Source organism: Mirounga angustirostris, unplaced genomic scaffold (assembly GCF_029215605.1).
Source record: "Mirounga angustirostris isolate CCGP_5_RB_7025 unplaced genomic scaffold, mMirAng1.0.hap1 SCAF_6, whole genome shotgun sequence".
Classification (NCBI taxonomy): domain Eukaryota; kingdom Metazoa; phylum Chordata; class Mammalia; order Carnivora; family Phocidae; genus Mirounga; species Mirounga angustirostris.
Window position 1 is genome coordinate 24,749,001 of NW_026991714.1, and position 114,866 is coordinate 24,863,866.

The window sequence follows — 114,866 nt, forward strand, 5'->3', positions numbered from 1 at the left end:
CACTGATTCTGCTTCTCACGCCACGAAATATAAAAGATCTCCCTACATCCTGGAGAAGGGGAGGCCTTGACGTCTTTTCACTTGACCTCAGTTTTTACTGCAACTCCAGTGCATGCTCATCACCTGGTGGGGGCGGGGGTTGGCCTGGGGGTGGATAGAGAGAAGGAAGGCAGGAAGGCACTGTAAGAAGTAAGTCCCGTCCTCCCACTGGAGGATTTTAAAAGGTAGGAAGCCCTTTGCATTCCTAAGGTGCCATCCAGGTACAACGGTGAGTTCCTAATGCTTATTTATTTGTGGTTACTGGTGAGGACAGTACGAAACACCAGCCACCCTTGCTTGACCCTTCCTCCAAAGAGTTCAGAATGTTCCTGAACTGTGAGCCTTCTTGGTTGCTCACCAGGCCTTGGGCATCCGTGCTCCATGGAAGGAAGCAGTCCTGGCCAGCTCTGGGGCCCTCCCCCTAAAGGCAGGAGGGTCTTAGAGATCAGAGGCCAAGACCAAGGCCTAGGGTTTCCCCCCAGGACCTGGGCATGGGGTGTGGATGTGTCAGCTAGCCCCCCAAAAGACAGGCTGCTTAGCTGAACTCAGGCTGCACCCTCCAGTCTCAGGTGGCGAGCTTCCCAATGCCGGGCCAATGCTGGTGTCACTGGGAGAGAGAGCTGTGAGCCCCTGGTGCTGCCACCACGCCTGAGACCAGGGAAGCAAGGACCAAAGAGACGGGACAGGGATGCTTCCTTTAATCCCAAAGAGACAGTCATTCCTAGAACCTGCAGGAGTGAGGGAGGCAATCTGATTTCCCCCTGGCTGCGCTGTCCTCTGGGAGAGAGGCAGAATGTCCTTTGTCCATGATAAAAACCCTGGCCCCCTTAAGTAAAATGAAATCATGGTTACAAAGTATCAAGCACAGCAATGTTCGATATATGGCCATTTCCTCCTCCCAGAAATAATTGATTAGGCATTAAACTGAATGGCTCCAATTGTCTTTGGAAGTAACTCACGGGACTGCCAGGCACTTTCCAAACCAACATGCTCAAATTCTGATCGGCCGTTTGCAGTCGGGTGGAGATGTACTCATTCTCCCCGCACTGAGTGGCCCATGGTGCCAGGTCAAGAGCTGAAAAGACCCTGAGCCTGAGCTCAAGGAGACAGTGGTCTAGTGGGGGAGGCAGCTGGGCAGAGTCCTCATGCGGTGCCCTGCAGAGGGCAGCCCCGATGCCACTGGGCTGCATTGCCGCTCTGCCTTCTCAGCTGTGTGCCCTGAGGCAAGTTGCTAGACCCCTCTGAGCCTCAATGTTCTTACCTATAAAGTGGAGCTATTAAGACCCATCTCAGGGGCCACCTGAGTGGCTCAGTTGGTTAAGCGACTGCCTTCGGCTCAGGTCATGATCCCGGAGTCCCGGGATCGAGTCCCGCATCAGGCTCCTTGATCGGCAGGGAGTCTGCTTCTTCCTCTGACCCTACCCCCTCTTGTGCTCTCTCTCTCTCTCTCAAATTAAAAAAAAAAAATCTTAAAAAAAAAAAAAGACCCATCTCACAGGGTCACTGGGGGGATTGAATGGATTAATATGACAAGATATCTAACTCAGTATCTGGCCCATAGAAGCAGCTTACCAACTGTTCCTAGGACTCTACCCTGGGGAAGAAGGGTTAGCAAGGACCTGAGTCTCTGCTCAGCAACAGACCTCCTGGGCACAGGCCCTAGTCAACCTGTTCAGGGGATGGAAGTCCTCCACCCTGACTAGCGTGAGTCACGTTCATCTCCTTTTGAAGGGACTGAAGAAGGAGCCAATGGCAGGAAGAAGTGCCTAGTGTGAGCCTTAGGAGGGCAGCCTAGTCAGTGGGCTCTAATTCTCTTCCAAGCCTGTATTCAAATCCTGCTCAACCTCACACACCCTGAGCACAGTCCTCAGGTTCCCCATCTGGACAATGGAGCTAACAATAACCATCTCATAGATTTATGTTAAGAAAGAATGCATGTAGGGACGCCTGGGTGGCTCAGTTGGTTAAGCGTCTGCCTTCAGCTTGGGTCAGAATCCCAGGGTCCTGGGATCGAGCCCCATGTCGGGCTCCCTGCTCAACGGGCAGCCTGCTTCTCCCTCTCCCTCTGCAGCTTCCCCTGCTTGTGCACTCACTCACTCTCTTTCTCTCTCCCTGTCAAATAAATAAATAAAATCTTTTAAAAAATGCATGTAAAATTTCAGAAACATGGAAGAGTCTCGATAAATGGGAGTGGAGGGGAGATGGTGGGGATGTGACGGTGGGCAATATGATGATGGTGGGGATGGCGGCGGTGATGATACAGGGACAGTGATCATGTCTTCCCCTCATTCAGGTGCCCCCGGAGGTAGCCCAAGGCTGGTGTAAAGAGAAGGATATTCCCTACTTTGAAGTCAGTGCCAAGAATGACATCAATGTGGTACAAGCCTTCGAGATGCTGGCCAGTCGGGCTCTGTCCAGGGTGAGTGGCTATGGTGGCAACACGGCCGGGGCTGCCCCCAAGGATGGGGAACTCAGGAGCTTCCAGAGAACACACCGGGTGCAGGCAGGGCTGTGGGCAGGACAGGATTACTCATCGTCCTCATTAGTTCCGGAATGGGCTCAGCAGTACTCTGATTCTGAGCCCCAGAAGGCCACAAGTATAAAGCTCCCTTAGAGGGTAGAGTCGGTGGCCCCTGAGTCTGGCTGATCATCATCTATGGAGTTTCTAAAACATACGGTTCTGCACCTCACCCCTGGGCATTCTAATGCAGTAAGGGTTTGAGAAATGATGATCTAGTTCAATCCTGGCTGGTGGGAGAGAAGCCCTACAGGGCCACGCATCTGTCCAAGTGCAAGATCAAGCCTGTAGGAGTTGCTGACGTCCTCCAATCAGACAGCCGGATAGCTGTGGACCCTGTGTTGAGTGTATCCTCTGTGCGGGGCAGAGTGCAAGGCTCGGGGCCCCTTGCTCTCTGGAGGCAGGCTGACAGGCCCACATGTGGTCACAGTACAGACGTATGCTGGGGAAGCGTTTGGTGGGGGACCTCAGAGGAGGGGCACGCAGCCCAACTGTGCGGGAGGAGAGGGGAGGACGGGAAGATCAGGGAAGGCTGCCTGGAAGCGGTAGCAGGGTTTTCATCCCCTTCCAATATGGAGTCTGGAAACTGAGAAGAGGGTTCATGAGTGATCAGCACAGGGAAGGGATCAGCTTGTCTCATCATTCTGCCACATTTAATCAGGGTGGGCTTCTCAGAAGAGGGGAGAAGCTCATGGCAGCAATGATTTTGAATTGAGGAAAGGAGCACGGGAGATTGGGGCTTTCCCCTCTGTGGAGGTGCCTGCCGTCATTATGGGGGACCGGCTGCCTGGCCACGTGCTGCTCATGGCCCTGGAGAGAATGTTCCTTGGCCCTGCCTGTGGGCGTCCACCAGGGAGAGAGCCGGCAACCACCTCCAAGGGGCCGCCCGCCCGGGGAGAGGCCCCAAGCGTGCCATGCAGACCTCTCAGCACCTTCATTTCAGGGTTTGCCCCCGCCAGGCCGTTTTTATGCTTCCCCCCCCAGCCCCCAGCCCTCGCTGCCTCAGGTTAAAGGGAAGCTGGGGGTGCCCGTCTCTAGCGCATGATCAAGAGGTGTGGTTTTATGACACCGTCTGCAACGTTGGCTCTGAAGCCCCAGATGAGCCTGCTCATGCCATTCCCCTGGAAAGCGGAGGAATGTTGTTTGACCTTGTATGGTGATCTGTGATAAATGGCCCTCCACAAACACGAGACAGTGATTTGCCAGATGATGAGTCACAGGGAAGCTCCCTCAGCCCACAGCCTGAGTGTGGTCAGCATCTGCCCTTTCTGAAGAGGGAGTGCCCTTTATTCTTAAAGTTACATCTTTCCTGCTGTGTCAACTTTCTGGAGCTTTTCTACTGGTTCTGTTTTGGTGGTGGTTGTGATCGTAGTTGTTGTTTTAATATCCCACTTGGTAAAAGAATGACTTAGCAAGCCCAGGTCAGTCCCTCATGTCGGCAGCAGAAATTTACTGATGAGATGTCTGGAAGTCACAAGTATGGTGTCCACAGTCCGGCTGACCTACATTCGAATCCTGCTCTGCTGCTTTCAAGTAGACCCCTGGGCAAGTCGTTATGACTCCTCTGAGCCTCCGTTTCCTCATCTGTAAAATGGAAATAATGCAATCCCAGAAACATTTACCGAGTTCTCAGGCTAGGGCTGGAGCTCCGGACCTCGGTGGCTCTGAGGTCAGGTAGAGGAGTAAGACATTCACAAACAGGCTGTCATAGACGTAAGTGCCCCAGAGGGAGCAAAGTCAAGGCACGGAGATGACTCAGTGGTGGCTGGTGGAGAGGGTGGGTGAGGATGCTACCCAGAGAAGTGGTATGTGACTTGGGTGTTGAAAGACGATACGCAGTTTGCAACTGGACACGGGAGGGGGGAAGGGGGGGTAGGAGAAGGACAGAGAGAAGGGCATGGCCAGAGGCCCAGGCACCAATCTGCAGGGCCCACATGAGGAACCAACTGTGGGTCCGTCTGTAGAAGGAAACGTGGCATGAAGGGAAGCGGGGTATGGGGCAAGCGAGGAAGCCCACGAGGTCAGCAGCACAGATCAGGAAGGCCGGGAGAGCCCCAGCCAGAACTCGGATTTCACGCCGCAGGTGCATACCGTCCAGACGTCGCTGCTGCCCCCGAGGCGTACGGGGGCTCACCCGGCACCTTGAAACCCCAGCGGGCGTGTTCTTTTTTTTTTTTTTTTAAAGATTTTATTTATTTATTTGAGAGAGAGAATGAGACAGAGAGAGAGAGCATGAGATGGAGGATCAGAGGGAGAAGCAGACTCCTTGCCGAGCAGGGAGCCCGATGTGGGACTCGATCCAGGGACTGGATCCTGGGACTCCAGGATCATGACCTGAGCCGAAGGCAGTCGCTTAACCAACTGAGCCACCCAGGCGCCCCGGGCGTGTTCTTTACTCAGAAACTTGAAGGAGAAATATTTTCGCATTAAAACAAAGCAAACAAACTACCAGAGCATAGGATGTAAAATTCACGTGGATGTTTAAGGTGAAACTGGATGTTGCACATCTCTAGTTTAAAGTCAAACACGTTTTCAAAGACATTTTCTACCAAAGCTTTGCCCCTCCTTCCCAGGGAGGTAGTCGGAGTGTTTGAGAGGCAGATGTGAGGGGTGGGCAGGGGAGGGAAGCCCCAGGCTGGGGCTCCAGAGCCCGGGACATCTGACGTTAAGTCCTGGCTCTTCCTCTTACTGTATGTCCTACAGCAAGTCGTGCAGCCTCCCTCAGCCACCACTTGCCTCTTTAAGTACAAATAAGAATAATGGGGCTGTTGCAAGGGCCAAATAAAGCAATTCATTGTACAAGAAGGCATTAAACAAAAGGTAGCTGCTTTAAAACAGGAGCTCTGTATAAGGGTTTCTGGCAGGGGTGTTTCCTGCTTCATGGAGGATGGGCCCCATGGGTGGATGAGAGGGTACTGCAGCAGTCCAGGCATGAGAGAATGGAGATGGCAGGACAGGGTGGACTCAATAGACTTTGGAGGGGAGCCTCAGGGGTTGATGATGGTCGAATAGAGGAGAGAAGGAACCAGGAGCTATTTAGGTCGATGACCAGGTTCCCAGCTTGGCTATCGGAGGCATGATTGAATAGAATGCAGGGACCAAGCTAGGAGAGCAGGAACATCGCAAGAGGAGAGGGTGATGCGGTCCATTGGGGCGCATGACACTTGTAGTCCCTCGAAACATCTGAGTTCTGCAGTGAACTCTGGTTGGAAAGAGTGATTTGTGAGTCCAGCACCAGAATAGGTCCTCAGCTAACAGGTTGAAAGAAAAGATAGTAGGTAGTTACTTTAGTATCCCAATCCGGCCACTTTCAAAGAGGAGGGTACTTAGTTATTCCAAAATATGATTAAGAATGCCCTCATGATCCAAGAAGGGATACCACCTGCTTCAGGGGATCTGGGATGATGAGATTCTGCTCATCAAAATCCAGTTGGCACTCCATCCCTGCTGGGACCGGTCAGACCTGGTCCCTGTGGAGTGATCGGCAGCTTGGAGGCCCAGTTCCTTCGAAGCTAGCGAGACAAAGACGTAGTTGCCACGTCCAGGAGGGAAGCAGGCTGGCTGGCTAGCAGGTAAGCATGTTGAAATGATAGGACCTTTTTGAGGTCCAGGGGCGCCTGGGTGGCTCAGTTGGTTAAGCGACTGCCTTCGGCTCAGGTCATGATCCTGGAGTCCCGGGATCGAGTCCCGCATCGGGCTCCCTGCTCGGCGGGGAGTCTGCTTCTCCCTCTGGCCCTCTTCCCTCTCGTGCTCTCTGTCTCTCATTCTCTCTCTCGCAAATAAATAAATAAAATCTTTAAAAAGAAAAGAAAAAAAAAAAAGGACCTTTTTGAGGTCCTCCAGCTGCAGGATCTAAAGACACCACAGAGGTGACCAGGCTTGAAAGGACAGACTGCAATAGTCAGTCACATCCCTTAGGCATATCAGGTGCGTGCGTGAGGACACTACTATGTGAATTTATAGCTAGATGCACCCATCACCTAGAGACCGGGGCCTGGAGGAAAGAATTACACAGGAGACCTAACTGTGGCCTGCCGGTTACTCGAAAGTTTTGTGGGAAATCTGAGGAGCCAGATGATGCCATGACGGGCCGAAATGATGTCACAAATGGGAAGCACTCTGGTAACACGGACCCGTGGAGGCGTGACTATTATTGGGTGTAAGAAAGCTGGTGTGAAGACCTCAGGCTTTGCCAGTGTAATGAACGAGGAAGTTTCTCACACCTTCCAGAGGCAGCGTTCCATCTGAATCTAGAATAAAATGCGAAGGAGCTCAGAAAGCCCCGCCTCGGGGCACTCCCAATCTCCTTCCCCGGGGGCTGGCGTTGTGGACGATGGCAGGGGTTTCTGGTCATGAGGGGCTCTGGGGTCCCAGCGGGGCCTTGGGTGGACGGGAGGGTGGGGCACACTCGCAGGTGATGAACCAACAGGCCCTGCCTCCTGGGTCCAAAGACCCAGTTAGGAAAGTTCCGGATCCCAGTCAAGGTCTCTGGCTTTCGTGATGAGGGGGGGACCCGGAAAATACCAGACAACAAGAGAATCCTTCCAAAACCTTCCCCTCAGGCAGAGATGGCTCACTCGGTGTAGAGGGGGGCTTAGCCGGGGACGCTCTGCTCTTCCTCGGCCCTCGCTAGGAGGTTCAGAAATGTCAGGATTGTAACTATGTTCGTTCTGCGGTGTGAGGGGGCCCCGCACCCAGCAGAAGGGGCCAGCAGGAGGACTGGACACGCCCGGGCTGCAGAGCCTGGGGCCCGCACGCCAGGCTGGACGGTGCTGGCGAGAAGGAGCCGCTCGGCCCCATTTTCTCTTCTCAGACACATCGGGTGGGACTCTGCTCTCTCAGGGTGAGAGCTAGGGAAGCCCTGGGGTGTCCTGGGTCAAGTGCATAAGCAGTGGGGGTTCCTCCCCAGCAGAGGGGGAGATCAGTCTGGGGTGTGGGGACATCTCCAGAGAGAGAGACCTCTTGCAGAGCCTACACTGCCCTCACCCCCCAGCACTAAGCCTTCCTGTAAAATTACTATTATATAAATTCTAATAACTCTAAATAATCTGTCTAGGGATCCTCAAGGCCCATCACGCAGGCCGACTAAGGCCCGCGAGACCCTACGTGGGAGGGCTGAGAAACAAGGGCTCTCAAGAAACAAACTATTTGGAAAAGGGCTGGATCCCGGCCCAGCACCATGAGCTCTGCACGTCAGCCGAAATGACCACTCAGTCTGGGGGTGACAGTGAGTCATGGGTCTCAGGAGCCAACATCATCAGGGTGCAGCAGGTGAGCCCTGACACCACCTCCTGGGAGCCAGGGCCACGGCATTAAGGCCGTGACATTCACCAGTGGGGACGGGTGCTGCTCGGGGCCACACCAAGGGGGTGAGAGGCACTCACCCGCCGAGTGAGTGCACACCCACCAGCTCGTGCACTCACACACGCAATGCCAGCTGTGGGGGGCATGGACGCCTGAGCCCGGTGAGAGCCTGGCAGAGTAGAGAGACCTTTAAGAAGAGACCCTTTTGCCCACGAATCCATCTCCTGGAGGAAGGGCCCCCTTGCCCCATCCCACCCTCGCCTCTGAGCCAAGCGGGGTGGATCCTGGGAGAGAAGTGGCCAGCTGGGTGTGGAGAGGCTTTCTCTGGACATCGCTGGGACCCAAGGGTTTGGGGAGGTGGGCAGAGAAGCAAATAGGGCCCGGCGGAAACGCTGAGTCTATTTTAGGGAGAGTAGAGGCCATGGGAAGGGCAGAGGGTTGACGGGGCTTCTCCAGGTGCCCGGGCAGTGGTGGGGGGAGGCTGGGAGGTGGACGTGGTGAGAGAAGGTTGGGGTGTGGGGGTGTTTGTGGGGAGAGGTCTCCAGCAGAAAGGAGGAGTGGGCTGTCATCATCTCTGCCTGAGGTCAGATGTCACCTCAGTTGCTCCCTCTGGAGAACGGAGAGTTGTGGGGCCTCGTTGGAGGTCAGGAGACTCATGCCGTCCACCTGCTCTGGGCTCCTGGGAAAAACCTGAGGAGGAGTTGAGGAAAGAAGAGGGTGGGGAACACCAGTGCTCACTCCCCGGGGGCCTCAGCTTCCTAACAACACAATAGGGAGGGAACAAAAAGCCCAACCACCACCAGCCAGTAAGAGACAGAGGCAAGTGAGGCTCTTTGCCCCTCAGGGTGTGAACTCTGGCTTCTCTTTTCCTTCCCCAGTATCGAAGCATCTTAGAGAATTACCTCACAGACTCCATCAAGCTCTCATCAGAAGACCAGTCCAGGAGTAGATGTTGCTGATCATCCAGACTCCCGCCCTGGTGCTCAGCGAAGCCTGCCTGGGGCCTGGGCATCCCGGCCCCCACCAGCCCCCGACCTGCCCAAGCCCAGCCCCAGCAGCCTGGGCTCTGCAGCCAGAGCCCTCCACCCCCTCGAGTCTGTACTGGGTCCAGATCAGAGTGCAGCCCCTGCCTCAGGCTGAGTGTAGTGAGGACATGGCTGGGCCCTCAGGGGCCCCAATGGAACCCAGAATGTCACAGCCAAATCTTGGCCCCGGAGGAGGCACAGTTCCCTCACTGGCTCCAGCCTTCCTGCCACCCACCCTCCCTGAACACACCCCTGCTCCAGAACGCACATCTCTGCAGACGGCCAGGCCACTGTCTCCGGAGTCCTGTTCTACTCTCCTGTGAACGGGCCTTCCTTGCCCCCGCCCCACACACCCGCAAACCACAGCACAGCTTTGCAACAGGGCCCAGCTCAGGCTCCCTTGGTCACCAGGGCCAGAAGGTGAGGGCCTGGACCTCACGTGGGGGCCTGCCTCAACCCTCGGCGGCCACGGTTCAGGCCTGGAACGTCGCTCAGTCCCCTCCAAGGTATGGGACTGAGAGAGCCCAGGAAAAGCCACCAAGGACCGGCTCATTCCTCTCTGCTGAATGCTCAGACGACTCCTATAAATCTCTCTGAGCCTTGGCTTGCTCGTCGGTCAAATGAGGGTGGTATGTGCCCACCTCAGAATACATGATTTTGAGGACCAGAAGCTCTGCTTAAATCTCAGTTGCTGTCTTTGATACGCATTTATTTATTCCTTCAACAAGTGTTGTTGAGTGTCTACTATGTACAATGCACGGAGGTCTAGTGACAAATGAAATCAACAAGGACCCTACTCTCTAGGACCCCACATTCTGATAAGGGAGAGAAGCCGTAGACACAGAATTGAAACAGATATTCTCAAATAGTAGATAAGCGTTTGAACAAAGCAAACAAGGAAATGGGATAGAAAGGGACAGGAACTGGGGTTGGTGCTGTTTCAGACAAAATGGTCCAGGAGGGCTTCCCTGAGGAGGTGTCAGTTGGCCCAAGGACTAGAGAATGAACAGACTACACTAGAGATCTAGACAAAGAGCATTCCAGGGAGAGGAGGCAGCAAGAGCCAAGGCCCTGAGGTGAGGACAAGCTTGCTGTGTTCCAGGAACAGTGAAAGGACATTTACACGAATACTCAAAGCTGCTGTCCCGTGACAAGCAAAGGGGACCCCGCCCCCCCCAGCTGCTCCCTGAGCCTCTGCTGACTGGCCACCAGAGGGCAGCAGTGCTCCTTCCCTTGCAGGCTGAGTGGCCAGCCGTGGAGGCGTCACACTTGAAGGGGGGTGCTTTTCTCTCTGTTCTGATCCTCAAAACTGGTCCTCAGGCTGTGGGCATGTTTAACCCTGTGAGATCTGTGGGGTAGGAGAATCCCAATTTCTTACGCCTAGCAAGAAATGGGCAAAAACTGAAACATGAATGATTCAGGCAAGAAATCCACATCAGTGACAAATACTAGAATGAGGGGCCAGGGAAATTCATAGACTCCCTGTCCCTGCAGACTCTTTGGGCAACAGACAGCATAGACAGGGCCCAGCCTGAAGGGGGTGGACAAGATGACCGCTCAGAGGTTCCCAGGCCACATCAATGCCCGCCATGGAAGTCTCCTGTCTCCACAGAAGTATTCTGCCCTGAGTTCCCAGCAGAGCTGGGATGTTAGCATAGGACTTCTGATGTCATCTGACTCTGAAGATAGCCCCGGAGGTGGGGAATCCTGGGGGGGAGGGGTCAGCAGGAGAGTTGGGGAGCCTCGTCTCCCCACCCAGCTGTGGAGTAAGGACTGGCTCATCCTGGGCAGTGGCATGGGTCTGGGAGCAAAGCACCATCTCTGTGTCCTTCACGGGGGTGGCATTCTGCATGCCACACAGGCTCTGCTGGGAGTCCGTCCGACTGCGGATTGCAGGTATGGTGTGCAGGCCCGCAGTGGACACATGACCCGTTCCTAAATGTGCACCACAAACAATAAAGGTGTCCTTCTTTACTGTTCTCCTTTTTGGTGTTTTGTTATTAAGTTTAAAAAACAAACAAGGGGCGCCTGGGTGGCTCAGTCGGTTAAGCATCTGCCTTCGGCTCAGGTCGTGATCCCGGGGTCCTGGGATCGAGCCCCGCATCAGGCTCCCTGCTCCACCGGGAGTCTGCCTCTCCCTCTCCCTCCGCCTGCCACTCCCCCTGCTTGTGCTCTTTCTCTCTCTCAAATAAAGTTTTAAAAAAATAAAAGTGAAATAAAATAAAAAGCAAACAAACATGTTTCCATAGTTCAAAATTCAAAAGATATTAAAGAGAAGACAACAAAATTTAGGACTGGCTTACATAACAGGCGGGGCTCGGTGTCAAACGACAATGCCCCGCCCCTTGTTCAAAAATGATTAATAATTTCAAGACAGTGACAGCGGATCTTTAAACCAAGCACACCATCCTCGGACAGCAGGTTACCCACACTCGGAGCTGTCCCTGAGGAAGCAGCTCTGTTTTCAGTGCTCTCCGGAGTGATAGAGCCCCTGGCCAGGCCCACCCGGCCTGCAGACACATTACAGCTTGAGGATGAGGGCTCTGTCTTTGCCAGAGCCACGTGGAGAGTCGACCCCAGGCCTAAAGACTGGGCATTTTGAGTTTTCTCCAGAGTCGGGAGCAGGACAGAACTTTCCATGTGACTCGGTACAGACCCACTAGGGGCAGGTGCTGGCAGAGGGAGGCAGCATGTGGGGGGCTGCCCCTCTGGGCTAAGTGAAACCACTGGAGCCCAGAGTGGGGGGTGCGCAGCACTTCCGGGGGGGCCCATCCATCACCATCCCTTCAGAGAAGAAGACCCCAGTTAATAAGACGGCTCCGACCCAGGCCTCCCCTGTCCCACCACAGCCCTGCTCCAAGGGGCAGCTCCAGGCTGCTAATGACTAACAGGGAGGATCCAGGCCAGAGCTCTGGGCGGCACACACCCCTGGGGCTGGGGGGTCGGGGGGAACAAATCTTATCACCAAATAAACTGAGCTGGGCCTGGCTGGGTGCCACGCTGCCCCAGGGGGTTTGGTGGAATGCTGACTTTTTCTGCTCTTTGCTCCCCCTCGACAGAGGCTCCCTCGCGGCCCTGTCACCAGCCACAGGCCACTCCCAGCAGAGTCAGATGTGTGGCCAGCACCGACCCAGCGGTCTTGTCCCCAGGAACACACAGGCCGGTGGCAGCCATGGAACAGCCATGCCGGCGGCGACACCCAAACCTCATAGCCGCGTGTGGCTGGCCCCCCTGTGACGGTAGGCTGAGGATACGAGGACCTGCCTGCTGGGTGCACACCTGGAGGCTCCCTCTAGGACGTGTGCTGGTGGGGGGACATGTGTGCCTATGGATCTGCATGGGGTGTGTGGGGGGGGCGGGGTAGGGACTGAGAGGGCCAGACAGTGGGTTTCCCTCATTGAAGTACAGAAAAATTCTAAAGAAGCTCCTAAGATTGGACAAAAGCAGGAAAATAAGTGCAGGGGTGAGGGGTGAGGGATGGACCAGTTACTGTGGAGAGCCTTCCTTGTGTCAGTGAGGCCCCAGAACAGCCCACCGAGGAGGGCTTAGCCTCAGGCTCCGAGGAGATGGCTGAGGTTCCCTCCGGCCTTGCCTGCACAGCCCACTAAGTCCTGGCAACACCACCTCCTCACTCTCTTGGAAGCCATTCCCTTCCCCCCTCCCCTCTGCTCCACCTGGTCCAGGCGGCTGGCGTATCCTGCCTAGACCACCTTTAGCCCTCTCCGTGGGGCTCCTGCCAGCCCTCTTGTTCCTTTCCAGCCACTCCACACACCAGCCCTCCCCGCGGCGTCCACACAGACAAAATCCCTCCGTGGTCCCCAAGGCCCTCCCCGCCGCCCTCCCCACTGGCCACTGCCTGCTCCCCTCGGCTCTCACCGCCTCCCTCAGCTCCACACGCAAGGACTTGTCTCGGTTCCCCAAGGATGCCCGTCTCTGGCGCTTCCCCTGGCTCTTCCTCCTTAGCTGTTAGTCGTCAGCTAACACATCACTTCCTCTAGCCAGGCTTCTCGGACCCCCAGACCAGGTCAGGGGCTTTCCGCGGGCCCCCAGAGTCCCCCACTCTCTGTGCCAGAGCACCAGCTCCACCCAGGGGGCGGGGGCGTTTCATCAGCTTTATTCACCATCATCCACCCTGCGCCCAGAGCAATGCCTGACAATTACTTGGTACTCAGTAAATATTTCTGGAAGATCGGCTCCTAGAATACTTCATCCTAATTGTTGGTCTGCATGCCCTCAGACTGTGGGCTCCCTAAAGTCTGCTTTGATTCATCATTAACCCCAGGACTCAGCAGAGACATTGGCACATAGTAGATGATACATAAATATTGTGGAACGCGGCAGTATACCACACAGATCTTAAAGAGAATGATGGAACATTCTGTGTCCTGACACGGAGTACAACAGCCAAGAAGCATCGTCACGTGGAAAGGCAATGGTGGAATCATATGTAGAAAATGCTATCTTTTCAGTAAAAAGAGGCGTAAATAAGACTTTACATTCATTTTTGCTTGTACATAAAGAAAACTCTAGAAAGATGCATAAGAAATTAATAAAAGTGACAACCTTTCAGAGGGGGGATGGGGCAAGTGGGAGTCAGATAGATATAGGAGTAAGACTCTCCTTATATAATCTTATACTTTGAATTTTTAACTCTTTGAATGTATTACCTAATCAAACATTTTTTAAAAGGAAAATGAATAAGGGCACCTGGGTGGCTCAGTCGGTTGGGCATCTGCCTTCGGCTCAGGTCATAATCCCGGGGTCCTGGAATGGAGCCCCATGTCTGGCTCCCTGCTCAGCGGGGAGTCTGCTTGTCCCTCTCCCTCTGCCCCTCCCTAGCTTGTGCACTCTCTCACTCTCTCTCGCTCTCTCTCTCTCTCAAATAAATACATAAAATCTTTAAAAAAACAAAAAAAGGAAAATGAAATCCCCCAAGCCCACATGTTCTGGCCAACATGCCAAGTCTCCCATGTGGGACAAGATCAGCTGGGGTTTTTTGGTTCGCCTGGGATGTTGGTCAATAACTGAACAGGTGTTTCCAACCCCAGAGGCTCAGCACTGGAGAGAAACTATCAAGTTTGCACACAGCTCTGTGAATTACCATGTGAATGACTACACATCAGGGTAGGTATTCCCCAAACTTAGTATCAGGACTTACCAGTTAGTCATCAGTCTGGAACCCACTTTCTTAAGCCCAACCCTGACCCCAGAAAAGATCCTCCTCCAAGGATGGGCTCCAAGATAAACTGGTATAGCTACTTTGGGGCTGTATTGAATAAAAGCACCACATACAGCCTCTATGATCCTGCAACTCCAGCCCTGACATATACAACCCTTGCTGGTGGGCACCAGAGGACGTGATCAAGAATTTTCCTAGTAGCATTTTTTGTAATAGAAAAAAGAAAAAGGAAAGGAAAGAAAAACAAAACAAAACTGGAAATGACCCAGACGTTCTTCTACAGAAAATTGGATAAATAAAATGTGATATATTCAAACCATGGAATTTCACAGAGATGGAAATGATTAAACTAAAGCCACATACATCAACTGGGTGAATCTCAAAAGCATATGGAAGGGGCGCGTGGGTGGCTCAGTCATTAAGCGTCTGCCTTCGGCTCAGGTCAGGATCCCAGGGTCCTGGGATCGAGCCCCACATCGGGCTCCCTGCTCAGTGGGGAGCCTGCTTCTCCCTCTCCCACTCCCCCTGCTTGTGTTCCCTCTCTCGCTGTGTCTCTCTCTGTCAAATAAATAAATAAAATCTTTAAAAAAAAAAAGCATATGGAAGATAACAAGCACAGAAGGAGACGTACAGTTACCATTTAAGTAAAGTTCAAAAGCAAGCAAAACTAGACGGTTTATCTTTGCACATATTTATCACAAACACATCTGGTAAAACAACATAGAATAATAAAAAACATACAAACAAGGGGATGATGAGCCCAAAACTTAGAAAGCAGTTACCTTGGGTGGGGGTCAGCGTTGGAGAGAAGCAGGCGAATGCAAGAGGCACCAGACACACAAGGCAACTAGACAATGTGGGAACCGTCCTGTCCCCAGTGGGGCTGTGGGGCCACAGGCAGTCATCTTATTATTACACTTTGCATCTTAGATGTATGTTACACATATTCTTTTTATGACTCGAATATCCAAATTTTAAAACTTCAACCACAGCCTGGGCTTTGGAGTCAAGCTCACTTGAGTTTGAACCCTGTCTTTTCCATCGCTGTGTGACCTTGGGTGTATGACGGGACCACTCAGAGCTTCCATTGTCTCACCTGTACAGTGGGAATCGTGATGCTAAACCTCGAAGGGTTGTAGTTAGGTACAGTCGGTCCCCCACTTACCCACAAGGGATACATTCCTAGACCCCCCCCCCCAGGGATGCCTGAAACCGCAGATATGTATTACACTGTTTTCCTATACATATCTACCTATGATAAAGCTCAATATATATATTTACAAATGAGACACAGCAAGAGATCAACAGCAATAACGAATAACAAAATAAAACAATTATAACAATATAGTATAATAAATAAATACAGTATAATATAATACCCAAAGATACAAATGTAGTGATCCAAAGGGGTGCGTGCACTCCAATGTTTATAGCAGCAATGTCCACAATAGCCAAACTATGGAAAGAGCCAAGATGTCCATCGACAGATGAATGGATAAAGAAGACGTGGTGTGTATATATACAATGGAATATTATGCAGCCATCAAAAACCCACAAACTCTTGCCATTTGCAATGACGTGGTTGGAACTAGAGGGTATTATGCTAAGCGAAATAAGTCAATCAGAGAAAGACAAGTATCATATGATCTCACTGATATGAGGAATTCTTAATCTCAGGAAACAAACTGAGGGTTGCTGGAGTGGTGGGGGGTGGGAAGGATGGGGTGGCTGGGTGATTGGGGAGGGTATGTGCTACAGTGAGCACTGTGAATTGCGTAAGACGATGAATCACAGACCTGTACCTCTGAAACAAATAATACATTATATGTTAAAAAAAGAAGAAGAAGAAGATAGCAGGAAGGGAGAAATGAAGGGGGGGAATCGGAGGGGAAGATGAACCATGAGAGACTATGGACCCTGAGAAACAAACTGAGGGTTTTAGAGGGGTGGGTGGTAGGGGGACGGGTTAGCCCGGTGATGGCTATTAAGAAGGGCACATATTGCATGGAGAACTGGGTGTTATATGCAAACAATGAATCATGGAACACTGCATCAAAAACTAATGATGTAACATATGGTGACTAACATAATAAAATAAAATTAATAAAAAAATAATAATCATGAAAAATAAAGACACCCTAAAGACAGAAGATAGTCCAAAAATTTAAAAATATGAAATAAATAAAAAATAACCATAAAAAGAAATAAATATAGTATAGTATAATAAATAAGGTTATGTGAATGTGGTCTCCTTCTCAGAATCTCTTACTGTACTGTACTCACCCTTCTTGTGATGATGTAAGATGATACAATGTGTACATGATGAGACGAAGAGAGGGGAATGATGTAGGCTCTGACGAAGCATGAGGCTACTACTGACCTTCTGAGATTTGTCAGGAAGGTCATCAGCTACCAGACCGCAGTTGACCGCGGGTAACTGAACCTGCGGATAAGGGGAGACCGCTGTATGTACGGTGACTAACTCGTGGTCAGTACTCAATAGACGGTGGTTTGCATTGGGTCAGGACCAGCTGCAGGGATGTTTGTTTTAAATCTATTTGTGAATAAAGGCATAAGACTCTGGCATCCCCATTGCAGGCTAAGGGTGAATAAATGGGAACTGAATGAATGAATGAGTGAAACAAACAAATGAGCTCCTTCATTCCATCCATTTCTCTACATGTCCTCCCCTGAGTGAGCTCTGGGACCCAAATGGTCTGGTTAGCATTGTGGTCACTTCAAACAAAATTTAAAATACCATTCTCACACCCACTCAGAGTCTCTAGAAGCAGGCAGCTGGCAAGATTAGCTCCAGGAAGATCCTGCCTCCGCTCTCCAAACTGGACCAAAGATCCCTGTGGGAAGAACTCGCTGGGTCCTCCCTGCCCCCATGGCGGCTGGCATAGTTCTGGGTCCACACAGCTGCTCACCAAGACAGCTGCTGTGGGGGAAAAGAGGCCTTTGGTGTGCAGAGAGCATCCCAGACCTTCTTGCAGCCTTGGGCCGTCACTCTTGAATCCATAGGAGTTTCCCTTGACCTTCAAGTCTCAGCAACATTTGTCTTACATACAATGACAGCCCATGATGAGAGGAAATGTAAGTGGATTTCCAAACCCTGAAAATAGGAGAGACTGATATTTGTAGGCCTTCTGGAGTCCCTACCAGTCTCTGATTTGATTTTTCCCCCCTGTTTCAGACGATACATCTAGGGGAGGGAATTACGTGTGAGATCATGGCCAGAGTTGTATATTTGAAGTCACATCATCTTAAGCCTTTGTGTGATCTTGAGTCAGTATCCTTTCTAGTATCATCTTAGTTTTCTCTTCTATAAAATGGGGCAATAATTATTTCTTGCCTACCTCACAACGATGATATGAAGATAAAAGAAAATCATGACTATGTTGGTGATTTGGAAACTCTACAGCTCTATATAATATGATGTAGAGGGGCGCCTGGGTGGTTCAGTCGAGTAAACGTCTGCCTTTGGCTCAGGTCATGATCTTGGGGTCCTGGGATTGAATCCCGCATTGAGCTCCCCGCTCAGCGGGAGTCTGCTTTTCCTTCTTTCTCTCTCCCTGCCAAATAAGTAAATAAAATCTTTTTTAAAAAAATATGATGTAGAGAAAGAATACTGCTATTTGAGTCAAGATACCTTGATTGGTTGGTAGCTTGGTTGCTTGATTTCTTGGTTGGCTGGTTGGTTGTTTTTAAGCTGTCAATTATGAATTAAGGCTTATTATATACCGTCCACTGTTCCAAGCACGTTATGAATATTAACTCATGTAGTCCTTGCCAACAATCCTATGAACTAAGGGGTGAATTATCACCCCCATCAGACAGCTGGGGGAACGGGGCACAGAGACGTTAAGTAACTTGCCAAAGTTGCACACTAATTGGTATGTTGCAAAGCTGAGATCAAGACCTAGGTTGTCAGGCTCCAGAGGCTGGCCCTTAGCCAACTATTCTGCCTCCTGCTTGAGAGTTTTAAAGCCTACCTCTGCCATTTACTACCTCTTCTATCCTCCATTCACTCATGCCACCTATATTTACCGAGCACTCACTCTGTGCCAGGTGCTGCCCCAGGAAATAAAACGGACTGATATGGGGCTTGCATTCCAGTGTGGGAGATAGACCACACACCAAGAATCCCATAAAGTGTCCGGAGGGGCAAGTGCAGTGGAAGAAAAACAAAGCAAGGGTCGTAGTCTATTGGAGTTGCTATAACAAAATACCACCGACTGGGTATAAATAATAAGAATAAACAACAGACATTTATTCCTCACAGCTTTGGAGGCTGGGAGTCCGAGATCAGGGCGCCAGCACGGTCGGGTTCTGGTAAGAACCTTCTTCCGGGGCGCAGACAGCTGACTTCCTGCTCTTTCTTCACGCGGTGGAAGAAGTGTGCTAGCTCCCCGGGGTGTCTTTTATAAGGGCACTGGTGCCATTCAGGAGGGTTCCACTCTCATGACTTACTACCTTCCAAAGGACCCAGCTCCTAACATCATCAGCTTGGGGATTAGAATTCAGCACCTGGGGGCGCCTGGCTGGCTCCGTCAGAAGAGTGTGCCACTTTTGACTTCGGGGTCGTGAGTTCGAGCCCCACGATGGGAATAGAGATTATTTAAAAAAATAAATAAATAAACTTCAGAATTCAACATACAAATTTTGGGGAGACACACACACAGCAGGGCAGGGGGCTAGAGGGCGACCAGGGGCCAATGCTGTCAGCTCTTTGGGCCGCTATTCTCCTGTCAAGTGGGCATACTGAGATCTGCTTTGTCTCAGGAGGTCTACGTGATGTATAAACTGTGAAATGCTATCCCAACGCAGGCTTTGTGGCGTTTGCTGTTCTTTGCCTCTTTGTTCCTGTACTACTTGGTTCATATCTCTGCTTGGTGTGTTCCCCCTTGTTTCATAGTTGGCCATGTAGGTTTCTGTGTCTCTCGGTAAACTGAAATTTTTGAGGGCAGGACCAGATCATGGTACAGAATAAGTAGGAAATAGAGGTATAATTATTCATGCTAATAATTGCTCTGTAATGAGCCCCTGGTACCTAATGCTGAATTTAATCTTCAGTGTAGAAGTTACTATTATCCCTGTTCCCAGAGGAGGAACAGAGGCTCAGAGGGGTAGTAACTTGTCCATGGCCATTCACCAGTGAGTGACTGAACCATGACAGGAACTTGCATCTCTCTGACTCCAAAATCCATGCTCTGTCACCAACCCCAAGCTGTCATTGGGTATTGTTATCCACACTCAGTCATTCATGCAACAAATATTTCATGAGCACGTTCCAGGTGCTTTACATGGAGATGGAGGAGGCCAATGAGGTATGTCCATACAGAATGTCCATACAGAAGACAGAATGAATAATTTAACAAATGAATAAGATTGCCACTGCTGTCCGGGTGGGGAGGCAAAGGAGGATCTGTCTGAGAAGGGGCCTGCAGAGCTGAGCCCTGAGCGATAAGAAGAATCTGGTCTCCAGCAGACCTTGCAGGCAGAACCAACAAAGACAAAGAAGCTGAGGTGGGAATGAGGTGGGCTTCTCCAAGCCATAGGGCGGCCAGTGAGCCTAAAGAGTATTGAGAGTGGCACCTGGGTGCCTCAGTTGGTCAAGCATCCAACTCTTGATTTCAGCTCAGGTCATGATCTCAGGGTCATGAGATCAAGCCCTGCGTCAGGCTCTGCTCTCAGCATAGAGTCTGCTGGGGATCCCCTTCCCTCTCCCTCCCCCTCTGCTCCTCCTCCTCTTCTCCCCCCCCCCCACACCTCTCTCTCTCTCTCTCAAATAAATAAAATCTTAAAAAAAATAAAAATGAATAAAGAGTCATGAGAAAAACAGACAGCAGTAAGGGGTGAGGTAAGAAAAGAAGCTGGACCCACACCATGCAAGTCCTTAGAGAAGGCAAAAAGGAGCATCCAAAATTTCCAGGCAGAAGAGGGATGTGATCTGATTTGTGTTTTAAAAGAGATATTATTATTGTTTAAATAGCACTGGAGGGGCGCCAGGCTCGCTCAGTCAGAAATGGGCGCAGCTCTTGATCTCGGGGGTAGTGAGTTTGAGGCCCATGTTGGGTGTAAATAAATAAACTTTTTAAAAACATAAATAAATAGGGCGCCTGGGTGGCTCAGTTGGTTAGGCGACTGCCTTTGGCTCAGGTCATGATCCTGGAGTCCCGGGATCGAGTCCCGCATCAGGCTCCCTGCTCAGCAGGGAGTCTGCTTCTCCCTCTGACCCTCCTCCCTCTCATTCTCTCTCTCAAATAAATAAATAAAATCTTAAAAAATAATAAAAAAAATAAAAAAAAACATAAATAAATAAATAGCATTCAGGTTTGTTAATAGTAAATATAACAATATATTTATAATGTGTTTAGAAGAGAGAGAGTGAACAAAAGAGGGCAGAAAAGGTGGAGTAGGGTGGGAGTGGAGAAAGTCATTCGGCTAACAAAGGACTTTGCAGGTGTTTTCCTTCAGCTCACGTTCAACTGAATTAAGCCTCATTCATCTTGTATATAATAAAAATAGGCTGCAGATGGAAATAACTAAATCAATGTCCAGGGTTCCACTACAAGAGGGATCAGATTTCTTCTCCCTTCTCTTTCCCCCCCAAGGAAAGAGGTGGCTCATAACCCTGGGGGAGGAGGGGACCCATCTCCTGCTCTCTGGAGGAGGTATCTATTGAGCCCTTTGGAAGATGCTTCTTAAGACAAGACCCTTCTCCCAGGAGCAAGGCTCTTGATTTCTCCATCAGTTCACTCTCTGTTAGAGCATGGCCTGGGAGTCAGGCTTTCTCTGGGTTCTTATCCTATGTTCCTTGGCTGCCCTATGCGAAGTGATGGGAAGTAGACAGACAAACCCGGCCTCATCTCAGCTCCACTCCCATGAATTTATGAGTAGAAACAAGATCACACAGAGCTATGGCCAAGGGAGGGCTTTAAGAGGGCATCCCACACACCTCAGGATCCTTGGGTGTCCTGGGTCCTGGCAGAGCCCTGCCTCTCTTTCTCCAAGTCAGGTGTCTTACTGCCTGGCTTCTCCCTGTCCCCTTCACCGTGCTCCTATCCAGGCCTCTTCTCCCTCCTAGAGAGGAAGCAGATCCGCATCTTAGGAAGCTGACAAGAAGCAAAGGAAAGAAAACTCCAAGAAAGAAACTTTTAAGAAGCAAAAAGATTGTATTTCAAAATTTCTAGAAAACAGAATAATCCCACCCCCGCAAATTACAAAGAATTATGCAAGTTGTAATGCCAATCAGTACACGGTCACATTTCCTCCTCATTATTTCCAGCCCTAGCTTTTTGTACCCCTAAGGTTGTTTAGGGGTGAGGGGATTCTGGCAGAACCCGCTGTCCTAATAACGCAAAGCTTGCAGAGTTGAATTTTCAACCTCTCACTCCCAGGATTGCCGATTTCTTACTTGGGCTATTTTCCTCCACACCCGCCACAGGGCAAAGCCCCTTTCCGAACCCCGGCCCGCCCCCCCAAGATTTCCCTTTGTCCTAGTGACTGGATAGGACATTGATGTACCATACTTAGACCTGGTGGGGCAGGTTTGGAGGAGGGAGGAGCTGAAAACAGATTCATGCTAATAGAGTCTCTTTATGCTAATAATATGCAAATACAGCAGTGTTTTGTTTTGTTTTTTTTCTTTCCTTGGCCCCCTGGAGCCAAGAAATGACTTGTCTATGTGCAGTGGACCGAAAAGAGGCCCAGAGAGAGAGCTAGAGAGAAGGAAAGGGAAGAAAGAGAGACCAAGCGCCCTGATGGACACCCCACCCCCAGACTCAGCTGACACCCCAGGCAAAGGCCAGCCCACAAGGCAGTCCTGGCCGCCTAGAGGGAGCTGCAGATTCGGGGCACGGAGCCGGAGGAGCGGGGAGCTGGGGCCCACAGCGGGATGGGTGGGGGTGGGGGAGTGTCGCCTGTGTCCTGAGCTTTCAGGACAGGTCCTACCCCCCTTCCCTCCCCCCCCACCCTCGGTGGGGAGTGCCTCTGTGCCTCTCACCACCTCCCTCCACCTGTGTGGAGCTCTGCGCCCTCAATGCTATTATCTCCTACAGTTGCTCATAAATGACAACACCCCCCAGCAGCCCGCCCTGCACTTGAACCCCTTCTGGCCGAGCTGGCTTGCCTGAGGATTAGCTCCTCTTTGGAGAGCCCACAATAGCCCTCCACGTCTTTTGTGCCTCTGTTTGCTGCAAATATTAAAGTTCTCTCCTGAAACCCATTACAGGCCCTGGGAACAAAGGCTTTTCGCGGGTCTCTAGGACAGAGCCAGCGCCAGGATGTTCCTGGCTACCGTACCTGCCGCCTCACCTGCCGCTTCTTCTCCAGTTACCGCCGGGAGGGAAATAATCCACATTCACACCAGACAGCTCTATGCCAAGGCAGCGGGCCGGTGGATGCAATGGTGCCCACACCCCACTTGCCCAGCAGGGAGGAAGTGGGGGCTGGGCACCCAGGGGTGGGTGGGGTGGGGAGCACAGGAGGTTGGGAGACGGAAGGATCTGGGGGGAGGGAGCTTCAGGTGGAGCTGAGGACACAGCAGCAGGGACACCAAGGGCTCCCCTGCAATCAGGCCTTCCCAAATGCTGCTACCCATGCCTGGAACATTCCTCCCTTCCACTTACCAGCCTAATTTTCCGAGGCTAGTTTTCCTCATCCCTCTGGTCTCAGCTTAGACTTTGCCTCATCATCTCCTCCAGGAAGCCATCTTTGCTTCTCAAATTTAGGGGTCCCTCCTCAGTACTCGAACCTGGTAATATAACTGCCTGCTCGGAGTCAGCTTCCCTGTCCCTCTCACACCCCAGCCTCTGAGCAACCCGGGGCAGTTCCCCACAGCACCCACATATGGTACGACTCCCAGAGCGCGGCAGATAAATATGGTTGAATAGATGAATGGTTGAGTGAATTCAGAGGTGTGGGCCATGCCTGGGCCTTGAGTCCTCAGAATTCTGACCAAAGTAATGTAGAGTCACGAAGGGACCTAGGGAGGGGAAGTACCAAGACTCTCCCACAGCCTTCTCTGGAGACTCCCGTCTAGTGAATATTACTGGGCTGAGAGTCCGTCTACCAACCACAGGATGTTGGGCAAGTCTCTGATCCCCCCCATCCCCTCACACACACACACCATGAGCTTCAGTCTCCTCTTCTGGCAAAAGGGAAGAATAACATTGGGAAGATGGAGAGAATGCTCTGGAAATGGCCAAGAAGTTAATGCATGAGCCATTACGTACGGAGATGTGAAGGACCCTGGCTCGGGGCAAGGGGGCCACCTCAGGAGAGGAAACAGGGTTCTTCAGGCAGGGCGTGGAGGTTCCAGCAGGCACCCAGCTGCCACCTGTCACAGGAGCTGGGTGGAGACATGGGGGTCCTGCTTCCAGATCTGAAGGCCAAGTCTGCAGCCTCCAGGACCGGGAACCCCAGGAGGCAACCCTCGGGCCTGAAAGCAGTTGGCCCATTTCTTCCTGCCCCTTCACTCTCCTGGTTACCGGAAGCAATAAAGCCTGGGCAGATGGGGGCTGAATCCAACCACTTGGGCCCCAAGTTACTCATTCCTCTCTGCCTCAGCTTCTGCTCCCGTAAAACAGAAGTAATCGCAGTGCTGTCTCCCAGGGCCGCCAAGAAGCTTAAATGAGACGATTAAAAGATTTAGCAGGGCGGGCGCCTGGGTGGCTCAGTCGTTAAGCGTCTGCCTTCAGCTCAGGTCATGATCCTGGGGTCCTGGGATCGAGTCCCACATTGGGCTCCCTGCTCAGCGGGAAGCCTGCTTCTCCCTCTCCCACTCCCCCTGCTTGTGTTCCTGCTCTAGCTGTCTCTCTCTCTGTCAAGTAAATAAATAAAATCTTAAAAAAAAAAAAAAAAAAAAAGATTTAGCGGGGCTGCCGGCACCTAAGAAGTGCTCCAGGAGGACAAGCCACTGTTCCACTCTGTCCCTGTACTCAGCCTCGCCTCGGTTTGGGGAAACACACAGATCATCCCCCCATTCTACAGAAGGAGAACCCAGAGAGGTTCCGGAACTTACCACAGGTTACCGATGACTCAAGAAGGGGAATTGGACGGACCTAGGGTGCCCCAGTTTCTACTCCCATTTCCTTGTGGTTTGGGACTTGAATCATTCTCTCATTACTTCATGCGTCCAAGTCCAGGCCACCCCAGGAGGCAGCGACAGATGGTTCTCCTGTGTCCCTCTTAACCCCTCGGCAGTGCTGGGCTGTAGAAACCCTCAGAAACTAAATAGGGGGGAGGCTGACGGACAGACAGACGGCAAGGCAGAAGTGGTTCCCTGATCACTCTATGCTCCCCAGGGAAACCTGAACAGAGCTGAGGACGCCCGCACCCAACAGGGGTGCCCGAGTGGCCCAGGTATCCAGCAGTGGGGAGCAGTGCCCTGGTGACTCTGGCGGCCATGGGGCGGGGGACCTCCGGGAAGATCCTAGGCCTGGCTGGGGGCACTGGTTCTGAGGCAGGAGTATCCCCAAGGGGACAGTCAGAGGCCAGGGCAGGCTGGGCTGCTTGCCCACAGGCCTTGTCGTCGTAGGGAAGGAGGCCCCTATGGAAATGTGGCCCCATGCTTGAAAGCTGACAGCCAGTCCAGCTCTCTAGATGTTTCCCCACAGGATCATGAAGGCAGTATTGGGAGGGACGGGTATCTCCCCAGGGAGGAGAGTGACGGCGCAGAAGGGCATTTCGGCCTTCCGAGCACCACCTCCCATGCCCACCAGGATCCCCACCCAGCCTCCCTCGTCCTCCCCCCTCCCGCTTTGGGGATCCAAACTGTGCCAGTCTCTCTGGGCGAAAACCACACCTCTGCGAGCCACTGCCACCCGGGTGTCTGCCCTGGGCGGACACAAGGACAAAGGCTTTCCAGGCGGGAGGGACTCTCCACCTGAACTTCAGCTCGGGAGGGCAGGAATCATGCCCTTGCTGATCGTTCTCTTCCTTGTACTGAGCAAGTGGCGGGCACAGAGCAGACATTAAACCATATCTGAGGAGAACAGCTGAATGAACGGTCCTCAAAAAACACCAGGATAGAAGCTCCCACAGCCTTCGTCCTGGATCTGTGTCAGCACCTCACAGTTCCCTTCCTGCGTCTCACCTCGGTCCTTTCTTGTTTAATCTCTGATTGTTAGGTCAAGAGCCTAATAAATAAGCCTCTCCAAGTTCTTGGATGGCGATAAGGCGCCCCCTCAGCCTTTGCTGGAATAAGTAATCCTAAAAATATCTTTCATCACTTCCTTGGCTCTCCTCTTGGCCCATCTCCAAGGCCTTCCTCACATTTCCTCTTTGGACCCGAACCTAAGCATTCCTGGCTGGCTTTGCCCAAGAGAGCTCTCCTGTGAAGAAGCCTGCGGTGGGGGTGGGGTGGAGGTGGTGACCGGGAGGTGAGAGCAATTTTCCACTTCAAGGGCCTCCAGCCAGGGGATTGCCTTCCTGCCTGGGTTTCTGAAACTCTGCTCATTCAACCGGTCTTATATCATTGCCACCAACCCAGACTCCTTCCTGGCATCCTGGGAAATTAGTCCCTCCAGCAGGGTACGGTGTGATGATCTCATGCCATCTCATGCCGGGGCTCTTGGCTCCTGACTTTCAGTTCCTCAGAACTCTTCTAGGGAGCCTGTCAGAATGCAGATGCCCGAGCCCCATCCTCAAAAATTCCGATCCCAAGGTTCTGGGGTAAGACCCAACCAGCTTGACCTTAACCAGCCCGCCAGGTGCTGCTGGTCCAGAACACTGCCCCCAGACCACCTCTCCTAGGAGACCAGAGAGCAGGATGAGAGGTGCACGGCTCCCAAAAGGAAGCAGAGAGTTGGTCTTGCTGCCCATGCCAGGCGGGAGGCAGACGGAGAGGTGGGGCAGGACACCAGCCGGGATCTGGAATCTAGCCACCGGGGGAAAGTGAAACCCTTTCCCACCATGTCCCAACTCAGGGCCTAGGGTAGCAAGAAGCCAGAGAGAGAGAGGCAGACAAGCCCAGGGCAACAAACAGGTGCAGATAGGCTGCCCCGTTGACGGGGACATCTGACTGCTGGACGAGGGGGCAAGGGCAGGGCGATGGGCCACCTCCACCCGGGGGAGAGGTCCCGCAGTGACCTGTAAGGCTGTCCAGTTGTCCCTCTAGTCTCTGCCTTTGTCTTTCAGGAGTCATTCCAACAGACCAGCTCAAGGCTCTTGAGCTTCCCCCAGCCTAAAGACGAGCAGAAAACACTCCCCCATTGCCCCTTCACTCCATCCGGTCCGGGGACCCCTTCACAGTCCTACACTCCGACCCCCAGATTCAGCCAGGCTCTGTGCGAACTTGCTGCCCCCCAGCCACACACATCGGGGAGCCCCAAGGAGTCCCGGGTGGCATGGTGCTCAGGACAGAGGCCTGGCCCAGGATCCTGGCTCTGCCGCCAACAAGCAGTGGGACCTGGGGCAGGGTCCTGGCATTTCCGAGCCCTGGTTTCTTCATCTATAAATAGGGCCCAGAGTGCCCTTGAGGATCAAATCATGAGATAAACCGTCGGGAGGAGCCTAGTGTATAGCACTCACTTTGAATGTTCTCCGTGTTCCTACCGTAGGCCTGCCCAGGGAACCAACGAAAGGAGACGTCTATTCAGCTTCTCTGGTGCCCAAGGAGGTGATTTCCAAATAAAGATGTCCTCGCCAATGCTCCTTCTGGGGGGTGTCTGGCACTCTCTGGAAAGGGAGTGCTTCATCGATCAAACAGATGCGTGTTCTGTTGCCTAGACACTGGCCGCTCAGCCTCAGCTGGCCTGGCCTTGTCCCTGGCCTTCAGACACCCTCCCTCTGTAAACCCAAATCCTAAGCAACTCCGAAGCCTGTAGACTCCAGCCCGCGCTGAGTTCTTCCATCACTCCCCAGACCAGGTTACCTGTCAGCCTTCTCTCCCCGCAGAGACTCCACCCTCCCCAAGAGCAGACTCTGGGATTTGCCTGTTTAATCCCAACCTCAAATGATCAGGTTCCAAAGAATTCAAATGTCATGAAAGACACATCACACAAACCGTCCCCAAGCCCGCCCCTCTCTGGGGACTCGGAAGCTGGCAGAGGATTCTGCAGCATCAGGTGAGGTCACAGTGACCCAGCACAGAAATTCAGGACCGGACTGGGGGGTCGTTCTAGTTGGGGGTCTGCCAGCGTTCACTGCTCCTATTCGGTGGCTTTAGTGAAAGAGAGACCCCCCCCTCCCGGCAGTGCCGGCCACTAGCAGAGACCATTCTGCTCACAGCCAAATGATAGTACGAGGAACTGGGACGTTTTGCAATAGTTTTTACTTTCCAGAGCATGTTCAATGGTAGAGCTGGAAGGAGACTTAGAGACCACATCCCCCTCCCACCTCCACTTTACAGATGGGGAAACAGGAAGTGACCTGCCCAAAGTCACCTTGGGAGGGAGAGGCAGAGCTAGAGTCCAGATTTCCTGGCACCCTGCTCTCACTCTGAACCCCACTGGGAGGGACAGGATAAGGGGCTAGGGAGTTTACCAAGTGCTCAGCAATCATCTTTCATTTAGTCTTCTCTAACCTGTGAGGCAGGTGTTCTTAGGAGCATTTTAATTTTATTCTTGTGGAAGGGGGCTCAGCAGGGTTGGGGCACTTGCCTAAATTCACACAGCCGGCAGATCTGGAGCTCTGCCCCTGGGAAGCCAATTATGACAAGCTCTATTAGAGACCTGAGTTCTTTGTGTGTATCTGGGCTTAAGCGAAAAGGGCCCTTTGCCTCCTGGGTGGGAGTAGGAGAGTGGTGGGTCGTGGTGGGGGATGGGAGGAAACCTTACTTCATAAACTCTTACCCTCACAACACCCTGAGGGGACTGTTCCCAAGATTACACAACTCCTGGAAGCTAGTGGCAGTTCTTGAGACCAAGCAACATGGAGATCTTCCATTCTTGGGTGGTTGCGTCCCTCGGTAGCCCTCCACCTTCATATAAAAGTCCCACGGTGGGGACAGCTGTGTGACCCAGAACTTACTCATTCACTCACTCATTAAACAAACACGTATGGAGTGCCGATCGCATGTCAGGCAGCGTGCTAGACCCTGAAGATACCAAAGTGAATAGGACAGCCCAGCAGAGCCAGAGGGGCTGGGGTCCACCCTGGCCCTCATCTCTTTTTTTTTTTTTTTAAGATTTTATTTATTTATTTGACAGAGAGACACGGCGAGAGAGGGAACACAAGCAGGGGGAGTGGGAGAGGGAGAAGCAGGCTTGTGCCGAGCAGGGAGCCCGATGTGGGGCTTGATCCCAGGACCCTGGGATCATGACCTGAGCCGAAGGCAGACGCCTGACGACTGAGCCACCCAGGCGCCCCTGGCCCTCATCTCTTGACCACTAATCTATACTCTTAATTGGAGAGACAAACACATCAACAAGGAATTGATTGTTCATCGTGCTAGGTGCCTTGATAAGGCTGTGCAGAGGCTCAAGGAGCCCAGCGAGGGGCACCTGGTCCCAGCTGGTGGATGACAGAAGGAAAACGTGGGCTGAGTTCAGAAGAATATAGAGATGTGAGCCCAGCAAAAGAGAAGCAAGGGCATTCCCAGAAGCAAGCGTAGACAGCATAAGCAAAGGTGTGGAGAAACATGTAGCAGAGCATGAATAAACTGCACCTGCTTAGAGAAAGATCTGCAAGGGTGTATGCTCAGCTGCTAAGGCTGGTTATCTCAGGAAAATTAGATTATGGAGGCTTTTGCTTTCTTATTTGCACATTACTACTTTGTGTGAAACTTTTGCAATAAGCAAGAATTACTTTCATAAGCAGAAAAAAATAATACACAAGGATCTTTCTGCGTATGATGGAACTTTAAGAAGCAGGGTGTTTGTGGAGCATGAAATTGGAGGGGGAAATGCAGGGAGCTGTCAAAAGTCCCCAGGGCCTGGGGAAGAAGTGGGTCTGACTCCAGGCCCCAGGCAGTGGCTGGAGTGCTCATTAATTGGGTGAGGCCTTTCCCGGGCTGCCACAGGGCCTATGTCCATCAACCTGTGCTGATGTATTCCAGGGAGTAAGCAGATCTTTGGGGCTCTGGTGCCCCCCAGCTAAATCTCCCACTTTCCGTTAGGCTGGGACCAGGCTGGGGTGAAGCTGAGAGGTGGTTTCACTGGCAACATGAAGAGGTTCCAGGCTCCTAATCAGGGTGTTTCTCTTGGCCCCTGTCTCTGCTCCACCACCTCACTCCCCAGCCTGGACCTGAGCTAGACCAGTGAAGGACAAAATGCCTGAAACTCTTTGAAGGTCGTTTACAAAAAATATATATATTTTTCAACTTTTTGACCTTTCAAAGGAGTTTTCTACAGATATCACTTTCTTTTAACACCCTCAATATTAGTAGGAGCTTCCTCTATTTGTCCTTTGCCAGAGAAGGAGGAAGCAACTTGCAAGCTCTAATTCAGATGAATCAATCAAACATGCACACATTTACAGTGCGGACTGTAGGAAGTGGTTGCAATTTCAGGGGCACCAACAATGTCCCCAGTCCAAAAAGACTTCTCCACTGCTGCTTGAAATTTTATTTTAGGGCTAGGCATGTCTCACCCTCTTCCTACAGATTTTATTTTTCTTTTTTTTTTCCCCTACTATAAATGCCCTAGAAAGGAAAGGCTAGGAGGAGTCAGATCCCCATAACTCAACTCAAGTTTGTTGGTGCATATTTTCCTCTGTGGGGATCACAGACTGAGATGGTGTTGTCAGTTCCACTGCTTGAAGAGCTCAGAGAGGGGCTGGGGTTTCTGGGGACAGGGGGTTGTGGGAAGGCGTCCAGCCCGCTGAGCACTCGGATTTCCCTTCAGGTCCAACAGGATCAACTTAGAGTAATTGTCTAGGTCCCTTGGATTCTCCATACCCATTTCCCATTTCCCACCAATGCCTAAAATGTCTTTGCCGAAGTTTGTGCCTCTCCACCCAAGATGTGCTGCAGGATGGGGCGCGTCAGAGAACTCTGAGCCACAGGAAATCTTGATACAGTCCTCGAGCCTGCTTTGACTCAGAGATTTGGTGGGTTTTGGGGGTGGGGTGCTCTCATATTATGAATAAACCTGAACGAAGTCTATGGTGGGATGGCTCATTCACATGTACTTTTGAGGAAATACACAATTCTTCAATGACACTTTTGAAACTGTTCATCTGGTCTACTCACTTCCCACATTTTTGTTATTTGGGGTTTTCTGGCAGCTGCCTTTGGGTCTTTCAGACACATACCAACCCACCCTTCTTCCCTGTTTCTGCCAGCACAGCATTACTTTTCTATCATCAAAGTTTTAAGCCTTCGGTGCTAGATCTCTGGGTTGATCCTAATAATGACTAAAAACCTAGGATAGCTTTTTCAAGAACACAGCGCCCCCTGAGCACTGCTGAGTTAGCTGGGGATGCGGTCAGGGCTCCCTGTCCTTAGGGAGCCTCCGTGGAAGTCAGAGAGGCGCAGGGCTGGGGAGCCTATCGGGGGCCCCATTGGGAGATAAAAGTGGAAACAAGTCAATACCCAGTGGAGGCGGTGACTCTGTGGAAGGCGTCCAGTTACAGTGTAACCGGCTATCAGTTATGGCGTGTAAATGACTCGTTATCAGATCCTTCTGGGGTGGGGGAGGGTTGGGGGAGGGCATGGGGAGGCGGGGAGGGCATGAAGAAGGCAGAGCCCTCAGTGCGCCCAGCCACGCAGTGGGAAGAAGATATGAAATAGGGGCCAGGGGAGGGCAGTTCGCAGCAGGGAGAAGGGGGTGCTGAGAAACCTCACACACCCCACAGATCTCCGGGGGGCCTCAGCCCTGTTTAGCTGGTCAAGGACAAACAGAATGGGCTTGCTGAGGTGTTAACCATGCCCTTGTAAACACAGCTTCCCTGCATTGAATGAAGATTAGATTTGGGGACATGGTTTTGGGTGGTTTAAAAAAAAAAAGGTCTGACTTTATATAAAGTAGACTCTTTCCCAGAGAATGTGGAGTCATTTTGCTGAGGGAGAGAAACCTTCCCAAGCATACTTACTGTATGATTTCCATTATACGAATGAAGTTATAGAATAGGCAAAATGAATCCGTGGTAGAAAAATATCGGGGCAGTTGTTGGGTGGGGGTGGGGTGAGGTTTATGGGGAAGGGGCATAAGGGAACTTTCTGGAGCCATCACCAAATTCTGTATCTTTTTTTTTTTTTTTTACAGATTTTATTTATTTATTTGAGAGAGCAAGAGAATGAGAGACAGAGAGCATGAGAGGGAGGAGGGTCAGAGGGAGAAGCAGACTCCCTGCCGAGCAGGGAGCCCGATGCGGGACTGGATCCAAGGACTCCAGGATCATGACCTGAGCCGAAGGCAGTCGCTTAACCGACTGAGCCACCCAGGCGCCCCCAAATTCTGTATCTTGATAGGGGTTTGAACTGCACGGGTGTAGGCGTTTGTCAGAATTCATACATGCCACACTTGAGAGCCATGCATCGTCACATGTAAAACTTAAAAGACTTCACTGACAAATATTGAACTCTTGTTAACGCTACGATCCTGGAGTACTGGGCTACATGGGTATTCATGTCTGCACCTTACTTTAAAATGCATCCCCAAAACAAACAGGGTTCTAGAGGGGAGGGGGGTGGGAGGATGGGTTAGCCTGGTGGTGGGTATTTAGGAGGGCACATTCTGCATGGAGCACTGGGTGTTGTGCACAAACAATGAATCATGGAACACTTCATCTAAAACTAATGTTGTAATGTAAGGGGATTAACATAAGAATAAAAAAATTAAAAAAATAAAATAAAATAAAATGCATCCCCAGGGGCGCCTGGGTGGCTCAGTCGGTTAAGTGTCTGCCTTCAGCTCCGGTCATGATCCCAGGGTCCTGCGGGGAGCCTGTTTCTCCCTCTCCCTCTCCCCACTCACTCTCTTACTCTCAAATAAATAAATAAAATCTTTAAATAAATAAATAAAATACATCCAAAAATACGAGGGGTTGATGGATGGATAGAGGGTTGGAGAGCTGGACAGACAGGGGATAAAGCACGTTTCAGGAAACGCTAATGGTGGAATCTAGGTGGTGGGTCTGTGGTGCTCACTGACCTGTATGTTTACAATTTTCATAATAGAACGTGGGTATAAAGAGAACCCAGTCATCGGGGAATCATCCTACTTCCTTAGGACCTTCTTTTTTTTTTTTTTTTTTTTTAAGATTTTATTTATTTATTTGACAGAGAGAGACACAGCGAGAGAGGGAACACAAGCAGGGGGAGTGGGAGAGGGAGAAGCAGGCTTTCTGCTGAGCAGGGAGCCCGACGTGGGGCTCGATCTCAGGACCCTGAGACCATGACCTGAGCCGAAGGCAGACGCTCAACGACTGAGCCACCCAGGCGCCCCACCTTAGGACCTTCTCCACTCCTCTCCCAGGGCCTCGGTTCATTCCACTTGGTGGATTCTGGCTGAGCAGAGTGGCAAGTCCCCCTTCTTAGCGCTCGTCACCAGGTTCCCCTCCTGCGCGGTCACCTGAGTTCATGCACCTGGGCAGACCCCGTGCCCTGACGGCCATTCCAGATGTTGCTAGCCCACTAGACACCGGGAAATGCTGCATCCCACACACTCTTTACCATCTCCCTGTTCTAAGGACCAAACAATCCTGCTTCCTGGATAACTTTTGGGCCAGTGGGCAAGTAGCCCCTTGCTGCTGAATTCCAAGCCCGGAATCCCTCTTTCTCTCCCACCCCCAGGCACAGAAATAAGTAAGGGGTATAGAACCTCTGCATCCCTTACTTTGTTCTTTTATTGCTTTTCTTTCCACCTAGGCTTGAAGAGGTTCACTAATAGGGACTGCACGCCTTATTTATGCAGCTGCCTCTGGGCAAGTCCAGTTTAAGGGTCTCCCCCACTCCCACCCTTATCCCCATGATAAGGGGTAAGGGAGAGGGATAAGCATTTCTTTCACATTTATAAAGACTACCATACTTCTTTCAGAAGATTTCACACTGTTCAGTCTCTGATCTAATGTTCTCACCCCAGAAAGTTCTCCTTTGTGTCTAACTTAAATCCCGCGTGCTGCTTTTCTATAGAAGCCAAAGGGTTGTAGGGCATAGGGTCTATGGCTCTCAGCATGTGGGTGTTCTCATGTCGGGTGCACAGGGCTGTGTTTGTATAATTGGTGGGGCAGCAAAATCAGGGGCACTGAGGTTAAGCCAACCTTTCTTCCCCACTGGCCCTTTATCCTGCACTCCACCCAAGCACCAGGTATGGCTGGGCCGCTCAAGGTGAAAGAGCAAGTCCCCATCCCCCACCCCCAAGTCTCCCCAGGCTGAGGACTTCTCTCAATGACTTCCCAGGGGCAGCCTAGCGTTGGCCTGCCCCAGGTGGGCCCATCTGGGGGCAGCAGCCCCACGATGCCTCTTCCTCCCCAGACCTCAACTTCCCCAGACAAGACTAGGCCCACAGACCAATTTACCTGGCAGTCTTGGAGTAAAGGCAGGAATCGGATGGGGCCAGGGTGCGTGGGAAGAACAACAAACCCTCTGCTTGGTCCAGGAACGACAGGGATGTCCTTCCCATTTGCAGAAGAAGAAATTAAGGCCTGGGCTGGTTAAGTGGCTCAGCGAAGTCTACACAGTATCTCTTTTCAATGTCACTTTCGGTGCCCGACACTTCTTGAGCGTAAGTCAAAACACATGGTTGTTCAGCCTGGCCAGGTAGCGAAGGGAGAGCACAAGGCTAGAAATTAGGAACCTTGAGGTCTGCTGCGAGCCTGGGCATTTCCCAGCAGTGATTGGGAAACTGATCCCCAGTCTCACAAATGTAAGATGGGAATGAGTAGCCCCGCCCACATCACAGGACGTGACAGCAATTAGATAACCCACGGGAAAGCACCCTAGACATTGTAAGTGTTCTGCAAATGCAAGGAGTCATTAAAGCATTATTTTTTCTTAACCTCCATTAGTAGTACAACTTTTCACATCACCTGCTTGCTATTCCCAGGGAGACTCTTAAGGACGGCCTAGAAGTTATCACCCCACAGGGTGCTTTCCTGACCCTAAAAATCCCTACCCCTTCCCCTGTCTTCTCAAGGAGGAGGGCTGAGCCCTCACCCGGGGAGGCTCACCTTCACTGGGGGCACCCATCAAGAAAATTCTGCTGTTAGAGGTACACAGGGCTGGGCGTCCCAGCTGACCCGAAACTGGGATCCAGAGTCTGGGTGTGTCTGATGAGCTGGTGAATCAGAGGCCCTCCAGACCTCTCTTTACAGGAGAGGAAGAATCCCTGTGGTCAAGTCTTTGGAACAGAGAAGGAGAACCCAGGAAGTGGGTCTCTACCGCCCCTCTGCCAGGCCCCATCCTGGGAATCGGTCCAGCCCTCGGAGTGCCGGGTGCAGAAGCAGAAGCAGAAGCTGCGAGGGGCTGCGTTCTCATCACACTCAGGCCCATGTGTGTGTTAAAGACTAAACCCCAACATACTGCAGAGAACCCTAATGCCGTGGATTGCAGAATATAGGACTTTTTCTCTCATACAACAGTCTCAAGGTGAATCGTCCAGCCTGGTGGAGCCCTCAGCTTTCTGAGGTCATTCGCGGGCTCGGGTCCTTTCCACCTGTTGCTTTCCCGTTTGCCAGGCCATTGCCAACATGCACGATGGAAGCTGGGTCACCTGCGTGGCGAGAGTAGAGAAGAGTATGGCCGAGGCATGCCCAACCCTTTAAGGCCAGACCTGGGAGTGGTTCACCTCACTCTACATTCCACCGGTGAGGGCTTGGTCACATGGCCACACCTCATTGTAAGAAGAGCTGGGAAATGGACTGCAGCTTGCCTCCATGTGCCTCATGGTCTTACTGTCCCTGATGATAGGTAGCTAGCAGTCTACCACTGCGCCCCCGGTGCTGGGCCAACACAGTGTGACACAGACTGGGGAGAAGCCACCACCCACATTTCTGTGTGACACACGACGAGGGTGCCCGTTACAGTGTGCACTGAGACGCTGGGCCCTCGAGGATTGGAGCCCCGGGAGGCAGCCACGCAGAATTCTCAAAGAGGGGCCTTCTCTCCATGGCTGGTGGACAATGGACAATAGAAAATAAGAATGAGTTTGGAGCAGAAAAACCTACCCAGAGACCCCCGGAGCCTCCCAAGCCCAGCCATGGGAGACTTGCAGCCAAGGAGGGGGCTCAGGCTCTGAGTCAGAGGGAGAGGGCACATGTGGGCAAATTGTGGGTAAGTCACAATAATAAGAGCTCACCAGCTGCTGGGGTGTGGCTGCACCTGAAGCCCTCTGGAACGCTTGGACCTCCACAGCACATGGCTGAAACCGCAATAAGTGATGGTTCTCCTAATTGCCGTGGGGCAGGACCCGGGATGGGGGCGTTCAGTCAGTGGTAAGCACTGTGTTAGTATGCAGAGTACATTTTGGCCCAAGAAGGACACCACAGAAGCAAAACACCCAAATCCTATGCTGCAGGAAGGGAGCGTTTTGCAAACCACTGGAGCCAAATCCCTAACAGCACATGGTCGAGTGCCTAGCTTCGGTTACAGCCTGAGAGCCCTGCAGAAGTGTGGGTACAATCGGAGCAAACAGGGCAGGCTTCATGGAGGAGGTGTGGCTTGAGCTGAAGGACTTGGACAACTGAGAAGGGAAGGGAGAACATTTCAAGCTGGCTGGGGAGAGGGCAGAAGAGAAAGGACAGTGTTGGGGGGCTGGGGACTCTGGAAAGTGCCGGTGCTTTCCATGCATTTCCTTGTTTAACCTGTCCTGTGTCACTCTGAGGTAGGTGCTGTTATTGTCCACATTTTGTGGATGAGGAACCCGAGAGCTCAGAAAAGTTCAGTAACTTGCCCATAAGCACACAGCTCATTCCCGGGGAGCCAGAGCCAAACCCGCGTCTGCTCTGAGCCTCCTGGCCGGGGCCAGCAGCAGCATCAGAACCTCCCAGGCAAACTTGCCACAGCCCTTGGCCAGGGGCCCTGATGGTCACACCACAGGCCGATGAGCCCCTGCTGCTTCTGAGCTCCCTGCTCAGTGGAGCAGTCTGGGTCCTGCCCACAAGCCTGGTGCCCTGCCCGCCCCCTGAAGATGTCTTCACTGGGAATCACCGCCAACGAATGTACCAGCAGGACGAGACAAGCTGAATGCTCAAGAGGCTCCCAGGGAACAATGCCGCTCTGTGAGTAGCCCAGGCTGGAGCCCAGCCCTGGAGGGCTGACAGGAACTAGCCCCAGCCAACGGAGGCGTCCCCAGGACTCCCCAGAACCTACTCATGCTGTGGCCTGTTCCCTGCACTCTGGAGGGGAGGGGGATAGGAAATGCACTTCTTGAGCCTTGGACCCCAGAGCCACCCAGCCCGCCCCTGTCATCCCCACCTCTGCCTGCCATGCTGGAAAACCCAGAAAAGTGGCCCCAGCTGAAGCCCCAGCGGGCCATCCCCTAACCCCCTCCTGCACCCTCACCCTGGGACCCCGTGCTCAGGGAATTCCAGGCACATTCCACATGCCCCTGACTCCCAGAGGGACAACAGGGCTCAGGCTGGTCGGGCAGAGCAGCCTAAGGGCAGCCCCGGCTCAGTCCCAGCCCGCACCCAGAGTGGACAAGCCCATTCTCTAGGGCTGAAAACCTATCCCTGACCATGCTCCCACCTCTGCCTGAGCCCTTTATGAGTAGCACTGGAAGAACGGTTTGCTGGAAGGAAGGGGAGGGAGGAATCAGGGTGCTAAGTCCCCTGACCTTGGAAGGTGAGGAAACAACAAAAAACCAGCAATAGGAGGTTAATTTGGGGGAGGGGCACTGATAAATTCCTGGACTTGTCCCCCCAAACAGTCCCTGGGAAAAAACTCATGGTAGACACACTCCCCTCCAGCCTCCCTTGAACCAAGGGCAGCTCCACCTGCCAGGCTCTGTTCTTGCAAAGGCTGCCTACACCTACTGAGTCTGACCCTAAAGAGGCTAGTTTATTCCTCAGGCAGGAGGGCTCCAGGCCCTCACCCCAACCCACCAGGTGGCCGGCTGCCTCAGGACCAGGCGAGGATGCGGGTGAGGAAGGAGCATGCCCCGAGTCCCGCTCCCTCTCTTGTTCAGCCCCCACACGGCAGATGCTCGCACTCACATTCCTGCCCTCTCCCTCGGGCCCACCCAGAGGCAAAAGGGGGCTGAGGGGACCGGCGCTCCAAGGCCTGGGAGCAGGAGACGCTGTGACCGTTTTGCTCTACTAAGCAGCTTGGGAGAAGAACCTTCCCGAATCCATGCTGCCAACTGGCTGCCTCCTGAGAGGCTGAGGGCAGGACCTGTGAGTGAAGCCTAACATCCCCGGTTCCCTGGTTCCCTTGGACGAGGGAAGGGGCTCAAGGGGCATCCACCGTGCAGGGGAAGAAGGGTGTCCACTGGCCAGGGTGGGGCTGAAGCCGGGGGTGTCAGAGCTGATGGAGAGAAACAATGGCTGTGCGGTCATCTGGGGGCGGGGCGTGTGCGCCCAAAGGAAAGGACGCTGCCTGACGAAAGAAAGCACTTCATTTTTGCCAGGCGACCCCTTTTTACAGATGAACAAACCGAGCCTCAGAGAGGTCCATACTGGGCCCGAGGTCACATGACTAGCAAACCCAGAGTCTCTATCTCGATGCCTCCGAAGGGCATGAGACACAGTCCCTGACAAGGAACTGTGAGCGAGACTACACCCAGCAAGACCTAAAACACCCCCACTTCTGCCAGCAGTAGGGTTCTGAGAGGAGAGGCCTGTGTGCTGTGGGTAATCTGGGAAGAAGAGTGGGATGCACTGGGCTGGGTAGCGGGTACCTTCCATTCTTACTCTTTCCTGGAGAACGTGAACTAGGAAAGGGGACGTGGGAAGGCCTCATTTTCTTATGACTTTCCCAAGGTCACAAAACAACACTTTCGGACCCAATTCTCTTGCTGCCCAAGCTAGACCCTGGAGATAGGGTGAGGCCCTAGAACGCACACTTAGCAATCTCCTGCTTCTCCAGCTACCTCAGTTCCCCCTGAATTGGGGGTCTCAGGCCTCTACACCCCACCCTTAGAGGCAGCCCCTACACTCAGGTTAATATGTGCCTGGCTTACGGCCCCAAAGCACAATGAGAGCCAGGAGGCCATCAGTCAACATTAATAGCCTGGAACTCACCCCCTCCCCACCTTCAGCCTCAGTCTCGGCATGACCAGGGTGGCAGGAACTGCCTCCAACACCCTTGCCCAACCCGCCGGTTTCTGGTTCTGAGCAGAATCTTTTCCTCTGTCTGGAAGCTGCAGGACTGGCCCACCCAGCAACCACATCCCCGGGCTCTCAAGCCCCAACACGCAGACCTGCTTCCCCCAAAACCCCTCCCTTAACATCTGCTTCTCCCAAACCCCAACCTTAACAAAATCAGCTGGCGCTCAGCGGGCAGGGCAGTCCCTGTGCACGTGCCCACCTCAGAGGAGTGGTATGTCTCTGGGTAACACCTGAGTGACCCTGAGAATGGAGACTGGGAGGGGGATCCCCAAGTAATCCCCTGTTCCCTCCATAGGCAGAGACCCTGGTTTGTGCTTCAGGGCCAGGCTGGGGTCCTGGGGTGAGTACCGACCTCAGCTCAGCACTGCCTCTCTGGGTGACCTTGGGCAGGTCCCTGCCATCTCTGGGGCCTCAAGCCTCTCATCTGTGACACAGAGAGAGATGACTGATGAATCCTCTTCTCCACGCTCTGTGGGTCTGTGACACTCCCCTTCCTCTGACCTCAGATGCTTGGGGGTCTTGGCCAACTCCAATCTGACTCTCTCCAGAGAGCCCATACCTTCCACATTTCAGAGCCCCCAGCTAGGTTCCTTCCAACATACTGTCCCCCAGCTGTCATTAGAGGTACTCTGAGAAGCCCTCTACCTGCTCCCTCCCGACTCTCGACCTCCCAAGGACTGGCTCGCGTGGGTCTTGTGTTCCCAGCACCGAGCGCAGTACAGAGCACATGACAGGAGCTCAGGTTCCCTGAGCTGAAAGACCAGACACAGGCGGACATCACCCTACTCACCCCGCCTCCCATCTCCTAACCAGCCGAAGATGCTCACAGCTGAGGAACTGAGCCCCTGGCTTCCCTGCGGAGAGAGGTGAGAATTAGCTGTTCCTTGGGTTTCTCCCCAGCCCGCCCAGTTCCCAGGCATTCATGAAACCGGCCGCCGTGGGGCCAAGGCAGACCTTGCCACTGCAGGGCAGGGTGGTAAAGATTTTTCTGTCCCCAGCCTTGAGGTGTTTGCTTAAGTCGCTGCCCAAAACATGATCCTGCCCACACCTTTGGCACAGGTCCCACACAGAGCACGCGTGCAAGAGGCCTGCAGGTGCAGATAAGGCCAGGGGCCCAAGGATGGACAGAGGCGGCGGCATTAGCCTCCTTCTTGGGGGTTTAGCCTCAGTGTGCTCATCTGAAAACTTAACTGAACCAGCTCTAAAGTGAGGTGTGTCAGGAGGGTAATTTGTGAATACTTTGGCTTTATCTGCATAGCTCAGTAAATCTCCAAAACCTGTTTGGTATGAGTGAGTGAGTGTGTGCGTGCGTGCGTGTGCATGTGTGTGCGCGCGCGCGTGCGTGCGTGTGTATGTGTGTGTGTGTGTGTGTGTGTTGAGAGGAGTTGAACAATAGGGTTGGAGGGGGATGACCAAGTTCTGGGTCAGAGGGAAACACAGGATGGGCTTATAGCAGAGAACCTTGAATGGGCTCAGAAGTCAGTGGGCTTGGGGACAAGCTGGAAACCCCTTCTAAAAATGTTTCCAGAGGCAGCCCCCACCCTACCTCCTCATGGAAGTAGCCACCCTGGGGTTTAGAGCTCAGGTCTCCAGGCTCCAGCCTGGTCAGGCCCTGTGTGGCCCCCCACCTCCCCCACCAGGGGAAGTCTGCCCTGACCTCTTTTCCCCCTCCCCTCAAGGGCTGAGCCTGGTGCCTCTGCTCTGCTCTCCTACAACACTCTATGTTCTAGATGACAGTGTTCTCCTCGTCTCCCTGTCTTCCCGACCAGAGTGAGGCCTTTTCAGGGAAGAGACTGTGTCTTAGTTATCTCAGTATTCCCAGAACAGGATAAGGGGTTTAAAATGAATGAATGACAAGGAATGAATGAATGAACGAACACGGTTTTCAATCCTGGATGTGGGGGTAAAGTAGCTTGCTAGCAAAGGACATTCTATTCTGCTCCAGGCAGAGGTATAGGGTGGATGCTCACCTGCTTTCACTATGAAAGATACAATTTAACAAACCTCAAGACTGAGCTGCTTTGGGAGCAAAACAGTAGGTGCGTTTTTGCTCCTCTCTCTGTTTCTGAGTCTATTTTTCTCTGTCCTTCTGCTGCTGCCATCTGCCTGTTTCTCCATGTCTTTGTTTTCTCCCCACCAGCCCTAACTCTGTCCCACAGTTTAACTCCACCCAAGAGAGCCCTAACATGCCCTTTTGAGCTATCAGGGCTTCTCCCCATCCTCTCCTCTGCTCATCTGACCTCTGGTCGGGCTTCCTCCTTCCTGGGTCTCCCACCCATGACCAATCCCCAGATTCTGAGACCTCTGTCCAGCTTTCTTGGTGACTTTGTAGAAAACTCTCGGTTCATCTATCCTTCCTGCCCTAATTTTACAAGATCTACCTATCCCGAATTTTGCCAAAACTGCAGGAGAAGGGTTGGAGAAGAAAGCCAGCAAGTTCTCAGCCCCAGAACCTATTCTGGAGGCCCCAGCCATCTTTAGAGATATACCTAAAAGGGAACTGAAAGTGTCTAAAGGTGGGTCTTGTATAAGGTCTCATACCTAGCTTTGCAGGTTCAAACATAAAAGTGATACAGTGCACTAAGCATAAAATTTGAAACTATAATATCCAGGTTTGATTTCTTCTCTTCCTTCCAGATCTTTGTGACCTAATGAAAAGTTATTTCACTTGAGTCAACCTCAGATTCCTCATCTGAAGAATGAGAGCAACATGCCTGCATGACATGATTGTTATGAGAATTAACAGATCACCTGTGTGAAAGCCAAATGTTACAATGGAAAGTCAATCAGACTCAGGGGAGGCTGACTCACATTAACAAAACTCACACCAGACCAACTGATAGACCAGAATGTCCATGGGTCATTTAAAAAAACAACAACATGTGTACCTGCAGGCAGCCCCAGATGCTCCAGTCTGTTGGGTGATGCAGTCTCTGTTCTGAAAGAACCAAATTACAACCAGAAGTTGCCCTGCCGGCATGGTATCCCAGGAAGGGGATTTAGTTGTGTGATCTTGATAGCCACTGTCACCCCGGCTATAGGGAGAACCTGATGCCTCATCTGCTTTCTAGGAATTGCCTGCCCAAAATTTAGAACAGGTCAAGCTCCCCATGCCACTGGACAATGCTGGAGATGCATGGATGAAGCCTTGCCCTCTGGCTCTGCTTTGCTTAAAGGCTCCATCAGACAGTCCTTCCTTTATTCCATAAATCTACTCTGACCTCCTACTAAGTGCAGGCATGGGGCTAGGTGTTAGGGATACCAAAATGAACAAAACAGACACTGCCCCGCCCTTCTTATGAAGTTCCAAGTCTTTGGAGAAACACTGATAATTGAATGCATAATTACCATCCATTGTGATCAGTGTATTGTTACCATGGTGAAGCAAAGGGAACCATAGGAACCCAGCGACTAAGCCAGTGGGGGAGTCTGGCGAAGGGCTTCTCGAGGAAGTGTCCATGCACACATCATCCTTCCTTCAGCAGGTGGTAGGGCATGCACCCTGCCAGGTGGTAGGGTGGCTTTCATTCTAGCTCTCTGCAGTCATGTTCAGGCCCCTGGCTACACCCTGACAACTCTCAGTGACCTCTGGTGTTTCTTTAGTCCCCACAGTCAATGCATCTATAAACTCTCCCTTGGGTTGGGCTCACAGACAATTCATTCTTTCATTCATTCAACAAATATTTATTGAGTCTCTATTATATGAAACTAGCTCATTTTGCCTTCCCAGGGGGATTTTCACCCTGACTTCCAGGGAGGCCTCACTGAAGCATTCTGTACTGGTTTCAGTCCACCTCAGAGCCTCTGTTTTCTTCTGGAGAGATGGCAGGACAGTTCAGGACCAGAGCTGCCCCCAGGTGTCCCAAAGAAAAGATCTCTTGGCCTCAGAGGGGGACTCTCCCTCCCAGGAGATATGTCAAGAAATTCCCCCAAGCCTCCTCCTATCTTCCCTCTCTGAGGCTCTCCCACAGTGCTCAGTGGGCCTGGGATGGGCAAGCAGCTCTCGTCCAGAAGGCGGGTAGCAGCCCGAGCACAGCCATGACGGGCAGACATTAATTCCTGGAAGTGACAGAGGCCTATGATTTAGAGACTCGCCAGCCTCTCAGTCACCTTACATATAATTGTGGTAAATCGCGTTTCTTGAGTCCCTTTACTTGATCGCAAAGCCCGATGCTCCCCCTGCACCCCACCTGGCAAGTTAGGAGGGTGAGGCACACTTTCCCCTGCGGCCCTGGTGGACAGACCAGGAGCAGAGCTGGCGAGTGGCTGAAGGTTGGGGACAGAACTGGGAACCAGGTCTCCACCGCAGCCCGAAACGTCCCGAGAGCCCTCAGGGCCTCCCAGCCATGGCTCGTCCCCTCACTCGGGGGTGCTCAGAGGTCTACTGTCCCCCCGGCAGCCGCCCAGCTCTCCATTCTTCCAAGCAAGCAGCCCCAGGACCCCACCCTTCAGGTGGCCTCAATGGCTTCCATTGTCCAAGAGGCTCTTTGGCTTGACCCCAGCCCTACGAGCAACAGGACAGCAAGCTCAGAGAGGGGTCTGCCTTGTCCCCTCCTTAGCCTCGCCGCCGCCTTGGGGGAGCCTGTGGGCCAGGGGCCCCGCTGAATGTGACCTATTGTCTTCGGGGTGGATTTAGGAAGTGCCAAGCTCCCATCAAACAGCTCTGCTCCTCGGGTAAAACAAAAAAAGGGCTGTTCGTTTAGGAACTTTTCCCCTTATCTCCTTTTCCTATCTCCCCAGGCTTAGCTAGGGGGTAGTATTTAAAACCACTTCCCCTCAGAGCCAATCAGAAGCCGGGGCTCACCCCGTGGCCCTGAGGTAAAGTTATTTATAAACGCCTCCCTGGATTATTTGAGCAGAGCCCTTTTGCACACCTCGGAACACCTTTCGGCTACCTGACCCCCAGTCGCACCTGCAGCCCTGCCCGGCCGGCTCCTCGCACCCACCGGTAAGCCCCACACCCCCCCATGGGGTTGGGGGTCATCCCTTGAAGAGGGTGGGCAGCGGAGACACGGAGACGAGGGGTGACAGGAGCCCACCGGTCATGGGGGTGGGCTGTTTATCAACCTGAGCCCACGTGGGAAAGCCGCGGCGGCCCCTGGGTCCGAGAGCAGCCCGCAGCCCTTCCCCTCTAAGGAGCCCACGGGGTCTTCCCTTCCACGGAAGGACCTCAGCTGCAGGGCAGGAGGCTGAACGGGGCTCGGAGGATGAAAGCTCGAGCGGAGCAGGTCTGCCAGACCCCAAAACAGAGTGAGGGGAAACAGCTGGCTCCTTTGCAAAGGGCTGCTTTCCTTTGCAAAGGAAAGAACAAAAATATTGGCTCTTCCTCGGGGCACCAGCCTTTGAAGTTGCCGGCTGCACCTCTCCCCTCTTTTCAAGTCTTGGAAGCAAAATGCTCTTACTGCTTGGCTCACCAGCCTGCTCTGTGTGGCTGTCTCCCCCTCCTTTTGCCCCCAGATGTTCTCTTTTACTCCTTCACCTCTCCACCAGTTCAGGGCACTTGTATGGGTGGCATGGAATCCCATTTGTTCCCATTAATCCTGAGACGTTGGAGGAGGCGGAAGGAAGGGAAGGAAGGATTAGGAGAGGGTCAACAAAGGCATAGCTCCATCAGTCCGGGGGGAGCAGGACCCAGGGGACCGGGGCTCCCGGGCGAATGCTTCAACACAAGAGGGTTGGGGTCAGGACAGTGGTGTTTGCACCAGCTCCGCCAGCTTCCTAACTGCTCATCCTGAGGCTGTGAGGGCTCCCAAGTCACCCTCAGACAGTGCCCCCATTCCTCAAAGTCAGCCAGTGAGGTCCCCAGCCTAGGGCAAGCAAATCTTTTCTCTTTCTAGCATAAACTCCCCACTTACACTTGGCCCCGTTGGATCTGAGGCACCAGGAGGAAGACCCACTTTCAGAGTGTGCCCCTTGGAGTGGGAGAGTGCCCCCGAGTAGGGCAGACTAAGAAAGGGCTATCCCCCCCGAATGACTTCACTCACACAGACAACCCTCTCCCAGAGCCTCACAGTCCTTCCCACTCCCTCCCCACACCCAGAGCCCCACAGTCCGGGTGTTCAGAACCTGGCAAAACCCTCCTCAGGCAGCATGGAGACCAACATGCACACCTCCACCATCACCATAATGGCCTCTTCCGGGCACTTCCCAGGCCTGGACGACTGTTCTAAATGCTCATCTGCATAAATCCCTGGGGGCAGAGATGGACTCTTTTTTATCTCTTAATGTCCAGAGTCTTCCCAGAGATTGGCACATAATCAGTGGTTAGAGAGTGTGTGTTGAACTGAACCAAACAACCAGAGTCTGACACCAGCGAGCTCCTTGATGGAAGGAGGGACCAGTTCAGTGCTGACTAAGCTCCGGATTCCTTGAACGAGACCCTCAGGGTCCTTCACTGGTCTCCTTGTCCACTTGCCCACTTCCAAGTAAGACTAACCCTACTCTCCTTGCAGACCTCTAGGAGTCTATGTTAAGTGTCTGTTTCAGGGATCCCATGACCTTGGTCAGGTCTCCCTGCTGGAAAGTGCTTTTCAAAGCTGACCTCAATCTCTTTTGCTGGAGCTTGTTTCTTCAGCCCAGCACCCATCCTTGTCCCCAGGAGAGAGAGCAGAGAAGGAGGGGAGGGTGGGCGTAGAGATAAGGAGTGGGATTTGAGGGTGATAGCAGTGAATCTCTCCCCTGCAAGAGCACCAGTCCCTCAAACAGCCAGCGAGCAGGAAGGCAACTCAGAGACTCAATCTCATCTTCCCCTTCAAGTGACTGATGAAGAAATTATGCTGGGGTGAAAAGGGGGTGAGAAATTTGCCCAAGAAACATGGGGGGCAATAGAAATAAAAAGATATTGATAAAAACGCCTTGGAGACCTACAGCCTCTATACCCTCACCTCTCCTGCCAGGGACACAGTCCCCCGCTGAGACGTCAACCCTCCCATCCCATCCCCAGCTCCCACCCCCACCCGCCAGCCACTCAGAGATGGCACTTTCCCTGGGGCTCCCGCCCTGGATGAGGCAGGAAGCAACCAGCAGCCAAAGCAAAGGCAAAACCTCAAAGTGACCTTTCCTTTCCCCAGAACACAGTGACCGCCCAGGTCAGGACAAGCGATAAGAATGCCAGGGTGAGGTGGCCATGCTGGGGCTGCTCCTGTACCTGGCGCAGGTGCCCATCAAAGACCCCCTCCCCCACCGCCACTGCGCGCGTGCACGCGCACATACACACACACACACACACACACACACAGCAGGGCTGAGGAGGAAGTCAGCCTGACCCACAATGACAGGATCACCTCCAGACCTGACCAGAACCCCACAGATGGCTCTTTGCCTCCCTGCTCCCTGCCCTCCTCTAAAGAGATGTTCTGCTTTTCTTCTCACCAGTTCTGGGAAATTTTAGAGGGACAAGGGCATGAAGAGGAGAGGGGTGGACTGGGTGGGGGGGGGAGGCAGTTACGAAAAGAAAGGCCAAGAAAGGCAGAGTGACCTGCCCGAGGTTGCAGAGAAAGGAAGAATATCCTCCAGAGTAATCAAAGCAATACTAATAATAACACAGAATTTGTTGCATGCTCACCAGGCATCATTCCAAGCCTTTCTATGCATTAACTCGGGCAAGCCCATCTCTGCCCACAGTTTTCTACTGATGTAGACAGACCTAGTCAGAAATACGCCTGGGAAGAGATACCAGTGGGCTTTCTTTTGTATGAATTCACTGCAGGGGGGCATTAGGATCCTGATGAGGGGCCCCGGAGAAGCCCAGGAGGAGGTCTACTCAGCCCATACTGCCCCCCCACACACAGACAGAGTCTATTTCCCCTTTGTTCCCCACCAGCTCCTTAGCTCCGCAAAACCCCTGAATCCCCCTTGCCCCACATGTGACCCCATTTCCCTGCCAAGCCTTGGAAATTGTCCACACGCCCACCTCTCCTACCCTCTGCGTGCACTTTCCTTCTGGCCCTCTACTTCCCTTAAGCCCACAGCCCCCCCACCCCCACCCCAGCCAGGTCTCTCCAGCAAATCGGGACCGCCCCTCCTTCCCTCCACAGAGGGGGAGGCGGCAGGGGCACCCTTTTGTTCCTCAATATTGTCACATGGCACCTGCTATTTATCCCTGATCTGGTGGGGGATGGGAAGCGGAGAGGGGCTGACACTGTTTGATGAGAGGCAGGGCTCCTCCATCCACACCTATGGCCGCAGAGAGCACTCGACTTTTTTCAGTGCTGCTGACATCACTCGGCAGGGCTGTGTTTGTTTAACTAGGGATCAAGTCTTCACGGCCCCTATACCTCTCCCTTTCTTGCTCCCTCTTTCACCTTCCCACCCTTAACCTAACATTGTAGGAGCCCTCTCCGGGGGTCCCTGGGAGCCCCTTCACTCTCCAAGAGCCCCAGAGCCGGCGGTGGTGCCACCTGGCGTCTCCCATCCCCCGCTCCCCCTCAGCCGACAGAACTGGCCCCTCCTAAGCCCCACCCCATCTCAACCCTATTCTTGGAATTAGGAAGTGTGACCAGGGCACCTCCTCACCAGGTGCTGGGGCAGATCCAGCGACTGCACATTCGCCACTCTGTCTGTCATGGTCCTGGGAAAGCCAAGGGCCCCTGCAGAGCTCCCGAGAGGAGAGGGAGCACCCAGGAGTCCTGTCTCATCAGCCAGGGCAGAAGGTCCCAGGGCGGTCCGAAAGGGGTACTCTGGATGCCACTGAGGGGACAACCCCCAGAGAGCCAGAGCGGGGTCAGCCCTAGAAGGTCTGGGACCCACCAGGAGCAATTAAGATGGAGCCAAAGGCCCCGTTTGAATCCCCACAGCACCTCCCTCTAAGACTCGGTTTCTTTATCCACAAAACGAGAGGATTAGACCAGCCTCGGAGGTAAGTTCCCTTCTAGACTTAACTTCCTGAGTCGAGCTGGCTGCTGGGTTCACCTTCTTTTGTGTTGTACAAACTCAGGATTGGGAGAACTCCCAGAGCCTTCTCCCCTTCAACACCCTCTTTCTAGAATGAACCGGGCAGAGCATATGGGAACAGGCAGATTTTTGCATACCAGTAAAGCAAGGGAGCTTTTTCTTCTCTGTTCGCCTGTGTAAGCGGGAACTCCCCTAGCATCTGGTCCCCATCTGTAGGAAGCCTGCCACTGGGGCAGAAACAGTCCTGGGTCATCCCCCTCCCTGAAGGATTTCCACCACCGCCACCGCCCCCCTGCCTCCCTCCCTTCCCTGGAAGTGACAGCCGAGAGTGGTCAAAGCCAACATTGGTGTGCAGGCTGGAGAGGCTCAAAGAAAGGGAGGTCAGAGGAGAAAAAGAGATCCCAGGCCAGGATGGTCAAGAAAGGCTTCATGGAAGAGGAGGAGGAGGAGGAGGAAGAAGAAGAAGAAGAGGGGAAGAGGGCAAGGCCAAGGGGAGAGGGAGGGAAGAGGAGGGGAGGAGGAGGAACGTCAGCAGGTCTTAAGGATGGGCAGGTCTAAGGAGGCAAAATGAGTCAGGGCATGGCAGGTAAGGAGAAAAGTGTGGACAGAGCACAGGGGTAAAACAGAGCCGAGCCTGTCTGGGGGTGCTGAACAGCGCCAGGGGACCCAGCCAACGATTCTACCAACTCCACCAAAACAGGGCCAGATGGCGAAAGGACAAACATGCGGAAATAAGGAGTTTGGGCTTGATCCTCCTGGAAATGAGGAGGCTGAGGGTTTCTGATCAGGAGGTATAGGCTGGAGACAGGGAAATCAGTCAGAAGACTAATGCAATAGTCCAGGTGTGAGATAAGAGCTGAGGGGGTGAGGGACAGGAGGGACACTGGAAAGAAATAGCAGTGACATTTGATGAACAGCTGAAGATGGAGGCCAGGGTGGGGAGAGAAAGGGCAGGGACAAATGTGAGGGTGGCCTGGGTGACAGGGAGGCAGATCCCACTGAGGAAATGGGGAAGTGAGGGGGCGCTGGGTTAGCAGGGTTCTGTGAAATCAGATGTTAACCCCCTCCCCCACAAACACACTGCTAGGACTTAGAACCTTTGAAAGCAGCCTGGGAAGGGGTTTCAGGGGCCATCCACCACCTGCCAGGGGCCCGGAAGCAAGATCTCCCATCACCCCCTCTTCCAAGGGGCTCTTCCAAGGGGCTCCCTCTTCGGGTCCAGCTCCCCTTCAACATCTTGGCTATTCCCTTGCAGACAGTCTGTTCAGTGGCCAGGGACAGACCCCAGGTCCTTCTCCCAAGCCAGGCTGGAGCTCTGGTTCCTCTGGACGGTCATGCTCCCCACTCATTGCTCCCAAAGGGCTAGCCAGGGAAGCCACTGGAAAGCTAGACTCTTGCAGCCCCTGGAGAGGGTGGGGAGGAGAAGGAGGAGCAAGGGCACCTGCCTCACTGAAGGGTGAAGGGCTGGAAGGAAGCAGCCTCCCATCTTAATAATAGTAGTCATCACCGTTACCATTTACTAGGGGCCTGGGAAGCCCAGCCACTTCACACACACAGTCTCATTTCATCCTCATGACAACCACCCAGGACTCTTATTATCCCCATTTACAGATGAAGAAACTGAACCTTTTTTTTATTATTCTTATGTTAATCCCCATACATTACATCAGTAGTTTTAGATGAAGTGTTCCATGATTCATTGTTTGTGCATAACATCCAGTGCTCCATGCAGAATGTGCCCTCTTCAATACCCACCACCAGGCTAACCCATCCTCCCACCCCCCTCCCCTCTAGAACCCTCAGTTTGTTTTTCAGAGTCCATCGTCTCTCATGGTTCGTCTACCCCTCCGATTTCCCCCGCTTCATTCTTCCCCTCCCGCTACCTTCTTCTTCTTTTTTTTTTCTTAACATATATTGCATTATTTGTTTCAGAGGTACAGATCTGAGATTCAACAGTCTTGCACAATTCACAGCGCTTACCAGAGCACATACCCTCCCCAGTGTCTATCACCCAGTCACCCCATCCCTCCCACCCCCCATTCCAGCAACCCTCAGTTTGTTTCCTGAGATTAAGAATTCCTCATATCAGTGAGGTCATATGATACATGTCTTTCTCTGTTTGACTTATTTCGCTCAGCATAATACCCTCCAGTTCCATCCACGTCGTTGCAAATGGCAAGATCTCATTCCTTTTGATGGCTGCATAATATTCCATTGTATATATGTACCACATCTTCTTTATCCATTCATCTGTCGATGGACATCTTGGCTCTTTCCACAGGAAGAAACTGAATCTTTGAACCCAGATCATTCTGGCTCTAACACGTGTGCTGGTTTTCCTTGCGTCACTCTGTCTCGCACTTCTCCCACTGAAATGTCTCCCATGCCATTGCTCTTACTCATTTCTGCCCATGTCTTGTCCAAAACACCATTTATGGATTCATTCCACAAACACTTGGTGAGTACGTACGAAGTGCCTGGCGAGGGGCTGGGCATAGGCGCTGTGGGCAGATTCAAATTCCTGCCCCCTCCCAGTTGGATATCACCCTGGGGGGTTGCCAGGCATCCAGCCCTTGCTTATAGGTTCTTTTCTTTTAAGATTTTCTTTATTTATTTGAGAGAGAGAGAGAGAGCATGAGCAGAGGGGATGGGCAGAGAGGGAGGGAGAAGCAGGCTCCCCGCTGAGCAGGAAGCCCAATGTGGGGCTCGATCCCAGGACCCCGGGATCATGACCCGAGCCGAAGGCAGACGCTTAACCGACTGAGCCACCCAGGCGCCCCTGCTTATAGGTTCTGATGGGCCTTGGGGTCCCATGACCAAATGAATGGAATGCACCAGCCCAAACTTCATCAGCTTGGGTACAATCCTACCGATAATAGCAACTCACATTTGCCTAATTTTTTGTACATTTTAAATCTTAAAAAAAAAAAAAAACATTTTTTGTACATTTTAAACATTTTTAAATACATTTTGTACATTTTAAATATTTCTTGCCCATAACTCATCTGATGCTCACAACCCTGTGAGATAGATATGTTACTCCCATTTTACGGACTAGGAATCCGAGACTCAGAGGGATGATGTTGTTTGTTCCCTCACCAGTAAAGCCAGGATCAGAAGCCAGGTTTCTGGACCCTTAGTTAATGTACTTTCCATCTCTCTGCCATGTTCTCTTCCACAAAAGGCATCCACCGGCCTGCTCCCCTCCGATAACCCCTATGCACCCAGGTTCTCCCGTAGGAAGCCAAGGGGCATCCCTAGCCCCCCGAGTGATTTCTCACTTCCAACCCCATCTCAAATCTTTTGTCAAACTGCCATGGCCACCCACACTCCCCACCTCCTTCCTTCAAACCTGCCCCACCTCCTCCCTCTCCCTCCTTCCTCCAAGGTCCTCCCAGGGGTTTCTCCCAGCTGCCAGGAGCAGGGGACAGGAGGAGGGACCAGTCGGTCATTGTAGGAGGAAGGGGGGATGGTTCCCACAGGGAGCTCCTCTGGGCCTCAGGGGCCCTGGCACTCAGCTCTGCCCTGTTCAGCTCCTGGAACATCAGCAAGGTTGCGCAAAAAGCAAGGAGGAGAGAAACACCAGTACACAAGGGTGGGGGAAAGGTTAGACACAGGAAGCCGTGGGAGAGCCAGCTGGTTCAGACCATCCTGACTTCCCCAAACGCACCATTATGCCCCTGGGAAAACCTGTTAGTGAAGTCCTAGGTGTCTCTTTCAAGCAGGGTCTTTCTGAGGTCACCCCAGCCATCCCCCTGCCTCCGGGCAGGCCGTTTTCTCTATTTCTTCCAAGCTGACTTGCTGAATGCTATGAGCCTTTCTGCTGGGGAAACTGAGGTCTGGGGAGGGCGAAGGGGCTTGTTGGGGCACCAGGGGCCAGGGTTGAGGGCGGGGGACAGGACCCACAGGCTGATCTCCAGCTGTGACGTCTCCTGCCCTTGCATTCCCACCTCCTCTTTGCCTGGTGTTCGGCGGGGGTAACAGTGACGTCACACGTGTGGCGTGCCGGCCACACGCTGAGCACCAAGCAAAACAGCCAGGGCAAGTGTGTGTATCATCAGTGCCTGGGAAGGAAGGCCACCAAAAGAAGTGAGTCTGGTGGAAAGACCTGAAAGCGGGAAGGGAGGCACCTGGCTGGGTGGGGGCGGGGAAAACCAGAATAAAACCCTGCTGTGGCCAGAGCTAGAGAGACCTGGCGCTGGTGAGGGATGCCCTTCATCTTCCCCTCCTCTGCCTCTCCCAAAGCTTGTCAATGCCCCAGACATGAGCCAGCCCAGGCCCCGCTACGTGGTAGACAGAGCCGCATACTCTCTCACCCTCTTTGATGATGAGTTTGAGAAGAAGGACCGGACATACCCACTGGGAGAGAAACTCCGCAATGCCTTCAGGTAACATGGCCCAGAGCCCAGACACCTCTTTCCTCTGCTCCCCACAAAAATCTTGTCTGCACTGGGGTATGGCTCCTGTGCTGGTATGGCTCAGACGGGGCTTGGGGAAGCCCTGGGGAGGGGAGGTTCGGAGCCCTGATTTTAAGATCCTACAACCGGGTGGGAGTGTCAGAGCCCTTCCTTTAAAGTCCTGTTCCCTCCTGATCGAGAAAAATCTGAAGCCACCACCACTCTGTGTCCTTTGTCCTCTTTCCCTCCTAGATGTTCCTTCCTTCTCCTGATCCAGAGAATGCCCAAAGGCAGCCCCTAACTTCCTGGGCTTTCCTAAAGGGTACCTACCAGGATACGGTCCTGCCAGACTCCCGGGGCTCTTTCCATTCTCAGATCTCTGGGACTGTGCTGGTGGGTAGCAGAACCTCACCTCCAACGAGGGGGCTTCATGAGATGATCTCTGCTCATCCTGCAGAAACCCGAGGCTATGAGCTTCACCTTCCCCCTTCCTATACTCCTGGCAGACCTTGCTCAGTCCTGGCTGTGGGCTGGCTTACTCTTCCTCACTCCTCTGGGGAAACAGCTGATTCAGTTACCTGGATTGAGGTCACTGGCAATGGCTGAAGTGGCAATGCAGGTGGAACTGGTTTAGGCTGGGGGAATCACCCATTTGAGTCTTCCCTACAAACCCTGGTCCAACCCTGCTTCTCCTGGGAGCCTCCATTTCTGCCAGGCTACAGCCAAAGCCTTGGGGGTTCAGTGTCCCGGCACCATACCCACCGCTGTGCTCCTCGGACAGGTGGGCTCTGCCAGCCTTAGCTCCCAAACTAAGCTGGGAAGTTTGGGTTGTTTCTGTGCTGGAGGGCTGAGGGTATCTGCTGTTGGCCGAAAAGATTATAGGTTAAAACTCTAAAGTGATGGAGGGAACGAACAATTCCCACGAGGCTGGTGTTGAGCCTTAAACAGTGCTGCCGGACACCCAGAAGGTTCTCCAATAAGTATTTGTTCAATGAATGAATGAATGAATGAATGGCTAGAAAACTAATCCCTCTGTCCACTTCCCTCTTGGCCTCTGAAGCCTCTGTGTAGGTGTTTGGCATCTGTTTCCAGTCCTTCTCTCAGGCTTCAGATTGCCTTGCCCGACATACAGCAGGCTTGCCAGTTAGGCCCGGCAGGTATGAGCCCTCAGGGGAGTTGCGTGTCGTCCCCCAGTCAGCTGTCTATTTGTGAGTCCAGTTTTCCCTGCCACAAACAAACCTGAGCAAGTTCCTGCAGGGCTGGTTCTCCCTTAACAAATCTTAAGAGATGCTTTAAGCTATTTGCCACCAGTCCAATACCCTGTCCACCATCCCAAGGATGGGAGAGGCACCCATCTGCCCCCAGAGGATGTTGATGGTGATGCCCTTCCCAGAGTGGTGGTTGGGACAGAAAATCTGTCCAGGCTCTACGCAGGGCGCAAAGCATTATCTGTGTTGATTTCAGTCTTGGGTGCCATCCAGGGGACTCAGGATCAGGGAAACTATTGTTGAACAACAGCCAAGAGCAGGAATTGGTGCCAGGAAGGAAAGGAGGCCTAATCAGAGCAGGCCAGTGAGTCACCAAATGGGCCCCGAGTATCTGAGTTCCCTCAACTGGGAGAAGAAAAGCAAATGCCTCCCACCCCTTCCAGTCATCAATCCACGAGCTGTCACCATTGCGTCCGTAGGCCCTTGTTCCTCCCACTCCTGAGTTTCTATGAAAAGTCCTCCAGGTGTTCAACAAAGAGGGGAAGAATCAACTTTCCCCACCCTGCAACGACAAACGAACAGCTCCCCCATTCTTTCCGCCCCCCGGTGAATTAGCAGTAGGAAGAACGCTAGCCCTGGAGTCAGCAAACACGAAGGACAGGGGGTCTGCCAAGGCATACCCTACAGGGATGAGGGAGCCTTCTTTGGGGGGCAATGCTAACAAAGATGGCGGCAACCCCTACTCTGAGTTTCAATACCAGCCCACGCTTTCACTCATTCATGCATTCATTTACTCAACAAATATTTACTCAGCACCCCAATACAATGTACAAGGTATACTAGATGAACAAGAGAGCCAGACTTTGGGCCATGGTGGGGTTTGCTGTCCAGTGAGAGCGATAGATGAAAAGCAAGTAATTTCAACCCACTGTGTACACCAAGATGCAGGAGCCCAGACCTGGGTGCCCTGGCCTGTGTTCCATCAGACTGGAGACAGACCATCTGAGATAGGGGCTGGACCCCGCAGCTCGGAAGGCTAAGTGGCCACAAATCCATGCCTTTACGCCAAGTCTTGTGGACGTCCCCGATGAGCAGCCAGCTCCAGAAGATGCCCAGCTAAAGCCCAGGGCATGTGGATGGCGCTCTAAAGAAAGCCCCTGCATTTTCTTCTCGGTGTCCCCGGCATATTGCATGGTGTGGGTGCTCACTGAATTCTGAATGAATTCCGAATGAATGAGTGAGTGAATGAATGAATGACCAGGAACGGGATCTTAAAAGCCCTCCCCCACTCGGAGTGTCCAAATCACGCCATGCCGACTGGAAGCCTGCCCTCTTCCCCTCCAGATGCTCCTCGGCCAAGATCAAAGCTGCGGTGTTTGGGCTGCTCCCCGTGCTCTCCTGGCTCCCCAAGTACAAGGTCAAAGACTACATCATCCCCGACCTGCTGGGCGGACTCAGTGGGGGATCCATCCAGGTCCCACAAGGTGAGGGGTCGGTGCCCTAGGTAGGCTTGGCCTGTTGCTCCCCCTCCTCTTCTCCCGGTCCCCCATGGCCTCCATAACCCAGCCATGCCCCTGAGCCTGCAATCTCTTTTTCCTTTGTAGGCATGGCGTTTGCTCTGCTGGCCAACCTTCCTGCTGTCAATGGCCTCTACTCCTCCTTCTTCCCCCTCCTCACCTACTTCTTCCTGGGGGGTATACACCAGATGGTGCCAGGTAAGGCCTCACCCCTCCCAGCAGGCAAGGTGGCCTGGACCCCAAGGACAGGTGGCGTGGCAGAGGGGCTTCGGGTGTTTTCCATCCACATCCTCCTAGAGTAGGTGCCGTTGGTCCCGAAGGGACTGTCACTGTGGGCGTCAGTCTCAGGTCCCCTGTGGCCTTAGAGAAACCACATAGCTGCCGTGAACTCGGTTAGAGCTCCCTGTTCTGTCTCCCTCCCTGGAATGTGTCGGTAGAACAGGATATAATATGTGCCCTAAAGTGCCAAACAGACGTGAGAAACTACCAAGTCACTCTCAGGCTGGTCCCGGCAGGGACACTTGGAGCTCTCTGGTGCTAAGTGACACGGAGAGAAGGCGCCTAGTCACAAGGCCTATTTCTGGGTCAGGCACTGCTTGCGTTTCCAAACTCATTTCTTCATACGCCCAGCGAAATACTAACAGCCGAGGTGAAAGCACCTTGAAAGTATAGGTCCTGGTGACGTGTGAGCGGTTGTTGTTTTGCTGGAGAGGAACGTTGGAGGTGTGGGGACCCGTCCCTCTGGGGGCAGGGAAGCTCTCCTGGGCCCCTTTCTGTTGTCCAGGGATGCGGTCCAAACCTCTGACTCTTGCCGGCTGGGGGGGCACTGCAGGTACCTTTGCGGTTATCAGCATCCTGGTGGGTAACATCTGTCTGCAGCTGGCCCCAGAGTCGAAATTCTGGGTCTTCAACAATGCCACCAACAAGAGCTACGTGGACACGGCGGCCATGGAGGCCGAGAGGCTTCATGTGTCAGCGACGCTGGCCTGCCTGACTGCCATCATCCAGGTGAGGGGACAGCCACGTCCCTGCCGAGGGCCCAGCCTCAGGAGAGCATCTTTCCGTCCTGCCCCTGCCTCCAAACCCCAGTTTTAACACTAAAGCTGATTCAGGGCTCTACCTCCTCCCACTTCCCCATTCCGGGGCCACAAAAGACCTTGAAAAATTGGTGTCTCTCCTCACCCACCTCCAGCAGGTCCGTAAGACCAGCATCTGCACCTGGCAAAATTGTCCTGAGTCCCAGACTGTCTGGAAGGCTCACGCTCTCTCTCCACCACCCTCTCCAATGCCCATCCCTCTGCCAGCACGGTCCTCCTATTTCTCTGACATCCCTTATTTATCCACCTCCGGCCTCCTCTGCGCCAAGTCACAGGCTCACCTGCACCACATCGATTGCACTAATTGCAAAGGCCTCTGCTGGGGTTGGGGGGGAGGGTTATTTTTTGTTTTAAGATTTTATTTATTTAAGAAATAGAGAGAGAGCACGAGCAGGGGAAGGAGCAGAGGGAGAGGGAGAAGCAGACTCCCCACTGAGCAGGGAGCCTGACACGGGGCTCGATCCCAGGACCCTGAGATCAGGACCGGAGCCGAAGGCAGACGCTTCATGACTGAGCCACCCAGGCGCCCCTCTGCTAGGTTTTATGAAGGGAAACACTGCGTGGTGGAACACAAAAGCAGGAAGCAACCTCAGAAGACACCTTTAATTCGTCCATTCATTCATTTAATGTTTCTGGTTGCTTTGCTGAGCCAGGAGCTGGGCCTTAGGAGAAAGATAAGCAGAGAAGAGGCCCGGTTCCCCAGGAGCTCCCAGCCCAGCAGAGGAAGTAGCCATGTCAACAGATAAACTTGTAGACCATGAGATAAGCCGCATAATAGAGCTATGTTCAAATGGCAGAGAGTCAGGGAAGGCCTCGCCTCAGAGAGGAGGTGACATTTGACCTGCATCTTAAAGGATGAGTAGAGGTTGGCCAGGAACCAAATGAATGAGGCACAGAAGGACCTGCAGTGCCCCCCCAGCCGGCAAGAGTCAGAGGCCTGAGAGTATGAACTGATCAGGGAATGACAAGGCAAGAAGTTTGGCGTTGGACAGCAGGAGGCTTTTGGGGGATGGGCCAGAGGGAAACGTAGGCAGAGGCTAGACAATGAAGGCTGAGGTCTGTCCCCTACGCAGCACCTTTGGGTCGGATTAGCAGTTTATAAGGATCATTCAGGCCATAGAGAAGAGAGGTGGGAGGTGGATTAGAAGAATCAAAGCAGGGGGCCTGTCAGGAAACTGCAGAGGCCCAGGCAAGACTCACGAGGGCCTAGACCAGGGTGGTGGCCACAGAGAGGGTCCCCACAGTTGCCCCCATGGGGCAAACTTACGGAACATTTGGCCAGGGGCGTTAAAGGGCTTGGCGGTAGGCTGGATGTGCGGGTGAAGGAGGATGACCCCCAAGTTTTTGGTTAGCCCACTGGGTGGATGGTGGTGTCATCTACTGAGAGAGGAAACACTGGGGGAGGACCCGGCTTATTTTTCAGATAAGAAAACTGAGGCCAGAGAGAGGAAGAGACAAAGAAGCCCACGCCCCAAAGCAGACCCGGGGTCAGCCGGCACAGTAGAGGGCCAGTCACAAAGGGCTCATTTCCCTGGGGCTGCTGCATGGAGCTCCAGCCTGGGCTTGGGTCCGGCAGGTGTGGGCACCACTGACCCTTCTCGGTCGTCCCCCCTCCCCCACCCCTCTCGTCTCAGATGGGCCTGGGCTTCGTGCAGTTCGGCTTTGTGGCCATCTACCTCTCCGAGTCCTTCATTCGGGGCTTCATGACGGCAGCCGGCCTACAGATCCTGATCTCGGTGCTCAAGTACATCTTTGGACTGACCATCCCTTCCTACGCAGGCCCGGGGTCCATTGTTTTTGTGAGTCTAGGAGCATACCCCTGCAGATGGGGAGGGGCTCAAGCAGGCACAGAGCCGGGGTTACTGTTTGAAGAAGTTGTGAGCCCCTCCTTACAAGATGTTCGCAAGCAAGGGCTGGTTGACCCATGGTTCAGAGAGGATTTTCAGGGGGTTCCCACTTTGGGAGGGAGGGCGAAACTCATGACTTTGAGGGCTCACTGAGGTTCTCTATGGTTAATCCCTGCTGAAAAGGAGCTGTGCACTCTCTATCAGTTCCCCAGTGTAGTGCCTCAACCCCTCCTTGCCCGGGAAGTCCTTCCTTATGTCTAATCTCCAACCCTCCTTCTTGAGCTTGAATTCTTTCTAGAGAAAGAGGAAGAGAATCAGCATTCCCATCCTGGCATGAGCTCCCAGCATGCCCTTTGGGAGAGGGAAGTGGGAGATGGGGTGCTGTGGGTGACCAGGGTCTGAATTCGGCTTTGGTGTGCCTCCATTTGAATTGATGACATCCTTCCACGGGGTTAGACACCCAAGGGTGGGGATAGTATGGGAAGAAGAGGTGGGAGCCCATGAGCATGATGCTCTCTCCACCAGACCTTCATTGACATTTGCAAAAACCTCCCCCACACCAACATCGCCTCGCTCATCTTCGCCCTCATCAGTGGCATCTTCCTGGTGCTGGTGAAGGAACTCAATGCTCGTTACATGCACAGGATCCGCTTCCCCATCCCTACGGAGATGATTGTGGTAAGGACCCTGCCCTGGGCTGGGGTGTTGGGGGCCAGGCTGGAGAGGCCATGAGAAATGGGATTCAGCTCCAGCCAAAGCCAAGGGGGCCCCTACCCACTTTTACCTCCCCCTCCACTGGCAGCCAGTAGAATAGGGGGTTGGGTGAATCCATTCCATCCCTCTGTACATGGCTCCCACTCTTCCTGCTTCTTGGGTTGTTCCTCTTTGAGGAGGCAGGGGAATGGGATTTGGGGTCCCCAGAGAAGAGGGAGGCTTGGGAGAGACCCCTGCCAATCCCCATTCTCCATTTTGGGGCTTACAGGTGGTGGTGGCAACAGCTATCTCTGGGGGCTGTAAGATGCCCCAAAAGTATCACATGCAGATCGTGGGAGAGATCCAACATGGGTGAGTCTGGGTGGTCAAGAAGCCTGCCCACCCCCTACCAACACCCCTCCATGAAGGCCTGGGCTCAGAGACCCAGATGAGACGACCTCTATGAAAGAGGATTGTAGACTCTGGGACACCGACCGAATGGGAATGGTTTCTGTTACTTTATTACAGAAGAGAGCCATACAATCAGCCAATGCTAGATGTGTTATGAACAGTGAATCTTAACTACCACACACACACCCCAAAAGTCTCATTTACTGGATGCCGCTAAAGCAAAGCCTCTCTGATCAGCCCTTTGCTGGCTCTTTGCCAGCTCTAATGCGTTGGCTCTTTTCCTCCATGTGGAAAGGAAACTATTAGCATCAAAACAACACGTATGGAGCATCCACTCTGTGCCAGGCACCACGCTGGGCCCTGGGAGGGGAAGGGCGGTGTTTGTGCCACAGGGCAGGAGTGGAGGGTGGAGGGGGAGAGGGCAGGGAGTGGTGGTGGCTGTGGATCTGTGCACAGATGAGCATAGAGTCCAGAACCTGGGCGTGAACACATGGGGCCCCCACCCCTTACTGGCTCTGGGACCTCGGACGAGTGAGGTTCTACGTCTTGGTTTCTGCTTTGTCGATGGGAGTAACGGTGGCTGCCCCACGGCGTCATACTGAGGACGTAGATCTGGCACATAGTGGGGCCTTGCTGGTCCCTGCGGGTTGAGGAAGGACTCGCCCTCCCTCTTCTCACACGTCTGGGCCCTGCCTCCTCTCTGGCTCCCTGGCAGGTTCCCCAGTCCTGTGTTGCCTGTGGTTTCCCAGTGGAAGGACATGATGGGCACTGCCTTCTCACTGGCCATCGTGGGCTACGTCATCAACCTGGCCATGGGCCGGACGCTGGCCAGCAAGCACGGCTATGACGTGGATTCTAACCAGGTAGGTCCAGCCACTGCCAGCAAGGCCCAGCAGGACAGGCCGGGTCCCACAGGTGTACCGTGGGGCTCTCTGGGCTGCAGTGAGGAAGGTGCCTGCCGGTGAGGAGGAGGGGCTCTGACCACGGGAGGCTGACTTGGCTTGGTTGGGAGTGTCTGGCTTTTCTAGCAGCAGGGTCATTCTCAAGTCCGAGGCCCAAGATCCAGCTTGCATGGATGACTACATTTGGTCTATACCCGCCGCCCACCCCCCGTCCACCCCCCCGCCGCCGCCCCAGCCTCCAATCCTGCCCATGTCCCCACAGGAGATGATCGCCCTGGGCTGCAGCAACTTCTTTGGCTCCTTCTTTAAAATCCATGTCATTTGCTGTGCTCTCTCTGTCACTCTGGCTGTGGATGGAGCTGGAGGAAAATCCCAGGTGAGCGTTGCACCAGGGGAGTGGGGCAAAGAGGGGAGAGGGGAAGGAAACAGTTGCCCCAGAGAAGCCAGGGCCCCTGCAAGCCAGGCCAGCTGCTTCTCCAAACTTCCTCTTCCCTCATCGGTCTCTACACCACCAAAGGCATCTGTTGGAAATAAGAGCAAGAATGTCACACCTATGCCCTGTTCCCAACCCTTTCTCGGAACAGGTGGCAAGCCTGTGTGTGTCCCTGGTCGTGATGATCACCATGCTGGTCCTGGGGTCCTATCTGTACCCTCTCCCCAAGGTAAGAGCGCAGTGGGAAAGCGGAGCCCAGCAGGAGACTCCAGTACAGACAATCCCCAAGTGTTGCGTAACCCTCTACAAAGTGCCCACATGGTCACACTTTGTCCTAATCACATCCTGTGAAGTCGAAAACACAGGTTCTACTTTCCTCATTTTACAGGTGAGGGAAACTGAGGCTGAGAAAGTCTAAGTGATCTGTGGTGGTACAGCTCACAAGTGCAGGGCTGGTCGCCAACTCCAGCCTTCTGACCTAAGGGTCAATCCCCCCATCAGCGTTTACAAGTGCTTAGGAGTGTCTGACTAGGAAGGCCCTGGACACCAGGTGGTTTGGAGATGAGGGAAGAGGGGAGGGGAGGGGCGGGGCAGGGAAGAGCCAGGATGGGCCACATGGCCTAGCACCTGCACTCTCCAGTGCTAAGATGGAGTGCGGAGATTTGGGGGCTCTGCCAGCAGAGATGTTCTGAAACTGTAGCTCTGTCCTGCTGGACACCGGGGACGGGGGTGCATAGGACGGGGAAGAAGAAGGGGACACCTCAGGTGAGAAAGAACAACGTTCTGCTTCCCCAGTCTGTGCTAGGAGCACTGATAGCCGTCAACCTCAAGAACTCCCTCAAGCAGCTCGCTGACCCCTACTACCTGTGGAAGAAGAGCAAGCTGGACTGTGTAGGTATTGGGTGGCCTCTGGGTATCCCTCCAGGCCCCTGGCCCCCTCCTCCAACCCTGTGGCCCTATCAGCTCTTTCTGTCGGTGATCCCTCTGCTCTGCTCCTCCCTCATTGCAGAACAAGCTATTAAGATCCCAGGTTTTGGAGTGAGACATCCTATGTCCGCATCCTAACTCAATGGCTCACTGGCTCTATGGCTTGGCCCTAAACCAGCAAGTCCCTAAGCAAGTCCCTTAACTTCTCTGAGCCTTGGCTTTCTCATCTGAGAAATGGGTATCTTATACTCTCTACCCACCCACCAGGGTTGTTTATGAGGAAGACGAGATAATACAAGTAAAGAGCATGTTGTCTGAATTGTGTCCTGGGTTCAGTAAAACTTATCTATGATTATTTTTATGATCTGTAGTTCCAAAAAAAGCAAAAAGAAATAGTTTTTAAAAACAACAATAACAAAAACTCTAGAACCTAAAGCCAGTATACCAGGATCTTGAGTAAATTGCCAGATTTCTAGGGAGTGCTATTTCCTCCTCTCTAATGGGGATGACAGTCATGGCTTCATCACCCACTGGTTATGAGGATTAAATGAGATCACATGGGAAAGCACCCTGCAACCATGCAACGCTCAGCAAACATGACTGATTGTTATGATTAGTCACTGTCCCAGCGCATCTCACGGTGGACAATAGTATTAAGGCTACCAGGTACTGACAGCTCTGACAATGATCCCCATTTAAGCTCCACCATAACTTATGAGAGAGGATTTCCTGACCTCCTTTCAAGATTATGAAACCAAGAGGTGCCTGGCTGGCTCAGTCAGAAGAGCATGCAACTCTTGATCTCCGGGTCGTGAGTTCAAGCCCCATGTTGGGTGTAGAGATTACTTAGATACATTAAACTTAAAAAAAAAAAAAAAAAAAAAAGGATAATGAAACCAAGGCTCAGAGAGGTTATGTAACTTGTCAAAGGCCACAGGGTTAGTAAGTGGTAGAGTCAGGATTGGAACCCAAATCTTAGACGTCAAACTTCTGCGTGGTACTGTCTCCTGGGGTTACCTGCATGGTACCCGAGGAAGATCCTTAAAGCCAGAGAAGTGAGCAGTCCATCTGGGGTCCCCCAGTGAGTGATGAGGATAGGGGAAAATAATGTTCCAATTCCCACCCCAAAGATCTGCTTTTATCCCACCATGACAATAGTCCCTGATATTTACATTGTGCTTTGGGCTCCCATCTGAACCTCACAGTTCTCTATAGGATGTGGGCAAAATTATTTCCTTTAGAGGGATTTGGGAGACTGTAAAGGACAATCAAGGGGGCAACCATCCAAACTGCATCCAATCCTGCCCTCCACCCACACAACCAGACCCCAGGCCATCAGACTGGGAAGACCACTGAGCATGTGTTGGGCATACACAGAGAAGATGGAGAAAGGGAGCTCATGTTTGTTGAGTGACCACTGGGCGCCCATCACTAGGCTAGGACCCTTAGGTGCTTTTGCTCTTTAATCCTTTCATGAAACAGGTATCATTACTCCCCTTTTGTGGATCAGGCAACTTGGCTCACATCACTAGTAAGTGGGAGAATGAAACTTTGGACCCAGGTGTATCTGACCCACATGCTCTCAGCATACGCCATGCTGCCTCCCTGTGTGGGCTGGGGTTGTCTACTAAAAACCAAGCAAGCTTGCTCGCCACACTCAACCTAGGGGAAATGTGCAAGCATACCCAGAGCACCAATACATAAGATAATGCAAAAATGCCATGAAAAGTGGAGGGCGGGTCTGAGGTTGCACAAACAGAGAATGACCTTGGCTATTCCAGGAAGACCTCCCAAAAGAGGCAGCCTTCTCCCCAGGCCTGCTCTGACATCTCTCTCCTCACAGTGCGTCTGGGTGGTGAGCTTCCTCTCCTCCTTCTTCCTGAGCCTGCCATATGGGGTGGCTGTGGGCGTCGCCTTCTCCGCCCTGGTTGTGGTCTTCCAGACTCAGTTGTAAGTAACAGCGTCCCCCGCCTCAAAGGCACAGCAGTGGGGCCCCCGCACCCAGGCTGGGCTGACTGACCGCCATATCCTGAAATCCCCAGAGGAAGCCCTAATGGGCTCAGAGGGCTGGGGGCCCACCAAAGTAGAGAACAGGAGGGTAAGACCCTGAGTCTGTCCAAAGGCATTGCCAGTCCCTGGACCAAATGAGACCCTCCCCTGAGGCCAGAGGACAGATGCCGTGTCCTTCCTATAAAAAGGTTAAGAGGTTCAGGCCAGGGCAGGAAGGATGCTCTAGATGAGGGAAGCCCTGTCTTTTCTTCTTGAGAACTCAAAACCAAGAACCAGGGCCACCTAAGTTTGTCATCTTGCATACCCCACCTCTTCTCTGTGCTGAGCCCCAGGCTGGGAGCTATGTCAAGGGCCCGCCTGTCATCCTTCTAGTCATAGCCCAGCCACAGGCCACCAGGAATGTGTCTCCAGTGCAGAAAGACCAACACAACATGCCGGGGGAGGAGGAAGGGACCCATCCCACCCTGCTTCTGCCCTATCTCCCATCCCAGCATCCTTCCAGGCCCATTGACTATTAGCATGTTCTTATTTTTTTCTTTTCCCTTTTCACCCAGTCGAAATGGCTACACTTTGGCCCAGGTCATGGACACTGACATTTATGTTAATCCCAAGACCTATAGTAGGGTAAGTAATCCAAACTTACGACCTCCCTCTTTTGCTCTCCCCCCCCACACACACACACACAAATAAAGGAGAGTTAAAAAAAAAAAAAAAGCCAATAAAGACATTTCTGCAACCTGAGCTCAGTCTCCCTGTCCTAGGTCCAGGAAATCGAGGGGGTTAAGATTGTCACTTACTGCTCCCCCCTCTACTTTGCCAACTCGGAGATCTTCAGGCAAAAGGTCATTGCCAAGGTAAGGTTCAGAACTCTGGTGACCAGAAGGGCTGAACAGAGCGTAACCAGAAGATGGGAGAAAGGGGGCTGGGAGGCAGGCCACCTCCAAAGAGGGTGGAGGTCCAAACTGCTATTGTTTCTCTCCCTGCAGACAGGTGTGGACCCCCAGAAAGTACTGCTGGCCAAGCAAAAATACCTCAGGAAGCAGGAGAAGGGGAGGCTGATGCCCACACAGCAGAGGAAGTCTCTGTTTATGAAAACCAAGGTGAACTGGCGCTAGGAACAGCCTACCCTCTCAGATCCTGCCCCCTGGGGCCCCACCTCCCAGCACCCTTTGAGGCAAAGACATAAGGTCTCTGGGCAGTCTTCTCCTTAGGTGAGGGAACGCCAGCTCCTGGGGGTAACCATGGAGCTCCCATGGCCCCTCCTCATTTTCTGGCTAAGATAGAATATAGCCCATAGACTTATGAACAACCCCAAATGGTGAGCAGCAGTGAATTTGCTGGGGTGCCCACCCAGCTTTGATGTGGGGGTGGGAGTTCTGGGGAGAAGCAAGCAGGCACGGACACATGTAAAAAGGAGCACAATTGTTTCCCAAAACACTTTCTCCCACAGCAGAGTGGGCCAAGGCTTCCGTGCCTCTCCTGGATGGGTCCTCCAACTTTGGTTGGTGGGAGACTGAGCATGCAGGCCCTGCCTGAGGAAAGGGCGTTGGGAGATGCCTCCCCTGTGGGGTTCTGGGGGCTTGTATTCACCACCTCTATGTTCTTGACGTTATTGACCCCCACCTGCACATTCCTTGCCCCTGCCTCAACTATAGCAAAGTCTGATTCAGTTTGGTGATTCCCTGCAAACCGCACCGCCCCCCCCACCCCCAGACTGTGTCCCTGCAGGAACTCCAGCAGGACTTTGAGAATGCCTCCCCAACTGACCCCAACAACAACCAGACTCCTGCTAATGGCGCCAGTGTCTCCTACATCACCTTCAGCCCTGACAGCTCCCCAGAGGCCCACTGTGAGCCACCAGCCTCCGCTGAGACCCCCAGTGAGCCCAGTGACATGCTGGCCAGCGTCCCACCCTTTGTCACCTTCCACACCATCATCCTCGATATGAGTGGGGTCAGCTTTGTGGACTTGATGGGCATCAAAGCCCTGGGCAAGGTGAGGCCCCAGGTAGAGGGGGTGCCGGCTGCCCTCCACCCCAACACCCTCACCCCTGTTCTCCCACACTCCCTTTCTCTGGAGCCCTCACTTTGACAAGCTGAGAGAGGAAGCTCAAAAGGGAGCTTTCCCCCAGACATGATCAGGATAGGCTGCTCTCTGCCCAGGCCCAGACGAGCCCACGATGATGAGTGGCTGGAAAGGAATACCAGAGGGATATTCGCTGTCCCACCTGCCTTAGCACCCCTCTCTAGCAGAGGCCATCCCAAATTCCTTCTCAGGCCACCAGGAACCCACCCCAGGGTCCTCTGAGTAGAGTCCAGCTTGGCCCTGGTTCACGGTCTGCTGTTCCTTCCCACCCTCACCCAGACACTCCAGCATCAGTCAATTCCAGTCAACTGAGAAGAAAAGAAGACATAATATTAGTGCCCCACATTCTCAGGCCAAATCAGCAGTCCATGGGACAACTTGAATAAAGGTATCCATCCATCTGATACCTTTTCAGCAACGCTTCCGATGGTAGGGAATCAACAAGCCTCAGAGCTGGCTCAGAAAGGCAGTCCAGGAAAACCCAAGGCATACAGAGAGCATGTAGGCTGAGTATCATACACAGGACATCAGCCAGGTGCCCAGAAGGCCGCATCCCCAGCCGTGGGCTCAGCCTGCTTCCCTAGCCTGGACCCGGAGTCCAGGGAGGTCTCCATCCTCCCCTGCAGCTTCTGCCTGAAGCCACAAAGTCGGGAAAGAGGTGGAATCTGGAAATCTAAGCTATTGAGAGCAAAGATCTGACCCCATAAGAAGGGGGCACGGTGTCTTTAAGTGCCCGCCTCATTGGCAAAGCCCCATTTCTGTCCTGTTTTCCAGAAAAGCCGGCAGCCAACACTCCAGGGAGAAGCAGTGTGCTTTGCTGCTATTTTTATCTTTGGCTGCCAGGACTCTTGGGGTTGCTTACTTGTTTGGCTTCCCCTCTGAAGTGCGTTTTGTGAATCACTTTTGAGACCCACTCAGAACATTCCTTTCCTTTTGTCTCCCTATCCCAATACCCTTCCCCCCAACACTTCTAGCTGAGCTCCACCTACGGGAAGATCGGTGTGAAGGTCTTCTTGGTGAACATCCACGGTGAGAGAAGGAGGACATTTAGAGGAGCCCAAGGTTGGGGGTGGGTGGGGGAGGGGAGGAGCACCCAAGTAATTCCCCCCAACTACTACCTGCTCATAAGTGCTTCGAGCACAAGTCAGAAGAGACTGTGGCCAGATTGTGTAAATACCCTAGGGGTCTCAATAACAGAGTGAGGGGGGAGCGGGGGCATGGAGCCTAAAAAGGACAACTGGGATTCTAATTTGCCCCACTACTAATTTGCCTGTATCCTTGGCCAAGTCACTTCATGTCTAGGGATCAATTTCCACTTACGTCAAATTAGGGGGTTGATTGAATGAATTGGGGGATCTTCTCTAAGCTTGCAAGCCCATGAATGAGCATCAAGCACACTCACACACACTGTAGCTATCTGGGGAGCACAGAGGTACACAGTTTTATACACACACAATCTCCAAAGGGTGCATGTCCACAGGGCAGAAGACTTTCACATCATCAGTGCGGATGCTGAGTGCAGGGACGGGGACCCACGGCAAGCACACACAGACATATAACAGGTTGTGAGAGGGCACATGCACCCCACTTCTGCAGAGAACCAGAGCCCTGCTGGGGGCCAGCCAACTTCAGAGTTAGCCTGAGCAGGACCCAAGCTCTGTGGAACCTGCTCAGAGGGAGAATCTGCAATGGCAGTTAGCGTCAGTGGACTCGTCCCTCCCTGGACAGTCCTCAGGAACTCATCTCTAGCATCTGGTAAAAGTAAGGGCTCTGCCACACATTGGAGGCTGCGGGAAAGGTCTAGAGAAACAAGAGGAAGAACGAACCATCCAGGGGTAGAATTGGCAGCAGCCTCCTCGTGCACGTTTTCAGCCTTTCCCTCTCAATCCCCACAAAGTACGGACTCCCTGAATCAAACTGCTTCCTTCTGCCTGGGTTGAAGGTTCAGCATCCTCAAGCTCACGTTGCCCTCTGCTGTCCAGAATTGATATTGCAAGGCCAATGCCTTGGCCTGGCCTTTGGATGCCCCAAAGAGCACCATGCTCTGTCCTCTCTCTCCTTCCTTCCCTTTCCTCTCACCATCCTTCCTCCACCCCCAGCTCCAGACCACATGGCTGTTATCTTGCTGAAAGCTTTTTCCTCCTTCCAGCCCAGGTGTACAACGACATCAGCCATGGCGGTGTCTTTGAAGATGGGTGTCTAGAGCGCAACCATGTCTTTCCCAGCATACATGATGCTGTCCTCTTTGCCCAGGCAAATGCCAGAGAGGTGGCCCCAGGACGTGACTTCCAAGGGGTAAGGTCCGGGCACGTTGGGAATCCAAGGCCCTGGGGCACTGAAATGGCAGGACCAGGGGCATGAGAAAGAACCCAGGGGAAGTTTTGGGTTCCAACACCAAGTCTATCCTTCCACTTTTCTGAAACCGCCATTACAGAGTTCCTTATCTGTAGAACGAGCACCCTAAATTAACATCACCTACCTCACAGCGTTTTTCTTTTGCTTCCGTTTTAAGACTGATAATTATGCCTCTTATGTCGCTTGAAAGCACTTTGTATACTGTAATATCTTTTATTAATATTAATTTCCAGGTCCACAAACACTCAAAGCGTATTAGAGTATGCCCAGTATTCTGACACTGTTTACCTGCCCTCCTCCTCCACTCGTTCTAGAAGAGGCTTTGAGCAAAGGGAGGGGAGTAAGCCTGCCCGTTTTTTGTTTTTTGTTTTTTTTAAGATTTATTTATTTATTTGAGAGAGCGAGAATGAGAGAGAGTACATGAGAGGGGGGAGGGTCAGAGGAAGAAGCAGGCTCCCCGCTGAGCAGGGAGCCCAATGCGGGACTCGATCCTGGGACTCCAGGATCATGACCTGAGCCGAAGGCAGTTGCTCAACCAACTGAGCCACCCAGGCGCCCAAGCCTGCCCGTTTTAATATAGCGGAGCTTAGAGATTTCAGACTGGTGATGGATGAAGAGTCTGGATCCAAGTTTTGTCTCAGTTACTTGACATTTAATTTGCTAGCTCACTAAGTGGTGTGCAAATGAGCTACAAATCACACTGTTTAGGACTCCAGAAAGCTGGGGAGGCAGAAAAACTCCACCCCACTGACTGGGATCCCTGCCTGGGCCTCTCAAGCCACCTCCTCCCCACTGCCACTCCCAGGGTCCCTCTCAGCTCAGCAGCCCCTGCCCTTGACCTCCCAGGACTCTGTGCCCCAGACCTCCTTATATAGAAAACCTCCCCTGCCCTGGGTCATAAGAAAGGCTTTTCTGGCTGGAGCAACCATTTGCTCTTTGCTGTAAGAGACTGATGAAGGTAAAGCCATCTGTTCTAAGTGCTAAAAGACTGCCCAGGAAAACACAAGGCCCCTCCACACTTAGAGCAACTGTGCAGGAACAACAGGCTTTCTGGCCTCACAAGCCTTGTCCACAGAGCAAAAAGAGGGAGATTCTAGAAGAATCCTCACCATTTGTTATTGCACAAATGATGCCCAGTTACTATGGTTATATATCTAAAATAATTTATGTTATAGAATATATTTATATTTACATATTACAAAATATATTCATATATATAAATTAAACACACACTCACACACCCCTTTTTGATGGCATGGTGAGGTAGAAAGCCCGCAAATTGAGTTTGATTATCCTCCTTTTACAGATGAGGAAACAGATTCCCAGAGAAGGGAAATGGACTCCCCACGGTCAGGCAGCCAGCCAATTGTCCTTGTCGGCTAGGCCAACCTCCCCTGCCTCAAAGGTGTCCACAGAGGAGGGTAGCCCCAGATGCACCCCTCTGCTCTGAGAGGGAAGGCCACCCAATGCTACATTTTGTGAGGTAGATGAGGGAAGGCAGGGAAGAAGCAAGAGGGTGACTCATGTGGCAGAAAACATGGTGCCCACCCGGAGGCTGACATTTGCACCAGACTGTGTCATTCACTCATGGAGCTCATCCTGCACCTGTTTTCCCCCCTTCCAGGCTCCAGTGGACCCAGAGGTGTCCTTATACGATTTGGAGGAGGACAGCCCCAGCTACTGGGACTTGGAGCACGTGAGCTGACGGGCGGGGGGCATGGGGGGTATGGGGCCAGGAGCAGGAAGGAGACCCTCCCAAACCCAAGGTGTTCACGGGGCTCTCTCATGGCCAAGCCAGAGCCGTCACCTTGAAGGCCACAACATTTCTCTCTCATCTCTCTTGTAGTAACAGATCCTACTTCTTCTCATTCCCTGAGAGGCATCACATGGGGAAGGGAGAGACACTGGATGAAGTTCTTGAGAACTGACATCTATTCTTAACTGTGCGCCACATCCACACGTGATCTTGGACGGACACATAACACACGGGGCCCCAGTTTCTATCACTGTAAAGTAGGGGAGGTGTGGGTGATAGCTGGCCCTGTCCGCCTCCCAGGCTCCGTGGGGGATTCACGTGTTCCTTCATGAATTCAACAGACATGTGAGGACTGCTTGCCTGGCACAGTTCCAGGGTGGGCATACAGCGGTGAGGCCCCTGCCCTCAGGAAACTTATATTCCGGGAGGGTCAGATGAATTCGAAGAGTACAAATGTTATCGCCCACAGACAGATGCCCTATCCCCACAGGGCCCTGTCATCCTGACAGGGAAACTAGCAACCACCCCACTGCCCTGAGTTACGAGAAACCAGATGACTAGCTGGAGAGGAGTCTGGCTTAGGGCCTGGGAATCACATCTCACTCTGTACCTCTTCGCATTCCTTTTGGGCTCGAGTTCCATGTCCTCCGGACAGGGTCTCTGGGAGGGCTGATGGCATGTGGGAGACACTAGGGAAGAGCCAGGGCTACACAGATTTGGCAGGCTGATTACTGTGCTCCTGTGGAATCTCCAGCACATTCCAAAGACCTTGGCTAGGCCCCCAAATAGCTTATCAGAGCAAGAAAGGACTTTACAGCTTGTCTGATCTCCCCACTCATGTCAGCTAATAAAGACAGTGAAGCTGAAAAGGAGGAGGGACATGTGGAGGTCACAGAGTCTTCCAGAGGTGATTCTAGGGAGATTCCAAGCATCTTCTCTTGTCGCCTCCGTACCAGTTCGCCTCTTAGGCTGAGCCCGCCTCTCCCCTGTTCACGTACACATTCACACTCACACACACTTACTTATGAAGCTCTCTCTGACCAGGGCCTCGTAGGGTCACCTCATGGTTGCAGCCCCCGTGAACTCGACACATCTAACGCTCTCCCTTCCCCTCCCCTGTCCTTCCATGGCCTTACAGGAAATGTTTGGGAGTATGTTTCACACAGAGACCCTGACTGCCCTGTGAGGGCCCAGCCAGCCCCCACGCTGCCTCCAGAGCACGTGCCATCCCGGACTCCCAAGAAGAATGAGCCTGGGGCCATGAGGAGTGGCGGGTAGAGGAGAGCACGTCCACCAGGACGGCAGCTCCTCCCTCCCCTCCCCCTCATCCTCCTGTCTCCTTCCCCTGCCTCCCTCCTGGCATCTCTAGAGCCAGCCTATCTCAGCAGCAAGGAGAACCACTTCTTCAGCCTCCTGCTGATGCTCAGGGCCCTGGACAGAATGAGAAAGCCTACTGCTCACCCCACCGCACCCACCCATGCCCTGCCCAAGGCAGCCGATGGGACCCCCGCCCCCCCCCGGCCCCCCCACCGACTGCTGCCTTTAAGAGTGAGCCAAGAACAGAAGGGAAAATTATGCCCCTGCTGACCTAGTGTGCAAAGGCCCTTGGGCCTGAACAGCTTGGTGTCAGATGGTGTCAAGCTATCACAGGACACGGGGATGAACTTGCTTAGGACTCGATGGCTTGCCCCCTCCAGCTGCCCCAACTCTGTCCCTGGCGGCTGTGCACTCCTGGGACCACGTGTTCCCGACACCCCAGGAATTTAGTCTTGATGACTGTGCCTCCTTCCTCCTCATCTCAAGGCTGCTGGGAGCTCCACGGCTATTCAGCACTTCAGACTCTAGCCTGGGGGGTGGCCAGGGCCCTCGGGGGCCACCAGAGCTACCTCCCCAGGGGCAGCCCACCAACGCAGCAGCCTCTGAAATGTGATCTCTCCCCCCTGCCTTCAGGGGCTGCTCCCTTCCACTTGAGACCCAGAGGGGAATCCAAAAAGGACAGGGTGGGTAGCTACCAGAATCCTCTGGCAACCTAGTAACAGATGCCAGTTATTCTGCATAAAAGCTTTTGGGAATCCTTTCTTGTACTAGAGACTTGGGAGGTGGGGTGTCCTAGGGGTAACCAAGGGCCAGCTAGTGGGACCTGAGCCCTGATGGTCCCCTTGACTTCAGAAATGCACCCCCCACCCCTGCCCTTAGGAAGTTGGCTTTGTGCTTTTTCACTTGGCAAAGAGCCAATGATTTTAACTCTCCCTTATCAGCTTGGGGCCTGGATCCTTTGGCCAGGCAGGGGAGGAAGCCCCCCAAGGGCCAGTGGCATCCCCCAAGTGGGTGCAGAACGTGGCAAAGGGCTGATCCAGATTGGGTCATCCTCCATGGGCTTCCTTAACAAACTCAGGACCTGAAGTCATCTTCTTCTAGGACAGATGAAAAGAGGGGTATGGTCTTCATGGATGTGAGGGGTTAATAGAGGAATCCTACTGTTGACTTGAAAACAAATAGATGGCATGTGCAAGTATTTGGGGAAATTTCCATGAAGTGCACAGAAAACCTTTCGGTCTTCCCCCACTGCTTCTCCCAAAGCTCCTTCAACTCAATGACCCTGCCCAACAGGTTGGGCTGGCCCAGCCTGAAAAAAAAAAGCCCCCATTCCTAGATTCCTAACTTCAGCCTGACCCGCGTACCCTCGTTGTGTGTCTGTATGTTGAGTGAGCCAGTCAGCTAGCAAGTCTTCTTAGAGTTAAAGGAGAGGGTGCTGGCAAAGAACCAACAGATTCTTGGCCTAGAAGCATTGCTTCTCTGTGATTTCATTATGCCATCTGGCTGCCAATGGAACTCAAAACTTGGAAGGCGAAAGACAATGTTATCTGGGATTCACCGTGCCCAGCACCCGAAGTGCCAAATTCCAGGAGGACAAGAACTTTAGCCAATGACAACTCATCCTCCCCTACTCCACCTCCTTCAAAGTCCAACTCAGGCCCAGGAGGTAGGGGAAGGTCACAGAGCCTCAAGACATCCCAAGCAGAGGAGTCCTTTGAACCAAGCGTTCAGACGGTGGAGGTAAAATTGGAAACACATGGGGTAGAAGGAGACATTGAAGAAAACTTCACTGCTGGAAGACTTTGAAAAGAACATAAGCAAAGTCAGACAGACCACTCTCTGGACATGGCTGAGGCAGGAAAGGAGAGCAAGATAGTGAAATAATCCAGAATTTCAATACTTTTGAATGTTCTTCGTGATACTGACCTATGACAATGGGATCCCTGGGGAAGCCCGGGACTCGCAATGTTTGTGTAATTTATTTAATTTAAACAGCATTCTCCTTTTGTTCATTTTGGTAATAAAGTGGTTTTGAAATCTGAACAAATGCATGTGTTTGGGTGGTTTTACAGCAAGGCAAAGCAAGTCACCTCCAGAATAAGCTGGCCTTGCTTTGCACTGTCCTAGAGGGAAACAAGGAGCTAAGAGCCATCCACCAATACAGTGGAAGATTTCAGGATACTTCTCTCACTGTTGATAAATCATACGGATAAAAGAAAATAGTATGGTATGAAAGAGTTAAACAACAAAGTAAACAATCTTGATCCGGTGGACGTGTGTTAAATTGTGCACACAATTAAAATTTGTACTTCCTAAGTACACATAAAATACTTCCAGAAGTTAATCACATTCTAGGCTCTAAATAAATCATTCTCCACCAACTTTAAGGAATAGGCATTCTCCACAGCAATGACCACAATGCATTGAAACTAAAAATCAGTTACAAAAAGATAACTTGCACAAAAAAAATATGACTTCAGAATTTTTGTAAAAAAACACTTCTAAATAACTCAGAGTCAAAAAAGAGATCATACGGAAAATTGAAAACATTTAGACTTAAACAGGAATGCAAATACTATGTATCAAAACTGTGCAGGGGCGCCTGGGTGGCTCAGTCGTTAGGCATCTGCATTCGGCTCAGGTCGTGGTCCTGGGGTCCTGGGATCGAGCCCCGCATCGGGCTCCCTGCTCAGCGGGAAGCCTGCTTCTCCCTCTCCCACTCCCCCCTGCTTGTGTTCTGTCTCTCTCTGTGTCTCTCTCTGTCAAATAAATAAATAAAATCTTAAAAAAAAAAAAAAAAAAAACTGTGCAGGGAGGGGCACCTGGCTGGCTCAGTCAGTTAAGCCCCCTTCAGCTCAGGTCATGATCCCAGAGATCAGAGTCCCACATCCTGCTCCTTACTCAGCAGGGAGCCTGCTTCTCCCTCTGCCTGCCACTCCCCCTGCTTGTGCTCTCTCTCCCTCCCTCTCTCTCTCTGACAAATAAATAAATAAAATCTTAATAAAACAAAACAAAACAAAACAAACCTGCAGGGAGGGACATCTGGCTGGCTCAGTCAGTAGAGCATGCAACTCTTGATCTCCTGGTTGTGGGTTCGAGCCTCACATTGGGTGCAGAGATTACTTAAAAATAAAATCTTCTGGGACGCCTGGGTGGCTCAGTCATTAAGCGTCTGCCTTCAGCTCAGGTCAGGATCTCAGGGTCCTGGGATAGAGCCCCGCACCAGGCTCCCTGCTCAGTGGAGAGCCTGCTTCTCCCTCTCCCTCTGCTTGCCGCTCTGCCTACTTGTGCTCTCTCTCTGTCCAATGAACAAATAAAAAATTTTAAAAAAAAATCTCCAAAAACAGAAAAGAAAAAATTTGAAAATTAATGAACCAGATGTTTGACCATGGTAGTTAGAAAAAGAAAACAAACTCAAAGAAAGCAAAGGAAAAAAAGATAGTAATGATAGCATAGCTAACATTTATTGAACCGTTACTATAAGTTATACACTCTTCCAACTGCTCTACCCATATTAACTCAATTAATCCTCCCAATAACGCTAAGGGGTACAGACTATTATAATCCCCATTTCATGGATGAGGAAACTGAGACTCAGAAAGGGTTTTTTTTTTTTAAGATTTTATTTATTTATTTGAGAGAGAGAGAGATCCAGCACAAGCTCGGGATGGAGGGCTCAGAGACAGAGGGAGAAGCAGGATCCCTGCTCAGCACGGAGCCCGACGACAAGGTGCTCCATCCTAGGACCTGGAGACCAGGACCTGAGCTGAAGGCACACACTTAACTGACTGAGCCACCCAGGCACCGACAGAAAGGTTTTAAATAAGTTTCCCACTCAACACAACTCCATGAACATGAAGGAGATTAAGATTTCAACCCAAGGGGTGCCTGGGTGGCTCAGTCGTTAAGCGTCTCTGCCTTCAGCTCAGGTCATGATCCCAGGGTCCTGGGATTGAGCCCCACATCCAGCCCTGCATCGGGCTCCCTGGTCAGCAGGAAGCCTGCTTCTCCCTCTCCCACTCCCCCTGCTTGTGTTCCCTCTCCCGCTGTCAAATAAATAAATAAAATCTTGAAAAAAAAAAAAAAAAAAGATTTCAACCCAAGCAATCTGGCTCCAGAGTTTAAGCTCTTAACTACTACAAAATTGTAAACTTAAGCGAAATGAATACATTGCTAATAAAATATAATTTACCAAAATAGAATAAAAAAACAGTAGAAAATCTGAAAATCCTATAGCCATTAAATAAAACAGAGAAAACACCAGGCTCAGATTACTTTATTTTTTAGAATTGTTAGAAAAATATATTATGTTTCTGGTCCAGTTTTATATATATATTTCAGAGAATGCCAAAAAAAAAAAAAAAGGAAGGAAAGTCACTCCTTTAATAGTTTAAATTTAGTAGAAATAAGTCTCTCTCTCTCTCTCTCTGTAAAAGTAATCCAAAGGTAGACAGGCCAGAGCTAGGATAGTCATGAGGCTCTCCAAGGACTTGGGCTACTTCCAGCTCAGCTCTCTGCCCTCTCTTAGTGTAGAACTCACCATCATGGTCCAACAGGGTTGCTAGAGCTATAGCCCTCATGTCTGATCGTGGAGGGAGGGATTTAAGAAGAGTGTGTCCATAAAAACACCTCCTTGAGTCACATGCAACACTTTGGCTTACCTTCCATTCTCCAAATGTAGTCACATGGCAAAACCCAGCTGCCAGAGGCTGGGAAATGTGGTCTTGCAGCTGAATATCCATATGCTGAGCTAAAACTCAGGATTCTTGCTACTTAGAAAGAAGGGAAATGGATACTGGGGTCAGCTAGAAATCTCTACCATTTTGTCTAATGAAATTTCTGAGGCTACTATACACTTGATACCGAATCCAAAAAAGGACATTATTAAAAAGAAAAACTACAGGCCAAAATCAATTTCATAAACAGAATTGCAAAAATCCTAAAGGAAAATCCAGCAGTGGGTTTATCTAAGTAATGGTTTTTCCCAGGGTGTTTTACATTTTTAAAATTTATTAATGTGATTCATTACATTAACAGACTAAGAGAGAAATGTGTTCTGCCTGGTATGGAGACATATTTTAAAGCTATAATAACTAAGTTAGTCATATTAGCATAGAAATAAACAAAGAAACCAATGCAAAAAAAATAGCCCAATAACAGGCCCTTTCACGTATGAAAACATAGTAAATGACAGAGCTGGCCCTGCAGATCTCTGAGGAAAGGGCAGACTATTTAAGGAATGGTGTTGGGAAAATTGGTTATCTAATTGGAAAAAAAATAAAATTAGACCCTGATCTTATACCCCTTACAAAAGTCAATTCCAGATGGATTAAGAACTTTACTGTAAAAGTTTAAACATTTTAAAAGATAACATATTGAAATATATTTATGACCTTGAACTAGAGACTTAATAAATAATAAACAAAAAGTATTAATGATTTTTTAAAAGTGATAAATTCACCTACATGAAAATTAAGACTTTAGTTCTGCAAAAGACCATAATGTGAAAATATATGACACAAACGGATAGAAATATTTGCAACATAAGTATAACTGACAAAATATTAGTATTTAATATACAGAAACTCCTAAAAGCCAATAAGACAAACGATTCAAAATAAAAATAGGCAACAGACAGAGATAGTAATTTTACTGAGAAAACAAGCATATCAAATAAGCATATGAGAAGATGCTTAAAGTCCTTACTAAACTGGAAGTACAAATTAATACCACAATGAGATATCATTTTCCAGCCACTAAATGGGCAAAATTAAGACATCTGAAATGCCAAGCACTGGTCAGAATATGCAGAATATGAAGCAATAGGAACTCATATACTAAGCACAGCTTACTGAAGGGAGTATAAACTAGTTCAATCGCTTTGGAAAATAATTTAGCATTATCCTATAAAGCTGAACATTCACGTATACTACAACCCAACATTTCCACTTATAGATATAAACCTCAGAGACTCTCTCTCCCCTGTGGCTTAGGACACATGTACAATAAGTACTTATGTATTTGAGAATGGATGCAGCATCATGTATAGTGAATGTGAATAGACTGCAGTTAGATATAACAGTCTGGACGAATCCCACAAACTCCTGCTAGAGTGAAAAAAGCAAAGACTATGAAAAGCATGCTGTCACTTTTATAAAAGCAAGCAAAGCCAAACTCTCTCTCTTTCTCTCTCTTTCTCATAATCATATATGTGGTAGAATGATTTAAAGCACACTCAGACACGCACCATTTCAGGTAGTGGTTACCTAGAGCAGGGAATGGAAAATAGAGGCACTAGGATACACATACACCTTTAACATTATTGATCTTTGCAGAGGTGGTCATGTTATTTGCTTTACACATTCATTGTATATATTGAGTATCAAATGCTACATGGTAAGAGAATTTAAAGAATATTCAAATTCAGGGAAGTGTTTTTAATATAAGCTAAAGGAATGAAGCAAAATATAGAACTTTGTATATAGTATGCATCTGTTTCATTTTAAAACAGACACATTGGAAACACCTAAACTGAAGAGATTTGGGGCAGCGTCTCTATGTAGTTGAGTGTTATAAGTGTAGAGAGAGCATGGGGGTTGGAAGCATACAGAAAAAAAAAGGTGTTTTTAAACTCATTTGTGATCTACTGAAAAGAGATTATATTAAACCAAATAAATATATTCTTTCTCCCTCTTTCTTTGTCCTCTGAAATAACTGCAGTGGATGTCCTTACTTAGTCATCCAAACCCCACCCCCCTCCGCCCTGTTTGATTTAATTGACCCCCTCCTTTGAGCAGTCTTTCCATTTCAATCAGGGAAACAAAGCTACATCTTCCAAGTGCATTGTATACGTATGGAGACTTTGAGAAAAATCAACAACCCAGTACCAGATGCAAGTCACATAAAAATGTCCCCAAAACACAGGTATGTCCTTTTCCTCCTCCCCATCTTGCTTTAACACTGAGTAACGCTCTCTTTAAACATGTACCACATCTGGACAGATTTCTGCCACCTAACATCTTTCTAATGCATTACCTCAAAACTTTAATTTTGTCTCTATCGGTATGTCTTATTAACACCTGAAAAACATACATTTTATTGGGAAACTGTAGTTTGTTAGGCCTTGAGAGTTTTGTGACAATTTTTTTGCTGTATGTCACCACATCATTGACTCCTTTACAGCATGCTTTGATTACTAGACTTAAGGAAGTCTTGTCTCTTGTATCATATTTACACACAGTAAATTATTTTTTTCCACATGTGCTATATGTCTGAGGTTTTGAAATTTTTAATAAAAAGCATGCCAATATGAATATAAGCAATTGATTTAGTAACACTGGGCTTTTTTTGGTAAGATTTTTTTTTTATTATGTTATGTTAATCACCATATATTACATCATTAGTTTTTGATGTAGTGTTCCACGATTTATTGTTTACGTAAAGCACCCAGTGCTCCATTCAATACATGCCCTCTTTATTTATTTATTTATTTATTTATTTATTTATTTATTTATTTATTTATTTGACAGAGAGAGACACAGCAAGAGAGGGAACACAAGCAGGGGGAGCGGGAGAGGGAGAAACAGGCTTCCCGCCGAGCAGGGAGCCCGATATGGGACTCGATCCCAGGACCCTGGTATCATGACCTGAGCTGAAGGCAGACACTTAAGGACTGAGCCACCCAGGCGCCCCAATATATGCCCTCTTTAATACCCATCACCAGGCTAACCAATTCCCTCACTCCCCTCCCCTCTAAAACCTTCAGTTTGTTTCTCAGAGTCCATAGTCTCTCATGGTTCATCTCCCCCTCCGAGTCCCCCCTTCATTTCTCCCTTCCTACTATCTTTTTTTTTTTTAACACATAATGTATTATATGTTTCAGAGGTACAGGTCTGTGATTCAACAGTCTTACACAATTCACAGCGTTTACTGTAGCACATACACTCCCCAGTGTCTATCACCCAGCCACCCCATCCCTCCCACCCTCCACCACTCCAGCAACCCTTAGTTTGTTTCCTGAGATTAAGAATTCCTCATATAAGTGAGGTCATATGATACATGTCTTCCTCTGATTGACTTATTTCACTTAGCATAATACCCTTTAGTTCCATCCACGTCGTTGCAAATGGCAAGATTTTGTGTGGGTTTTTTGATGGCTACATAATATTCCATTGTGTGTGTGTATGTATGTATGTGTGTATACATATATATATATGTACATATATATATGTATACACACCACATCTTCTTTATCCATTCATCTGTTGATGGACATCTTGGCTCTTTCCATAGTTTGGCTATTGTGGACATTGCTGCTATAAACATAGGGGTGCATGTACCCCTTCAGATCACTACATTTCTATCTTTGAGGTAAATACCCAGTAGTGCAATTGCTGGATCGTATGGTAGCTCTATTTTCAACTTTTTGAGGAAACTCCATACTGTTTTCCAGAGTGGCTGCACCAGCTTGCATTCCCATTTTGGGTAAGATTTTATTTATTCATTCCAGAGAGAGAGAGAGAGCAGGGGAAGGAGCAGAGGGAGACGGACAAGCATACTCCACGCTGAGCGAGGAGCACAACACAGGGCTGATCCCAGGACCCCGAGATCATGACCCGACCCAAAACCAAGAGGTAGATGCTTAATTGACTGAGCCACCCAGGCGCCCCAGTAACATTGGACTTTTCTTAAAGTTCATTTTAAGAGGTTTGAAGTACAGGCGTGTTCACTAGCGAAAGGGGATGAGGGTCCGGATCAAGACCCAAATTCAGTAGGTCAAATGTCAGACAATGAAGAGCAAACAACTGACTTGGCCTATTTCAAGAACTGAGGGGATTTGGAGAGTGAGACCACACACCTCTCATCTCCAGGTTCCATCCCTCTCTGAGCTTGTCCTTCTATCCCTAGTCCTCTGGCCTGTTGTCAGTGTTGTTTACTTATGCTATAAAGAGAGAAATGGGTGTAAGTTTCCTACACTTCACCTAATGAAATTTGCTGGGAGCTTTAGCCACATTACTTGTGGAGTGACTTTTTTTCTTTGTGTTCAGAGTGACTTGATTCTGATTCCTTATGTTGTTTTGTATGGAGCTGCACTTTGTGTTTTAGCAGAACTGTCCTCTATATCCTTTATCATTTTTACTTACTTTTGTTTCCTTTTTAAATTATACATAGGGTTTTGTGTGTCTGTGTGAAATTAAAGCCTTATTAACCTTGTAAAAAAAATAAAAATAAAAAAGACACACCTTATATATGAGTATTTGAGGGCATAAAAAAAGGTTGAATAACACATCAACATATTATGAGTTAATATCTCTGGATATGATTTTTTATTTTTCGTATAAAAGACAAAAGTTTAGGGCGCCTGGGTGGCTCAGTTGGTTAAGCGACTGCCTTCGGCTCAGGTCATGATCCTGGAGTCCGGGATCGAGTCCCGCATCGGGCTCCCTGCTCAGCGGGGAGCCTGCTTCTCCCTCTGACCCTCCCCCCTCTCATGTGCTCTCTCATTCTCTCTCTCTCAAATAAATTAATAAAATCTTTAAAAAAAAAAAAAGACAAAAGTTTAAAACTTTAAAAGGTGAGACATCAAAATATATGTATGACCTTGAAATAAAGATTTATTAGCAAGAAAACAAAAAGGACTAGCCATGTAAGAAGCATGATTTGTTTTCTTTATATTTTATTGTATTCTTCAAATAATTCACAAGGGCCTAAATGTATATTAATTTTAAAATCATAAAACTTTTGAGATTTGGGAGTACCTGGGTGGCTCAGTTGGTTAAGCATCCTGGGATTGAGCCCTGCGTCTGGCTCCACATTCAGCAGGAAGCCTACTTTTCCCTCTACCTCTGTGATCTCTCTCACTCTCTCTCAAATAAATAAATAAAAATCTTTAAAAAATTTTTTTTGAAATTTGGTAGAAATTAAGCCACTTTGTATTAAAAATTCTGCTAATGTTCACACTTTTTAAAAAATATTTACGTATTTATCAGGGAGGGACAGAGAGAGAGGGAGAGGGAGAATCTCAAGCAGATTCCCCGGTGAGCCTAGGGCTCAATCCCACAACTCTGAGATCATGACCCAAGCCAAGATCAAGAGTCAGATAATTAACCAACTGAGCCACCAGGCACCCCCAATGTTACACTTTTACAAAAACTCATTTCAACTCTATTTTTAATGTTCTAGATCTTAAGCTGGGTGGTGAATACAGAAATGTTCATTATATTAATTCTTTACACCTTTCAGTATGTGTGAAATGTTTCATAATACTGTTTTTAGATTGCTATTGAAAAGTAAATATATGATTGCAGTTTTTTGTTTGGGATTATTATTATTATTATTATTATTATTATTATTATTATTATTATTATTATTATTTTAAGTAGGATTCCCGAAAGGGAACAAAGCACTCCTTCTCTGAGTTTTGGCAAACACCAGGAGTGTAAATTTGCAGCTTTGGGAATGAGTAGCTATACAGCCCTACTATTGATTTTTTTCTAGAGAATTCTAAACTTTGTGACTGGTGGTGGATTAAATTGCATCAAGGGATATGAAAGGAATGGGTTTTTTCTGGCTCCAATAAATCTAATTTTATTCTCTGTGCCACAATTTTCTTCTTTTCCAAAATTATCCTTCATAGGACAAATAGCTATTTATAAAATTTCAGTTTATTAAATACATCAAAATTATTAAAACACAATCTTTCTCAAAATCCTTCAGTCTTCATGTACCTGCCTAGAGTTGCAAAAATGCAGTGTTTTTTGTTTGTTTGTTTGTTTTAATTTTATTATGTTATGTTAGTCACCATACATCATTGGTTTTTGATGTGGTGATCCACGATCCACTGTCTTCCTATCACACCCAGTGCTCCATGCAGCAGTGCCCTCCTTAATACCCATCACCGGGCTAACCAATCCCCCTCCCCCCTCCCCTCTAAAACCCTGTTTGTTTCTCAAAGTCCGTAGTCTCTCATGGTTCATCTGCCTCTCCAATTCCCCCCAAAAAATGCAGTGTTTACATTAATCTCTAAACCACTTTCAGCGAATTCCTAAACTGGGGCAAGCCCTCTGAACTGATCATTCAAAGCAACGTGTATAAATGGAGGAATACTGTTTCAATTTCAGATTAAATAAAGCCAGGGACCAGGAAAGCTCCCCCACCATATCCGGGGGGATGGTAATCAAGTTCTAAACTTCAGAAGTGAGAAGCAGATTAAGGTCTGATACGCTTTGCTGATTTTATTTTGCCTCTCCCCGCTTTAATTGGCCTGTCATACAGCAAGGGATTTCTGAGAATCTCAAAGCGGAAGATCAAGCACACAGAAGACCTACCGTCTACCTGGAGCCCTCACCTCTGCTCTACTTCTGCCCGCCGCAGCTGGAGAAACGACCACTCCCGAAATGCCCTGCGGACCTGGGCGGAGCCGTCCCGCCGATTGGGTGGTTCTCAACCCCAGGGCAAGCAGCGATTGGTCAGGCCTGGGGCTAGGGTGGGACTAAGGCAGTTGCGGGAATTGGAGCTGTGACAGGACGACAAACAAGAGCTTGTAAACTCCAGCTGCAGAGCGGAGAGAAGCATGGCTCCGCAGTGTGTCTGCGTGCTGGCTCTGGCGGCTGTGCTGCTGCTAGGTATCTCCACAGTCTCCAGATCGAAGGGCCTGAAGGGCCAGGGGCATCAGCGGGCGCCGCAAATGCCTTCTCAGTTCAGCCCAGGCGAGCGCTTCGCGATGAAGGAAGCGCTGAAAGGTGAGCCTGGTCCCCTTCGCCCAGCTATGCCCAAACATAAGTCCCTGTCCCCTCGGGCCAACCCGTGCCGCCCCACTCCCACCGCAGAGGGTCCATTACTGGAACTGGAGCCCAACCACATTCCCCAGACCAGCCCTAGCCCGAGTGCCAGCACCTCGTGCCCGGGCTCGGGGACGCCACTCTTGCCCCAGACCTGGCTTCTGGGGACTCGGGTGTTCCCTGCCTCTCCCGGAACCTTCTCTAGCTTCCACCATCACCCCTGTTGCCTTGGCCATCACCCAGCCTACCCCCTGCTTTGCCTCAGTATTGCAATAGCTTTTGTTTGTACTTTGAACCTTAGAAAGTTTTCACTTCTGTTAAATCTCTGTGATATCTTAAGACTAAATTATCTTAATCAACAGTGGAGGGAAATTAAATGAGCCTCCCCGGGGACCCCACAGCAAGGAGTGAGCACTGGGTGATAACATCTATCCCTTGTAAGATCCACCCTGTAGGATCCACCCAGCTGCAAAGGACTCCAAAAAGGGGCGTGACATGTTCCAAATTTCCTCTCCTAATTAACAGACCTCTCTCCCCTAGACCTCAAACCAAGGTTAAGAACTCATTTGCCTTCTCAGTCTGCATTTTCCGGGAGAAAAGAGGAAAAGTTCTGTTGAGGGCTAGATCCTCTGGGATAATGAGATCCTCCCCACCACCGGGCTTAGCCCTTTTCCAGTCTTTTCCCTTTCATTAAATAATGGATTAAAAGAAACTGCCTACATAAACATGTGCAGGCAGATGCAGGGACCCAATGCTAGCCCCGGTGATTGAATATAAATTGTACATGTGCCTGAACGATTGGTCTGGAGTCAGTGCAGAGCTTTTCCAAAGCACAGCACAAATAGTGAGTTCTCTGAAAGCCAGCGGGCAGCTGCTCACCCGAGAGTCTTTTCACCCAGAAGAAAGCAAAAGCTTTCTTATTTAAAGAACCCAAAGTAGGGATCTTATAACCACATGGCTATATGGCCTATATCTATTTGTATGGCATATATATATATATATATATATAGCCACATGCCTTGAGGCAAAACATTTCAGTTCAGATTTTGAGTTTATCTCCTATAGATTCATCTTTTTGAACCTTGACTTCCCCATCTATGTGGTGAGCTGTGATGCAGGCTCAATCCTTAGAAAAACTGATGTCAGGGAAGAATGAAGGGGGGGAAATCGGAGGGGAAGACGAACCATGAGAGACGATGGACTCTGAAAAACAAACTGAGGGTTCTAGAGGGGAGGGGGGTGGGGGGGATGGGTTAGCCTGGTGATGGGTATTAAGGAGGGCACGTTCTGCATGCAGCACTGGGTGTTATGCACAAACAATGAATCATGGAACACTACATCAAAAACTAATGATGTAATGTATGGTGATTAACATAACAATAAAAAATTTTAAAAAGATAAACGAAAGAGACCACAAAAAGAAAAAAAACAAAACTGATAACAGAGGTAAGCTTGTCTTGCAGAGGCCCTCCCTTGATAAATGCACTGCCTAGGTGCATTTGTTCTTCCCACTGTGGTTTGGGATATCTAATCAGATATTCTCATAATTTATTGCATTTCCCCTCCCATAGGTGTTTGCATATAGTAATGGATCTCTTTAAAGTGTAAAGCCTTCAGGGCTCAAAGGGATAAACCTAAAAGCAATTCAGGAACTAAGACATCTGGGTAAAGTAGATGAGATTATTTAGGACTGAGGAGTTTGTTTGGAAGCTTCTAAATCCGCCCCTTCCCAGGTATCATGTGCCCAAAAGGCTGACCCTGGCTGAGAGATCAGTGAGACTCTGGATGAGCCAGTCCATAAGGAATAAATCTACTCTCTGCACACAAAGCCTCATTCATGTAGGGACCCAGGATAGTGGGCTTCTCTGGTTCATCGAAGGGATGATGGTTTCATCGGCAGAGTAAGGCTTAGAAGCAATTTATAGCAGCTTCCCACTTAGGGTCAGGGTCCAAAATCTACTCCTGTCCACCTCCTCCCACCCCACCCCCATCTTGGACTTTATTTTCTTTTTTTAACTCTTTTTATTATTATTATAAAAGTTTCAGGTGTACAGCTTTATAATTTGACATCTGTATACAATTGAGAGGTGATCACCACCACAGGTCTAGTTACCCTCCATCACACACGGTTGACCCCCTTCTCTATTAACCACTAGTCTGTCCTCTGTATTTATAAGTTTGTTTTATTTTGTTTATTTGTTTAGCTTCTTTCTTTCTTTCTTTCTTTCTTTCTTTCTTTCTTTCTTTCTTTCTTTCTTTCTTTCTTTCAGATTCCACACAGGAGTAAAATCAAATGCTGTTTGTCTTTCTCTGTCTGACTTTTTGGTTAGCATAATACCCTCTAGGTCCATCTATGCTGTCACAGATGGTGAGGTTTCACTTTTTGTGGCTGAGTAATATTCCATTCTGTATATATATATGTACCATATCTTTTTTTTTTTTCCCAATTAAAAAATGTTTCCTTTATTTCTGGATAGGTAGTACATTCACATAGTTAAAACAAAACCCAAAATAGTGAAAGAGTCTGTGGGGGGGCGGGGCGGGTGTATAGGTCCCACCCTGCCTTGGTGGCCCCATTCCCCACCAACCACCACCATTTTCTCACCCCCACAAATACACAGAGGTAGCTACTTGTATTAGCTTCCTTTGTATCCTTCTGGAGATCTTCTGGGTAAATCCAAGCAACTATGAATATAGCTAATAGACCATTATATTTTTTTTAAAGATTTATTTATTTGTCAGAGAGAGAGAAAGGAGAGAGAGCACAAGCAGAGAGAGCGGCAGGCGGAGGGGGAAGCAGGCTCCCCGCCCAGCAAGGAGCCCAGTGCAGGACTCAATCCTAAGACCCTGGGATCATGACCTGAGCCAAAGGCAGACGCTTAACCACTGAACCACCCAGGCGCCCCACAAATAGACCTTTTTAAAGCCAGCATTAATTCAGCCCTTAACAGCACATTAGGCACAGTTCTGAGCCCTCTACAGTGTTAACTTGGTCCTCACAACAGCCCCAGATGTAGGTCTTAATGCCCAACAGAAAGAAAATAAAACAGGCAGAAAGATTAAGGAGCTTGCTTGAGTGACTGAGCCTGGCAGTTCACAGCAGAGGAAATGCAAATGGCCATATGAAGAGACGCTCAGCTGCCTTGGAGGTCAGGGAACTGAAAATGCAAACACCAACAGCATCTCATTTTTTTATCCACCCACAGGGCAAACTGTGCAAAAGGTGGGTAACTCTCAGCGTGTGGAGGTGTGTTCTGGCACTCACATGCCCTGCTGGTGGGAACATGAATTGCTCCAAACTTTTGGGAAAACAATTTGGCAGAATTTATTGGTGTTCAATGATGTACCATATCTTTATCCATTCATATATTGATGGACACTCCGTTTGTTTTTCTTATACTGGCTATTGTAATAATGCTATCGTGAACATAGGACTTTATTTTAAGAACCATATTAGGCTCAGTCAGTTAAGTGTCTGTCTTCGGCTCAGGTCATGATCCCGGGGTCCTAGGATCGAGCCCCACATTGGGCTCCCTGCGGAGTTGCTTGGAGTCTTCTCCCTCTCCCTCTGCCCCTCCCCCGCTGGCTCTCTCTCTCTCGTCAAATAAATTTTAAAAAAAGAAGAAGAACCATATTAGTCTAAACAAACCTGAAAGACCTGGGCTTAAATCCCAGTTCTGCTGCTTATTTCAGGACAGTCCTGAGCAGCATACTTAACCCCTCTAAACTTGTTTTCCCACCTTCAAATTAGAGAAAATAGCAGTGCCTACCTCATAGGATTGTTCTGCCCTCCACAATAAGATCCTGAATTTGAAAGAACTCTCTGTGCACAGAGGGCTGTGGGAAAACCAATGGTTGTTATCATCTGTAATCTCACATCTCTATACGCCCCTGACAGGTGCCATCCGGATTCCAACAGTATCTTTCAGCCCCGAGAACGTTAATGCAACAGCCCTGGCTGAGTTTGGAGAATACATTCGTACAGGTCAGCCACAAGCTGGCGTTGGGGGGCGGGGGGGCGGGGGGGGTAGAGCATAGCCCTGCAGACACAGTTCTTTTACAAGGAGATGAAGAAGCTTTTGTTACTGACCAGAGGACAGTCAAATTGCTGTGGGCCTATTTTGAGTTTACACACAGTGGGGAGGAATAGAAGCTCCCCAGGAGTCAGAATGGAGGCAGAGTAGAGACTAGATTTATTGGACCTTTGAAAAACTAAAGCACGTAGCTGTTGGGTTGGAGTTTGAACTCTCCCGACCTTTGCCCTAGATATGTAACAGTCAATAAATAAGATAGAATCAAAAGGTAGGATGAGGAAAGGAAATAAAAGGCACAGCATAAGGAATATAGTCAGTGATATTCTAATAGCCATGTATCAGGACAGATGGTAGCTCCGCGTGTGGTGAAGACAGCATCATATATAAACCTGTCAAATCAGTAAGTTGTATACCGAAAACTAAGGGAACATTTGTGTCAACTATACTCAAATTAAAAAAGAAAAAAAAGGTAGGACTAGGAATTCCTTCTTCCCGTGCAAGTTTCCAGAACTATACCCCATGCTCCTCCCAACTACCTCCGTACACACACCTACACACCTATGTACACACTCCACCCACCCAGGTCTTTCCCCAGATTCTTTACTGACCCGTTTCTGAGCTTCGAGGCCATCAGCAACTATGAGCTGCCATATCAGCCCCTCACCCCCACGTGACCCGAAGAAGGGATGGGTCAAGAAGAAGAAGGAGACTTGGGACTCCCTAGTCCTCATATGAAAAGCTCATGGAGAGTAGTGAGGCCCTCTTCCTAAATCAAAGAAAAAACACCCCCTCCAAAGTTGTCAGGGCTGGGAGGAGCTGACCTAGGTACAGCAAGTAGCCCCCTCTCTAACACTATCTGTAACCTGAGTGACCCTGAGAACATCCACACCTGGACGCAGAAGTGTGGCCTTGTGCTAGACAGGGCAATCTTCTCTCCATATGACACACACAGTAGGAATATTATTTTATATTATTTTTCAAGTAAAAAAAGGTCTTTCTCTCTTTCTCTCTTTTTTTTTTTAATATAAGGGTCATGTTTGGTTCCAAGTAATTTGGCTATTGGGGACTACTATATTTAAAATTTAACACACTCCTCATCGGTATAGCCTGGTAGCATATACTAGTGATAACTTATTACAGGTCAGACCAAGCCAGATCTTGATCTATCAGCTGTCACCATGATGGAATCTTGATGTGCCCATTATTACATAGTAGTAGCACATTAAAATATGAGGAAGAGGAATTTTAGAGATTGTCCAGGCAAATCAGGAATCACACTGTCTTTGTTCCAGAAGGCTTCCTGTAGGACGCTGCATGCTTTCAAAAAGGGGTACGGGGGTAAACATTTTCTATTAAATGGTAGGAAAACCAAAGGAAATTGTTAAATCTGGCTTTCTCTCTCCCTGCTTGTCATCCCTTTGTCCCTAGTCTTTCCAACAGTTTTCAAAACCAGCTTTATCCGGCATGAAGTCATAGGAGAGTACAGCCACCTGCTCACTGTCCGAGGCTCAGACCCTAGCTTGCAGCCCTACATGCTAATGGCGCACAGTGACGTGGTGCCCGCCCCTGACGAAGGCTGGGAGGTGCCCCCGTTCTCTGGCTTGGAGCGTGATGGCTTCATCCATGGCCGAGGCACACTGGACAACAAGAACTCTCTGATGGTCTGAAATGCTTTGTTCCATCTGCCCGGGGGCCCTAAAGAGTCACCCAGGATGAGGATCCTCAGCTGACCCCCCGGGAGACGGGAGGTTATGGTAGAAAGAACCTTGGCTCCAGGAGCCCTGGGTTCCAGCCACCACTTGGTCACTGTCCTTTTCTGGGTCTTGATTTCTCAGCTGTGAAACAAGGACTAGAGTAGATGATCTCCAGAGACCCTTTCAGCTCTGCACTGATACATTTATGTTTTTCTCCAGCTGGTAAAGGAGCTAAGCTTCCTCACCTCTCATCCCCCCAGGGCCACTTGAATTTGTTCTCTTTTTTTTTTCTCTCTTTTTTCTTTTTTTTTTTTTTTAAAGATTTTATTTATTTATTTGAGACAGAGAGAATGAGAGACAGAGAGCATGAGAGGGAGGAGGGTCAGAGGGAGAAGCAGACTCCCTGCCGAGCAGGGAGCCCGATGCGGGACTCGATCCTGGGACTCCAGGATCATGACCTGAGCCGAAGGCAGTCGCTTAACCAACTGAGCCACCCAGGTGCCCTGAATTTGTTCTCTTTAAAGAGAGTCTCCAGGGGTGCCTGGGTGACTCAATCATTAAGCATCTGCCTTCGGCTCAGGTCATGATCCCAGGGTCCTGGGATCGAGCCCCGCATCGGGCTCCCTGCTCCGCAGGAAGACTGCTTCTCCCTCTCCCGCTCCCCTGCTTGTGTTCCTGCTCTCGCTGTCTCTCTCTCTGTCAAATAAATAAATAAATTCTTTAAAAAAAAAAAATAAAGAGAGTGTCCGATGCTAGCCCCACCAGCCCTAATGCAGGCAGCTGACTGTCACTGATGCCCTGATTCTCCCTCTTCCCTTCTGCTTCTTCCCCCAGGCAATCCTGCAGGCCCTGGAGCTCCTGCTGAACAGAAACTACATCCCCCGAAGATCTTTCTTTATTGCTCTGGGCCATGATGAAGAGGTAGAGCCTCCTCCCCCTATAAACCATCTCTAGGACCTCTGTTTGGGGGCGCGGGGGGGAGTTTCACTCTAGCCCAATTTGCTCCCCAGCTGCAGGGTCTCCAGAATATGGTGTGGGAGGTTGCCAACTCTTGGGTATCTATGTGCCAGAACTATCTAAGGCCCTGGACCAAAATGCAGATTCCCGGACCCTGTGCCATAGATCTGAATTTGTTTTTAAAAGGTTTTATTTTTTAGAGCAGTTTTAGGTTCACAGCAAAATTGAGAAGGTGTAGAGACTTCCCTTACACCCACACCACACATGCACAACCTTCCCCATTATCAGCATCCCCAGCAGGGGGGTATTTGTTATAACTGATGAACCTACATTGATACATCATAATTACCCAAAGCCCTAGTTTACATTAGGGTTTACTCTTGGCATCCATTCTATGGGCTTGGTCAATTGTATAGTGACAGGGGTCCAACATTATAGTTTCACACAGTAGTTTCACTGCCCTAAAAGTCCTCTGTGCTCCACCTATTCATCCCTCTCTCCCTCCCCCAACCCCTGGAAACCATGGATTCTTTTTTTACTGTCTCCATAGTTTTGCCTTTTCCAGAATATCATATAGTTGGACTCATCCACTATATAGCCTTTTCAGATCGGCTTCTTTCATTTAGTGATAGGCATAGATCTGAATTTTTTAACAAACTCCCTGGTCATATCTGAAGCAGGTAGGTGTTGCATCAATGACACTTTGAGAAATATGGGTGTGATGGAAAGAGAACCAACAGGGAGCAAGGAATCAGTGTTTTATTTCCAGTGATGTCACCTACTTTGACCCTGGGCCAGTCACTTCATTCCATGGGTCCCAGTCTCTTCATCTGTAAAATGAGGGTGGTTTGGCTCTCCAGCTGTGACATTCCAGGGTCCTGTGAAGCAGGATTGTCTAGGCCCCTTGCCCTCCCCCTCCACCCCCACCCCCCCCAGGAAGGAGGCTGAGCAGGGAGGTTCTGGAGCCCCCAGCTATGTTGAATGGGTCTCCGTTCGCTATTGGAGGTCTGGCTAAGAAGGACTGTGGCCATGGGTTTAATGTCTGCAGGTGTCAGGGCAGAATGGGGCTCAGAAGATCTCAGCCCTGCTACAGGCAAGGGATATCAAGCTAGCCTTCATTGTGGACGAGGGTAACTTCATCTTGGATGGTTTCATTCCCCACCTCAAGAAGCCCTTTGCCATGTGAGTAAAGTACCCCACCCCCTACCTTGGAAGGTGTTCTCACCCCATGTCAGATGACCCCAGCGTGGTGTCTGTAAGCCATACTGAGGCAACTCTTTATTTTATTCCCCTGGCCCTGAATGTCAACCAGGTTTGGGCTCCCCTTTCCCTTTCTCCTCTAGTGTCAATTTTTTTTAAGCAGCATGAAGCCAATCTCCTAGACAACCAGACCACTGTGCAGGCAGACCTCTGGGCCCTTGGGACAATTCAAGGTGGGAGGAAGTCAGGAGGGCCCTCTCTGATCCTCTCCTACAGGATTGCAGTCTCAGAGAAGGGTTCGATTAACCTCAGGCTGAAAGTAAACATGACTCCAGGCCACTCCTCAGCTCCCCCAAAGGAGACAAGCATCGGCATCCTCGCAGCCGCCGTCAGCCGGTAAGCAACACGGGCCCCTCTCCCTTGCCAGACTCGGGATGGAAGACCTGGTACTTTCCCACTTTGAGTTTGAAGGGGCTAAGCTTCCTGCCCTGAAGCTGAGCTGAGAAGCCACGATGGAGGCCGCGGGGAAGACAGAGCCACCAGTACCCAGGCAGGGATTAGAGGTCAGAGAAGGATCTACCCTTGTTGCAAGCAAGAGCTGACCCATGAAAGCTAGGTGAGGACATAAGGGCTGCAGGCTGTGGGTGAGCACAGAAGGGTCTGTCACAGCAAAGCTTCCCTCCAGCTGGCTTTTCTTAGCAAAGTGGGAAGAAGTATATTAATTCAGTTAAAGACGTAACTGATTACCAATGCTTAAGGCTTTGTGCCAGGGGTCGGCATACAGCAGTGGAAAGAAACAGACAGTCCCTTTCCTCAAGGAACTCACAGTTAGCCACAGAGACTGATAATTCTGCTACAGTGTGGTAAGTGACATGAGAGTCGGGGTACCTGCTTGGACTTGGTAGACAGGGACAGCTTCTGCTGATGGACTAGAGGTGGTCCCGCTTGTGCGTTGAGGTCTCCAAACAGGTGGATCGGTGGAGGTGATAGAAGTTGAATAGGACACCTCCTGGCCAGACCTGTTGAAAAATTCTGTCTCCCTCCTTCTTCCCTTCAGATCGCTGATCTTTAATGGGGGTTGGGGAAGTCTTGAGAACTCCATTTCTCTTCCAGCCTGGAACAGACACCAATGCCGAACATGTTTGGAAGCGGCCCATTGAAAATGACGTTGCAGGAACTGGCACATGAGGTGGGAAAAGGCATCTCCCGTACTGGTCGTCTATGGCAGAGGAAGAAAGGGTGGCAGAAAAGTAGCTTCCAGAGTAGTAGAGAGGCCCAGTGCTGACCAGTGCTGTGCACATGCTCACCTATTTTCAGCCAGAGGCTGAGCCGAGGCGCAAGGATCTGACTTCTTCCCAGGGGTGTTGGTGCTTCTCTGAGACCCTAAGACCTGACACACCCAGGCACTCTTTGGGAGCTGGTTCCCACTCATCCTCACTCGAGGCTACCACTGAGGGCCCTCAAGGCAGATCTAAAGCAGGGAGAGACCCAGGCCTCGGTTATAGTGACCCTGTTATGCTGACCCCTCTGAAATCCTGCTGATCTCATTCTTTCCCTTTCAGTTCTCCTTCCCTGCCAATATTATCTTGAGCAACCTGTGGCTATTTGGGCCGCTTGTAAGCAGGTAAAGTTTTACCTTTCCTTCTTCTCATCCTCCAACCCAAACCTACCCAGTCCCCTCTCCTTGACTTAACTGGGCCTGACTAATCATCCCTTTGCCACCAGATGCTACATCTAATTCATATAGAGGATGTCCCTCCTAGTCTTAAAGATCTCCAAGATTCAGGAAAGTGGGTGATCTTCCAACCCGTTCTTTCTCCACGTTGGACAGTTCTTCCTAATGTCTGACCTTCATCCTTTTGCTTTAGGTTAATGGAGAGGAATTACATAACCAATGCGCTGGTCAGGACCACCACGGCACTCACCATGTTCAATGCAGGAGTCAAGGTAACATCTCCTGGATCTCCTCTACACCTTTTCCTCACTGTCCACCCACCTCTCCATCCTTTGGCTTTATCTCCCGGCCCCTTCTTCCTTCTCTGAATTCAATTTGAATAATAGGAAGGCCCAGTGCTGAACTGTTCAGTGATACCAGATGGGTAATCCTCAAGAGCAATTGTTCTAACTGAGGTCTACAAACCCTCTGAAACTGCTGGTCAGATTTTGTATATGTGTATTTTAGGAGGTGTCCATGGCCCCTCTCAGTTTTCTTGGGTCTGTACCCCTTCAAAAAAAACAACCCTGATACTGGTATGAAGGGGAGTTATTTGGGAGTTAATTTTTCTGAACAATACTCATTCAACATGTTAAATATTTACCTAGCATTTGGTCAGGTAGACTAAAGGTTCTAACTTTTCTATCATCAAGGATCTTTTGGTTATTCTTCACCATACTTTGGAAGATTGATCCACCTAACAGATTTAATGAATGATTAATGTATTTTCCCCTCGTGCTACCCTGAGTCAAAAGAGAGAAACTCGCCCACCATTTATAAAGTCTATAATAACATTTGTGATATATACAACACCTAAAGGCATATATTAGTCATTTCCCAAAACACATTAAATACTGGGTAATCTGAACAGACATCAATTCTATATGAAGTTCACTTGTAGAAATAAATTTCGAGTGAATTATTACTTTGATAGATTTTTCTTCTCCAAGAACTACTTTTTGGCAAATTGGTCTACTTCCAGTTGGATTGGCCATGAAGGGGCATCTCTGTTTAAAGGAACAAGCCACAGCCACCCTGGGTAGCCTGGACCTAGGCCTTTCTGAAATCTTGAGAGAAGTGAGACTGGTCCAGTGACTACCAGTACCACCAGCACTACTTTAGGGAGCGCCATGCACCTAGCTTACTGGGTGGCCTTGTGGAGCTCTGGTCACTTGGAGCGCAGGTTGAGTACAATGAATGGCACCTCAGTTAACCCCAGCATCACTGACAGGAGTGTCCAGTATGTCCGCCGGGCCCAAGCTGTCTTCACCAGCTGCCTAGAATGTTCCCCGAAATAAGAATACCGTGTCCTTGCATGTGAATGCCGTTTTATCTGTCCAGAATACTGTCACATTTGTCACTCCACTTGATCCTGCTCACAGCCCTCCTGGTACCATCACCCCAATTGCCAGTCGGGAAACAGAGGCACAAACAGGTTATAATTATGCAAAATCCCACAGCTAATTTGTAACAGCCCAGCCCTCCTGCCCCTGCTCTGGTGCTTTTTTGCACCATACCAGCTCAAAGAAAGAGTCAGAGTCAGGGAGTCTGTTCTCTCACGGCCTCTAAGGAAAAAATCCACTCAGAGCCTAACTCTTGTCTCCAGTTAGTCTTGGGTTCTTCCTGGGCGGGCAGAGAATGGAGTCAAATTTTGCAATTAGATGTGGGAAATCACCATCCTCGCCCCCTTCGGGGATCAAGCACAGCGTGATGGGGGCCTGCAGTGGCTCAGGGTGCCCTGTCCTGAGTGAGCACTAATGGCGGCAGGGATGGCCTGGGCGCCCCGGGAAGAGAGCGCACGCGGAAGACCGCCCAGGACGCTGCATGGGGTCAGGAGAGAGAGGTCTGCGTGGTCCCGGAGAAATCAGTCTCGCTCTGAGCAGCTCTCTGTGACCCCGTCCACGACCAAGAAGCATGGAAGTCTGGCCTAGTGTAGAGACACCTCTCTAGCTCTGAACATAACCACCTGTCAAGGGCCGCAGGAAGACAAGGGGCCCACCGAAAATGGAGCCCTGCGCCTTTCAATCAAATCGGCTTCCTCTTTCTCTGCTGGTGGTCGTTGGCCTTACCTGGGGCGGGGAGCACATGTGGCTCAGGCCAGGGTTTGTGGTTCTCTCTCCAGGTGAATGTCATCCCCCCGGTGGCCCAGGCCATAATCAACATCCGGATTCACCCTGTGCAGACTGTCCAGGAGGTGCGTGACTTCCGTTCCCAGCCACGGGTTCACAATCGGGGATGTGTGATGCTCAGGATCTGGGTGTAGTTGCCATCCCAGGGCTGGCCAGCCACCATTTTTCAACCAACATTGGTTGGTTCATTCAACAGCATTTGTTCAACCTTCTTCGGAGGTTTCCAGGAAGCTGGCTAGGATAGGAGACTTCTGGTTCATGGGAACTTTGAGTCTGATAAATGATAATATTAGTAGCAGACACATCCCACAGGCTCGCTTGATGTGTGGCACTGTTCTAAGGTATATGCATGCTCGTTTAATGCCCACGACGGCCCTATGATCATCCTTATTTAACAGGGAAACTGAGGCACAGATCAAAAAAGCAGGTAAGTGACATGCCCAAGATGACACATCTAACAGTCTAGCTCCAGAACCACCACACCCTCAGACCACGATCAAAATGATTCAGGATGAACAAACTGCCGAAGGACCAGTGCAGAGAAGGGGACTGTCACTGCCTTTGAGGATCCAGAAGTGCTTTCTGACCACTAGAAATTTGAGCTGTGATGTAAAGGACAAACAGGACTTTGCTAGAAACCAGGCATTCAGAGTCAGGCTAAAGTAAAGTAAGGCTAAAGAGGAGGACAGACCAGGCGGAAGTGGCAGGCAGTGAAAATGGAGTTGGAGCATGGGGCTCAGGGCCTTGCGTGCCGTGGACAGAGGGAACCGTGAGAGGTCTTCGAACGGGGTGGTGATGTCCTCAGATGTGCTTCTGGGGAGATGGTGCTGGTGGCAATGCAGAGGAGGTGCCAGCGTAGGAAGAGACAGTTGGGAAGCTGTGATAGCCTCTCAGGCAGCAGACCGAGCAGAGGTGATGGGGTGGAGAAGGCACGTGCCAGGGTAGGAGACATGGGTTCAGCAGAATGTCGTGTGTCATGGGTAAGGGGAGACAGAAAGGCGGGGGACAGCTCCAAGGGTTTTAACCTGCATAGTTGGCCAGGTGCTGAAGCCTTTAACCAAGATGAAGAGTTCAGGAAGTAGAGCACGTTCATAGAGAAGTATAATGGTTGAGAAGTTTGAGACGCTTATACATTATAAATAGGCAATTATAAATACCTCGGGTCTGGAGAGAGAATGAACTAGAGATACAGGCTGGAGTGTTATTAACATAAATGAAACCTCTAGAGTCAATAAAATCCCACAGGAAGGATGTATAAAATTAGAAGTAAAGAGGATCGTGGACAGCCTGGCAGTGGCCTGCTACAAACATCAATTTTAAAAATGATTAAAATCAGTGCGTAATTGCAAGCTGTGATGACAGAGAGGGACCAGGTGCTAGTGGAGGACATAACAGGGAACCAGACCTCGTGTAGGGTCAGGCAAGACTTCCCCGGGGAAGTGACATGTGAGCCGAAAGATACATGCTTGAGTAGCCATTGTGCAGAATGTTTGGCATCTGCAGGAAAGGCTAGCTTATTTAAACAGCAGGTTGAGCTAAAAAAGAGTTCAAAAGGCAAATCTAATCCTTCAAAAAATGATCTCAAGAGGCAACCCAACAACTATGGAATGACTAGTACATTCCAGAATTAAGCAGGGTTAAGGGCAGGTGGTGTTCCCTGAGTGTCTGGTGCAGATCCTCAAGGGTCAGCCACACTTAGACTTCTGTGGTCCTTTCTCCCTAAGTTCTTCACCCTGGAGGGTTTTGTTTCTCCTCACACAAGGTGGGAGGCACACCCCTCACTGCAGGGGGGCGGGGGGATGGATTGATGGCCAGCCCAGCGTCACCCAGCATTCGGGGGAAGCTGGGACCAGTGTGAGTCCTGGGCTCTGCTGCTTTTCATCGAGTGCCAACCTTTGTCCTCTCCCTGGAGGATCACGGGGCCAGGAAATCACTGAATTCCCCCCATTGAACTTCTTTCTACCAGTTTTTTTCCAGTCTCATTCCAACTCCATGCCCTTTCCAAGGGCTGTTTTCCACCAGCTGGGGCTTTCATCTCCCCAGCTTCTGGCACTCTTCCCTCCTCTCTGGTCCCCCACCAGAGTGGCCTTCCTTCCCAGTCTACTCATGAAATCCCTGGGCCCATCCCGCCTGCCTGCCCAGTGAGGAATGGAAAGCCTCCAGCATCTGAAAGCCCTCAGCACCCTTTTGTTCTGGTCCCTCCCTTCTCCCTGTGCCCCCTTTCCAAGCATCGGGTCCCATCCTCAGACACTGCTGGTCTGAAGGCCAAGGGTACAGGGCCTTGGGCTTGATCCAGCAGGAGCATGAACAGTTCCCAGAACCCTCTTCCTCCATCTCTAACTGGTGTCTCCCATGTCGTGGGTGTAGAGAAGTCTGCAGCACCTTTGTGTGAGGAACAGTCTTCAGAAATGTCATAGGCTACCCTGTAGAAGGTTTGTCCTGAATGGGCCTCAAAGAGTAAAAATAAGATCACTGGGAGATGTTTCAGGAAGCCCCCACTTGAAGGAGAGTTGGGGAATATGGCACCTTGGATGGTAATGAGCTTCTCAAGGGGTGAATGATGGCCACCTCTCTAGAGTGAGGTACAGAAGATTCCTTCCTTTCTTCATTCATTGCTTCACCAAGTGTTTACTAAGTGGCTACTATGGGCTAGACATTCTTCTAAGCACTTGGGAGAATGGTGAGCCAGACAGCAAAGATTCCCATCCTGATGGCACTGATGTTCTAGTGGGGAAGGGACAGCAATAAGCAAGTGATCAAATACATGACCAAGTTGATTTTTTAAGAGGCAAGTACCATAAAGAAAATCATAGGATGGGGGCGCCTGGGTGGCTCAGTTGTTGAGCGTCTGCCTTCAGCTCAGGTCATGATCCCAGGGTCCTGGGATCCAGCCCCGCATCGGGCTCCCTGCTCAGGGGGGAGCCTGCTTCTCCCTCTCCCACTCCCCCTGCTTGTGTTCCACTCTTGCTGTGTCTCTGTCAAATAAATAAATAAAATCTTTAAAAAAAAAAAAAAAGAAAGAAAATCATAGGATGTTGTGTCACAAAGTGACTGTGGGATGGGGGTTGGAACAGAGAGTCAGTCCTCTGAGGTGACATTTACCCTGGGACCTGACATAGAACAGAGACCTAGAACAGGAGCAGCCTCCAGGCAGCAAGGACACAGGCCCCTAATTTCAACAGAGATGAAATGTCACTGACCCGCCTCGTATATACTGTATCCCATGGAGGATATAAAGTATGTAAAATAAAAAAGGGAGAGGGGTGAGATGCTACAGGAAGCCATATCTCAGTTCCTTCTAAAGAAAACATTCATAACCCAGTTGTTCAAAGGCAGAATGGATGATAACACATGATGGTGAGCCTTCCACCACGGAAGCATTCGAGCACAGGCTGGATGACAGTCTGTCGTGGGTGTTATCCCCCCTCTCCCCCAGAGAGGCCTTGCCCTAAAATGGGATGGAGGCTGGACTTGCTAACTCTAACTCTAAAGTCCTTACCAGTGTTTTTGGTATCCCTTGTCCTTGCCTTCAACAAAATGTATCATTCACTCCAGGGAAAACATATCTACACATAAAGCAGAGGGAAAACATCACATTATGAGAATGCGCTGTAAGGGCTGTAGAAACTCAGAGCAATGAGAGACTGATGTGCGCTAAAGTAACCTTTGAGGTCCCTCTTACCGTTCGTTCACGAGTCCCTCCCCCTCACCTGTATGGGGGGGGCATTATCTCAAGAGTACCCCTTTTCATGACAGTGTCCCCTAGAAGCATGCTAGGAGCTGAGTCTGGAAAGGAATGAGGGTCCTATTTCTGGCTTAGAAACCACCATTGAGCCAAACCAAATTCCCTTGGGTTAGTTGGGGGTGGGGGTGGACAACTCACTTATCAGAGCTTATTTTCACTCCAGCACTTCTGTCCTAAATCCTTTAACACATGAATTAGTGCATAGTCTTGATGTACCTTCAACCAACTGGGAGGTTCCCAGTCATCCCTTATAAGGTGGGTTGGGACTATGCCTGCTGACCCCTGTCCCAAATTACTTGAACATTCCTGCCTCCAGAAACTGAAGAGGGCACACAGATGGGACCCCACCCTCCATGAGAGGCCACAAGAGCTCAGATTTCCCACTAACTCTTAGGTCCTGATGCAAGAGGAGGGGCTACCTTATTTCTAATAGGACCAGGAACATAAAAGGCATGCAATGGATGCTGGATACAAGAAATCTAAAAGATAAAGGGGCGCCTGGGTGGCTCAGTCATTAAGCATCAGCCTTTGGCTCAGGTCATGATCCCAGGGTCCTGGGATCAAGCCCCGCTTCGGTCTCCCTGCTCCATGGGGAAGCCTGCTTCTCCCTCTCCCACTCCCCCTGCTTGTGTTCCCTCTCTCGCTTTGTCTCTCTCTGTCAAAATAAATAAATAAAATCTTAAAAAAAAGAAAAAAGAAATTTAAAAGATATGAACCAATAAAAATAGAGGGAGTTGGCTCATGAAGTAACTTGGTCCAGGATTATACAGTTAGTGTCGCTGGGCTGGGTATCTGAACCTGGTCTTTGACTTCACAAGGATGTGCCTCCAAAGCACATACAGGCTGAGGTGGTGTAGAGCACGGCCCGAAAGGGGACAGTGTTCATTAAGATGGATTCCTTAGTGGTGTGGATTTTGAGCCAGAATTTGAAGGAAGGACATGAAATGGATGGAGAAGACACAGTGAGCAGGAGAGGGGCATGCACACAAAGCCTCAGCTATGGGACACCCCTCTAGGGCAGAGGCAGTTCCAAAGCAACTGCTGATCAGATGGGTCGAGACTGGTGGGGAGGGCTGGGGGGCCCCCCTAAGCCAGCCTCCTGGTCCATTCCCACATGTCTCCATGCGACCTGATCGTCAGGGTCTGGTCTACGTCCTGCCTGGGACCAGGACTTGTGCTGGATTCAGCTCTAGTTGTTTCAGACTGAATTTTCTAGGAGTTTCCTCAGGTTCCTTCCTGAGGAAAGGAGGCAAAGAGAAAACTTGAATACCAGTCCCCCAACTCCTGACTTTTTGTCTGTGTTGAGCTCATCTTCCTGGCTCCACGGCAGTTGGTTACAAACAGGAAGCAGGGATGCCCAGAGAGGAGGAAGAAAAGTGTGTGACCCTTTCCTCAACTGTCTGACACTGCCAGGTTGAAGTGAGGTCATCACATCTGTCACCCTGCCTCAAGATGGTCGTGTTCCCCTTTCTGCTGTGTCTTCTACATTCCACCCGGCCCATGACTCACAGCCTGAGAGGAAGGACACATGATTTCCTGATTTTCCAATTCCCTGCCTGCCTCGTGGCTGTAAGGCAAGCCTCCTGAACATTTAACTTCAGTCTACCGTGCTGTAGATTGCTTACCAGGAAAACCCAACTCTTCCATCTCCTACAGCCAGTCGGCTGAAATTGAGGTCCCAGTGCAAAAAATGAGCTCCCCTGTAAACTCCAAGGCGCTGCCTTGCTGGAGAGGAATCAGGGCTATTTCAATTCCTATGGTACTTGGATAGCAGATAGTAAGAACTCAAACTCCCTCTGTTTGCTCCCTCAAGGTCCTAGACCTCGTCAAGAACATTGTGGCTGACAACCGGGTCCAATTCCACGTGTTGACTGCCTTTGACCCCCTCCCTGTCAGCCCCTCCGATCATCAGGCCTTGGGCTACCAGCTGCTCCGCCAGACCATACAGTCCATCTTCCCGGAAGTCAGCACTGTTGTCCCAGGTAATGACTTCATCAGCTGTGGCTGGAGGTAGGTGGGGGCTAGAACTATTTCCTCTCTAATGTCTCCTGCCCCACCTCCACCCCAGCTGTTCAGCCTGGAAACATCTGGCTGCTTCCCCTCGTGATGAGACTAGAACTGTATTTTCCCCTCAGAGTGGAAGTCAAAAAGCAAACAGGAAAAGAGCAGAAACAATAAATTAGGTCAGTCCTGCCTGGGTCCTAGCTTAACCTAGGCCAGCCTCTCTGGCATGGAGGAAAGGATCAGCCCAGCCCAGACCCCCCCACCACACACACAAACACACACTCCTCTGGAGGAGCCACAGGAGAGGCCAAGTTTCTCCAAGGCTGGTTCTGATCCATCCTAGGATAACAGCTCAGCAACAGAGCTCAGAAATGCCTCCCTGCCTATACCATTGGCATGAACCCCCTTCCTCTCTCCCAGCCCAGACCAGTCCCAGCAGCAGTGCCTCTGTGCCCCTTCCCTAGTCTTCCAGCCTACCTTCCAAACCTATGCTGGGGAGACAGTGGTTCTCCAATTTAAGAGTGGAAGGGGATTACCTAGGGAACTTATTAAAATGCAGATTACCTGGACCCACTCCCAAAGACTCAGGCTAACCAAATCTGGAGAGGACCCCGGAATCTGCCTTTTTAACAAATCCCCGAGGGGATTCTGAGACCAGTTGATGGCTGACCACAGTTTGAGGATCTCTGGTCCATGATGTGAGGAGGAGATGCTCTAATTCTAAGACCAGGTTTTTCAAAATCTAGGTTTAATCATGGATTCCCTCATTTGCTTTTTTTTTTTAAGATTTTGTTTATTTATTTGAGAGAGAGAGTGAGAGCAAGAGCAAGCGGGAGGAGAGAGAGGGACAAGCAGACTCTGTGCTGAGCATGGAGCCTGAGGTGGGGCTTGATCTCAGGACCCTGAGATCATGACCTGAACCAAAAGCAGGAGTCGAGAGTTGGACACTTAACTGGCTGAGCCACCCAGGTGCCCCGGATTCCCTCATTTTCTAAGCGCATACTTCGGACCCACCTCTGTGCTAGGAATGGGCCCTTAAGGAGCATACAGTGATGTTCTGTATCCACAAACTCAGGTGTGAAACGGGCAGCCTTGTTTTTTAATCAACTTAAATCTGGCTGTAACTCCTCAGGAAATTCAACCTCAGGAACTGTTGAGGCCTCCAAGCACCCCCACCACCACCCTCATTTTGAATCAGGCCCTCGAGGTCTTTGGTAGCAACATAGCATGGGAGTCCCTTGGCCAGTGGTCATCGGTCCTTGCAGTTACCTTGGACATCCATGGCCTAGCTAGAAAGTCACTTCAGGTTGGAGATTTCCTCTGATTTCCTGGCCTGTTTGACTCTGGACCTAAGACACCAACTCCCTGAGCATACCAGGCAGCCGTCCCCTCTGAGGTCTGCCACCTCCTCAAACTCCTGCCACAGAGCAAGGGCTGGGTCTCCACTATCCTGACCCTCTTAGTCCCCGATTCTTCTTTCTTGGCCCTCAAAGACTCCCTGAGCTACCCTCTCCCTTCTGGGGCAACCACCATAATCCCATTAACAAGGTTAGGCCTTTACAGAAAAAAGATAGGCAGACATCAACTGGTAGAAATCCCCAAAGCAAGGAGTTTGAAGGGCCTAGTTACCCATTTGAAACCAGGAGTGGAAAATGGAACAAAACACAAATTAACATCTCAGATCATCCCATCATTCTTTAATTGGTGCTTCAGAGGGTCTTTTCTCAGAGAACACTCCCACTGGGGACAAGTCCCAGCCCTAGCTGGAGCGTGGGGTGAGCTGCTACTACCTTCAAGGGAGCAAGACACTGAGACTATCCTGGGACTTTCTTAACCTGAAGTTTGACTCTTGGAAGACAAAGTCATCCTTCAGAGGATGAAAATAACGGGAAATTATGTTCTACTTTAAGAGGACTGCATTTTATAGCAGTAAAGCTCTCTGGAGGGTATTCATTTCTGAGCTAGGGTGATATAAGGAGAGCTAAAGCAATAAAGAACTGATATCTAGATTTCTGGAGTGCTCAGTTTCTGAAATAGCCCAGCTAAGGGTATAAAATGAAGGTATTGGCCCCCCTGGTCATCATGAAGAGAGGACACTTCAGTCTGGACCATTCAAGGGATAACTCACTAATGTCCTGGGGAGGAGATTCCATGCTTCTGGTTGAAATTATGTTTTAGTAAGGTTTTGAGAATGGGTAGCTTGAAGGACAAAAATTGGTAGCTGTAGTCTCCCAAGAGGGCCCAGGTGACATTCTTATTGACCCAGAGGTCCTAACTTTCCAGTCAGCCCACCTCCCACCACTACCTTGGCTTGGTGGCTCCCATAAAGCCCCAATCCTCTTGATTTTCCCTGTCTAGGCATTTGTATTGGCAACACAGACAGCAGACATTATACAAACCTCACCACCAGCATCTACCGGTTCAACCCTCTCTACCTGCATCCTCAGAGCTTCCGTAGGTGAGTGAGTGGAACAGATTTGAACAGCAAGGGTGAAGGAGGAGATACATCTGACCCATCCCCACCCCATTCTCCTGCCAGTCCACAGAATGCGGGAAAGCCAAGGTTTGCACAAACTAAAATGAAGACATTATTGAGCCCAACTGGCCAACTTTCCTCATTGTCTTAGAGTCTTGCCACTCCCCAGAATGTATGGGAATTGGCCACTACTTTTCTGGGATGGAGATAATCAAATGATTGGAAAGAACCTGGTAGAAGTAGGACCCTTGGGTGTGACCCCCCCCCTTTGGAAGAGTACTTACCCTCTGGACTTCATTTTCTCCCCAAAAAGGGAGACTCTAGACTTCTCAATTACTACTCAGTGAAGTCCAGACCTCTATGTGGTCAAAGGTGGACACATGCTTTGAATTCTCAGAAGAAAACACACTATAGGAATCTAAGACATGATCACCAATTTTAACTACTATGTGTGAATTACTACTTTGTGGGTGGGTTCTTCAGCAAACTTTTAGCCCTGGGGTGTGTGTGAGGTGGGGGGTATTGCATTCCATTTATCTTTCTGTTCCTTATCATACCCAGACCTGATTTCCCCACCAAAAGTCAGTAGCCAAGAGAATGAAAACATTTGAATATGAGCATAAGCACATGCTTCATGGGTTTTGTTTGTTAACTGGGGCAGCAGGTTGCTACTCTCTATTTCCTCTATCTTTGTGGTTACGTGTATGGTTCGGTTGTGTGTTGCGTTGTGTGGAGGCAGATCGTGGGCACAAGATCTGATAAGAAGTTCCCAGGTAAAGTACAGGCCCCACAGGGACCCTGGGCAGTCTCTCTCCTTTTGTGCCCCTAGTAATGTGGGGGCCGGGGGGGACTCTGGCCTAAGAGAAAGAGAATTCAGAAGATAATTTCCCCTGAGAGGAGAAATTATCACATAAGATTCCTGAACAGGAAATGACTCTGAACTCCCCAGGATTTTATTATTATTATTATTATTATTATTATTATTATTATTATTATTATTATTATTATTATTATATTCCCCGCACTGTTCTCTGCCATGGGGCTGGACCCTGGAGAGACGACCTCCGTGTCATATGAAACCTCATTTCTTACCCCTGGAGGGTCAAAGGCTTCAGGGGACGTGGGATGGGGGGTGCTCTGTAATACCACTTCCGCTACAGCAGTTGGCTCTCTCCTCTCTTCCCCAAAATCTCTCTCACTCAGCATCCACGGAATCAATGAGAAAATCTCAGTCCCAGCCTACGAGACCCAGGTGAAATTCATCTTTGAGTTTATCCAGAACGCTGACGCAGACCAGAAGCCAGCGCCTCATCAGCACGAACTGTGAGGTCGAGGAGCCAGCTGGATTAGGGGTGCCTGACCCCAGCCATGATTAACCCAACGGGGAAAGCTCATGTTGATGAAACTTTGGGTCAAAACCACTTGGTGATCCATCACCCACCAGCCTTACTCACTCCTGAAGTCACCAAAGATCAAGGCCAAGGGGTAGGGCAGGGCCGGCAGGAACCTGGCTTCTTCCTCCAAGCAACTGCATCCCTCAGCCGACCAGCATTTACTGCCTTCTTGTCCCGATCTCAGAAGTTACCAGGCTTGTTGGTCTTACACTGGTTATTTAACTGCTCCTTTGTAAAGACCTGACTTGACAAATGCAGATTTGGAAAACCTCAACCAGGTTTTACCTTCTAGAGGCGTGTAATTTCGGGCATGCTCGCCAGGCTGCCTTCTCCATCACTGATATATTTCTTTTTGCTGTAATTTCCTTTCTTGTCCTCCCCCTTGCCTTGGATTTTTTAGCTGGCCCTTCATCTCTCCTCTCCTGCCCCTGCATCCCTCCCCCTGCATCCCTCTAATTTATTCTACATCTGGAGCAGAACTTAGTCAAACTGTGATACTACCGTAATTACCACAACAACCGGGTCAAATAAAGTGAGCCATGTAGCATCAAGCAGTCACTGAGAGGTGAAACTGAGGCAGGGGACTTTGCAGGCACCCCAAACCTCCTGGTTCTGGAGGCTGGAGCCTAGAGAAGAAAGCCTCTGCCCTTGGGCTCCTCCCAAGGGCTCCCTGGGCTTTGCTCCCTCCTCCCTCCCCTGTCCTGTCCCTGCCACCCTGCTGCTGCTGTCCCACCCCAGGAGGCACTAATCTGTGGAAACATTTCCCTGGCACATCCTATAGGCTGAGCTCCCAAGAGAAGCGCACTCATGATCCTGCCTTGCAGTGAGGCCCAGGACCAGCAGGGCTCTGGCATCAAGTCCTGGTTCTGACCTCTCAAAACGAAGTGGCGGGTATGGGGTGGGGGAGCAAGGAGGAGCCTGACTTGAGGGGCTCTGCCCCAGGGGGTGGGCAGAGGAGGGGCAAGCTACTCTGCCTTAGGGGACAGCAGAGCCCCTGTCCTCTTTCTCTGGAATCCAACCCTGAGCATATTTGAATCCGCTTAGTAGCTGCCAGGTAGAGGGCATTGGAAGGCAGCCTCTCTTGGCTCAAGGCTGGGAGCTGAGCTTTGTGAGTCACAAGGGAGTTGGGGTCAGAGAGGGAGACCAGAGGAGCTGGGACTTGAAGACTCCCTCTTTTTTGCCTCACCAAAGACCTTTCGTGCCTTCCTGGGGTTTGACAGCAGAAGGCTCTTTTTCCCACCTCACAACCCCCATATCCCCAATTCCTTACCTCCCTCTGTGCCCTTGGCCGTGAGCTCTTCCTTGGAGCTTAGGCTTAATGGAAAGAGTTAGAAACAGTGTGGGGATTATTTGAGCTTTTTCGCTACTCCGCCTAAGATTCACATTCCTTCCCTCACCCTCCCTTTTTTTGGCCAATTCAGGACTTATTCAGCCTTTGTTAGAGAGGGTGAGCTGAAGAACAGACAATCTTTCACCTTCGTACAGAGCTGTACAAAGTGCTTTCGTACACCTTATTTATTTCATCGGAGCTCCACGAAGAAAGTAGTATTACCCCTTCTTACAGAGAAGGAATTGGTCCTCAAAGGGGTTACACACCTAGCTGGGGGCAGATCCAAGCCCATGTCACCTGGCCCCAAATGCACCATTGTTCCATGGTCCTAATTAATAATGGAATCTACTTCCCAACCATTATCTTAATCCTCACAACAGCTCCAAGGTGTTAGTGTTCCTATTTTATAGATGAGGCAACTAAGACCCAGAGATTAAGTAATTTGCCCAAGGTCGTGCAGGTGTTGGGGGCAAAGTCTCTCTGAGTCCAAAGCCTGTGCTAAGAGTACTGAAGAGGAAAGAAACTGAGACTCAAAGAGGTCATCTGCCCAAGATGCCATAGCTCTTAAAGGGCAGCCCCAGAATTCAAATGCCAGTCAAAAATCCCCAAGTCCAAGTTTGCAATTGCACCACACTGCCTGCCCCCAGAACCTCTGATGTGTAGCTCATTCATTTCGATCCAAGGAGATCTCAAGGACAAAGTCTGTTTTACCATTGGCTTTGGTTCTTAGCTCAAGCTCTCGCTGTTCCCCTGGCTGACCTCTCTCTATTCACACCTCTCCCTCTGTCTGCCAACATTCCTTACCACCCCCACCCCAGCTTCTGGGTTCAGCTTTTTTCCCTTCTCTGAGTTTGGGGACAGCAGGGTCTCTAATAATCCTTGGGATAACTGGGAGAAGACTGAGTGGGGACGTTGTCCCCACTGGGTCTCACCACTCTCCTCTAGTGCCAGAAAGGATAGTCTTTCCAGACTCTGGAGTGGGAAAGAAGGCCCTTGAGAGGGAACAGCTCCAAATCCCGGTTTGAAGAATGCAGACCTTCCAGCCCTGTGGCCCTTGAAGGCTTCTGAAAAGAGTGGCTGAGAGTGCTGGCCAGACCAGGACAACATGAGCTCTAAGACTCTGAGCAGAAAGGGACAATGAATCTGGAACTTTCCTCCACCCCTACCTGCATCCATCTACCACTCCCCAAATCCACCTTGAAAAAGCTCCTGCTATAAACCTACATCCCATCAGGGATTTGGCTCAAGCTTCTTACTCACACCTCACTCCCTGAGGTTGGAAGGAAGACAAAATAGTCATAAGCAAAGAGGCTGGGAAAGGAAAGGAATAAAGTGTGGCTGGAGTCCCTTGGTGTTGAACCCGGAGTCCCTTGATGTTGAACCCGGGATGCTAAAAACTTGGCCATTCTGAATCCAATATTCTCCCCCAGAGGAGATAGTAGAAAGACACAAAGTCTGCATTCATTTTTTTTTTGAAAATTTAAATCTAAATAATTCTATAAAAATGAAACTACTTGCAGTTTTACTGTTCAGTGTCCACGTAGCTGTCAATAAAAAGGATAAGTATCATGCTTCATATATGTTACATCCAAACCTACAAATATAAAAATGTAAGAACAATATAAAGTGTTTAATACCAAAAGATATTCCTCAGCCACCATGTGCAATGTTGTAAATACTACACTAGCTCATGACTACGTCCAGAACCAGAAATTGGAACTCAAAGAGGAGTAAGAAAATGGACACTCAGCACTGCTGAGAAAGAACATGTCATGCAGGAATCCGTTGCAGTCATGCTATCAAGAGGAAGGATTTGACAAGTCAATTTTCTTTTCTCTTAGCTAAGCACTTCAACAGCTCAGTTCCTCCCTGCACTCCAAAGCCATGTTGCATCTCAAAAGTTCACAGGGACAGGACCTACCCATCTTCAGGGTGTTTACGTGTCTTTTTTTTCCTGAAGACATAAGGCAAGCTCTGTAGGGAAGTATTTCTCTGGGGCCTGAACTGTGTTAGTCTCAGGAATATGTGTGTGGGGTGACACACATTCAGTGCTCTGCACCAGCACTGAATCCCAAGTGGCAGAAACATCCTTGTTTTTGTTTTTAAATTTATTTGAGAGAGAGAGAGCATGAGTGGGAGGGGCAGAAGGAGAGAGAATCTCAAGCAGACCCCGAGCCAAGCCTGTTGCCAGAAGCAGGGCTCCATCACACCACCCTGAGATCAGGACCTGAGCCAAAACCAAGAGTCACACTCTTGACCGACTGCGCAACCCAGGCACCCCGGGTTTTGTTTTGTTTTTTTTTGTTTTTTAAGACTTTGTTTTTCAGTAATCTCTATACCCAATGTGGGGCTTGAATTCACAACCCCAAGATCAAGAATAGCATGCTCTGTCGACTGAGCCAGCCAGGAGACCCACCCCTGGGTTTTTAATAGATTTCATTATCTTGTTTCCTCAGAAAGTGAAATGTAGACTTACCATATGAGCCAGCAATTCCACTCCTACATATGTACCCGGAAAAACGGAAAAGAAGTACTCAAACAAAAGTTTGTACACAATAGCTCATAGCATCACTATTTCGTAGTATTCAAAAGGTAGAAACAACCCAAATGTCCATTAACAAATGAATGAGATAAATAAAATATGTTATATCCATACTATGAACTTTTTTTCAGCCATAAAAAGGAATGAAATACTAACACACACTACGACATGGAGGAACATTGTAAACATCACGCTGGATGAAAGAAGCTAGACGCAAAAGGTCACCTGTGGCGTGGTTTCCATTTATATGAAATGTCCACAATAGGGAAATCCACAGAGACAGAAAGCAGGCTAGTAGAGCTGGGAGAGAGGGGAGTAAATGTTTAATGGGTAAAAGGTTTCCTTTTGGGGTGATGAAAATGTCCTGGAACTAAATAAAGCTGATGGTTGCACAACACTGTGAGTGTACTAAATGCCAATGGATTGTATGTTTTAAAATGGCTCATTTTTATATGTGAATTTTACCTCAATAAAAAAAAATTTTTTTTTAGGTATTTAGGAGGTGGAGTCAATGGATGGCACTTGGTGATTGATGGGTAGTGGGGAGGTTGGGTAGAGGAAGGCATCAAGAATGACTCCCCGGTGGCTGACATGAGCAAATGGGAGGTGACTTCATTTACTGAAGAAGGAGCAGATATCTAGGAGATGACAAGCTCCATTCTGGATATCATGAGCTGGAAGTGCTGAGACATCCAAATCTAGAGCTCAGAAGAAAAGTCTAAGACAAAGATATTTGGGAGTTATCAACCTAACATCATAAATTGACAGTGTGAGAGTGAATGAGACTCACTATCTGAGGGTCTGATTGAGGAAGAACTCAATTTGAAAGTTTAAGTTAAAATGTCAAAAGACATATCTGATAAGGAACTGCTATCCAAAACCAAGGCCAAAGACCTTAACAGACTGGAGGGGTGGGGGGAGGGGGATGGGGTAACTGGGTGATGGACATTAAGGAGGGCATGTGATGTAATGAGCACTGGGTAATATACAAGGCTGTTGAATCACAGGCCTGTACTTCTGAAAACAATAATACATTATATGTTAATTAATTGAATTTAAATAAAAAATGTTTAAAACAAAAGACCTGGGGTGCCTGGGTGGCTCAGTTGGTTAAGCGTCTGCCTTTGGCTCAGGTCATGATCCTGGGGTCCTGGGATCAAGTCCCACATCGGGCTCCCTGCTCACTGGGGAGTCTGCTTCTCCCTCTCCCTCTGCCTGCCGCTCACCCAGCTTGTGCTCTCTCTGTCAAATAAATAAATAAATCTTTAAAAATAAATAAATAATAAAACAAAGGACCTTAACAGACACCTCACCAAAGAAGATATGTAGATGGCAAATAAGCATATGAAAAGATGCTCCATATTATACATCATCAGGGAAATGCAAATTAAAACAATGAGATATCACCACACACCTATTAGAATGGCCAAAATCCAGAACACTGACATCACCAAATGCTGGTGAGGATATGGAGCAACAGAAACTCTCTTTCATTGTTGGGGGGAATACAGAATAATATGGCAGCTTTGGAAGGCAGTTTGGCAGTTCCTTACAAAACTCTTACCATAGGACCCACCAATCGCACTCCTTGGAATTTACCCAAAAGAGTTGAAAACATTTATCTACACAAAGACCTGTTTCACAATTGCCAAAACTTGGAAGCAAGGAAGATGTCCTTCAGTAGGTGAATGGATAAACTGGGGTCCATCCACACAATGGAAGGGTATTCAGCACTAAAAGAAACGAGCCATCAAGCCATGAAAAGACATGGAGGAAGCTTAAATGTGTATTATTAAGTAAAAGAAGCCAGTCTGAAAAGGCTACACTGTATGTTTCCAACTATAGGACATTCTGGAAAAGGCAAAACTATGGAGACAGGAAAATAATCCGATCAATGGTCGTGGGGAGACAGTGTTAGGAATAGGCAGAGCACAAAGGATTGTTAGGGCAGTGAAAATACTCCGTATGACACTATAATGATAAACATACCATTGTACATTTGTCCAAACCCATAGAATGTACAGCACCAAGAGGGAACCTTAAGGTAAATGATGTACTTTGGGGGATTACAATATGTCAATGTTGATTCATCCTTGGTAGGAAATGTACCACTCTGGTGAGTGATATTGGTAACGGTGAGGCTATGTTTATGGGGGCAAGAGGTATATGGGAAGTCTCTGTGCCTTTCTCTCTCTGTGTTATTGTAAATCTAAAACTACTCTTAAAAAGAAAAAAAATAATCTTTTTTAAAAATTAGAACGTGTCAGCCAACAGCACAGAAATTTTAAAATATAAGGCATTAAAAATCAGTATAAATTTAAAAATATAAAGTATCTATGCTCAAGGACCTTGCAATCTACTTGGGAAAACAAAACCAGCACATCAAACAAAAAGTCCAAGTAAGAGAGGTCTCAAGCTGTGTAACTGATATCATCACAAAGTACCACACTGTCTTTTCCCTCTGCACCCCAACATGCATCCCCCTGCATATTGAAAAACCTGCTGTTCCCCAAAAATGCCACATTCTCTCCGGCCTGCCTGCCATTTCACTGTTTGCTCCAGCTAGAATGCTTTTCTCTATTCCCAATTCTTTAGGGCATCGACTTAGGGGTGGAATTGCTAGGGAGATGGTAATTCTATGCTTCACTTTTTGAGGAAACAACAAAATGTTTCTACAGTGGATGCACCCTTTTACATTCTCATCAGCAAATATACAAGGGTTTCAATTTCTCCACATCCTCGCCAACCTAGGTTTATTTTCTGGGCTTTGCTTTTTTTTTTTTTTTTTTAATGACCAACCTAGGGAGCGTGATGTAGTATTGCATTGTGATTTTGATTTGCATTTCCCTAATGACTAACCTAGATAACTTTTCAATATACCTACCTTTCTCCAATCCATGGACTTGTTTTTGACCTATTGTGTTGTAACAGCCTACTTCATAGCGTAATCATTAGGATTAAGTAAGTTAATAGATAAATCCACATAGGAAGATTCAACTGAAGCATCTCCATGTCTTTGAAGACTTCCAGAGCCTTCCCAGACAAAGCTCAGTGTTTCCTCCTATGACAAAGGTATATATATATATTTTAAAGATTTTATTTATTTATTTGACAGAGAGAGACACAGCGAGAGAGGGAACACAAGCAGGGGGAGAGAGAGAAGCAGGCCTCCCGCTTGGCAGGGAGCCCGATGTGGGGCTCAATCCCAGGACCCTGAGACCATGACCTGACCCAAAGGCTGTCGCTTAACCAACTGAGCCACCCAGGCACCCCGACAAAGGTATATTTTTGTTAACACTTCCCAGGAGGTTCTAATATGCAGTCGTGGTTAAAAACCACCAGGCTGGGGCACCATTCCCCAAACTGGACAGATCACGGGAGTCATCTGGGGCACCAATTAAAAGGGTGGATTTCCTGGCCTGGCACCAGATTCTGGAAACAGTATTTCCAGAAGAGAGGCCTGGAAATCCATTTTAAAAGAAGTGCCCACAGGTGATTCCTATGACCAGGCCAGTTTAGGAAACACTGGGCTATTGGATAAATAAAGAACAGTAAACACGGAGGGCAGTTTAAAACGATAACCTGGTTGGCAAATTAGGATCCTCTTGCATCCTGGCTCTGGAAAGATAAAGATTACCCATATCTGGCTGATAACCTACTGTAGGGTTGCTGCCCTGAGACTAGCTCCCCACCGGCATCCACGAGGCTGAAAATTGTTCATCTTTAACCCTTCCCAATGAGGAGTGCCCTCAGAGTCTGCAAAGGCTAGACTTCAGTGTGCGTCCCAGAGAGAGTCTGACCTGCCCCTTCCATGTGCCTAATCCTTGATGGTGCCTCTTCCTCTTTGGTGGAATCATAATATTCTTACTATGTGCAGGAAATGTTCCAAATGCTGTATTATCACTAATCCTCACAGCATCTCTGAAAAAGAGAGTAGTGTCTCCATTTTATAGGTATGGCTCGGAGACATAAAGGAGCTTAGCCAAGGTCACACGCCTAATATGTGGCTGAGCATGGATTCAAACCCATGTGGTTACAAAACTGGGGCACGTGCCACTCTGCACACTTCCTCTCAAAGATTACTACTGTATCCCCAGTTATAGTTCACCAGACGGTGTTGCTTGCCCCTAGGGCTTTCCAGCGATATCCAGTGATTTCAGAACTGCAGCTTCGAAATAGTTGGAACCTTCCCGCCCAAAGAAATCCAGAGAGAGTATCCAGGGCACTTTGGGAAAGGGCAGCTCAGTTATAGGGAAGCAAAGGCAGTGGTGAGAACAACCAACCCTGAGCACAGATGGCCACACTTCCCTATCCCACCCCCATCACTACATCCTCCTAGAACTGAATGAAGCCGGAAGGGGATATCACCTCAGCTCTGGGCAGCAGGAAAGAAGTTGACCTCTGGGAGGGAGATAGCAGGGGAGGGGTTATGGCAAGGGGAAAAATGGGAGGGGGCACCCCTTCCCCAGCAGAAACAAAAGACAGAAAAGTTTCCAGCCATGTCAGGCTAGTCTTATGACTATAACATGCTGGTTGGGGGATCCAGGATGTACAGGGCTCTGGAATTTCATGATGTTTCAGGATGAGTATCCAGGTAGTCCATGGAGAAGCCATTAGTGGACTTCAGTTGTCCCTGAAGGAAGGCCGTGGGCCATGGAGGACCTCAGGATTGAAGCTAAATGAACCCCTATTAGGAAAAGTACCAAGCAAGACTGCAGCAGGCTGCCCCACAGAGATGCTTCCTTCACAGGCTCCTCCACAGGCCCCTGTCGGTGAGCAACACCTCCCCCTTCCCCCAAATCCTTCACCCCTACCGAAAAATCTCATATTCTAAGTGAAAATGCTGTGGTTGCTATACAAACACCACTTCATGACACACCATCTAGCTCCTCTCCCACCAGTCTTCTACCCCAAAGTCCTCCTATATAGAAAATTCTGAAGCCAACACTAGCCTCACTGTCTTCTAGGGACCAGGGAGAGGGATGCTGGGAGTGTGTTAGAGTGTTGCAAGGGAGAAATCCCTCTCCTATAGAGACTTCTGAGCTGACCTGGTGTCTGCTGTGCCCGAAGGAAGAAAAGAGAGGACACTGGGGAGAAAGACAGTGACAGAGAAGTGCTATAGAACGCCACAGGCCTGGGGAAAGACTTCCTGGAGAAGGGACTGGCAGTGACATAATCATCTTCCATCTTCAGGATGGACATTACAGACCATGAGGAAGTCAAGCCCAGATCTGAAAAAAGAGCTCCCCTCGGGGAGGTGGGAACAAGACCTGGCAACCAAAGTCTCGAGGCAGCACCTTCAGAGAGGGAAAAGTGTGTCTAAGTGTAGGAGAGCTCTCTAGGCTAACAAGCTTTAGGAGTGGGCCTGTCTTGAGGCAGTAGGAGGCCCATGTGAACTTCGGAGGTTCTTGTCTGCTGTGATGCTCACCGTCTCCTTGAGGGTCTCTGAGCGTCCACCCCCAGCTGAGTCCCTCCTTCTAAAGCATCTGGCTGGCTCGCTACCTGCTGCTAGTTCCTGTCTTTTCATCTGTGACCTCCGCTTCCTACATCCGTGCTTCTCTCTTCACAGATTGTAGCTATTTCTGCTCTTTTAGTAGGGAAGGGCTGGGTGTCTTCCCCTTCCCAAGGTCACAGCTGGCTGGGCTGGAAGGAAATCTACTCCCTCCAGCCCCTCTCGATGCCTGACCCTAGGGATCAGCACAACACAGGGCAAACTACCTGGATGAGTCTTATCTATCTCATCCATTACTCATTCAATGTATTTTCTGAGTCCTACTAAGGGCCAGGAACCGAGAATACACGAGTGATCAAAATGGACCCAGAGCTCACAGTTTTGTCCCAGTGGTCCTGGGGCTTCAGAAGACCCCAAAACCAAAGTCTTCTGTATTTATATACTCATAGAAATACTTGCAATACCTAAAACCAACAAAGGACTCATATTTGAAATATTTAAAGAACTCCTACAAAGCAGTAAGGCAGAAAGCCAAATACAAAATGGACCCCCCAAAATGGACAAAATACTTGAACAGATATCCAAATGACAAAGGATATGAAAAGGTGCTTAATTAACCCCATTGGCTATCAGGGAAATGTAAACTTAAACCGCAATGAGATGCCACTCTATACCCACCTGAATGGCTACAATTTTTAAATTTAGATTGACTAAACAAAGTGTTGCTGAAAATGTGAAGTAACTGGAACTCTAAGACATGCTGGCAGGTGTGTAATTAACATGAGCAGTTGAAAAAATTATTTAGGAGCATTTACTAACACTAAACACAGAATTACTCTATAACCTAGTAATTCTGTTCCTAGGTATATATCCAACAGAAATATGAACAGAAATGTACCCAAAGGACACGAACAAAATTGTTATAGCAGCGTTATTCATAATAACTCCAAACTGGGAACAACTCCAATGTCCATCAACAGAATAACAGGGGCACCTCGGTGGCTCAGTCGGTTAAGCATCTGACTATTGATCTCAGCTCAGGTCTTGAACTCAGGGTCGTTGAGTTCAAGCCCGGCGCTGGGCTCCACAAGCATGGAGCCTACTTAAAAAGCAAACAAACAAAAAAAAACACAAAATAACAGATAAACAAATTATAGTACGTTCATTTAATGCCATACAGTAAAGCAATGCAAATGAATGAGCCACGGCTACCACAATGTGATTTGCATGAATTTCACAAACATAATATTGAGAGAATCCAGACACAAAATGATACCTACACAGGGCACCTGGGTGGCTCAGTTGGTTAAGCAACTGCCTTCGGCTCAGGTCATGATCCTGGAGTCCCGGGATTGAGTCCCGCATCGGGCTCCCTGCTCAGCAGGGAGTCTGCTTCTCCCTCTGACCCTCCCCCGTCTCATGTGCTCACTCTCATTCTCTCTCTCGGAAATAAATAAAATCTTAAAAAAAAAAAATGATACCTACACAAATGGTTTCATTTATATAAAGTTCAAAACCAGGCAAAACTATTCTATGGTGTTAGAGGTTACCTTTGGTAAGGAGGGTGGGTTAGTGGCTGGGAAGGAAAATGAGGAGGGCTTCTGGGATTCCAGTAACGATTTAATTCTTGATTTGGGTCACAGTTATATGGGTATGTTGACTGTATCATAATTTGTTGACTTGTACACTTAGGCTTTGTGCATTTTCACATATGTCTGGTATACTTTGATTAAAAACAACAACAAAACCCACAGGAGAAGAGAACTGTTTTCAGGTGGATAAAAAATGGAAAGTGGAGAGGGAATAGGGGGAGCTCAAGATTTTGCATAGGCAGCTGAGCTGTGGCACCGATTTAAAGCAGCAGAGAAGACTGTTGAACCAAACAGGATAGGAATTGTCTCCAGCCCCTGATTGAAAAGTCCCCAGATACATCAGCCTTAATTTCCCACCTAACCCTACACCCCCTATTCAAAAACGGATCCTTTTGGATAGAGCCCACTGTTTCCTAGTCTAGCAGCTACTGCTGTCTCCAGGCAAAGAGACCCAGGGTTTGAAGCCAAAATTGGGATTCTTTTTTTTTTTAAAGATTTTATTTTTTTTATTTGAGAGAAAGAGAGCAGGAGCAAGGGGAGGGGCAGAGGGACAGGGAGAAGAAAACTCCCCACTGAGCAGGGAGCCTGCGAGGGGCTCTATCCCAGGACCCTGGGATCATGACCCGAGCTGAAGGCAGACTTTTAACCTACTGGGCCACCCAGGCGCCCCCAAAATTGGAGTTCTAATACACTGACATTTCCTCTAGAGATCCTGTGACACTGCAGACCCTTGATGCAAATGTCCTAGCAGCTAA

At 50.1% G+C, this 114,866-nt stretch overlaps 3 protein-coding genes and 1 long non-coding RNA gene across 4 annotated transcripts in view; 3 read left to right on the forward strand and 1 right to left on the reverse strand.

Moving 5' to 3' along the window:
- RAB7B (RAB7B, member RAS oncogene family) overlaps window positions 1-11,378 on the forward strand; it is a 23,441-nt gene extending 12,063 nt beyond the window's left edge. The window contains exons 5-6 of the mRNA XM_045876938.3: window positions 2,333-2,458; window positions 8,740-11,378. Of these exons, the coding sequence (XP_045732894.1) occupies window positions 2,333-2,458; window positions 8,740-8,820 (207 nt within the window). The 3' untranslated portion in view covers window positions 8,821-11,378. The remainder of the gene's footprint in view (window positions 1-2,332; window positions 2,459-8,739) is intronic.
- Window positions 11,379-51,080: 39,702 nt separating this feature from the next.
- SLC26A9 (solute carrier family 26 member 9) lies at window positions 51,081-68,700 on the forward strand. Its single transcript, XM_045876939.2, has 19 exons — window positions 51,081-51,501; window positions 54,063-54,202; window positions 54,323-54,433; window positions 55,068-55,243; window positions 56,967-57,131; window positions 57,705-57,857; window positions 58,162-58,244; window positions 58,999-59,146; window positions 59,448-59,561; window positions 59,770-59,847; window positions 60,414-60,509; window positions 62,389-62,495; window positions 63,110-63,179; window positions 63,317-63,409; window positions 63,542-63,655; window positions 64,269-64,550; window positions 65,615-65,669; window positions 66,790-66,935; window positions 68,620-68,700. Exons 1-19 carry the CDS (start codon window positions 51,377-51,379, stop codon window positions 68,698-68,700), a joined length of 2,337 nt encoding a protein of 778 aa, XP_045732895.2. The 5' UTR covers window positions 51,081-51,376.
- A 1,608-nt stretch (window positions 68,701-70,308) lies between these two features.
- On the reverse strand, window positions 70,309-81,475 carry LOC123845969 (uncharacterized). Its single transcript, XR_008506238.2, has 4 exons — window positions 81,396-81,475; window positions 74,730-74,837; window positions 73,095-73,366; window positions 70,309-72,827 (listed from the first exon to the last, which is right to left on the reverse strand). It is a non-coding gene; the product is annotated as an uncharacterized LOC123845969 (long non-coding RNA).
- Window positions 81,476-81,582: 107 nt separating this feature from the next.
- PM20D1 (peptidase M20 domain containing 1) lies at window positions 81,583-107,980 on the forward strand. The gene is made up of 13 exons (XM_045876942.3): window positions 81,583-81,809; window positions 85,747-85,833; window positions 87,311-87,543; window positions 88,411-88,497; window positions 89,582-89,715; window positions 90,010-90,129; window positions 90,847-90,922; window positions 91,296-91,357; window positions 91,602-91,680; window positions 93,570-93,641; window positions 99,135-99,303; window positions 101,684-101,783; window positions 103,005-107,980. The coding sequence occupies exons 1-13, from the start codon at window positions 81,641-81,643 to the stop codon at window positions 103,126-103,128; spliced, it is 1,512 nt and encodes a 503-aa protein (XP_045732898.1). The 5' UTR covers window positions 81,583-81,640; the 3' UTR covers window positions 103,129-107,980.
- The last annotated feature ends 6,886 nt before the right edge of the window (window positions 107,981-114,866 follow it).

What these genes read in the sequence shown, in the direction of transcription:
- SLC26A9 (XM_045876939.2), top strand. Translation starts at nt 51,377, where the DNA reads ATGAGCCAGCCCAGGCCCCGCTACGTGGTAGACAGAGCCGCATACTCT. An exon ending in TATACACCAGATGGTGCCAG is followed by an intron (nt 54,434 to 55,067) that starts GTAAGGCCTCAC and finishes GGGGCACTGCAG; the next exon opens with GTACCTTTGCGGTTATCAGC. An exon ending in CTCTGTTTATGAAAACCAAG is followed by an intron (nt 63,656 to 64,268) that starts GTGAACTGGCGC and finishes CCCCACCCCCAG; the next exon opens with ACTGTGTCCCTGCAGGAACT.
- PM20D1 (XM_045876942.3), top strand. Translation starts at nt 81,641, where the DNA reads ATGGCTCCGCAGTGTGTCTGCGTGCTGGCTCTGGCGGCTGTGCTGCTG. An exon ending in CTCGCAGCCGCCGTCAGCCG is followed by an intron (nt 90,130 to 90,846) that starts GTAAGCAACACG and finishes TTTCTCTTCCAG; the next exon opens with CCTGGAACAGACACCAATGC. An exon ending in TGTTCAATGCAGGAGTCAAG is followed by an intron (nt 91,681 to 93,569) that starts GTAACATCTCCT and finishes TTCTCTCTCCAG; the next exon opens with GTGAATGTCATCCCCCCGGT.